Genomic DNA, 124,058 nt, shown 5'->3' with positions numbered 1-124,058 from the left:
ATTGTGTGCACATACAGTAGGTGTGCCGAAGTAATTTTACTCTGTTAGAAAAATAACAAAAACAAAAAAAACAGCAGCAACCCACCCCAGCATTGTGTGACACACATCAAAACACCGCAGTACATATCGGGTTCTATGTAAGGCCACAAATTGTCAGCTATCGGGATATATTACTGGTCTATTTCCCAGCACTGACGAGCATCAAGGTTCCAGAAAAGCAACACTCCCTGATTTGGCCCCTCTCAGCTACTGTACATCTTGTGTTTTCCTGTCAATTGGCCTGATGCAACACAGCTGGTGTGTATTGCACTTTATGTAGCTGCTAAAATTTTTCAAGAGCAACCTCAGAGTCTTGCCTGTTACGTCGCGGTTAGGGAGGGGCGAGAGAATTTGGCTGAACCAAATCCAAGACAACACATTCAAGCTAATTTTGAGCAAATAAAACATTTGTTTCTGTATGTTTTTTTATGAAAATCGTATGCCAAAAGAAAGGGATTATGTGTGAAATGCATAAAAAAAATGATTGAGAACCACAAAGGATTTCTGCTGAAAATGTTCCTGATTATGACCATAAGTAGTTTCACTGTGCAGTACTGTACAGGGAAAGTCACCTAAAAATGCATTTAACATATTCATAATTTCCTCATATTTGAACTCTCATAAAATAAGTTCCCTAATGCCGGGATCAGACTCCAAGATATTTTAGTCTTTGACGACGGTCACCATGTCAGATCTAACGATCACAGCGCCATAAACTCTTGCAGTGTCTTGGTCGGGTGACTGGCAAGTCTACACGTATGACCACGACCAATCACAGCACGTCGTATTCCACGATCGTGCGTGAGTTCAGACGTCATCGGGGAGGCGGTTGAAGCAACTGTCAATCATGGCGACAGAAGCGTTGTGTGTGATGATGGCGGTCTGGTGTGTCAGAACCAGGTCTTGCAAAAACAGAAAGAAAAGAAAAAAAAAGGGTTGTGGATGCGCTCCTGGGTGGCACAGAGAGGACGGTATGGGCTGTCCATGCTTCAGTCAGTTTGGTTGTCTCACCTGACAGCAGCAAACTGGCATCCCTCCTCCTTTTCTTCATGTTTGTTTATTACCAAGTGACCTGATTGCAACTGCGCGCTGGAGAGAGCACCTGATTGGTCAACGCAAAGAAACATGTCGTTGGAGATGTCACACTAGGCGTGTCAAGATGAAAAATTCTGACAGGCTAGACTTTTCCTCGGGGTGTCGTGGGGTGTCCCAGACGTGGCGTCGGTTGTCGTGTACTATGACACACTACACAAGATAAGAGGATTGATTTTCGCACACAACTCATCGCTCATTTATCGTTCCCGATCCCCTGCGACGGCCGTGTCGGGCTATAATCGGGCTGATATCCTGTAGTCTGAACCGGGCATAAGATTTTTGCTGTTAGTTCAAATATGAGGAAATTATGAATGTTGAATGAATGACTTGCGATATAATGTGAGAAATGATTGCTGAAATGCAACTCTTTCTTCGTTCTTTATCAAAATCCAAACGGCGGCTGTCTCGACCGCAGTTAACTGAGCACTGAAATGTGCTTTAGAAAAGCTTGTTTGTCTTACTAAAGTGTGCATGCTCTAAAACTAGGGCAACGTCATCGTTAACGCAATGTTAATGCAAAATTCCTTTTAATGCCACTAATTTCTTTAACTCATTAAAGGGACTGTTTGTAACTTTTTAAGCGTATAAATGTACCGGGTCGGGACACATGCGCGCTCGCATATGCGCGTTTGCGTGTGGCTGAAGTGTCTGCTCCGCTGCCTGCTTCACTTCACGCGCGCGTTCTCGCTGTCTCGCTCCACCACTAGATGTGCATGCGCGCGCACTCCGAAGAGTACTCAGAAGAGTACTCAGAAGAGTACTCAGAAGAGTTAGTTTAGCTCTGAGAATATCTAGTGAATGTACAGTGGACGTTTGTGCAGAAATAACTGCTGCAGCTCCTCCAGACCAACAGAGGTTTCCCGTGTCTTGTGAAGTGACGGGGCTCCGCAGAGAGAAACGTTTTCACCGGCACCCAGTCGGAGACGGTAACGTTTCTCTTCCTGCAGCGGGGCTGAAGCAGGAAGAGAAACGTTACCGTCTCCAACCGGGTGCCGGTGTCTCTCTCCAGCTGCAGTCGGAGGCGATAACGTTTCTCTTCCTGCTTCAGCCTCAAAGCCAACACTAGGACCAGCATTGATTCATGGAGAGACCTTCGTCTGGTCAGCTAACATTACTGCCAAGCAGCTGAAATATAGAGTGATATTATGCTTTTAGCTGACGTGTGTCTCCTCACTGTTTTGAGCGATGCTCGTTCATGTCTATGTAGAGCGAGCAAGCGCAAGCCCGACGCTGACTTCCGTTGACTTAACGGCCACAGGTGTCGCTATTAACAAGCATTTCTGAAAGTTACAAATAGTCTCTTTAACGCAATCAAACTTTCAGAGGTTGTAGCGGCTCAGTTTAAAGCTACAGTGAAGATACGGGCGTCACAAATAACGCTCCAAACTAACGCTAAATGTTGGCGAGGAAGAACTGTCATGGCCATTTTCAAAGAGGTCCCTTGACCTCTGACCTCCAGGTATGTGAATGTAAATGGGTTCTATGGGTACCCACGAGTCTCCCCTTTACAGACATGCCCACTTTATGATAATCACATGCAGTTTGGGGCAAGTCATAGTCAAGTCAGCACACTGACACACTGCCAGCTGTTGTTGCCGTTGGGCTTCAGTTTGACATGTTATGATTGGAGCATATTTTTTATGCATAAATATTTAGCATATTTTATGCTAAATATATATATATATATATATATATTTAGCATATATATATATATATGCATAAAGGAAACATATTTCAGTATTAAATACTTGACAAAATCTCTCTTTGAGGTACATTTTGACCAGACAAAAAATGTGTGATTAATCGGGATTAAATATTTGAATCGATCGACAGCACTACCTAAAACATTTCGTCCATGTCACGTCCCGGGCGGCATAGAAATTACACCTTTTCCACAATTAATTTCTCCTTGAAAAACTATTGAACTTTAGTGCATCTCTAGAAAGAAACCTTTTGCCTTTTGGTATGGTGTCAGTGCCCTCCCCAAATAACAAACTGTTGCTTTAGATCGCTGATACATTTTCTTCTACAATACACAATACAATATATATTCCATATCTGGATGTGACTGCACAATTATCTACAAAGAAAATAAAATGCACTCAATAAAACTGTACTAGAAATGCAACAAACACAGAGCATCACCACTGGCTGTTTCAGTTATCAGTGTGTGAGAGTTCTGGGGTGAAGTTTTCCTTTTAATATTGTGACCATAACACTTCTGGTTCATCCTTGAGGTGACTTTAATGGCTTCATTAAATACATTACAGCAGTGAAGGTTTCCAATTCATTGTGCAGCAATTCAAAACTACTGGATGCAACTTCAGTTTTGTATGTTCACTATTATCTCTAAAACTCTGTTCTGTATTCAACCAAACTAGTGTTTGTTCAGTGTAGAAAAGAACGCTTTTGTGTGAACAAATATTTCATTTTGTCAACATAACTGTGGTGGAGAGAACCGGTGATTGTGTGTCTGTGTATCAGACTGTCTTAGCTGTGAGAACAAACCTGAGAGGTGTCACGTTGTCAGATGTTACTGTCTTGTTAAATGCTCTTGTTGGATTGAAGTGGATGCAAACATGTATTATTGATGGGAAAACTATCAGTGTTTCAAACTCAAATTCCATGCTGCAATAAATTATTTTTTTAACAGTGAACTGGAGCTGTGTGTGCAGTATGTGATGCTCGTTTACCTCAGGAAATAAGAAGCTGGATGGATGAAAAATAGAGATAAACTTAAAGGGATAGTTTGGGTGTTTCTCAGTGGGGTACTTCTCCATAGTCAGTGTATTACTACAGTAGATGGAGGTTAAAGGGATAGTTTGTGTTGTAATATCAGACTCCTACCCAGTTTTTCCCAGTGTCTCCCTGTGTTCCCTGCCCTTTTGTCTCCTGTGTTGTCTCCCCCTGTCTGTCTTTGTGTGTGTGGAAGTGCAGGTGGGCGTGGCTTCCTTCCTCCTCCTCCTCTCGGGCGTTGCGACTTGCGCACCTGATGAGGATCATCCAATCATGTTCAATCTCTGCAGTATATCAACCCTGGGATTCCTTCCACAATCTGCCAGATCGTTCAGTCACCTTCCGTGGTATTGACGTCCTCCGGACAATTTAACTTTTGGAACTTGTTTTTTGGTGTTACCTGTCGCCTTGACTAATCCTGCCTTTTTTCCCCTGTGTTCAAGATCCACCACGTCTGCTTGCCGCCTTCGCCCTGCCTGCCTGCCTGCCTGCCACTCTTTTGCTATCCCTTCTTAGTAGCTTTATTGAGCTCACAAACATTACCTGTGCTTAACTCTGGAGGAGAGTGGGAGATTCGCTCCTCGTGCCCTGCCTGTCCACACTAGGATCAACTCCCCAGGACTGGACACACCGAACCCCTTCAACCATCCCCCTACCCACTCCCAGCGTAGGATTAAAATTAATTTTTTGTTATTAATAAATTTACCTTAACTTGATTTGTGTGTTCTGTGTGCTGCATTTTGTGTCTACTCTTGCCAGCTTATAACAAGTTTGGGTGTTTCTCAGTGGGGTTGTCTGAGGTACTTCTCCATAGTCAGTGTATTACTACAGTAGATGGAGGTTAAAGGGATAGTTTGGGTGTTTCTCAGTGGGGTTGTCTGAGGTACTTCTCCATAGTCAGTGTATTACTACAGTAGATGGAGGTTTAAGGGATAGTTTGGTGTTTCTCAATGGGGTTGTCTGAGGTACTTCTCCATAGTCAATGTATTACTACAGTAGATGGAGGTTAAAGGGATAGTTTGGGTGTTTCTCAGTGGGGTTGTCTGAGCTACTTCTCCATAGTCAGTGTATTACTACAGTAGGAGCTAAAGTCTATTACTGTAGCTACTGAGGTGATTAGCCCTGGACTGACGCGCTTTTCGCTGTAGATCTTACCTTTAGTTGCATGTTGTGCTGTACAAAACTGATCCTCAGGCCGCTCGTTGGTTTTACAATAACAGTTCATTTATTCGTAATATGGTAGTAAAGAAGAATGTCCGGTTACCATAGCAACAAGCAAACAACAACAACACGGCAAACAATTCAGTGTCCCTGTGGTCAAAAAACCCTTCCAGGCTAAACCCTGACGCCAACAACACACCTCCTTACCTATATACCCGTGGCTGGGTCAGTCAATTAACACATCGCCACCTAGTGTTCCTAAAAGTGAATTACACCAACCTCTGTATGTGTCATCATACATCATTTTTTGGCTCTTACAACTACAGTAGATGGAGGTTAAAGGGATAGTTTGGGTGTTTCTCAGTGGGGTTGTCTGAGCTACTTCTCCATAGTCAGTGTATTACTACAGTAGATGGCGGTCGGTACAACCCCAGTTTCAGAGAAACCTGAGAGGTGTCACGTTGTCAGATTCTTGTTAAATGCTCTTGTTGGATTGAAGTGGATGCAAACATGTATTATTGATAGAAAAACTATGAACTGTGAACTGGAGCTGTGTGTGCAGTATGTGATGCTGTCTCATTGGATACTACAGTAGATGGCGGTCGGTACACCCCCAGTTTCAGAGAAACAGGCAGGAGTAGCAACACGGGAGCAAAGCAATGTATTTCTTTTGACAGGGGCAGAAGCAAAATGTATTTTAGCCAACTAAAAAAGGGCTCACCTAAAATGAGTTTATGTGGACGCTATATTTAGAATACTTTCATCGCTTACCTTGCTGTCAGACAGCCCTTTCCAATAGGGAACTGAAAACGTTATACATGCTCTCTTCAAAGCCACCAGACTCCTTTGATAAAAACAGTAATTTCACCTCGCAAGACAAAGGAGTTGCTGGTCTACCGCTGCCTCGATCAGCTGTTGTTTGACTTTTTTATGACATACTCCACTATGACTTTTTTATGACATTTTTGATGATAAACTATACTATGAGTTTTGATGACATACTATACAAAAACTTAAAAAAAAAAATTCATGAAATATTTCGACATGCTAGTTATACTATGACTTTATTTCATTACATTTTTCGACATACTATATTATGACTTCTTTTCATTAAATTTTTCCTGTCTTTAACAACGCACAGGGGGAGCAGCACCTTTTCTAGTCTATCTTAAGAACATTGTAGTTTCACCATGACAGACTCACGTCACTAACATCCGCCATCATTACTTCTTAATACCGTGGTTGTCTTTTCCTAAATCCTTCTGAATTGTCCTCTTCATCTTTCCTTGACCTCATGACGTTTTCCATCAAGGTCAAGGAAAAGTGGTTAGGAAAAGACGTTAAAGACGTCAGCTTTTTACTTTTCGACCGCAGCCCTCGTGTACTTTCCATGCAAGGCACAGTTCATCTCCAACGAGCCTATTAACTAACTAAGTGACTGCAGATGAGACATGCTGTAGACATGAGTTTTCCATAGACTGCCCCCTACAGTTTGGGAGAATATTGGTTTTCCACAAGGAGAATCCTGCACGGAGTATAAAAGATCCAAACGTTTCCTCGTCATGATTCCACGTCATGTCCACGCAGAGAGCAAAATTGGGGCTTAAATATCGAACATGTTTGAAACGAGTGGGGCGGTTTAAGATTGGATCCATAAACTCTTCACATTACTAGATAATCTGGGCCAATCGGTACTGACCAAAACTCCTGTAGTCTCTCTAGTAGTTCTTGTTAGGGTCGTCGTTGGTTGTAGAAAGATCAGTTTTGTGCACTGAGATGGATTTGTTGGTGTTAAAACTGTGTGAAAAGGATTTATCTGGTTTTGTGGTGCTGCCCTGATGAATGAAGCTAGGGTCGTTTCGCTTTTTCACCTCATAGCACACAGAGTTGCAAAAATACTCAAAAGGGAGGGAATTGTTTTCTTCTTTGTACCGTGACCCAGAAGACACCCACTTCTCCTGAAGCCCATATGGACGCTTGTCCACGATTGGTCCAATACCCTGAGAAGTGTCCAGATACGACAAGCCAGTGAGATATCCGTCTTCTTTAGCGCCGTGGATCTCCATAAGCAAATCCTCAGGTTCACGTAATTTGGAGTGGTCCTTGGTTGAAATCTTAGGAAAGTTTTCCAAGCGCTGAGACAGTGACTCTTCAATGACTTCCGGGGCAGCATAGTATTCACGTAGTCTCTCCCATGCTTTGTGTAAAGCCAGATTTGAGTTGCTGACATGCACTGAGTGTATGCGTTTCACCTGTTTGCCTGATTCCTTTCCCAGCCATTTAATCAACTTTTGGGTTGCTGTGAGGTTAACTTCACTGGCCGCGTTGGTGAACGAGGAGTACCATGCACGGTAATTCTCGGGCTTATCATCAAATTGGTACAGTCCTGAAGCGACAAAATCTCGTTGTGCCAAATACTGTGCCAAAGGCTCCACCAGGGCCGCCCCTGGTAAGATGGTGTGCCAGTTGGAGAAGCATGTCGGGGAGTACACGACTGAGCATGAACGTTCATGTTGAGGTTCATTCTTCTAACTTCAGACTTTGTTGCAACTTTAGTTGGGTCAGGTACGTGCTTGTTGTCAGCTTTTTCAGACTCTGGCTTGTTGCTGATAGGTTGTGATTGGGTATTTTCTTTCGCGGGTGGACGCCATGTTGTGAAGCTGTCATGTGACTCTGCATGAATTGGAGGAGCAACACGTAAGACTGATAAGGGTGGTGTGGGAGAATTATTCCGAAGGTCAATCTGTGATTGCACATATTCACTGGTGCGTTCAATTTTCACCCTTTCTGCTTCAGATTTTCCATCTTCAACAACAGACTGCATTGCTTCAGCATCTTCCAACACTGAGCTGCCACTATGACTGAATCAGCTTCTCGATGTAGCGTCTGTGTCTATTCTTGCCGTTTCCAACTGATTTTGAGCATCTCTTGTTATTCTTTCTGCTTCTCTAGCAGCCTTTTGCCAATTTCAGTTATGAAGTGCCTCACCTTTGTATGTCTCACCTTTGCAGCTTCTGCTTTAGCCCGGACGCGCGCTACACTTGCCGATGATGCTGATGTCTTGCTGCTCCTAGCACTGCCAACAGATGACTTGTTGCTTGTTGCCATCTTGACCACTTCAAAACATCCAATGCTGCCTTTTCACTGTAGTGTTCTCATGCAGCGTGTAGAAACTCTAACCAAACACCAAGTTAAACTGCAGCCAATGAAGAAAGAGTCGTAGTAAGGTTGACCATTTACTGTCACACTTCCTCATTTACATGTTGGTGAAAACTGTAAATAAAAGAATACAAAAATATTCAGAGTCTGTTTTTAACTATATGCATTGTACATAGCTGTTAATATGAATATACACTATGGCAGAAATGTGTTAACTGGCCTGTGCTCACTGTTCTTGTCGTCCTCTTGTTCTTGTGTTAATGTCTTGTCTTTTGTCTTGCAATTAAAAAAGAAAAAAGAAAAAAAAAAAAGAAATCATAATTAGTTTCCTGCCTAGCTTACACACTGAGCTCCAGTAGCACACATTATGTTCGATCCACCCGCATCGGCAATCCTAGACTTAACAATTACACCAAATGTGGTTTTATGAGTACATCAGATAACACTGAAACAACCGATATGTGTATTGTGCAACATAATCCTTAAACAATATGTAAATATTCATTCATCTTCAACCGTCGGCAACAGCCAGCAAGCTCAGTGAAATAGCGTGAGGTGTTTACTTCCTGTATTTTCTCGGCATCCTTTGCCTTCTCAAACAGCTGCTGCTCAAAGAGACAGTGAAACTATGCCCTATGCTGTCCAAAGTTAAAAACCCACAGCAGGACTGCTGCAGCAGAGAATCTCATTTACAGTGCTTTTGTATATTTCTATGTAGGCTTTTACCACCTGGTTACAATGAAAATGGTCTGCAGCGAACAGGCTAGGTTTACAGAGAACCACAGAGAACCCCTCTGTCTGGAATTGATAATCCAGAGTTTATCTCATCTCAGGCTTAATTAACTCTGAATTTTCACTAATAACACTTTCTGCAAAAGGGCTCAGAAGTTGGACCTTCCAGATACAGATGTATTTATTCTAAAATCAATTGAAACCCCTTGATTACATTCAGTGATCTCCATTTAACCAATAAATCCACTGTGATAGTATGAGAGAATGTGTGTGTTATTATAAATCCGTAGGTGTGGCAGCAAACGCTTCAGGGTGTCGGGTCAGGACACTATTTAGTGCTCAGGTGTGATTGTAGATGAATAAGAGATGCAGTCCAAGTGTATGGTAACGGCTGTTTATATCAGCAGATAAAGTAAACAAACAATGGTTTCTGTGTGGTATTTTGCATGGACGCACACGAAAAGGAATGTCCAAAAGTCCAACTGTCCTCTCCTTAACTGTGTTTTACTCTCAGTGTTGTATTGGGGAGCCTGTTCAATGCAGGCACACTGGTGACACATGCCCAGCGCATGATTGGGCACAGGTGATTGGAGGAGGAGACATTCACACTGGTGGCATATGTACAGCGCATGCTCACGAACAGGAGTTAGTAGGAGGAGGCATGCACAGAGGCATGGCCTTTTTTACAATAGTTGATAAAACACTAAACCTCTAAGGGATGAATACATATAATAGGCACTGTAAATGCACATCTTTAAAACGTAATTTCTCCATTTTGTAATGCAGGCTTTCTGTTACGCAGTCTCCAAGCCAGGGCTGACCCTATAGACATCACAATCATGTTCAGTTCATGTTTGTGATTTTCAGACTCAAAAAACTCCTCCAGAGCCACAGGAGACATTATAAATGTGTTTTCATCGGCTGAATCTTACCATCCATGACGAGAAAACTGAATTTAAGGTGTAAAATCCGTGGAGTAACACTTTATTGATTTAATCAAAGTTTCTATAGATGTTTTATAAGAATGATTTCTAGGTGCCCTTCAATTTGGACACCCTCTGATATTCAGAATTGCTTTTTTTTTTTTTAAATCAGTAATTTTAATTAAAGGGACTGTTTGTAAGAATCAAAAATGCTTGTTAACAGCAACACCTGTGGCCGTTAAGTCAACGAAAGTCAACGTCCTGTTGCTCGCGCTTGTGCTCGCTCTACATAGACATGAACGAGCATCGCTCAAAACAGTGAGGCGACACACGTCAGCTAAAACCACAATATCACTCTATATTTCAGCTGCTTGGCAGTAATGTTAGCTGACCAGACGAAGGTCTCTCCATGAATCAATGCTGATCCTAGTGTTGGCTTTTCCTGCCTCAGCCTCCCGACCGCGACCGGAGGGAACAGGGGAGACACCGGAGTTTTGGTCGGAGACGATAACGTTTCTCTCTGCGGAGCCCCGTCACTTCACAAGACACGGGAAACCTCTGTTGGTCTGGAGGAGCTGCAGCAGTTATTTCTGCACAAACTTCCACTGTACATTCACTAGATATTCTCAGAGCTAAACTAACTCTTCTGCAGTGTGGAGTGTGCGCGCATGCGCATGACGTGGAGCGAGCTGAGCGAGTGAGAACGAGCGCGGTGTGTGAGTGAAGGCAGGCAGAGGAGCAGAGGAGCAGAGTACAGCAGAGACTCCGGTCCTGGAGACCAAAGCTACGGTCTCCCCCGCGTCCTCCGACCGCGGCCAACACTGTTTAACAGACGGGCTTCACTAGATACAACCAAGAGGTTTTGGTGCTTCCGTGTAGTTTGTGTTGGAGTCTGAGTCTGAACAGAGTAGCCACACGCGAGCGCGCATGGGGCACCAAACCGGATTGATTTATACGTGTAAGCAGTTACAAACAGTCCCTTTAAGTAGGCTAATATTTTTCACAAATATAGTACTAAGGCTACATTTCAAGTCGCATCCGATACAGAGTAAACACTGTAAAAGGCTATAACGATGGACGACACATCAGCTCCCCAAAAGTGAAACCAAAACATCTGGATCGCCCCCTGGTGGCTGGCTGCAGTATAGATCATTAGTCCCGCACCCTCCATGTTATTGGATAGGACATATCTGCCAAACTACAAAGTTGTGGCAGCTGCCAATTCTCTGGTGCTTGCTGTTGTTTCCTTTTCCCTGGTGTTTTTTTGGTTGAGTTGCTGAGTGATTAGAGGGTTATTCAGTTCACCTGTTGCGCAGGGTGTGGGGACTGGCTCTTAAATGATAGTTGAGAGCAGCTTGGTGCATTCCCCTCTTGGCCAATCAGGGTGTAACGACGCCCTTTCTGTAGGGCTTAAAAGAGGAGGGAAACTGCACACCCAGGGTCATTCTGATCTCTCCTTCACTCAATGCAACATGTGTTATCAGCTTTACCAGAAACTCTGGTCTGTTTTGGGCCCTTTTGGGATTCTGTGATCTTTGTGTTTTGTTTGTTGAGAGTGTTGACTCTCCTAGTTGGGGAAACAAGTTAAGTGCCAACCAATTGGGTTACCTGCACTGGGACGTTTAGGTACTATTTGTGCAACGATCTGGCTTGCCTTACAATAGCCTAACGCCTGCAGGCTGTATTTTTGTATTCTATTCATTTGTTGATTTTCAATGAAACCCTTTATACCCATTTCTTTTAGTGTATTTTATTTGGGAAAACTTTAAAGGAGGGTAAAAGGAAAAACACAAACCAATATTTCAGTTTCCTTAATTGTTTGTTAATATAGAGGCATTTGTTCATTATTGAAGAGGCATTTGTTCATTATTATTATTAAGAAGGCATTTTATTTTATATTATTATGTGGATGGGAACTGTTTTTCAGTCTTCTGACTCAGTACCGCCACATAATTGGCAACCACGAAGGGACACGTAACACAAAGCATAATCTTTCAATAAAGAGATTTAGTTTTGTGTCCCATCTTCTGATATCTATTTAGCAAGTGTATTTGAGTGTATATTTCTGAAATGTGAATTTGGAGTGTGGTTTGACTATTAGTCCAAATAATTACTAGTGACTATCCATCATGTCTTGGGAAGATCCAGACATTACAATGACCGCATTTGAACCGTCGCTTGCGGAATTGGAATCCGAGCTTTCTCTAAATGTTAGCTTGGATATGCCTGTAGTTGGGCAGGAGGTGCACTTACGGGATGATGATGATGATGATGAAGAGGGATGGGTAGATGCTCCAGTAGAACCACAATTGTCTCTGGACACTCATCCTCTTTTGGCTTTAGAGGGCTTATTACTTCTGCCTTCATCCCCAGTTCCTGTAGCTCCTCCCACCCAGGAACACTCAGATTCGGATTTAGTCATTTTTGCTAATGCTGTAGAGTCGATGAAACTTGTGTTTAAAAATACAGTGGATTGGCAGCGTGAGTGGCTGTCAAACATTTCAAAGGGCATACCCATCGATAAAGCTCTAAAAATGTGTACTACTCTCATAACAAATGTGGTGGAGAAAGCAAGTAACCATTTGCTTGCAGAAGTAAGGGATTTTGGTTCAAAGTGCATAAATGCCATTCAGTGGAATGCACAACAAACACAGTCTGAGTTCCAAGAGTCCCTGATTACTGACCGTCAAAACTTGATGACCTCCATTACATCCGCGGTCACTGAAAACAAGGATGTACAACTTCTGGTGACCGAGGTGCGTACATTGCAACAGCAGATGGGTTCAGTGCAGGCTACCCTTGAGTCTCTTGTGCGTCAACAGTGTGCACTCAATTCTCAGGTCAATTCAATACATAAGCGAGAGGAATGGGTCCTTAAAGAAGCAGTCACACCTGTTGCAGTTTCGTCTCAAGCACACACATATCCTGTTTCTCCAGTTGTTAAAAATGTGGTTTTGTTGCCTACCTCCGCACCTGTGGGAGTTCCTTCAGATTGCTCAGGAGCTGCTGCTCCTAAGGGTGAAATTTTCCAGGATGATGGTTGTAGAGTGACTGATGGCAAACTTCCAATTAAGATGTTTTTCCCTTGCTATGGCAGGCCTCAGGATGAGAAAGATCCTTTGGTGTATTTGCAAAGATGCAGTGACTTCCTGTCTCTGAAACCACTTACCCATGGTGAGATCCTAGCGACCATGAGAAGTGTATTGCATGGTTCTGCACGTGATTGGTGGGAGACTGTTAGGGAGAAAATCCATTCATGGGAGGAATTTCAGAGAGCTTTCCTATCATCTTTTCTTCCCGAGGACTATGTTGATGTTCTGGAAGAACAGATTCGAACCAGGGTGCAAGGAAGAAATGAGTCACTACGAGACTTTGTTTTCTCCTTTCAAGCACTTATCAAACGTTGGCACTCTTCGGCCACAGATGATGAGATTTTAAAAAGAATATTGAAGGCTATGAATCCCTTTCTGGCATGTCAGCTCCGTGGTCGGGTTACCTCCATAGATGAGATGATCCGCATTGGGAGTCAAATAGAAGTAGATTATGAAAACCAGAAAAGGTACAGGAGAACTCTGAACGAATCTCACAAAGCTAATGGTACAACTGAAAAGAAGGTTATAAAGAGACCTGAAATGGTTTTGTGTTGGCGTTGCCATGGTGAGCATGCACCAGGGTTCTGCCCTCAGTTTCATGTCTTCCCAGGTAGCTCAAAATACAGTAGACAGCAAAAGTCAGAGTCAAAACAGACTTCAGCGTCCAGTAAAAAAGGTTCCATGGCTACTGTTGTTAGTCAGCCTGCAGCCAAGAACTGCCAGAAGCAAAAGTCTACTAGTGTGGTGGGATCTCCATCTCACCCGCCCACTAGTCTAAAACAGTTGGTTGTGCCCATCACGGTACGTCAGCGTCATGGGAAAGCGCTTGTGGACACAGGTGCTACTTACACTTTATTGCATGTGAGTCTGTGGAATAAGATCAAAGGCCCCAATGAGTCCCTTGTATCATGGCAGGGTGGACCAATGTATCTTGCGAATGGCCAACAAGCAAATCCTATTGGATGTAAAGTGCTGGAGTTCAGCATGCATGGTAACAGTTGGTTCGTACCTACCGCAGTACTGGATGCAGATGTGTTGGTGTATCCATTAGTTCTTGGTTTAGATTTTATGAGCATGAGTGGGCTCCAGGTCAACGTCCGGGACAAGGTATACTCTTTTGCTGGTGATGACACCACCAGGGTTTTCCCTTTCCAGCCTGTCCTGTGCCCTAGCGATGGTTGGGGTGTTCTGAGTGTGAGCAGTGTTGCTTTGTATACTACCTTACCACCTACATTACCGCTCTTGCCTGCCGTTAGTGATGACTGGTGTAACCTAGCTTGTATTCCTAAAGGTGATGACTTACCCAGTCTGCTCCATACTGCTGTTGCAGACAGTGGTTTAACAGGGAGGGAGGCTGAGAAATTGTACCAACTCTTGCTAAACAACCCGCGGGTCTGCACCACCACTTTAGGCCGTACCTCTGTGCTGAAACATAAAATCAAATTAAACAGTGATGTTGTGGTTACCCAGCGCCCCTATCGATTACCCCTACAAAAGCGGAAGATGGTTAAGGAGCAGATCGAAGAGATGCTTCAACAGGGTATCATTGTACCTTCCCATTCACCATGGGCATCCCCGATTGTAGTGGTGCCTAGAAAAGATGGTGGAACACCCCGATTTTGTGTTGATCTCCGCCGTGTTAATGAACGTAGCGAGGGAGATGCCTATCCTCTACCAACGATTTCTGAGATACTTGAATCTCTGGCAAGTTCAGCTGTGTTCACCACCTTAGATCTCAACAGTGGTTATTGGCAGGTAGAAATGGACCCGGAAAGCCAGCACCTCACGGCATTCGTCACATGTTTTGGATTATTCCATTTTCGGGTTATGCCTTTCGGCTTGAAGGGAGCTCCAGCTACCTTCCAAAGGCTGATGACTCAAGTGCTGAGGAGCTGCCTAGGAGAGTGCTGTATGGTGTACTTGGATGACAGCATAATCTATTCCAAAGACGTCCAGAATCACTTTCATGACGTCCAGCGAGTGTTTGATTGCCTCCAGCAGGCTGGCCTTACACTCAATATTAAGAAATGCCACTTCTGTTGTCCCGAGCTTAAATTCCTGGGTCATGTAGTGAGCAAGGAGGGAGTGCAGGCAGATCCAGCAAAGACAGAAGCACTTTGTGACTACCCTGTGCCTAGAAACCTCAAGGAAGTTCAAAGGTTTTTGGGTCTGGCTGGATGGTACCACCGTTATGTCCCTAACTTTTCAATGATTGCGGAGCCCCTGAATGCGCTGAAAAAGAAAGGAATCGTGTTTAAGTGGTCAGAGGAGTGTCAGAAGGCATTTCAATGTCTTAAAGACCATCTGACCTCTCCTCCTGTCCTTGGTCACCCTGATATGTGTAACACATTTGTCGTCTACACCGATGCAAGTTCTACGGGTCTAGGGGCAGTTTTGGCTCAGAGATCGAACACTTCCTCTAGAGAAGAGGTTATCGCTTATGGCAGCCGCTCTCTAACAAGGTCAGAGCAAAATTACTCCACGACAGAACGGGAATGTCTGGCTGTGGTGTGGAGTCTGGAGAAATGGAGACACTATCTGGAAGGGAAACCTTTCGTTGTTGTCACTGACCACTCTTCGTTGTTGTGGGTCTTTAACACCAATAAAGCTAGCTCCAGGCTTATACGCTGGGCACTGCGTCTGCAGGAATTTTCTTTTACGATTGAATATCGTAAGTTGAACAACGCACCGGATGCTCTGTCGCGGGCCACTGGTCCGGCCTCCCTTGCATTGTACACTCGTTCCCTGACACGGGATGAGAAGTTTGTACCTTTTCCTCTGACTGATGAGGATGTCTGGAAAGCCCAGAGGAGTGATCCAGACATCCAGAAAATATATCAGGCACTGCTCACTGATGACAAACCTGGCGGTGAAGCAGACTCCGGTTTTGTCATTTTGGAGGATGCGATTTACAGGAAAACCAAACATCTTGACCGTGGTGACCTATACCAGGTATATGTTCCACAGTCACTTCGTCCAGTCGTCTTGCATGCATACCACGATAACCCTTTGAGTGGTCATTTTGGACGATATAAGACCCAGCAAAGGATTCGTGAAGTTGCATACTGGCCGAAAATATGGACAGATGTCGCAGAATATGTAAGGTCTTGTACTATTTGTCAGAAATATAAACCTGAGTCCAGGAAGCCTGCTGGCTTGCTCCAGCAGACAAAGGTAACGGAGCCATGGGAAATGCTTGGTTTGGACCTCATGGGCCCTCTGCCTCGTAGTTCCCTGGGAAACACCCAATTACTTGTTGTGGTAGATTATTATAGTCGTTGGGTTGAGTTGTTTCCTTTACGTAATGCTACTGCTTCCACAATCAGCAAATGTCTGCGGAAGGACATCTTTACACGTTGGGGTGTCCCAAAACATGTCTTATCAGATCGGGGACCTCAGTTCGCATCAGAGGTTTTCAAAGAGTTGTGTGATAGCTGGGGGGTTGTCCATAAACTCACAACTGCCTATCATCCACAGACTAACATGACTGAGCGTATTAACCGCTCACTAAAAAGCATGATAGCTTCGTATGTTGGAGAGAAGCATAAGAGTTGGGATCGTTTCATACCGGAGTTGCGTTTTGCCCTGAACTCCGCAGTCAATGAAGCCACCGGCTTTTCCCCAGCTGAGTTGCTGCTTAGAGGATCTTTGAAGGGACCTTTTGCCAGAGCTTTTGAGCCCTCTTCTCAGGTCCCACGTGCGCTGAAAAATGTCTAAGCTCTGGTAGAGTCCAATCTGGCACAGGCAAAAAGGAAACAGGCTCATACCTACAACAAAAACAGGCGACATGTCACATATGAAATGAAGGATAGGGTCTGGATGAAAGCCCATCCCGTCTCCAAGGCTTCCAAAAATTACACAGCTAAACTGGCCCCACGATGGATTGGTCCGTACCGCATTGTTGAGCAGGTAGGCCCTGTGAATTACAGGATTGTGCGTGAGGACACCGGAAAGGATCTAAGGGTGGTTAATGTGTGTGATTTGAAGGAGTGTCGCCCAACCTCTGTTGAAGTGGAGGCTCAGGAGAGAGAGGCGGTCATGCGCATTTTTATGGACAGTGACACTAGTGATGAGGATGAATTTATGGGTTTTTTGTGACATTGTAGTAAAGGTAAATAACTGTCGAAAGGATGTGTGTAAAACACCTTGGAGGCGGTGTTTATTATATGGGGGAGGGAGTGTGGCAGCTGCCAATTCTCTGGTGCTTGCTGTTGTTTCCTTTTCCCTGGTGTTTTTTTGGTTGAGTTGCTGAGTGATTAGAGGGTTATTCAGTTCACCTGTTGCGCAGGGTGTGGGGACTGGCTCTTAAATGATAGTTGAGAGCAGCTTGGTGCATTCCCCTCTTGGCCAATCAGGGTGTAACGACGCCCTTTCTGTAGGGCTTAAAAGAGGAGGGAAACTGCACACCCAGGGTCATTCTGATCTCTCCTTCACTCAATGCAACATGTGTTATCAGCTTTACCAGAAACTCTGGTCTGTTTTGGGCCCTTTTGGGATTCTGTGATCTTTGTGTTTTGTTTGTTGAGAGTGTTGACTCTCCTAGTTGGGGAAACAAGTTAAGTGCCAACCAATTGGGTTACCTGCACTGGGACGTTTAGGTACTATTTGTGCAACGATCTGGCTTGCCTTACAATAGCCTAACGCCTGCAGGCTGTATTTTTGTATTCTATTCATTTGTTGATTTTCAATGAAACCCTTTATACCCATTTCTTTTAGTGTATTTTATTTGGGAAAACTTTAAAGGAGGGTAAAAGGAAAAACACAAACCAATATTTCAGTTTCCTTAATTGTTTGTTAATATAGAGGCATTTGTTCATTATTGAAGAGGCATTTGTTCATTATTATTATTAAGAAGGCATTTTATTTTATATTATTATGTGGATGGGAACTGTTTTTCAGTCTTCTGACTCAGTACCGCCACAAAGTTGCGCAGCCAAAGGCTCGGGAATTGTACCAAAGAGATGTAACTTTAACTTTCCATAACCGTCACAAGCTGTGTTATAGAACATGTGTCTTTCTAGCAAACAACTTCCGTGGTGGTAATGTAGCAGCTAAGTGGCTCACACTAGCAAGCTGTGATTTGGCTGTGTTCGGGAGTTCACTAAAGTTATGAGGAAAACCCAGAACGTGTTGGACTGCTTTATTCTTTGACACACACCCACGTTGCTTACGTGACCCACAAAACTACCAGCTGCCTGAACAGCGCAGACTAGTTGGAATATCTGATACCAGCAGTCTGACAATATCTGATAACAGAACATCTTGACATTAATGTTAACACTAAATATGTGTAAACAAAATGAAATAGAGCAAATCAATAATACTAAAGCTATGTTTGCACAACTATGTTTACATGACACAATTTCACTCTTACATATCTTCCCAACCCAGAATGTGTTGGACTGGTTTGTTCTTTCACACACACCCAAGTCACTTACACATTGATTCATATTTGATCAGTGCTGCCTAGTTTGACGTTTCATTAAAGTTCGCAAGTGATTGACAGTTGGCTCTCGGATGGCAGCTGGACGGCAGACTCCAGCTCGGCTCTGATTGGTTGTTTTCCTCAGGTCTGGGAAATCTTGCAGATGCCGCTAGGAGCACCGGAGGACACAGATGCACATGTTTTTTTCAGATTAGCTGTCTCATGCATTACAGTCAAGATATAGTAACCATTTTATAAAAATAACTTGTTTTAAAATCCTATTTGCTCCATTTCTACCCACTGCAGCTTTATGTGGTCGTTAAGTTCCTGAGGTATAGGCAGATAATACATTACAAGCTGGTTATAATCATTGTATGCCGTAAGTAAAGTGAAAATACAGTAATAACGTTACCATTCACTCTATGCAAGGGCATGTATAAAACGTTGCAAAATCCCTTTATTTGTTTAACCCGTCACAGTGATGTGGTTTCCCACGGTTCTCAAACGCAGCACGAGGCCAACACGTCATCCTAAAATGCTGCTCTGCGTGTGTAGCATGTTGGCAGCTAGTAGCTAGTCTGTCCTGTCCTAGCAGAGCCGGTGTGACAGGGGAAGCAGTGCTCAGGACGACAAGTAGCGGGAACTGAAGAGCCGAGAACGTTTGCTACGCAACACGGGAGCTTTTATTACTATCTACAATGGATGATGTGGAGATTACAGACGTCAATGACGAAGACTCGCCGTTTATGGTGGAGAAGACGTCTCTAAAGAACCAGGACCTGAGCTCCATCAGCCTCTCTGGTAACATGACAACACAACTAGACCAGTTTAGCCTCTCTGGTAACATGACAACACAACTAGACCAGTTGATTACATGTTGTATTTAGGTCTACTGCTGATCGAACTAACGGAGCTACAGTTCCTTTAGTAATGACACATTAGAGCATGCTAGTAGCTAGCACGGTTTGTTGTCAGTGTTACACCACAGAGTAGAGAAACTAGCTGGATGTATGATAGAACCTAGCTGACGAAACTTCGCTGATTTGTTTTACAACAGCCGCTTTCCGCCATTCCGCCACACAGGCCATTTCGATAGAGACCTTAAACATGACAAATAGAATAGAAACACTTTTGTATTACTTGTGTACGACACGTTGTAGGCGGACGTATATTGACGTCCCGGTAGTCGCTTTCAGTCCAACATGGCGGAAGCGTCGCTCTGCTGCTGGCCGCTGATGTTGACATGGAACAACTATTGACTTTCACTTCTTCTCAATATACGTTCTAAAGTTACACTCAGTTATTAACGTTAGTCGAGACATGCAGTCTCATAACATCTTATCTACCAACGCGTTACTGTGAGAAACACGACTGTATCTTCAGAGCGAAACTGGTTATTACAGTCTTAATAAAATCTATTCTCTAGATTATAGAATAATCTAGAGAATAGATTATATGGACAGTCACTCGAACAAATATCTGTCATGGTGAATATGACATCAATGTGGGTAAATATCATGGAAGGAGCCAAAAAATCTCCTTGTTTCATTAATAAGTTCAACAGTTGTTATTATCTCAGTTTCTCAAATATTAACTTGTGTTTTTCTGTCATCTGTTTCTTTTTTATTAAAGGTCCCATATCGTGCTCATTTTCAGGTTCATACTTGTATTTTGTGTTTCTAATAGAACATGTTTACGTGCTGTAATGTTCAAAAAACACTTTATTTTCCTCATGCTGTCTGGTTGAATATACTTGTATTTACCCTCTGTCTGAAACGCTTTTAGTGCATTTCAATGGAATTGCAATGAAATTGCGTTGCTACGCAACAGTTTGGGTCCATGTTTACTTCCTGTTAGCTGATGTTATTTACATACACTGCAACAGGAAATAAACTGGGACACATTTAGAATGTTTGTTTAAAACTTTGAAATGGTCTAAATATTGTAGATTTGTGACATCACAAAGGAACAGAAATCCTAACGGCTTGTTTCAAACGCGCAATTTCTGAATACGGGCTGTGTGTGTTTCTCCGTATATTGAGCGTTTTGATAGTTTAACAGTATTTATAAAGCACTTAAACCTGCTTTATAATGTAAAAGACCTGAAAATCTCACTTTTTACAATATGGGACCTTTAACCTTATCTAGGTTGTTAAATTGTAAGTCTCTCTCTCTCTCTCTCTCTCTCTCTCTCTCTCTCTCTCTCTCTCTCTCTGTATATATATGTATGTGTATATATATGTATGTATGTATGTATATATATATATATATATATATATATATATATACTGTATAGCTTGCATATGTTAAATCAAGTTGTTTTAAAGGAAGATTCATAATGTGTTTGCTCCTGTCCCCCCCACAGTAGGAGAGATTCTGTCCCAGTATGGATGGTACGTGTTGCTTGTGACTGTTCTGGTGTACCTGCTCATCCAGCACCTGAGCAAGAGGAGATCCAGCCAGAGCTCCCGCAGTTCACCCCCACAAACACCGCAAGGTCAGCACCAGCACTTCACAGTACCGAGACCAGCCCAGATCAGTAAAATATGAGTCAATGGAATCAAACACAATCCCATATTCTCCATTGTATCACACAACATATACTTTATAATATTGAAAAGAAAGCTCCATGATTTCAGATATACAGTAGGCAGGTGTTACCTATTGTAGCACCAGTCTGTTTAACAATTCCTTTATTATCTAAAGTACCTGGGGAGACTGTTAGTGAATATTGTTGTGGCCTCGCCTGTAAAACATAGACTTGGAAAAAATCCAAACCTATCTTAATACAATAATACTACCATTTCCAATGTACACTAAGAGAGTTATTGGTGGCCCAACTAACTAAGAGTAACAATTAATTTCATTTTGAATAATCAGCTGATTATTACAGTTTTTCTCATTTACTTAAACATGTTTTCTGAAAAACTGTTGCAGTTCTCAAAACATTAATGCCCGGTTCAGACTACACGATATCAGCCCGACTATAGCCCGCCACGGCCGTCGTAGGGGATCGGGAACGATAAATGAGTGTCGTGTGCGAAAATCGATCCTCATGTCTTGTGTAGTGTGTCATAGTACACGACAACCGACGCCACGTCTGGGACGCCCCACAACACCCCGAGGAAAAGTCTAGAATTTTTCGTCTTGACACGCCTAGTGCGACATCTCTGGCGACGTGTTCCTTTACATTGACCAATCAGGTGCTCTCTCCAGCGCGCAGTCGCAGTCAGGTCACTTGTTAATAAACAAACATGGAGAAAAGAAGGAGGGATGGCGAGTTTGCTGCTGTCAGGTGGGACAACCAAACTGACTGAAGTATGGACAGCCCATACCGTCCTCTCTGAGCCACCCAGGAGCTCATCCACAACCCTTTTTTCTTTCTTTTCTTTTTCTTTTCGCAACACAAGACCGCCAGCATCACACACAACGCTTCTGTCGCCACGATTGACAGTTGCTTCAACCGCCTCCCCGATGACGTCTGAACTCGCGTATGATCGTGGAATACGACGTGCCATGATTGGTCGTGGTCATACGTCTACTCTTGCCAGTAACCCGAACAAGACACTGCAAGAGTTTATGGCGCTGTGATCGTTAGATAGATAAAATAAAAATAACTGAAATTAAATCAGAAACTAGAATGGCACTCAGAGAGCGCAGACCTCCGCCAAGCTGCCCGAGTACGATTGGACAACGGCCCACTGCTCACGGTGCGACTGTCGACCGGGGCGGACTGTCCTCAGTGAGCCCCAACCACATTGGGCCGCCAGATTGGGGCTCAGCCCACGTAAAGGGGCCAGGGGTCTGCAGGGTCTGCAGCGATGTCGGCAACCCACCTGACCCGTCTTGAAACACGGACCAAGGAGTCTAACGGACGCGTGAGTCAGAGCAGAGGGTGCAAGCAAAACCCCCGCAATGAAAGTGAGGGCCGGTGCGTGCTGGCTGAGGTGGGATCCCGGCCCAGCGGGTCGGGCGCACCACCGTAAAATGGTATCGGTGCCGTTGTATCAGAGCCGTTTTGCGAGTACAAGTACGAGTACATGAGCACAGTATGCATTTATTTCTGCAGAAACGTCCACTGTACATTCACTAGATATTCTCAGAGCTAAACTAACTCTTCTGCAGTGTGGAGTGTGGAGCGAGCTGAGCGAGCGAGAACGAGCGCGTTGTGTGAGTGAAGGCAGGCAGAGGAGCAGAGTACAGCAGAGACTCCGGCCCTGGAGACCAAAGCTACGGTCTCCCCCGCGTCCTCCGACCGCGGCCAACACTGTTTAACAGACGGGCTTCACTAGATACAACCAAGAGGTTTTGGTGCTTCCGTGTAGTTTGTGTTGGAGTTTGAGTCTGAACAACGTAGCCACACGCGAGCGCGCATGGGACAACAACCCGGATTGATTTATACGTGTAAGAAGTTACAAACAGTCCCTTTAATGAACATGTCAGAGCTCTACAGTTCAATAGAAAAGCACAATTCAATTGATATTGATCACAGAGGCTCACTCGTTGCGTCACTGGATCATTAGAAAATATTTGTACTGATACTTTTGTAAGAAAGCAACAAGAAATGCATGTGCTGTTGTGAGGAATTGATCTATAGATTTGAGAATTTTGTTTTTCATTCCACAATTGTGCCAAATTTTGCAACTTTTCAATTATTAAAGTCACAAAACATTGAGAAATGCATCACAGTTTCCTAGAGTCCAAGGTGAATTTTGTCCAACCAGCGGTCCAAAACCCAGAGATATTGAATTTACAATGAAAAAAAAAGTCCTCACACTGGAGAAGCTCAAACTACATAAATAACTCTTGATAAATGACTTAATCATCCAAAATGTTATTGTTTCATATTCTGTCTATTAACTGTCAGCTAAGAGTTTGGTCATTGCGATTCACTGCTTATTAGTGAAGGCTAAATTTCATGATTTTTAAAGTTGTTTTTTTTTCTTTTCTTTTTTCATAAAGATTCTGTGTTAGTGGCCAGAAGACAAGAAGCCATGGAAGCAGCTCGGATAAAGATGCAAGAGGAGCTTGATGCCAAAGCTGACATCTTCAGAGAGAAACAGAAACAGGTACAGCAGTGAAATAGAAAATAATCTTTTGAAAGAAAGACGATCTCAGACCAACTGAATGTGTGGTTTATTTTGTGAACAGCAAGAAGAAGAGAAGAGGAGGCAGAAAATCGAGATATGGGACAGTATGCAACAGGGAAAGAGTTACAAAGGAGCTGCAAAACCTTCTCAGGTGAGTTTTGATCTGGAACTTTGTCTTTTACTACAGTTCCTTTAATCCGAAGCCTCGCTCGCTATTGTGGACGCATTTTAAAAGGACATTAACATTTCAAATAGTTTTGAAGTTTATAAGTTCAGTATCCTCACAGAAGAGCAAAATGATTACATACGTACATACGTTTCTTCTTTTTACCGCTTTCACTGCCAGAAATGTAACGATACAGTCAGCTCACCTTTCAGAGTCATGACACAGAGACCATGGTTCAAAACATCCACAATACTCGAACAGAAGTTGAACTCAAAATAAACTTGTGTCAAATTCCATATTTATTCCTCCTTACAGAGATCAAATGTGCAAAGACTGTGCAAAGAAAATGAGTTTATATTTCATTTAGTTTGCCATTTGCTTGATAATGTAATGAAGTGGGACTGGGTTTGTTACTTTATAACAGAGAGAACAGGCGACAGATGGATCTTTTAGCAGGTTTATTTTGAAAGATAAAAAGTTTAAAAAGGTAACGTTACAAATAGAAGATGTGCAAACACGCTTTAAAAACAGATGTGCTCACAGCTGGCGGTACCGTGAGGTGGTCGGCTTATTATTAACACGGTGTGTTACCGTGTAACGTAACGGCGGATGCCTCTCTCATTCAGCAGCCTTGTTATGTTCGTTTAACGTTACGCTACGTTGTCCGTCACCGTCCCGTCATCTACCGCTTTTTCCTTCTTCACCGCGGACGGCCATTAGCTCCCGCACCTCGATGTCTCGCCACACATCCGGGTTGTTCTCTTTCGTCATTCACCTCCGGTTTGTCTGAAATCATTCCTGCTGCCGTCGCTACGTTTGTTTATTAGCCACGGCGACCTGTGACAGTTGCGTCACGGACTGTGCGCCCTCATTTGCAATCGAATAGGTTGTGGATGTGTGGCGAGACATTAAGGTGCGGGAGCTCTGGTCCTGACCGTCTGCGGTGAGGAAGAAAAATGCGGTAGATGACGGAATGGTGATGGACAACGTAGTGTAACGAACATTACAAGGCTGCTGAATGAGAGAGACATCCGCCGCTACCTGTCGCATTCTGTCCCTGAATGCGGAGATAACTAAGGAGCTTATAATTGATTTAAGGAGAATTAAAACTGTTCAATCACCTGTTGATATAAATAACACTCTGTCCAAATTGTCGACAGCTTCAAGTTCCTAGGCATCCATATCTCTGACTCCCTCTCCTGGTCCCTGCACATCAGCTGTGTCACAAAAATGGCACAACAGAGACTGTATTTTTTGAGGTGTTTAAAGAAACATGGTATGTCCACAAAAACTCTCATCAACTTCTACCGGTCCACAATAGAAAGCATCTTAAGTGGATGCGTACTGGTATGGTTTGGCAACATTACATCACATGACCACAAACTCCTGATGAGGACAGTGAAAACAGCATCAAAAAAGATTGGATCACCGTTACCTCAGTTACAGGACATTTACACCACTCGCTGCAGGGGGAAAGCACTTTGTATCATGCAGGACACAAGTCATCCAGCATATACACTTTTCTCATATCTCCCTTCAGGAAAGCGCCTACAGAGCATTAGAGCTCGGACCTCTCGCCTCAGAGACAGTTTTTACCCTCAGGCGGTCAGACTACTGAACAGGAGCACTAAATGAATGCAGAGCTGTGGATTGTTTTATGGATGTTTTAGGTTGTTTTATAATTTTATTCTCAGGTATTGTCTTATTTATTGTAGTATTTATCAACTGTACTATTTATAGATTTTAAGGGCTGAGAGAGAGCCAGGGTAAAATGCATTTCACTGTACACTGTACTTTTAAATGCATATGGCAAATAAACTTGAAACTTGAAACTTACACAGAAACACACCGTGTTAATAATAAGCCGACCACCTCACGGTTCCGCCAGCTGTGAGCACATCTGTTGTTTACACATCTTCTATTTGTAACGTTACCTTTTTTAACTTTTATCTTTCAAAATAAATCTGCAAAAAGATCCGTCTGTCGCCCGTTCTCTCTGTTATAAAGTAACAAACCCAGTCCTACTTCATTACATTATTAAGTAATTAGCAAACTAAATGAAATATAATCTAATTTTGTTATATTTGGACAAACCGTTACGTTATCCAACAGTTGCCACATGCCCAGCTGACCAACTTTAATATCCCTTCTATATGAAGCCACTCTTAGCTGGGATGGTGGAGTGAGTGAAATATACATTTCTTCAGAAGTGTCTAATCCTTTAGTAAATGTAGCCTTTATTATCATATTAGATAACACAATGTAGTCTGATATATGATAAATGGGTTCTGTAGATAGACAGAGGATAAAAGGTTCATGTTGATGAATAGATGCTGTAAATCTGTATGTTGTCTGTATGTTTCTGCATACATTACAGCTCCATACATACAACATATTCAACATTTTATAAAGCTAAACATGCTGTGTGTTCTATATTTACACTGTATCCCAAAAACATGCATCAATCTGTGACATTTTATGTTTTTGCTCAAATTGATGATGCTACTATCATCTCCTCTGTCTGTAGCCCTCCAGAGGTGTAAACCCCGCCTCCCCCCCGCCCATTTCTAGCACCTGAGCTAATTGGTATGCATTGCTCCCAGGTGTGACCCAGGTTGTATCTGAATTGTCCTGACCAGGGTTCAACCCGGGTTGACTGGCTTGGTTTGAATTGACAAAAGGAGGGTTGCACCAGGGTAGGTTAACCCTGGTGCAACCCTGCTCATTGGTGTGAAAAGGGTATTAGCGACCCTGGTCCGACCCTGGTATGACCCACCCCTCGACCTGGGTCCCAAAGGCGAGTCAATCAACTGGTTTAACCCTTTCATACACACAACCAACCCTGGTTCAACCCTGGTTGAGTCCTCGGTGTGAAAGGGCTATATCTGAGATCACTTGTGTGTTTTTGTATAACTGATCACACAACTGTTGTCAGTGACACGCGTCTCTGCTGCTGCTGTCAGATGACTACTTGAGATAAAACAATGATTAGGTAAAAGATTGTAAAGGCTGTGAACCAAGGCTAACCACATTGACACAGATGGTCGAAGTACCTCACTGTAGTATCTGATGAATGCTTTATCACCGCAGACCACTGAAGAGGCCAGCTCATCATCAACAGGGTCCAAACCAAAGCCGGACAAGAAGCCACTTCGCAGTGCAGGTATGTACTTCACAGGACACAAGCTGATGCACAGTCGGCACGCACTGCAGCTTTAAATAGGAGACTAATGAGGTATTAGTCTTAAATTTTTAATTTTTAAATATAAAACATGCTCTTTCATCCGCACAATGTACCTAGAATTCATATTGTATTGAATTAATTTGATTTGTAAGGGACCTTGTTCAATATTAAACATTAATGTTACCATAGGATGTATGTATTGTACCAGAGTTAGTATAAAGCTCATTTTCATCTACAGTATCTTGGCAGGTCACAATTAAATCAGATAAACAGTGACAGAACAGCACTACTCTAGACAAACAAGACAAGACCCATGATCCAAAGCTTCACACAGTGGAGCATCTCTCTCACACACACACACACACACACACACACACACACCGTGTCATCAACAAAGACAAAGAACTGTATTTATTCAAGTTTCTCGCCAAAACTTAGATTTGACAAGATTCGTCCTGTAGCAGTTCTTCTGTGTGTTTCAGACTACAATCCCCTGAATGGACAGGGAGGAGGCACCTGCTCCTTTAGACCCGGCAGGAGAGGACCGTCAAGTGGTGGATGAGGTTAAAGAAGGTCAGAGACATTGGTCCGCATGACCTTTGACCTCTGACATCCTGATGTGCACACTGACTGACTGAAACAAGCTGACAATATCACCAAGCACACACTTTATTAAGATTTTTTTTACTTGCTCCATACTTCCAGTGGGTGTTGATCAGTTAGCATCATTAATAACATATACCTGCTTTGATTTGTTATTTACTCTCTAATCTCTGCCTTGTTAAGCATCAATATAAGATATTGTGATTATCATGAATCATGCTGTCAAACAGCAAAGGGATAAATGCATTTTGGAATTGAAAGCTTGTAATGACGCCATGCCTGTAAGCGGTATGTAACCAGTAGGTTTGGCTGATGAATTTCACAGTCAGTGTGTTTTTTTCTCCTATATTTTAATGTGTACTGCTATAGAGTTGATATTACTACAGCAGCTGTAGCTGGTGGTCTTCTGGGTAATTACAAGAAATAGCACATTGTGATAAAATAGTTAACATTTTGATCTACCAGAATGTAAGGAGGGTATGTCTATACTGTTGCGCAACATTTTTATGAAATAAAGATATGGTCACTGGGTATCTGTTTTTGTCTCCATTCACAAGCACGTGAAGGTGCACCATGCTGGGTGCAGCTTTTATTTACACTTCCTAAGCTTTACCTAAACTTCATTTATCCAGGAAGATGAGTCGGTCACCAAACACACCAAAGCTACATTACCAACCACGCAAAGCGGGCAAGATCCCAGGGGCCTAAAAGGGTAACTTCCATCATTTTCGACCTGGACCCTATTTTCCCGTGTTGAAGTAACTAATGGGGATGACACTTTTTGAAACTGGTCCAGTATTGAGGGAGTGCGCTGCAAACGCCAGCCACTAAACGAGCTGCAGTGTAATCGCTCGGGGCAACTCCTCACCGTCAATGTACGTCCACTAAAAGTGCTTATTTGAGCCACTGACAGGCTCAGATTGTTATTCTAAGTGTCTGACAACATTATGGAAAGGACCCTACAGAGAAATAAAACCTTTTTCTTACCTTTCACTTGATCCAGTCTGTTTGTTATCAATGGCTCTCAGCCCATTGGTTCCTTATTGAAGATGGGTGTGTATATATATATATGCAGTGTATATATCTATATCTATATATATATATATTTGTTTTAACGCCACTAATTTCTTTAACACATTAACGCAACTTGCAATTTTTAGGTTGTAGCGGACTCAAGAGTGAAGATAATGGCATCATATGAAACTATAAAACCTAACGAATCCATCGGTACCAACCATGTCATACTAGCTTGTCGCGAAGGAGGTTAAATAACGCTCCAAACTTGCACTTTATTTTGGCGAGGAAAAACTGTCATGGCCATTTTCAAAGAGGTCCCTTGACCTCTGACCTCCAGATATGTGAATGTAAATGGGTTCTATGGGTACCCACGAGTCTCCCCTTTACAGACATGTCCACTTTATGATAATCACATGCAGTTTGGGGGCAAGTCATAGTTAAGTCAGCACACTGACACACTGACAGCTGTTGTTGCCTGTTGGGCTGCAGTTTGCCATGTTGTGATTTGAGCATATTTTTAATGCTAAATGCAGTGCCTGTGAGGGTTTCTGGACAATATCTGCCATTGGTTTTTTTTGTTAATTGATTTCCAATAATACATATATACATACATTTGTATAAAGCAGCATAATTGTCCACTCCCATGTTGCTAAGAGTATTAAATACTTGACAAATCTCCCTTTGAGGTACATTTGGAAGAGATACAATTTTGGTAGAGACATTCAAATTATGACAATAGAATAGAAATAATTTAGTTTTACTTTTGTACGGCTCTTTGTAGGCGGACGTTTTACTGGAGTCCAGTAGTCGCTTTCAGTCCAAAATGGCGGAAGCAGCTCTGCTGCTGGGCGCTTACGTTGCAATGGAATGATCAATTTCACTTCTTTCACTTCTTATCAATGTATGTTCTTTGGCCCAGTGTTGCCAACTCTTTTCCAATGAAATTAGTTAACAGCATTAGCTCCAAAAGTCCCTAAACTAGAGAGAAAGTCCGTCCCTTCAGGCCTCCCTCCAAAGATGTAAGCAACAAACATGGCTACTGTTAGTACTCACAACTGTCAAGCTAGCAGCTGATGGAAGACTCCAGTGACGCGCAATGAGTGCACGGACCGAGTGTGCGCAGGTAGGCAGACAAGTAGCTTGTCCAATCATTACATTCTGTCCAAATGAATTCTGGCTGGTTTATTACAGTCCTGCGACAGCCACAGATACCGGATGTTCTTTTTCTTTTTCTTTACGTCAGAGTATTTGATTTATTGATGGCTATCGGAATACAATGAGAATTGAACCTTTACCAACCCTGCCTTTAAGGATAGGAAGGTGAACCTAAATTCCACAGGAAATCTGTGGATGGACTTTGAAGAGAGCAGTCCGTTGCTGATCACCACAAAATTGGGAATTAGGAAGAATGGACCAATATTCCCCATTATCTGGGTATGCAAAGGTGGTAGAGACATACAGTAACCAGACAGACTGATGGTTGTAATTAAAGCAAAAGGTGGCTCTGCAAAATATTAAACCAGGACTGATCACTTTTCCAAGTCTGTTATTCTAGTTTTTCAAGTTTAATTAATTTTGGTTAGCTGAATGTTGTAAGGCAAAATGTGTAAATAAAGCTGGAAAAAGATATTTTGAATGGGTTTTGATTTCAGGCTGTAAGACAAAGAAAGTGGGTTTCAAAAGGGGTATGATGGTTTTCTATAGGCTCTTTAAATGCTCAGTAATGTTCTATAACAGCTGGGCACTGTAGCTTTCAGAAAGCATTACTCAAACAGGAGAAAACAGTGCATTTGTTTGGGGACTATTTTCAGCTGCAGATTAACCCACAGTTGGTGTTCTGGTTAGTATTTGTGGCAGCAAGATGGTGTATCTGGGATTGAGTCCAAATAAAGTACAGTGTGTGTGTTCATGGTGATGAAGGAACATGTCGCCCAGTGACACAGTGACTCATGGTGTGTTTTCATTTTTTTATATACTTTATTTTTTTCCTTTTTTCGAGGTTGTTTTCATATATGCAATTTACAGTTCGTAATTACAATAGTTTACAAACCAATTTTTTAAGTAGTTGATCTTAGAGACAAACACTAAGTACACTAGAGAAAACAACTTCAGCATTTAAAATTGAAATAAAATTTAAAAAAAAAAATAATAATAATAATAAAAATAATAAAAAGAAAGAATAGAATACAAAAATAAACAATAATAATACAAAGATAAGAAAGTAATAATAATAAATTAAATAAACAAATAAGTTAATAGAAAATAAAGGAGGGGGGGAGGGGCGCAGAGATATAGTAATATAATTTACATGGGCACATACATGCATCCTCCTTCACATGTAAGGTCACCTCCAAGCATATGTGCATGCGTGTTGACTCATGGTGTGTTTTTAATGGGTTTTTGGACAACAATGGAGCTTTATGGCACAGAGGAAGAAGATATATCAGGCTTTGGTACACACACAATATGTATTAGTAGATACATTCATTGCTGGTTTGGCTCTGCACATGGGATTTGTTAACAAGAAGAAAAATATATATCACCAGACTTATACTTTAAAGGCATGTGCCAGCAAGCAAGCAGACAAGTGAGACCCACCTCTGAGAAATGCCAACTCACAGTACTCATAACACACACTTGATGATTATTTAGTGTAATTCTCTAACCAGTATAACTCACATTGGTCACGGTCGGCTGCTCCCCAACAGTCCAGGTGACGGTGATAATTCACCTACTCTGGGGCCCAGTTGCTTTGCAGTCTTTGTGGCCTCTACACTTTGCGATCCTCTCATAATCCCTGCATCTCCTTTGAGTTTGCTTTGAACAGTCTTGTTTGACATCAGGCTAAACCTCTTGGTTTGTTTCGGTAGGTTTAAGCATTAAGGTCTTGATTCGTTTTCCATATTCAGATGTTCAGGTTTAGTTAAAGGGACAGTTTGTCAGAATCAGAAATGTCTTGTTAACAGCGACACCTGTGGTTGTTAAGTCAACGAAAGTCAGGGTCCTGTTGCTCGCGCTTGTGCTCGCTCTACATAGACATGAACGAGCATCGCTCAAAACAGTGAGGCGACACACGTCAGCTAAAAGCACAATATCACTCTTTATTTCAGCTGTTTGGCAGTAATGTTAGCTGACCAGACGAAGGTCTCTCCATGAATCAATGCTGATCCTAGTGTTGGCTTTTCCTGCCTCAGCCTCCCAACCGCGGCCGGAGGGAACAGGGGAGACACCGGAGTTTTGGTCGGAGACGATAACGTTTCTCTCTGCGGAGCCCCGTCACTTTACAAGACACGGGAAACCTCTGTTGGTCTGGAGGAGCTGCAGCAGTTATTTCTGCACAAACATCCACTGTACATTCACTAGATATTCTCAGAGCTAAACTAACTCTTCTGCAGTGTGGAGTGTGCGCGCATGCACGTGAGAGTGGTGCGACAGAGTGAGAACGAGCGCGGTGTGAGAGTGAAGGCAAGCAGGCAGAGGAGCAGAGTACAGCAGAGACTCCGGTCCTGGAGACAAAATCTACGGTCTCCCCCGCGTCCTCCGACCGCGGCCAACACTGTTTAACAGACGGGCTTCACTAGATACAAACAAGAGATTTTGGTGCTTCTGTGTAGTTTGTGTTGGAGTCTTGTCTGAACAGCATAGCCACACGCGAGCGCGCATGGGACACCGACCCGGATTGGTTTATACGTGTAAGAAGTTACAAACAGTCCCTTTAAGAAAAAATAGTCACATTTGCCATAATTTACCTGTACAGTTCTGGCCCACTGAACAGTAAGGTTCTCACGCTAAATAAGAATCAAGGACGGGTCTTCAAACATATTATTAAAACATTTTGGATGGACTTAGTAGTATGACACAAATGAATCATTAACTACCCAGTAAATACGTAAGCCTATTGTGTTTATAACTACTGTTCTTTTAACCTTTTTCTTCAGAATCTTCTTGCAATCAAGTATTGTTTGCAGGTTAATACCAATACACTATGTCATGACTCTTTTTGTAAGCTCTGATCAGACATGACAGTATTATCAAAGAGTAGGTTCAACCAAACTTTCAGGCCGTTTTTAAGGCTAATCAAAAATGTCCACAATCTTGAAGATAAGGACTCATCAAGACCAAAGAGAGTCACATTTTGGTTAGATTTCCACTCTGTTCATATTCAGCAGACCTATACTAAACCTGGCAAGTTTGTGGCTTCCAGCCTGGACAGTAAAGTCAGTTGAATAGGGACAGGTAAGGTTGGAGTGTCCTTGCACTTGAAGATTTAATAGACTGTTGTCACAAATGAACTTGTAGCAACATATTTGATTGGTATGGCCAGATTAATCTGACCCTGAGGAAAAACAATGTTATAAACAATATATACGTACCATAATACAAGTGTCAGAACTGGATTAAGACAAAGGGGCCCTCTAAAAGTCAGGGCCACAAGATGTCATAATAATGAAGGACATTGCCAGATATATACATATATATATACATATATCTATATATATAGATATATAGATATATCTATATATCTATATATCCCTTGTAAGGATCATGCATTTGTGGGATGAGCAGCACAGCTGATTATGTGGGGAGCGCCCAAGAAAAATTTGCCAAAATGCTCCGTCAATGGTAAACAGTGTATTCTCCTGTTGGTACTGACTCTTGTTTTGAGTTGTTTGGTGGATTGGATGATTGAACTCTCTATCAGTAACAAGGAACAGACAAGACATATTGGCAATTTTACACTTTATTCATTTAATACACCGTCAGGAGCCTCAGTAGCGGTGTAAGATCCATACACAGGCGGTCAGACTACTGAACAGGAGCACTAAATGAATGCAGAGCTGTGGATTGTTTTATGGATGTTTTAGGTTGTTTTATCATTTTATTCTTAGGTATTGTCTTATTTATTGTAGTATTTGTCAACTGTACTATTTATAGATTTTAAGGGCTGAGAGAGCCAGGGTAAAATGCATTTCATTGCATTTCACTGTACACTGTACTTTTAAATGCATATGACAAATAAACTTGAAACTGAAACTGAAACTGATGCTGTAATGTTCAAAAAAACTTTATTTTCCTCATACTGTCTGCCTGAATATGCACTAAAACGGAGCGTTTCAGACAGAGGGTGTATACAGGTATATATACCCTCTGTCTGAAACGCTCCGTTTTAGTGCATTTCAACAGAATTGCAATGGAATTGCGTTGCTAGGCAACAGCTTGGGTCCACGTTTACTTCCTGTCAGCTGATGTCATTCACATACACTGCAACAGGAAATAAACTGGGACACATTTAGAATGTTTATGTTTAAAACCGTGTAATGCTCTAAATATCGTATCATATTTGTGACATCACAAATTGACAGAAATCCTAACGGCTTGTTTCAAATGCACAATTTCTGAATACGGGCTGTATGTATTTCTCCGTATATTGAGCGTTTTGATGGTTTAGCATTATTAATATTAAACCTACTTTATAATATAAAAGACATGAAAATCGCATTTCTCCCAATATGAGACCTTTAATAAATAAATAAATAATTAATTTTAAAGTTTTTAATGAATAACAATTATTATGTAATAATAAGATGGCCCCCTTCTGAACTTTGTTCAAATTCAAGCCTCAATATGACTTTATATTGTGTAAACAGTGCTTATTAATGTGCACACACTTGTGCTTGTATACACACACACACACACCTGCCCTATTGCACAGAGTGGCAAAACAAGTGAGCTGAGACCACGGAGGACCAGAAGTAGATCTTAAACGGATTGCGACTGTTATGTTTTCAGCAATTCAGAAACAGTCTGGTGAGATATTCTGATGGGTTTGAAAGATTTTTATATTTATAGCGCATAAAGGAGCATAAAAACTTCTCAGTAAACATAACCAACACACCACCGACGGAGTTACTGTAGATGACTACAACAAGCACATGGGGGAGCTCCAGACCAGAGAGCTGGCTTAGAGACATGCAGCGTTTGTGGACATTCTATTTGACAATACATTACATTGTCATATACGACAAAAGTATACAGGCTACATGTAGGCCCAATGTTGCAAAACAAATTAACAACAAAAAAAACAATTCTTTATACATCACATATAAAAAAGAAAAAAAAGCTTATTATAATAGGCATTATATTTCATTGTTTAACTTTCACAATAAATGTCTTACTTGTTTCATGAGACTTGTTTCTAATGTGGTAAATTCACTTTTTTGCAAATTTATTTTCATTTCTGCTGTCCAGCTCAGCTTTCAGGGTGCTACTAATCGGTGAGTCAGTGACCGACAGTAATAAATTCTGGTCATAATATTAATGTAATAATAGTAATGATTAGCCTAATAGTGACTATAGATATTAGTGACAATTACAAGCTAACTATTAGTATTATCATTCTTGTTGTTGTATTGGTGTAGTTGTTATTGTGAACGCTTTAAGCATAGTCACAGAGAGCAAGTGAAGTTTATGTACAACTCTCCTCATGTTGCAGATGGGTTCAGTGGTCCTGTGCAGGGTGATGTCCACATATATATTATATATATTATATATAGTCTAACCTGAATGCCCTTTAAATCTTTCAATCAAAACTTCGGGGAAAGGTAAACTACGGCTCCCAGGGTGCATTTCGGTAAGAAACATCGAATCACCGAGCTTACTATACTGTCACGTGGGCCGCAAACGAAACTAAATTATGTTGCAAAAACGGGTTTTTATCTTAAATCGCGTCACTTTAATGTTGCAGTCGATTTGTTAACAAATGCAACAACGAAGCGTTTTGAATTCGCTTCCACTGTGATTCGCGCCTCAAACTAGATCGTTCTCCATGGCAACGGCTGCTGAGGCTCATGGGTATTGTAGTATTTATAGCAGGTTGATAACCCAAATGACAGATAAAACGTTATTTCTCAGAAACAAAGGTGGAATAATTGAATCGGATGGTCCTCAAGTTTACGATCGTTACATTCTCTGGGAGAGTCTGTGTTTCTACATTAAGCGACAGAGAGGACACCATGGAGGACACTGATGAAAGGAAAAAAAGAAATGGAACTACATAATGGAGGAAAGTACTTCCGGTCCCTCCCAACCCGAAGGGTCGTGTCTAGAAGGGAGCCCGCAAATTGCTAAATCTGATCCGAGAGCTGCACAAACTTGAAAAAAACTCTCGCGAGACTCGCTGCCCGATGACCTATCCTAAGATGAACCATTCGAGGCCAATGCCTAACCTTAAACTGTTCGAGATCAATGCCTAACCTTAACGATCTCGCGAGATGATTCCACAGCTTGCTGGCTCCCTTCAAGCCACCACCACCTCGAAGGGATTCCAAAGATTCATCAAGCCAGCCAGTCAGAGCGCTCCTACGGAGAGCCCGCTGGGTCAAACCGCCGTTAAACCCTTTCGCGATCAGCGCTCTGGACAGTCTGAGTCGACATACTTCCAACGGAGAGATAATGGCGAGACTGGGGCCGCTATTCAAGGATAAGAAGAAAACCGCTGCATTGGTCGCTCGGTGTTGAAGTTATCCGACGGTCGGTAGAGACGGAGAGCTTGATGAGCAGCGGGAGAGAAGCAGACAGAGAGAGAGAGAGAGAGAAAGAGAGAGAGAGAGAGAGAGAGAGAGAGAGAGAGAGAGAGAGAGAGGTTCAGGTGGAGGCTTTAGCAGACTACTGGGATGTGATGTGATGCTACGTAGGCAGCTGGAAGAAAAGGGCTTTTCTACTATGAGAGAGTGCGCGTGAGACACGGAGCCCGACCGAGCTGCTCTCTGCTCTTTTCTTTATTTCTTTTATTTAGTATATTTGGTTTGCTTCTGCTGTTTGTTGGACACAGCGGTGACCAGAGAAGCCACGGTGAGCTGGTGAAGTTGTGGGGAATGGCAGGTCGAAGCCGGAGAGCCTGGTTTAGTGTTCTGTTGGGTCTGGTGGTCGGGTTCACTCTGGCGTCCAGACTCATCCTGCCCAGGGCGTCCGAGCTCAAGAAAGCTGGACATAAACGGAAGGCGAACCCTGCCGGCTGCGGGTTGAGCGGAGGTCACAGGACGGAATACGGAGGAGTACTATGGCCATCGCAAGATAACGGTTCACCGGCGACCGAGCAGCCTGCTGGCACCCGGTCCAATCACTTCCTGTTCGTCGGTGTCATGACGGCCCAGAAGTACCTGAACAGCAGAGCCGTGGCAGCATACAGGTATGTGACGTGTCAGGACACTATGCTGCTTTAACTACTAATCAGCCGGTTGGCTTTCTGTCCTACACATCTGGAAGGTAACGGTACCTTTAACGCTGTATACCTGGTACACATCTGGAAGGTAACGGTACCTTTAACCCTGTATACCTGGTACACATCTGGAAGGTAACGGTCACTTTAACCCTGTGTACCACCTCACTGTAGTATTCTGTAGGAGCTTCACTGGAGGGACATGGGGACATAAAGACACTGTACTGCAGGACAGGTCAGTGGGGTTTGAGAGGTTATTAAGCCATGTCACTTGAAGTGTCATCTGTTCCAGGGAACATAATGTTATATATTGGGTCTGCTAGTCCTTCAAGAGGTCTCCAGGTCTACATGTACCGTGACAGTATGCCAACCAAGGCTTCTCAAACCTTCTCATTTCAGCAACCACCTCATAGAATCACATCAGAGGTCTGACTGAGTGCTGGCATTTCCTCGCTACATATAGAGAACTTGATATGTTTCTGTAGAAGCGTCCTGGCTTTTCCACTAGGGATGCTAATTTTGAAAAATGTTCTTAACCGATAACCGACCCTCGTTAAGCGATTATTAACCGTTAACAGATATTGGTTGACGGGAGTCTCCAGTTCACCGTCCGGGAGCGTTAACTTAGCAGCCACGCTGCTGAGTGTAGTGTCGCGGACATGCAGCCACTTTCCCAGTAAAAGTCTCCACCGCACATTTGGTTTAGTTTAGCAGGTTGTCAGCTGTGTGTCTGCCCGGTGGAACAATACTTTGTCTGCCCGGCATAACTTTAGCGAGCGGCCAACAAACAGTGTGTGTATTTGTGCTACGTTAGCAGCTCTAGCATTGCCGGAGGCTTCGTGCTCGCTGCCGTACACGTAGTCAGCATAACTTTAGCGAGTTTCCAACAGACTGTGTGTGTGTGTTGGCGGTGAGTGTGAGGTTGTTGGTGGCGTACTAGCTGTGAACGTAAGTGTAGCAATGTGTGTACAGTTTATTTGTCGGTGAATAAATGCTACGAAACTACAACTCCGCTCAAGCGAGCGTCTTAAGGTGGGCTGTTAAGGTGGACCAGCTTTTCTCCTTAAAGTGACGAGCCACTCCTCTGAGCCGCTCAGCTTTTGAGTTAATTATTAACATTTCTTTTAACCTTTTTAACCGATAGCGTTAATTGGTTAAAACGGTTAATGTCGGTTAACGGTTAAACGGTTAATTATGCACATCCCTAATTTCCACTGGACATCACTTGGGACCTCAGACAGAAGCTCATGACTCTTATGTAGTCATTGCGACCTCTGCACAGATTATGTATGTTCAAGCCCCAGAAAAAAGCTGGTGTTTTTCTCAAAAATATGTCAAAGTACAACTTAGAGAAGCAGATACCTATAACATGTCCAAACTCAATGAAGAGTGTTCTAATGTGCCACCAAAAACAATATTCCTTCCTGTGTGTAGTGAAGTAGATTCTTAAATCACTCAAGGTATGTAAAGTTGATTAAAGGGGACCTTTTATGCTTTTATGCTTTTCCCCCTCTCCTTTAGTGTGTTGTATAGTTTTTGTGTGCATGTAAAAGGTCTGCAAAGTTACAAAGCCCAAAGTCCAGGCCAAAGGGAGTTCCTCTCCCCCACAGAAACACTGCTCCCGAACTGTCTGAAACGCACCGCTTGAAGACCTGCCTTTTCTTAAGTAACTTGGTGATGTCACCAAGTAACATATTTGCATAACGGCTTTTTTTGGCACGCCCTCAAACAAAGCTAGTTAGAGCAGAGATGGAGCGGAGTCCAAAGAGTTTGGTTTGGTTGACCAGCTGACCAATCAGAGCAGACTGGGCTTTTCTGAGGTCTTCAGATATAGTGGTGTAGAAAGCCGCACCAATATTTACACCAGAAGAATCCTTTAAGGGCTCTACAGAATTGGATTTAGGCCTAAACCTTCTCCCAAGGCTCTGATGCTAACCGTTTCATAAAGAGACACTTTTCATTGACCATTGATGTTGGTGCAGCAGATTGTTGTCTCGTGAAGGCCTCCCCCTGGGTTTCTAGTTTCAATAAGGACCCATCTGGACTAATGACCAGTTCATCAGCAGTAGACATGGTTGAGTTGTTTGTTCTGTTAAAACAACACGGTTTCAAACCAAAAACTAGGTTTAACACCGTGTTGCCTAATGCTTATTATTTTAGGCTTTAACGAAATTAATCTGTGGGCTAAGAGGGAATTTATCATATATATAGTTTCTGCATGTCAGACAAGCATGGTAATTGTGAATGCACTGAATGAGAGCAATTCTCTACAATGTTAGATCACCACCATATGCAATCAATTATAGTGATGAGTATCAAAAAGCTAATGATATAAATCTCAGTGTTTTGGGTTAGCACGTCACTAATTCTCTTATTTTTCTTACATGAAAGATCTCTTTGCTTACTTTAGTAGAGGAACCATCACACATCAGTTTCAGGGGCATTAACATGTTAAAGGGACTGTTTGTAACTTCTTACACGTATAAATCATTGCTGGTCGGTGTCCCATGCGCGCTCGCGTGTGGCATCGCTGTTCAGACTCAGACTCCAACACAAACTACACGGAAGCACCAAAACCTCTTGGTTGTATCTAGTGAAGCCCGTCTGTTAAACAGAGTTGGCCGCGGTCGGAGGACGCGGGGGAGACCGTAGCTTTGGTCTCCAGGACCGGAGTCTCTGCTGTACTCTGCTCCTCTGCCTGCTTGCCTTCACTCACACACCGCGCTCGTTCTCGCTCTCTCGCTCTCAGAAGAGTTAGTAGCTCTGAGAATATCTAGTGAATGTACAGTGGACGTTTGTGCAGAAATAACTGCTGCAGCTCCTCCAGACCAACAGAGGTTTCCGTGTCTTGTGAAGTGACGGGGCTCCGCAGCGAGTTACGTTATCGTCTTCGACCAAAACTCCGATGTCTCCCCTGTTCCCTCCTGCCGCGGTCGGGAGGCTGAGGCAGGAAAAGCCAACACTAGGATCAGCATTGATTCATGGAGAGACCTTCATCTGGTCAGCTAACATTACTGCCAAGCAGCTGAAATATAGAGTGATATTGTGGTTTTAGCTGAGGTGTGTCGCCTCACTGTTTTGACGGATGCTCGCTCACATTCAGGTAGCACGGTCACAAGGGCGAGCGCGAGCAACAGGACGCTGACTTTTGTTGACTTAACAGCCACAGGTGTCGCTGTTACAACCAATTTCTGATTCTTACAAACAGTCCCTTTAAAGGTCCCATATCATGCTCATTTCCAGGTTCATACTTGTATTTTGGGTTTCTACTAGAACATGTTTACATGCTGTAATGTTCAAAAAACACATTATTTTTCTCAACATGTCTGTCTGAATATACCTGTACTCACCCTCTGTCTGAAACGTTCCTTTTTAGCGCCTGTCTCTTTAAGACGCCTGAAAAAGCCCAGTCTGCTCGGATTGGCTGGAGAGAAAAATATGGTGCACCTCTTCAAAGGTGGTCCCCAAGTTGTGGGCGGTATATTCTAATGAGGCTACATGTGACATAGGAAGGGCTCCAGGTCTGATTGGCTTGTTGAATTACATGTTTTCTGATCTAGGCAGGCCACAAAAAACTGATTGTGTTGTCGTGTAATTCGCAGTTTGTTGGTTGCTACGCACTGCAGATGCCCAAATGTAAGTGCACAAGCACTGTTTTTTCATAATATGTCCCTTAGCTTCACCATTTCTCAACCCAGACATAAACATTTCCTATAATTTACAGTCAATCTTAGAAAAGCATGACTCATAGCTTTATTAGTGAGAATCTTCCCACTGATACCTGAAAGTACAGTCACACGTCAGTATATGCTCTGACGCTGTCCATCAGCTTTAACTCACTTCCTCTGATGCAGATGTAATGAAGAAAGTCAATACAAATTGATAGAAACATGCTTCACACACAGACTTTTTATTTCAACATGTTTGACTACACTTTGAGCTTCCTTTCATTGAAAACATGTTTAATCAAGGTGGTTTTATCAACTCAAGATCTCACAATGGATCCACTTCACGTGTTTGGCTTTCTGAGAAGTGTGTCTGTTGTTTCCTGTGGTGTATTTAAAGGGACTGTTTGTAAGAATCAGAAATGTCTTGTTAACAGCGACACCTGTGGGCGTTAAATCAACGAAAGTCAGCGTTCTGTTGCTCGCGCTTGTGCTCGCTCTACATAGACATGAACGAGCATCGCTCAACACAGTGAGGAGACACACGTCAGCTAAAAGCACAATATCACTCTATATTTCAGCTGCTTGACAGTAATGTTAGCTGACCAGACGAAGGTCTCTCCATGAATCAATGCTGATCCTAGAGTTGGCTTTTCCTGCCTCAGCCTCCCGACCGCGGCCGGAGGGAACAGGGGAGACACCGGAGTTTTGGTCGGAGACGACAACGTTTCTCTCTGAGGAGCCCCGTCACTTCATAAGACACGGGAAACCTCTGTTGGTCTGGAGGAGCTGCAGCAGTTATTTCTGCACAAACGTCCACTGAACATTCACTAGATATTCTCAGAGCTAAACTAACTCTTCTGCAGTGTGGAGTGTGCGCGCAAGCACGTGAGGTGGAGCGAGAGAGCGAGAACGAACGCGGTGTGTGAGTGAAGGCAAGCAGAGGAGCAGAGTACAGCAGAGACTCCGGTCCTGGAGACCAAAGCTACGGTCTCCCCCGCGTCCTCTGACCGCGGCCAACACTGTTTAACAGACGGGCTTCACTAGATACAACTTTGTGGTTTTGGTGCTTCCGTATAGTTTGTGTTGGAGTCTTGTCTGAACAGTGAAGCCATGCACCTAAAAGCGTCCGACTGCACATACTGTATGTGGACTGCATCTGCGTACACAGACACCCAGTGTAGTATGTACAGAACCACTTGAGCATCCCATGTCTGCGTCTGTTTTTCAGCTATTACTGTTTAGATTAGATTCAATTTGATTGTCATTGCACAGAGTACAGGTAAGGCAACAAAATGCAGTTCAACATCTAACCAGAAGTGCAAAAAGCAGTAGTGCAGAGTAATGTAGAGACACAGTATATACAGAATGAACAGTATATAGAATAAATATAGAATGTAGAATAAATGGTGAAGGGTAGATATGAATCAATTGATGTATATACTGTTTAACATGTGTTTGTTGTTATCGGGGATTGTTACATATAATCCCAATTGTTTATTTTACCTTTTTTCTGACTCCATCCTTTCCTGTGTGTTTACAGGACGTGGGCACAGACAGTTCCGGGTCGCGTGGAGTTCTTCTCCAGCGAGGGCTCCAACACCGACCTACCCATTCCTATAGTGGCTCTGAGGAATGTGGATGACTCGTACCCACCGCAGAAAAAGTCCTTCATGATGCTCAAGTACATGCATGACCATTACCTGGACAAGTACGAGTGGTTTATGAGGGCCGACGATGACGTCTACATCAAGAGTGAGAAGCTGGAGGGCTTCCTGCGCAGCCTCAACAGCAGCGAAGCCATCTTCCTGGGTCAAACAGGCATGGGAGCCCGGGACGAGCTGGGGAAGCTGGCCCTGGAGCCCGGGGAGAACTTCTGCATGGGGGGGCCAGGGGTCATCATGAGCCGCGAGGTCCTCAAGAGAATGGTGCCCCACATCCGAGAGTGTCTACAGGAGATGTACACCACCCATGAAGACGTGGAGGTGGGCCGGTGTGTCAGGAGGTTTGCCGGGGTCCAGTGTGTCTGGTCCTATGAGGTAAGATGGTTTCATTTTGTTTTCATAACTTATTTTGTTTTTATGTCATTGGCTCCAAAACAGACACATTTCAGGACACATAACCCGTTCAGATACAAGACTTAAGGACCCTAATAGAGACAGCTCTTGAGCATTGAGTTGTAAACTGTCCACACCAGAAGTTTTCAGATGGAGGTGCAGGAGAGTTGAAGGGGCGAGCAGGGAGAGAGTGATGTGAGGTGAAAGGGACAGGTGCATGTTGGTGTTCTAAAAACATTTGAAAGTTAGTTATTGTGGTTCGGCCCACTTACCAGCATGGAGGCATTTAAGGTGCTTTAAAACCCTCAAAATTCATACTGCTTCACAGAGTCATAACTCAGATCTGAACGCACAGACATGATGCACAACATGCGTGACGCTACAGTAGGAATGCTCATTTTGAAAAAATGTCCTAACCGATAACCGACCCTCGTTAACCGATTATTAACCGTTAACCGACAAGATTTGTGCCTCGCATGCAGCGGTGTACCAGCTACAGGAGCACAACAGATATTGGTTGACGGGAGTCCCCAGTTCACCGTCCGGGAGCGTTAACTTAGCAGCTACGATGCTGCGTGTAGTGTCGCAGACATGCAGTCACTTTCCCAGTAAAAGTCTCCACCGCACATTTAGTTTAGATTAGCAGGTTGTCAGCTGTGTGTCTGCCCGGCATAACGATACTCTGTCTGCCTGGCGTAACTTTAATGTCCAACAGTGTGTGTATTTGTGCTACGTTAGCAGCTCTAGCATTGCCGGAGGCTTCATAACTTTAGTGAGTTTCCAACAGACCGTGTGTGTGTGTTGGTGGTGAGTGTGAGGTTGTTGGTGGCGTTCTAGCTGAGAACGTAGGTGTAGCAGTGTGTGTACAGTTTATTTGTCGCTGAATAAATACCAAACGCTACGAAACTACAACTCCTCCGCTCCGCTCAAGCGAGCCAGAGACCGGAGCCAACTTCCTGTATCCTGCAACTCCGGCTCCGCCTCTTAAGGTGGGCTGTTAAGGTGGACCAGCTTTTCTCCTTAAAGAGACGAGCCGCTCCTCTGAGCCGCTCAGCTTTTGAGTTAATTATTAACATTTCTTTTAACCGTTTTAACCGATAGCGTTAATCAGTTAAAATGCTTAATGTCGGTTAACGGTTAAACGGTTAATTATGGACATCCCTACGTTACTGTCTGTGCTGATCTGTGCGTGACATGCGGCATGTGTGTAAATTTGACCGGCAAAAAAAGGCAGACATCTGAGACCGATCAACCGGGCACTGGTCACGGCTGGTGCTTCTCCAGTTTTAACGTTTGTTTTCCCGCTGGGTAGATTTGTGATTTCTCTGTTTCATTGAATTATGACCATCATAAGGTTGCACTGATCCTTGTTTCTGTGTGTTGGCCCCTGACCTGTGGGCTGACCTTTGACCTGACTGGGTTTCCAGTATAGCATTCCATTGGCTGGTTAGTACACTGTCCTGCCTGCACTGTTGTGTGATGTTTACACAACAAGGTTTTGTATTGTTTAGATAGTGGCACACAGGTATATTAGGTTCAAGTGGTTTGATCACGCACACAATACTCACTGCTGAGACACACAATCACAAACACCAATATTCAATTCACATTAATCTGCGTAGGGGGTCACGGGTGGAAATAAACTGGCATGTTCAGTTCAAAGAGTAAAGTGAATATGCTGTGAGTGTAGGTGTGAAAAAGAAGCGCTCCCCACTTCACACTAACTGTAGTTCAGTTGTGTTATTGAACAGGCGGTTGAACTGGTTGCCTGCTGGATTGTGTGTCATTCGGTCATTGTTGAGACTTGTCACTTGTGCGAGTGTTGTTATTGTAGGCCATGAGAAAAGTTATTAAAACAACACCACTAACCAAATCAGCCCACCACAGCGGCCCCATGTTGGGACAGAGTTCTGAAGAAATGCTGCAGCCTCGTCATCAGAGGAGTGTGTGTTCACTCCAACCGGCCTGTTCTCTGACATGTCTAGACATGGCTGTGCCATAGACCTGTTGCTCATTATGGCCGGTGTTCACATGACTCAGAGCCCTTTGTACAGTAATGAAATGAATGAGATGATGAGAGTGAACAGATCTGATCTGTGAATGATAAAGGGTGTCTTCATCATGTGCTCAGCTTGGGTTTTTCTGTCAGATACAAGGAGGAAACGGAGTGGTGATGCACAATTCACTTTTTTTTTTATGTCCTTAAATGCAGACTTCAAGGTAAATCTCTGAAATGTTGTAGTGGTAGTCATAGGAGATGTAGTAGTGGATAAACAGTATGTAGTACAAACTATTTTACTAATTGTCAAATTATCTATACAGACATAAGGATGACCAACATTTGGGGCAAAGAAAATGTCTTCATCCTTTTGACTAAAGTTTACAGTTGAGATAGAATGCAGTGTTTTCCTACATAGAGCTAAATATGGTGCACCGCACCAGTTTGACCACTCCCATCACAGAATCACTAATAATATGAATCCATCATGGAATGTCAAATTGACTCATGAAGATGAGAAACAGAGCTGCTACCACAGATATTGGTGAAGACCAGATTGACGAGGCTGAATAGACATTTTTTTGCTGTATTCCCCCTTACAGTATAAATCGAGTCCTTTCTGACAGATGACTTACTAAACGTGTTAAATCAGAATAATCGATATGAGAGCCATGACAGCAATGCTCTCACAGCGTGCCTCTAATAGACAACACATTCCCAGCCTGTTAAGCCTGGACACACCAGGAACGTCAGGAGCGTGTGTCGGCTGCAATACCTGTTTTGTTTTTTTCCGGCGTCCGTGTTAACAGGTTAGAGCAGCCACACTGCCCGCGTCAAACGCGCATCTCAGCCTCGTCTCTTCTAGAGAATAGATCATTTTTGACGCGTGCCGCACGCATCTCACAGCAGCAATAGACAGTGAAAGTGATCTATTGACAGTATATTGACATCATACCAGCAAGATTACTACAGTTTCGATGTCTATCTGTAGAATATTTTACGGAGATGAAAAAAAAGTAAAGACTTATTTTTAAATCAACATTTCCTGCTTTCATTTTGAAATTAAAGCCCTCAAACGTTTTCTTCTGTGGACAGAATTCCTTCATTTGTTAACACGAGGCTTTTATTCTGAAAAATGTGCCGGACAGTGTTCTAGAACATGCAGTGACTTGGAGAGTTCCATGAATGAATATAGTATGGAGTTTTAATTGTGGATTATTACTATTATTTACAAATTACCACACGTTTCTTAACCTTTCTCTGTCTAAAATAAATATAAATGATATTTATAATGAAATGAAATGGCCATTAAAACGCAAACTCTATGTAGAAAGAAAGGGCTGACAGCAGCAACTGCAGCAGCAGAAACGCAGCTGGTGTAAACACCCGACGCGTGAATCACGCAGCTGCCAGGCAGCCGCCACGCGCTCCTGACGTTCCCTGGGCGTTAGCCTCTGTGTCACATCACTTATATGAAGCCTGTAGTCCACGGTGCTCTCAGCCTGTGGCTCTACCAACATCTTTTCAGTTTTTTCCCTTAATATGCTCAGGCTCTCAGTTAAAACTGTGTCGGTGTGAAAGGTTCCTGTCCATCAGGTTAGACAAAAAAAACTACATTTTAGTTCTGCCATGGCAGCTCAGAAAGTGCACAGAGTTGATGAAATCCAACAACAGAAATGTATAAGTACTTAAAGATTTCCTTAAAATACAAGGGAAAGAGGGGCCTGTTTTGACCAGCTAATAGCTCAATATGATTCAGTTCAGTGACGTGTGGTTCACCTAAACAGACACATGGCCATCAAAATGATCTTCTTGCCTCTGACTATTGACCACTGTGAACATGATGGACAGCTCCAGCAACAAGGCTAGCAGAGGGTGGCGGGTCTGCCACAGTGCAACTGTAGAGGCCTCATATTTCCCAGCATGTGCTATATGAGTTTGTTGCCATGGTAGCCATGTCCCGATGTAGTGATGGAGAGTTGTTGTGGAAGAAACAGTTTCCTCTCAAACACGAGAGGAGCAGCAGCTTGACAAAAAGAGTTCTATATATAGAACAACAGAATGATACTTTTGGTTCTGGCGCTAGAGCGTGGTAAAAAAGCCTTACAGGACGAAGGAGCCTATCCCAGCATGCATTGGACCAGAGGCATTTAGAGGGAGGCAGGCAACCTTGGATTTGGTGCTGGTCTGTTAAGCTTTGTTTATGATCAAGTGAGACACTATGGAGTCAGATCAGTCTCCATATTAATGAATGCACACAGAAGGATTCACAAATGTGTTTTGTGATTTATATATAATTACTCTATCCACAAAAACAAAGAGATACAGCAACTGGACTGAAGGTTTCATCCATGATGTTGAAGTAGAGACTATTTGACTGCTATCTGACAGCTGGCTAATGCTAATGCTAGCTAATGTTGGCTAACGCTAGCTGGCTGATGTTAGCTTGGCTATATGTTTGTTTGCCAGATGATAAATGTGTTTGTCAGCTGAATGAGGTCTGGTTTACTGTGTAACATTTTGGTTTTGGTTTCAGTCTACGTCGAGGGTAGCAGCACTATAGCAGTCAGGGCAAAGTCACAATATCATCTGGCAAACAAACACATAGCTAACGTTAGCTAGCGTTAGCCAGCTGTCACATCACTAATATATCAAACTAATACATGCTGGTCAAGTCTCCTCTGACAAAATCATTAATTGTAACATCAACACTGAAAGTCAAGGCATTGATTCCTCATGACAGCTTTAGCTAGCAAGTTAGCTACTTACCAACTTAGCTAATGTCAAATAGAAAAACACCAGTTGCCTGGTTGGTCTTTACTTAAACATCGTGGATGAAACCTTGAATCCAGTCGCTGTATCCTTTTGGATTCTTTTGGGGATCTTTGTAGACTTATCTGCCCACGTTTGATCGTCTCAACACTTAGCTGGGGTGCACAAGTTAAATGTTTGGACCATTTAGACAAAGCTAGCTGTCCTCTCTATACATCCATGTAGCTATCTGACTACTTTCCGCATTCATCCTGTGCATGACGTAAATCATACTCTCGAGGGGACATGCTCATGTGATTGGCTTGGATTGATTTTATATGTGGATTTTTTTTACATTTATATACAACAATAACTATTTTTTGGAGAGAGTCATTTATATATGATTTTATATATATTTTATGTACTATACCACAAAATACATTTGTGAATCCTTAATATTGAGACTGATCTGATCCAATATTCACTTTGTTTTAACTCTGTTTTTCATCTTGTGTCACTGATGACCTGGACAATTGGAAAATCGCACGTTTCTCCCTCAATTCTTTTGAAAACACAATTGCAAAATACTGTATGCCGTATTCAGATTCACGATGCATATTGCTGGACTGCATATTGCTGGACCGTGTTAAGCCGTGTTAAGAGTTTTGGATTGATTTATCCCTGATTCAATCCTCCCGACAATCGGAGGAGAAATCTGGTCTGGGACCTTGGTCGGTACCGATGTTTGGCCCAGATTACCTGGTAATGTGAGGGGTTTACAGATCCAGTCTTGAACCTCCTGAACTGTTTACAGACTCATTGGGGCCATCCCAATAATACCAAACATGGTTCATATGTAGGAGTTAAAACCTGGATGATTACGTGAGTGCTTTCCGTGAGGGACCAAAATAGCCGATGAGAGAAACAAGCTGAAGCAGCCGACGGTGCTGCCATGCATTGGTGAACGTTCTAGCCATTGAGGCTAACGTTAGCTAGCGTACTACTGTTGACAGGTATTAAAACTGACATACAGATTTGTTTAGCCCTCTGCTTTTGCTTTTTTCTCACTGCAAAGCATTACTACTGCAAGGTGTTACACCACATCAGTCTCCGTTTTGTTTAAATCTGCTTCCCCATGAGATTACGTGAGATCACGTGAAATGGTGCATAGCTCTCTCTGGCACGATAATCCTAAAAAATATCCTGTAGTGTGTGATGCTTAATCATTTTCCAATTGTGTGCACTATTTGAGATTAGAGAGAACCCCTGTGAGGTTTCTCAAGGGTTTCCGCCAGTGTGTTGCTAGTAGCCCTCCGGCTTAAGCATCAGGGATTTTTTTTAATTTAAAGAGAGAGAGAGAGTGTGGAGAGAGAGAGAAGAGAGAGCGAGAGAGAGAAGAGAGAGCGAGAGAGAGAGAGAGAGAGAGAGAGAGAGAGAGAGAGGATATGAAGTTAGCAGTAACATTGTAGCTGTGAGTGTAGCAGTGTAGTGTCTGTACAGTTTAGGCTGTCAGTGAATAAATGCTACAACTCCTCAAGACCCAAGCCAAGTACTTGTGTCTTGCTCACCAGCCACCTGCTGATTAAAGTGAAGGAGGTTAGCCCTGAAGTTAGCGACAACTTTGGCTCAGGCTCACTTAAGGTGGACTGACCTTTTAATAAAAATAAATCAAAAAACTTTTCTGGTGGAACCCTGTTCTCCTTATTTGTGTGATGCAACCTGATTTCAAAATCGGTTAGGATTGTAAAAGTCCTGTAGTCTGAGCCCGGCTTCATAGAGTACACGCTGAGGAGAACGGCGACCCATCAGTCGTTTTTCTTTTTTCTGGTGTCAGCTTTCAGAGGGCCTATTTTTTCTAGCTCAGCAGTCAGACGTGCTCATGCTGGACCACGACACAGGAAGTCAGCCACCCACACTCATGAGTGATGCCTCAACCTGCTCTTATCTCTGAATGTTGCTCAACCCATCATTCTCAAACTTCACTGCACTACAGCAGCGAGTAGAAGAGGTACTCTGTGGTGCTGAAAGTACCAGTACCAGAGTTCTTCTTTGGGGATCAGATGCTGTCTAATTTTAGATTTTGTTTCATCAAGTTGTCTCAGTTTGTTAAACGGAATAAGGTTTTTTTAGGTGAATGAAATATTTGTTTTAGTTTTTCAGCACAATGCTGAGCAGTCTTATTATGATGACATCATGATTTTAATAATGTCTGCTGTATGTGTACTGTATGTGTCTGTCTTCTGCCGTCGTATGTAGCAGTATGTTGTGAGCCTCGTGTATTTTCAGACATCCTGTGGCCACCGCTCTGTGTGTTTCTTCTATGTTACTCCCCAGCAGTGCCTTTGCATCATGTTAGAAGTAGGCCCCACGATGTTTACACTCACCATTCAAAAATAAACCGAAATGGAAGGTCAGAGTGCTGAATTAGCAGGAATTACAGCTCTGCAGCATGAAGTGCAGGCTGTGTGTGGCTGCAGCAGCAGTCAACTGTTATGCAGGATGGTGACATTTTGGGAGATTTATAGGTCTAGTAGCAACCGCTGAATCCTGTAAAAGTCTTCATTGCTGTGGGTGGGCTTTTTCTGATTAAGCTCTATTTTCTGTCATAGTTTAGTCTTCTTCCAGTGCATAGCCCTGGCACCTTCCCCTGTACAAACGCAAATGTGTTTCCTCATTGGCCGTTGCTCTTTCAAAAATGAAAAGGCGGGGAACAGACCTTTATGCAAATGTGCCCATCCAGTGCAACGCGTTCGTTTCTCGCTTAAAATGTTTTCAGAAGTAGATTTTGGTGGATCGTTTAGACATAATAACAGAAAGTTCACGAGCAGGCCGCCATGTTGTTTCGTGTTTGAAACGGCGAGCAGAGAACCAGGAACCAATCAGGTGCATTCAACAATAGGGGTACGTCACCGCTTGAACGGCGAGTTGAGTGGAGCAGCGTCCACTAGTGTCCTCACCGTCCCGGTGGACATGTAGCGCTGGATTTAACATTATAGACATGACCACTGTTTATTTGTAGAACAATTTAGCCACAAATTCACAGACTGACCGTACACGGTCCAGACAGATACTCGGTTTGGACCGAGTCTTGTTCTGCACGCTTATGGCAGGCAAGCTCCTTCTTTAAACTTTCCGTGTCTGTCTCATGTCCGATACCTGAGTCCCATTCACATAAAAGTCCCGATGGCAATCTGACGAGGTCAGACCTGGAACATTTCTGTAACACTTTCAACACGGCACACATCTCTACTGCATCAGATGGTTAAAGACACTATATGCATGTCTTGGTCTAGTAGAAGAGCAATGTAATAGATGTATCACTTTTAATGTTAATGTATCACAATTAACATCCCTTAATCACAAAGAAAAACATTATTTCAAATGAATAAACCAGGAACTGAAAAATGTTCTTAACCGATAACCAACCATCGTTAACCGATTATTAACCGTTAACCGACAAGATCTGTGCCTCGCATGCAGCGGTGTACCAGCTGCAGGAGCACAACAGATATTGGTTGATGGGAGTCTTCAGTTCACCGTCCGGGAGCGTTAACTTAGCAGCTACGATGCTGCGTGTAGTGTCGCGGACATGCAGCCACTTTCCCAGTAAAAGTCTCCACCACACATTTAGTTTAGTTTAGCAGGTTGTCAGCTGTGTTTCTGCCCAGCATAACTTTAGCGAGTGTCCTACAAACAGTGTATGTATTTGTGCTACGTTAGCAGCTCTAGCATTGCCGGAGGCTTCGTGCTCGCCGCCGCCACACGCAGTCTGCGTAACTTTAGTGAGTTTCCAACAGACCGTGTGTGTGTGTGTGTTGGCGGTGAGTGTGAGGTTGTTGGTGGCGTTCTAGCTGTGAACGTAGGTGTAGCAGTGTGTGTACAGTTTATTTGTCGGTGAATAAATGCTACGAAACTACAACTCCTCCGCTCCACTCAAGAGAGCTGGAGACCGGAGCCGACTTCCTGTATCCCTTTAACCGATAGCGTTAATCGGTTAAAATGCTTAATGTCGTTTAACGGTTAAACAGTTAATTATGGACATCCCAACCAGGAAGTGAAGGAAATGAATCCATTTTAAGTTGTTGAGGAGATTCTTTTCATCGGATAAGTCTAAAAAACGTAATGTAAAGAATAAAACAATTCTATCTCTGTTCCATGTTGCTCCAGTCAGAGTGATTCTGTTTCTGTACTACTACTACTACTACTACTACTACTACTACTACTACTACAAATAAAGGACGGTTCAGGAAGCTGTAGTGACAAGAGAGGTCCGGCATTGGACTGCCCTATCAGAGGCTATGCTGCCCTGACTGACGTTCGGTCCGTCCTGACAACATGCATTGGAAGTAGTAACAAGCTTCAGGGGATTCAGTTCAGATGTATTTTTACTATTACTGCACACTAACCCTTAAGCTCATGCTCCAGAGTATGCTACCTCTATATTTCACTGAACATACTGAGAAATATGAGTATGAGAAATACAGCCTTGGATCTTAAATCTTAAAATTACCACAAATATGATTTATGATATCTGATCAAAAAAATAAATGAAAAAGACTAAAGCATCAGCCCCTGCCTTACCTGAATGTCACAGGTCTGAGGCCTGCTGTGGCCTGCTTACCGTATGGGGTAATAATGTTGTTGAGGTGAGCAGTAGCCTACTTTCCACAGAAGCACTGATTCCATCCCCACCCTGTATGCCAGCTCACAAACAAGCTCCACACAGCTAATAATGGGAATCACAAGGCTGCGCTGCTGAGAGCTATGAGTCCACCTCCTAATCCTAATTTCTCCTGAGTGGCCTGCAGGGCTGCCAAACCTGAGGCCGGCCCTCTCACTTTGCACTGCTGCAGGCAGCTTTCATCCAACAGCAGCACCATTGTACTCTCAACCATACTGCCTCTTTTCTTAAGGATTAACTGCATTCCCACTTATCCTTTACTATCTCAATCTAATTCTGACATATTAACTGGCCTCTCTTCATATCTAATCTGATAAATGCGTCTGTCTGACTATTGGCTGCTTCCTCGTAAATCTTAGTTACGCAAAGAGTGGTAGAAGCAGTGGTATATTTATACAGTATGCATTCAAGCACACAGAGCCTATATATTATGTAGAGCTGAGACATCTGGAATATTTCCATTCAATGGAATGGTACTGCCTTTCATGCTATAGTGGTATGCACAAGCAACCACATGTAAAAATTCAGCAATAATAAGTTCTGTTGTAGCTTCCTAACACGAACAACACAAAGTATCTAGAGTGTCTACAGACACTCTAGATACTTTGTGTTGTTTGGCGTGCCACGTTGACTGTGTCTGTTTCATTGTGCTCATATCTTGTGGCGAGTGTCAGGTTTACAAAGTGTTGAATGACCTGTGTTCAGGGAAATAAAAGTGTCTGTTGTGAAGTTCCAGACCCAAAGCTAAATCTTTTGTCTAACAGGACTCACATGAAAACAGAGACTATATGAGCATCTACCTGGCGCCGCACACACCGGCTGTGACCGCTCCATCCTCCTCACGGCAATTGTCTCATTAACGTTATGGTTCCCTTATAGCACTGGGTTTAAAGGGGACATATGGTGCTCATTTTCAGGTTCATACTTTTATTTTGTGTTTCTACTAGAACATGTTTACATACTTTAATGTTTAAAAACCCCACTATTTTCCTAATGATGTCTGCTTGAATATACCTGTATTTACCCTCTGTCTGAAATGCTCCATTTTAGTACATTTCAATGGAATTGCAATGGAATTGCAATGGAATTGCGTTGCTAGGCAACAGCTTGGCTCCATGTTTACATCCTGTCAGCTGATGTCATTCACATACAATGCAACGGGAAATAAACTGGGACACATTTAGAATGTTTACATTTAAAACTTTGAAATGGTCTAAATGTTGTCGATTTGTGACATCACAAATGGACAGAAATCCTAATGGCTTGTTTCAAAAGCTCAGTTTCTGAATACGGGCTGTGTGTATTTCTCTGTGGATTAAGCGTTTTGATACTTTCACAGTATTTATATAGAACTTAAACCTGCTTTATAATATAAAAGCCATAAAAATGAAACTTTTTATAATATGGGACCTTTAAATCTGAAATATTGCCAAAGAGGTGCGTTTGCTTTTCGCTTCGACACCAAATCCTCTGCCATCTCTCGGTCTGTCAACTCTCTCTCGTCCCGTGTGTGTGAAATATGACACCTGCTGCTCTCAGCTGACTCCTTAAGATGCGTTCACTATCAGATTGAAGCGTCCGTCGTCCAACTATCTATTGATAACGCTGATACGCCAAAATGAACTAAATGGGTTTTATTTCTCTAAAAAACAAACTAAATGAGGGTGGAGGCGGTGGGTACGTAATGTAATCAGTGTGTGCCCGACCACCGTGTAACACCTACTACCGCGGCAAGCCTACTTGGTGACTGTGACTTGGAACACTCACACTAGCAATCCTCACAGGAAAAACGTAAGTGAGTTTCAGGATAAGAATAAGAAAATGTTCTCGCATGAGGCCCTTTGTGTCTGGTTCTTGAAAAGCCTTGCTCCAGGCCAGTTCCCTCATCCCAGGCTGAGGTTAACTCTGCTGGGCCAGCCTGGCCCTTGTCACTGCAGTGCAAGCCAGGCTCCTCCTCTGTGTCCAGCCCACTGCCAACTCATGCTCCTGCTTTCCTTTTTTACACCACCTCCTCCTTTTTTTCCTCTCTAATTGTATGCTTACCAACTCTGCCAGGGCTGTTGAAGCAGAATGCTGACATTTTTTTCTCTTTCCTCTTCTCCATTCACAAAGCCACAGTTTTCACTTTTATACAAAGGTTAGTTATATAAAACTGGTTAACTGGACTGTTTGACTCTTTTCTTTACCCCATTTACACTTCCTCTGTATTGATTGGCTAGATCAGATCCACTAGAAAGCCAAGTGTAATTGCAACCAAGAAATAAAGAAGACAAAATATAGTCCAGCTGGTCCCCCCACAACATCAGGGGGATATTGGAGACACATTATTTGTTGGCAAGGTGTAAAAAATAAAATGAAATCAAAAAGTCTTAATAATCCATTTGCAACATAAAAGCATGGGGGGAAAAATGCAATTAAGCATGTAGTCCATTTATTGGAGTCATTGGTGTGTTTCCGTTTTTGTTGCTGGTTAGTTGTTAGGTAGCATAGTTTAACTGCTTCTTTTTCTTCTTGCATTTTTTTGGAAGGTGAGGGCAGTGAGACTTCAGTAAATTTGGCTGTGAAAGAACACATCGACTCATATCTGATATGACATACAAGGAATGATAAGTATGAATGGTGCCTTTGTCATGTTTGTAGCTCTGCACTGCCAAGAGACAGCCTGTGTCTTCTTAATCCGTCCATGACTACAGTCAGCTTCCAGTTCTGTCTAGAGGAGACACATTTAGTGTATGTGTTGCCCATCTATGAAATTTCATATTGAATTCAACCCATTGCAGCAGTATGGAAAAAAGCTCTTCTCTCTTGTCCCTCAGACCTTTGTTCTCTTCCAGTTTGACTTTCTGCTTTCTTCCTCTCCTGTCTCTCAGAAGCCTTCTCCTCTCTCCTGTCTGCTCGGCCAAAGCTGCTGGCATTTACTGGCACTCTAAAGCTCCTCCACTGTAGGCCTTAGTCATGCTCCCGGGGCTCCTCCTCCTTCCTCCCAACATTTTCTTTTTCTTTCTCCCTTCTTCGACTCTGACAAAGCAAACTCTGGCAAGAATTAAACTCTAGGGGAGTGTGGGGAGAATTGTGTAGAATGTAAAGACATAAAAACAGGCAATTTAAGGACACTAAGACATAGCTTTCATTCCAAAAATATGAATAAAGACGTTTCAAACCCCATATCAGTCCGATCCATGATAGTCCGATACAGTAGACGCCTTGCAGGGACATTAAGGCCTGGCGTGGTATGGGGTTTGCTCATCACAACATCTCCAAGTTTAGCCCAGAAGTGTGTTGATCAAGCCATTCTGGTAAATGGGCTTATTAAAACCCTGGCCAGCAGCCCAATGGGAGGGCCAGACTCTCTCTGCCATCTGCTGACTGCAGAGTCAGCCTCTGCCCACAACCAAGTTCAGTTTCAGCCTACAAAGTGTATTCTTGTTTCATATTCCTGTGTGTGTGTGTACTGTATATAGAGATGGGGTTCACAGAAAGCTGTATTTCCCAAATGAAGCAGTAGCTATACAGATCAATGATTTTAATGCCTTTTAAACTGATGATCTGTTCATTTCCTGTATGATTTAATGATTTTTCCATCGGCTGTTGCAAAGGCTAGATCTACTGTATAACAGCTGGTTCCTACTGGCCACAGTCTAGATTATTAAACCGAGCGTTCGCCTGTCAGATGAGCAGCCTAACAACTCTTGTGTGGTTAAACAGGCTTGTATTGTTCTGGCATTTTAGCTTTGCTTTCAGTTTGCGTCATTTGTTTTTGCTTTAGGATTTCTTTTTCCTTCCATCCAACAATTTCTGTTGAGATAGTGAGCTCACACCGAAGGCTAAACCTGATTCTGGTTCTTTGTGAAGCTCACAGTGATGTGGAAAGATGCATTAGGCCCCGGTCAGACAGAGACATGACGCCGTAGGCGCGGCCGCTTTGTCGGGCAAAACAGCATCGCGCCTGTGGAGCGGGGCTGCTTGTGCAACCCGGTGATCAAATTTGATTAACAGGGGGAAAAAAGGATTCAAGCAGACATCAAGCTCTTGTTGTTGCTGTGCTATTGGATGAGGAGGGGAAAAAGACCATAAAAAGAGGTTTTGGGTTCATTAATATCAACCTTTGCCATTGTCCCACTGTTCCTACCACATCTACCGGCATCCAAACAGGAAGGAAATGGTAGTAAAGCCCGTCTCTTGCTTGATTTGACCAGTGGTGTTTACTTAATTACCATTTTACAATTCCGTTCACGTCAACATCTAAGGTCACCTTCACAAGCCATAGTCCGTTTGGTTAGTCCGATTCAGAGTGAAATTTATTTTTGGTTAATTTTCTATTAAGTCTGGTTGGGTTTCTCAGTGCACAAATTAAAACGGACCAAATAAAAAACCATGATTTGCTGAGGGGCGTGTGTGAAGAAGTGAACTCATTATTTTCATCTGAAATCGTAGACTTTGATACATTGCTGTCACAGTTTTTTCTCTTTGACTGAGCACTGATCTACTGTGTGCATGAATCCCTTCTCATCCAGTTTATCTCAAATGACTTTCTAAACATTATTTATTAACTATGTTTGTGGACTTTATTTACCGTATTCTGTGTATTCTCTTCGGCCCAGATGTCAAGCAAGCATCAGACATCTGTAGAGATCCAAGTTAGTCCTCTCCCACTCATGTTAACCTGTCGTTTACCTGTGTCCAGGGTCTGAAATTAACACCTGCCAAATACAGGTAAATTGCTGTTGGTGACGGGTAAAATCGTCAGGCCATCTGCCACTTTGGCAGACAGGGAAAACGCTAGTGGTGGGAATAGAGAACAGGTTCTACGTTGTCCGATTCCTTGGAATCTCATGCCTTCGTGACTATCGATTCATCTTATTGATGCTTTCCAACAGTTCCACATGCACAATGACGCATACGCACGCTGTATCATGTTTTAGTTTGTTTGGGACTGGCAGAGAGAAAAAGAAGCGCTCAACAGCATGGCGCAACAGCGCATTTTTGGTATGGCGGAATTTCCTTTCATTTGACTCTGAACTATGATCGCTTCATCATTTAACTACACTTTTTTTTCGATAAGCATTTGAAAGGTCACTAGTCTGTTGTCATTTTATTGCCAATACATTATGTTCTTGTAGAAATGCTTGCAGACTGGCCAGGCAGGCAGTTATCTCTCAGTGTTTGGTGTTAAGGGGAGGATTAGCCCCTTCACTTTGGTTAATTGGACTGAGCAGCTGACAGCTTACTCCTGGCTCGGCCCGGCTGCCATTACTCCTCATTATGTGTTTCTGTGTCAATCTTTTAATGTCAAGGGCCCTACAACAATATGGTGCACCCGCAGTGAGCTCAACCACATCTTTTAAAAGCTCTTTGAACCCAAACTGATTAATCAACCTGAAGTTCGTCTTCAGCTGCTCGGCTCTCACAAATGCCAGTAAAACTGAAAACACAGTTAGCCTGCTAGCCGTCAGCAATCATTTAACTGTATTACCCATTCCTGTAACATGACTGATAACACCTTTAGGTTCTGGAATTTGTCTCATGCATTCCCATTTTTCCCTGCTCCTTAATTGTTCTATCAAGATAAGATCAGATCATCCTTTATTAGTCCCACATTGGGGATATTTGCAGTCTTACAGCAGCAAAGGAGACAGTGCAACAACAAGAGGCATCAGTAAAAAAATTATATATATAATAAATAAGTAAGTAAACAGTACAGATATAATAAGTAAACAGTAAAGAAATACAAAATATAATAGTAGACAGACTCAAGGATTGAGTCCACATTTGCACAATATTGATATTGCACAGTTTAGTATACATTGATATTGCACATGAATGAATATTTTTTTTTAGTTGTTGGTGGTTGCATTCTACTGGGAGCAGCGTTGTGTATTACATCCCCAAAGTGCCATTACACATGGCGGCAATTTTACTAATTTTGTTAGCGGGCCTTTTTGGTGCTAAATAGCCAAAGTCATTTTCAAAAAGCCAAAAAAGCCATTTGGCTTTTCCATATTTACTGTTGGCCCTCACAGAGATCTTGCACTGGTAAAATTGTGTGAACGCCCTACAGTATGGCGTTCTGTGCAGGACTGCAAAATATGTGGTGTGAGAAAATGAAATGAATGAAGTTGACGTACTACAGCTATGATTACTGTTATACACTGTTAAAAGAATCTGTAATAGAATATACTTTATTCATCCCCTTGGGGAAATGCAGGTGTCCGGCAGCTCAGTAGTATTTAAAATATAAATATAGATTAGATTACTTAAAGGTCTCATATTGTAAAAAGTGAGATTTTCACCTCTTTTATATTATAAAGCAGATTTAAGTGCTGTATAAATACTGCTAAACTATCAAAACGCTCAATATACGAAGAAACACACACAGCCTGTATTCAGAAATTGTGCGTTTGAAACAAGCCATTAGGATTTCTGTCCATTTGTGATGTCACAAATATACACTATATAGACCATTACACGGTTTTAGACATAAACATTCTAAATGTGTCCCAGTTTATTTCCTGTAGCAGTGTATGTGAATATCATCAGCTGACAGGACGTAAACATGGACCCAAACTGTTCCCTAGCAACGCAATTCCGTTGAAATGCACTAAAAGCGTTTCAAATTGAGGGTAAATACAGGTATATTCAGCCTGACAGTATGAGGAAAATAAAGTGTTTTTTTAACATTACAGCATGTAAACATGTTCTAGTAGAAACACAAAATACAAGTATGAACCTGAAAATAAGCACGATATGGGACCTTTAAAAGCAAAGTAATAGTTAGGACAGAAACACAGGAATATTACAACAGATTAAAAGGTACATTCAAAATCAATTCAGTAGCAGGAGCCTGTGTAGTCTATTTATGCAGTGGTCATGTACTAAGTATGAAGTATTGTATGGCTATTGATAGATACTTTCAAATTCTTCTTTAAAAAGAGAACTGAACTCCCTTTTTATTTAGAAAGTGTTTCTCAAATCAGACTACAACAGTCTACAATATAAAAAGCTGCATCTTATCAATATCAGTATCTGTGTGACCCCCCCCCCTCCCACCTCCCACCCTCCTTCAGAACAGAATCAGTACAAAAACCCAACAGAAATCCTTCTGCAGAGCATCACAAGTGTGCTGAAACTATACTCTTCACCTCTGAGGAAACGTGTTTAGAAAAATAAAGTCTTGTGAGCGGCATGTCTCGCTGTAATTTTAGGGGCATTCTGTGGTTGTTTATTCTTTTATGTCCATGCCTCTTACGCTGGCATACTTTTGTGGGACTATGTTTAGTGTGGTTGTATCTTCCAAGTACATTGTTAGTTTGTTTGGAGGGTTTCCAGGGGCATGCATCATGCCTGGAATGTAAGATATGTTAGTTGTTCCAACCCAGGCGTCTCAGGTAGTTGTGATGTGCCTCTGTGTAAGGAGCGTAAATTCTATAAATTCTATCTCCATGCCTGTTTTCCATTCTGTTGTTATCACCTCTGCTTCAGCCTTCTGCCTGTCCATTGGATGTCAGTCAGTGTCCTATACTTGTGTTATATAAATGTTGGTAAGGCTTCATTTTATATGTCGCTGTACAAGAATTTTGCCTGAATAACATACAGTCTAAAGCATGTTATGTTAATCTGATGGCAGTTTAACATGTAGATCTCATGTCTGAATAAGTAACCTGGTCACACATTCGTATCACTTTCATCACAGCACACGTCTGAATGGAATGCCATGGGATTACCATAAAGGCTACAGCAGCACAAGGTTCAGAGAGAGAAAGAGAGGGAATACACGTCTTGTACTGCCCTCTAAGAAAATTGTATATTAATCATCATCTCTTATGCACAAAGAAAATAAAATCAGTTTATTAGACTATACTGTATACTGCGAAGTTAGTTGTTGAGATTCTTATCAGATCAGTATATCAATACTATTTTCCCCTCGCAGTCTATCCCTATATTTTTAATTAGGGATGCTCATTTTGAAAAATGTTCTTAACCAATAACCGACCCTCGTTAACCGATTATTAACCGTTAACCGACAGGATTTGTGCCTCGTACCAGCTGCAGGAGCACAACAGATATTGGTTGACGGGAGTCCCCAGTTCACCGTCCGGGAGCGTTAACTTAGCAGCTACGATGCTGCGTGTAGTGTCGCGGACATGCAGCCACTTTCCCAGTAAAAGCCAGAGCCAGAGACCGGAGCCGACTTCCTGTATCCTGCAACTCCTGCTCCGCCTCTTAAGGTGGGCTGTTAAGGTGGACCAGCTTTTCTCCTTAAAGAGACGAGCCGCTCCTCTGAGCCGCTCAGCTTTTGAGTTAATTATTAACATTTCTTTTACCCGTTTTAACCGATAGCGTTAATCGGTTAAAATGCTTAATGACGACTAACGGTTAAACAGTTAATTATGGACATCCCTATTTAATAGACTATATTGTATACTGCGAAGGAGCCAGTTGTAGGTTTCTTATCAGATCAGTCTATTAATACTATTTTCCCTTTGCAGTCTATCCCTATATTTTTAACAGCCAATTACGTGGATGAATAAATGAATGTCCAGCAAAATGGTTTACGCTCTTCCTCCTTGTGTTCAGAACAGCTCTGTCTGGCCAGCAGAGGAAGCAGATAAAGCAGAGTTAAGCTCTGCTGCTGACGTTGGCCTACATTGGGGGCAGTGCACTAACCAGTAAGCCATAATCTTTATCCATCCACGCCAGGATGTATTTGTCTGCCTATGTCGATCCACCACCCGTCATCATCTAAATATTCACTCATTGTTGTGTTTCTATATTGAGTTAAACTGAGTTTGTAAGATGGAGTATGGATGTGTAGATCTTTGCTCACCACCCCCCATTCTCCTCCTGATGAGTCCTCTACTTCAGCCCAACGTCCATTTAATGAGGATTTGTCAGCAGCCGTTGCTGGTTTGCTGTGTGTTAGTTGCCCTCTTCACACCTCATCAGCACGCACACTGAAAGAGCTGTGTATACATAGGGTCTTCCATTACAGCACTGTTTGCAGGTTCACATGCTTGTTCAAAAATCCTGTATGAAATGGTTCAGGTGAGATCTTTCTCTATCTGTATATATCTTTATCTCCCCAACATAACTTTACTTGTTTTTATTGTGGATACTTACTCAACTGAAATAATACAGATAAAACTCTCAGCGATCATTGATTTTCATGTAGTCGTGTAAAGTGCTGAAACGTTGGTGACACAATCTGTGATGCATCGTAAATATTAAGTGTTTTTGATGCAGAGGGGACTCTCTCCAGATGTTGTGTTGCTCAGGAACAGCAGCGCTTGCACAGCAGGTTGGAGATATAATAATATACACTGTAATAAAGGCATGCCTTTATTAAGTGTGTATTCTGACTATTTGACTTGAGCTCATGTAGGACTGAGCTTAAAGTATGTGTAAAGCAAAAATAAATATGCATTCTGGGTTTGTCACACCACAGAAAAATGTGTTACTAACCACACAGCCAAATTTGAATGATTAAAAAAATCGCCAAGTATATAAAGTTAGCTTTCAAAATCATGGAAAAATCCTCAGTATTCTCTGCTCTGAGATGCTGGGGGCATGTCACTGAAGGCACTGAAACCTGAAACCTGAAACCTCTCTTAATAAATCCATGGCTGAAACCACACCCACAAGCGGGGAAGGTACAGCCTGTCAGGATTCCCTCATTAGCGGCGAGCGAAGAGGGAAGAGCCTAGCGCCGAATCGCCGTCCGACAAGTTTACAGAAAAAGAATACATATATATAGGACATGGGATGGATTACAATCATAAAAATACAATACAAAAACAGTGATGGAAGTGCGGGTGCCCAACGTGAGACTCGAACTCACAACCCTGAATGTAGAAGTTTCTTGCTCTACCGACTGAGCTGGCCAAGGTAACCCTTAATAGACGGGTACGGTTATGTTAAGGATGACTCCACTGCGTCATCGAGCCATGATTTCAGCCCCGTCTTAAAAATCCTGAACACAAAACTGGCAAAAAAAAAAACAGTTTAGCGGTCTAACTCCACAATCCAGTACTACAACGTTCACAGTCTTTGCACATGTTTTTAGTAATAATTTTCCAACATTTATAATGTGTTTAAAAACAAATCTCTGAATTTCCTTTACACAGCCTTTAAGCCTGTCATGTCTGTAAATGAGTAGGCAGCCCAGAGTGCCTCTCACAAACCATTTGTAGGTCGTGATAACGGCCTTTTAGTCGAAGTCAAAAGCCGTTTGCATTTGGCCACATCTTTCCATTTACTTTGCCTTTACAGGTCCACTTGGTTCCTTCTAACCAAGACTCAACCCAAGTTGGCCCAGATACAAATTATATTCCCATTGGCGCTATTGACTGGTCTATGTGTCAATATCTCTAGCTTTAATAATGCTGGTGCATGATCCTCATCACGGGAAAACACGACTCAGTCAAAACCGAGTATATGGATGGACCGTGTACGGTCAGTCTGTGAATTTGGGGCTAAATTGTTACACAAATAGTCAGCGGTCATGTCTATAATGTTAAATCCAGCGGTACATGTCCACCAGTTTTGTGTTTGTAGGGCCGGCCCTCCGCGGTCCAGCCAAAAAGTGTTTTTAGAAGCAGATGTGTGTGAACTTTGAAGTTCAGTCGTTGCTCTATTTCATCATGCTGCTGCTGTTCTCTCTGTGTTTGGCTCTGCTCAAGTCTAATTATTCTCCGGTCTATTTCGGACCGCGTCTGACCGTCCGTGAGTTCCTTTCAGATCAGGCCTCCTTTTTCCTGCCTCTGTGCCGGCGGTGACCGGAGGCATTATGTTTTTGGGTTGTCCGTCCGTCCCATTCACGTGAGCACGATATCTCTGGAGCGCCTGGAGGAAGTTTCATTACATCTGGCACAAACTTCCACTTGGACTCAAGGATGAACTGATTAAAATTTGGTGGTCGAAGGTCACTGTGACCTCACAAAACACGTTTTGGACATAACTCAAGAATTCATTTGCTAATTATGACAATTTCACACAGATGTCTAACAGGATAAAATGATGAAGTGATGACATTTTGGACAGACATGGATGTAAACTGCAACTTGACTGGTTGGCGGAGGCAAACAACCGAGAGGCGGTAATTCTAGTATGAACGTCAGGTTCGGGTTTCAGATCAGGTTCAAACATTTCCATTCTATTTGAGTGCATCACTATGTCCAGTTGAGTCACTCAAGTGTAGCCGATTCAGATGCTTTAGCTGATTTTTTTTTTGTGTCAGTAAATGAAAAATAAATGAATTCATAATGACGTAAGAGGCGGCAAGCAGGTAGCTGTGGCCCGGCCGAGCCTCAGCAGGAGCCCTGAGGCTGGTCCATTCACCATGCTCGATCCATCATGACACCTATCACAGTCAATCACAGTGGTGGTGTTAAGCCTCCAGCATCCAATTAGAAGAGATTAGTTTCTAAGAGTCTTACCATGACCATACAGGTCCTCACCATGTGTTTCCTCCGCATAGATGGATCACAGAGGAGCTGGCACTGATACCACTTCATGTTCACATCACCGTGGCCTTTTACCTGCATGCCGTATGTTGTTGTGTACAGAGGATTTAACATGGATGTTAGAAGGCCTATATCAGTCTGTGGATTGCACCTTCTGAAACCAGTATTTTCACGTCAGAATAAGATGACTACACACCACACACCTCTCACCACTTGTAATGTAGTAATGAGGTGAAATAATGTGATTTTATCATTTGAAGTGTTTGCTTGTCAGCGAGCTAAATCTGAAACAATTCATCCTCACATTGAGGTCAAAGTTTTTTCTAGTCCTGTCTGCTTGATAGAATACGGGTTTATAACTTGAATCTGATGATATGGCCGAGAATAGAGTTCTGGTGAGGGGAAGAGAATAGAAGAGGCAGAGACAGAGTGTAAGAGTGGTTACGGTATGTGTGGTTGCACAGAGTTGCTGTTATGAGGAGTGACTTGTCAAGTATTTAATACTCTTATTAACATGGGAGTGGACAAATATGCTTCTTTTTGCAAATGTATGTATATATTTATTATTGTAAATCAATTAACAACACAAAACAATAACAGATATTGTCCAAAAACTAGGGACGCACCGATACCGGTGCACCGATACCAGTATGGGGTATCGGGTATCGGGTATCAGGTATCGGGTCTGATACTGTCCTCATGTACTCGTACTCGCAAAACAGTCTCCACCGCACATTTAGTTTAGTTTAGCAGGTTGTCAGCTGTGTGTCTGCCCGGCATAACTTTAGCGAGTGTCCAACAAACAGTGTGTGTGTTTGTGCTACGTTAGCAGCTCTAGCATTGCCGGAGGCTTCGTGTTCGCCGCCGCCACACGTAGTCTGTAACTTTAGTGAGTTTCCAACAGACCGTGTGTGTGTGTGTTGGTGGTGAGTGTGAGGTTGTTGGTGGCGTTCTAGCTGTGAACGTAGGTGTAGCAGTGTGTGTACAGTTTATTTGTCACTGAATAAATACGAAACGCTACGAAGCTACAACTCCTCCGCTCCGCTCAAGCAATTCAGAGAGACCAGAGCAGACTTCCTGTATCCTGCAACTCTGACTTAAGGTGGGCTGTTAAGGTGGACCAGCTTTTCTCCTTGAAGAGACAAGCTGCTCCTCTGAGCCACTCAGCTTTTGAGTTAATTATAAATATTTCTTTTAACCGATAGCGTTAATCGGTTAAAATGCTTAATGTCGGTTAACGGTTAAACGGTTAATTATGAACATCCCTAGCACATAGTCATCGTTGACTTTACAGAAATGGAACCTGAGAGATGCTTCGACCTGCACACAGCCACAGGCTGTAATATAGTAATGGGACTTGTAGGTAAAGGTCCACATGGCATTCCTACAGTTTGAACCATCTGGTTTAGGGCGCCATCTCTGACAGTTATCACATTTTTTTCAAATAGTGGATTAGTTGCTAAATCAGAGGCACATGATGCTGTGATGGCAGACAGGGAAGTCACTGTGTTCAATGATTTGAAGGAATCTGTGGCCATAGTCAGGGTTTGTATTTATGAGGAATCCATGATGGTGTACATCAAACACTGTCACACCAAGTTCCTTCACTAACTGAAACCAAATGAATCCCATAATTCAGCTGTGTTCTATATCAGTGCTCTTCTGGCCAACTCTGGTATCTGATAGGTAGAAGAAGAAATGTTGTCTACGTGGTGGTAATTATGTAATGACAGGTATGTGCTGATTGCTTGTGATGGCACGGGGGGGGGATAGTTCCTCATCCACAAGTTTTGCAGTGCAGCATAATAACCAGATAAGATATCTTTTGAGCAATCACAGTCCCAGTATCATTTGCACCTGATTGTCAAACAGCACTGCTTTAAAAAACCTTATTGTAGTAAACACAGATTCCATTTGGTTTTTATTTTCTTCATGTGCCCTCACGGGGGAGGGATCAGGTGTGCATACAGTGACTTAACCCCACTGCACCCTCTCTCCCTCCTCTTTCTTCTGCTGTCCTGGGTTCTGGCTTTCTGTGAGGAGTTTGGATGTAGGGTTGAGTACCAAACTCTGTACTTTTAAGGGTTTTTACCGACCGGCACTCAATCAATCAGTGCCAAATTTCAGTAACTGAGAGCTGTTGTAGCAGACCAGGAACCAGCAGACGGGTCTTCCAGCTCTGGTATTTAATTTGCGCACGCCATAGTGCGACTGACTCACTCGTCAATCAGCTTGTCGTGCTAACCTCGGCACGTGTGGCTAACGGCATACGGATAAAGTTTCCGGGTGGAACTCGTGAGCTTTGGTTCTGCATTATCTGCATCAATCTACATAGCGTGTATTCTGCATGCGGCAGCGTGCACCAGACCGTGACCCCTGGACCATAACGGTTCGGCACAAATACCGCTCTACTCTGTTGCTATGGACACGATTAAGTTTGTTCTCAAAAACTGATTGAGGTTCGATATCCAGCCGACAAACTGTATTTAATCATTTCCAGTTAAGGGTATACTATTTACTCCTCTCAAAGTGTGTGTGTGTGTGTGTGTGTGTGTGTGTGTGTGTGTGTGTGTGGACACAGATGGCAGCAGCTGTCCTTGGCAGAGTAGCCTATCACAACCCTAGTGTGAAACTCAACGCATGTCTAGTCTAGTATGCCTGGTATGCAGATAAATGATGACGGGGCAAAATTTGCTCTTGAATGTACGATAACGCTGACATTTGCTACGGTTTACCAGCCTTTAATACTTTAACACAGCGTGCCGTAGCAAAGGCCCCGTACCCTCACGTCAGCAGCAGAGAGTACTTCTGTATTCTCCTGAATGGTTTGTTTTATTCACCATTAAACACATTTAGTTAGAAGTATATATAGTATATATTTATTTATTATTTATTCTACTGAAAAACAACAGCTGTGAGTGGGGCACTAACCACACTGTATCAGTTATGATCAAAAGCCCTCCTGGATGTTGGCTTAACCCCAGATCTTTTCAAATCCTAGACACAGCTAGATGCTGAGGTCTGAAGGTCACATTGGAAGAAATGTCGTCCTTGATGAATATTTCCAGTGCTGTGATGCAGACTGAGGAGATAAGACTTTCTCAGCTGTCAGGGCCATGTTACTGAGATGCTATTCCCTGTAAAGTAAAAATGTGTCTATATGTTATCCTTCATGGTGAAAAAAAATATTCCTGCAGCCTCCCAGGCAAATTATCCCAAAGTCATCAGCTGGTACCCTGGACAGAGCATCCAGACAGACCAATAGTTGTACTGTCTTCAAGACAGCACAATGGGTTTAAAATGAACACGCTGCTGTCAGAGAAACAACAGCTTCCTTTTAAACTCATAGATGGGCTGTTGGCTTCCTGTGGCCTGTCATGGTTTCCTCTCTGGGGATTAGGTGAAAACGTGTGTGGGTTGCACCTCTCTTTCCATGTTCTTCTAGATGAGCTGTTGCCTTAGCCAGGCTGGTGGGTGATAACCTTGTCTGGTGCCCATTTGTGTGTGTGTGTGTGTGTGTGTGTGTGTGTGTGTGTGTGTGTGTGTGTGTGTGTGTGTGTGTGTGTGTGTGTGTGTGTGTGTGTGTGTGTGTGTGTGTGTGTGTGTGTGTGTGTGTGTGTGTGTGTGTGTGTGTGTGTGAGTGCGTGCGTGCGTGCGAGTGCGTGCGTGCGTGCGTGCGTGGGTGGGGGGGTGCGGGGGTGGGGGAGGGGGTGGGGTTGGGGGGGGGGTGGAGCAAATTTATGGGGCTTTTCCATTGACACGTCAAACCATACCGCACTGATTTCGTTTCCATTACCAGATTTAGCGCACCGAGTTGTACCGAGCCACGCTCCGAGATGGACCATCTCCAGAGTTGGGTCAAAGTACGCCTGGGGGGCAACCAAGCGGGTTGCGGTGACGTCCCGCCGACCACAGCCAACCTGTAACGACCCCTCAAACAAGCATGTGTTGCAAGACTCAACTCGTATCTGCAGGAGACCAGAGAGAAAGACGTCATGTGTGTTCAGCTCTCAGTTAGGGATATTAATGATTAACCGACATTAAGAATTTTAACCGATTAACGCTATCGGTTGAACGGTTAAAAGAAATATTATAAATTAAATAAAAAGCTGAGCAAAACTCAGAGGAGCGGCTTGTCACTCTAAAGAGAAAAACTGGTCCACCTTAACAGCCCACCTTAGTCTGAGCTGGTCTAAGATACAGGAAGTTGGCTCGGGTCTTGAGCAGAGGAGTTGTAGCATTTATTCAACGACAAATAAACTGTACACACACTGCTACAGCTACGTTCACAGTTACAACGCCACCAACAACCTCACACTCACCACCAACACACACACACAGTCTGTCGGGCACTGGCTAAAGTTACGTCGCGCTGAAGTATGTGTGTGTGACTACGGCGGCAGCAGCAATGCTACAGCTGCTAACGTAGCACTAACGCACACGGTTTGTTGGACACTCGCTAACATTACGCAGACACACAGCTGACAACCTCTCAGCTAGACTAAATGGTGTGCTGGAGACTTTTACTGGGAACGTGTCTGCATGTGTCCACGACACTACACGCATCAGCGTGGCTGCTACAGTAACTCTCCTGGACGGTTGAACTGGGACCTAGTTGTCTGTTTTGCACATAGACTGCAGCTGGCGCACCGCTGCATGCAACGACGCACTAATCAAAAGTTAACGGTTAATAATCGGTTAACGAGGGTCGTTTATTAGTAAAAAAAAAAAAAAGAACCCTCACAATTAGCATCCCTACTCTCAGTACTTTTATAGCTTCTAACTGAATCTCGGTGGTTTGAAGTTTTGTTTCTCTCCTGCGTTCCTGTTTCTACTTTCAGATATCTGCTTTATTTCACAGTTAAGTTCCTGCTGAAGAAAACTCAACATTTCCTGATTTTATGGCTTCATAATAAAAGCTTTTAAATAAATAAAAAAATAATGGGGACTTTTATTTTGAAGAATTTATAGGAAATTAAATGTGTTATCACCGAAGTAGCAGAGCTTTGTTAGCGACTATTCTTCAGTAAAACAAGTCTACTAATACCACAGAGAGGGAGAGTACACAGCAAAAATAACGGGGGACTTTTATTGTGAAGAATATAGGAAATTAAATGTGTTTATCCACCACTTTACAGCCGCTCCGTTGACAACTAGTCACTAGTCTGGGGCATAATACGATTTGGGGATGGAGGAGGAGGCCTAATGGACCTGCTCATATAAAGAACACAGTTTGCCTTCAGAGTGACAGAGCTGGAAAAAAGTAGGATATTGGGCGCCTATTTTTGACGCGTGCTGCACGCGTCTCACAGCAGCAACAGACAGTGAAGGTGATCTATTGACTGTATATTAACATCATATCAGCTACATTACTACAGTTTACATGTCTATCTGTAGAATATGTCACGGAGATGAAAAAAACTAAAGACTTATTTTTAAATCAACACTTCCTGCTTTCATTTAAAAATAACAGTCCAGCGTTTTTTTCTGTGGACAGAATTCCTTCATTTGTTAACACGAGGCTTTTATTCTGAAATATGTGCCGGACAGTGTTCTAGAACATGCAGTGACTTGGAGAGCTCCATGAATTGATTGAATAGTATGGTGTTTTAATTGTGGATTACCACTATTATTTACAAATTACCACACGTTTCTTAACCTTTCTCTGTCTAAAATAAATATAAATGATATTTATAATGAAGTGGCCCTTGAAAGTCAAACTCTATGTAGAAAGAAAGGGCTGACAGCAGCAGCTGCAGCAGCAGAAACACAGCAGATATGCAGCTGAAATGCAGCTGGTGTGAACGCCCGATGCGTGAATCACGCAGCCACCATCACACCATGCCTGTGATAACCCTGGCTCTGTGGGGGGGGGGGGGGGGGGGGGGATATGGGATCGCCACTGGCTGCAGAATCTCATCCCGATATCTCACTGCATTGAGATGGCCTTCAATGATGACAAGCCTTTTGCATTGTCTGTGTTGTCGACACCAGCGCAAATGGGCCTGACGGTGAAGGGCAGTCATTGCAGGCTTCCTGGTAGCCTTATGAGAATACACTGTCTACCATTGGCAGAGCATTTTGGGAAATTTTTCTTGGGTGCTACCCACATAATCAGCTGTGCTGCTCATCCCACAAATGCATGATCCTTACAAGTTGGACATCATTGTGAAGGTAAATAAACAGGCTTTCCAACCATGTAAAATACAATGACCATTAGCATTGTAACAACAGAGAAATAATCCACCAAACACAAGTTTCCAAACTTTGTTTTTCCAGTATATATATTGCAGACTTCCCCATAAAAGGGGTGCGTGTGGGGGTAATAAACAGAAAGTCTCGTGCATTTTAAGAGGTCAAGTCCTCTTAAATTTGTAGTTAATAACCAGCCATCGCCATATTTATCACTGATTGGTCCAGAGAGAGGGATTACATCAGCAGGGTGCTGACATGTTTTCAGGTGTAGCCCAGATTGATCGCATTCTTAGACAATGAATCTTTGAGGTGCAAGGTTGGCACCGCCGCAGTCCCAAGGCTACAGAGGGAGACTGTCAGAAAAGAAGGCCGCTGTAGACTCACTAGGGTTTTGTGGAGCATGGAGCTGACTTTGTGCTGATTGGATTCTGTCCCTGGCGTTGTCTTGTCGGTCTGGCTGGGCCTGAATAGGTGATTCATCAACACCCGGTCGTCTGTGCGGACTGAGATGCGGGCAGTGCCCAGCTGCAGCCGTGTAATGCCAGCACACATGGGGTCATTCCTATGATTGTGTGGATCTTTAACTGGCAGCAGCTCTATTGGCTTCTATTTTTTTGAGGTAGTGTGACATTTAGTCGAGACGTGAGTCATCTCACAGCTCCTCCAACAGCTCTAGAGTGTATCCACACCAAACCTCTTCAGTTACTAACATGTCAGCATGAGCTGCTGTTTAATTATGTAGTTGTTATATCACAGACCGCAGTCTGGACAGCACGTAGCTGCTCGTAGCTCTAAGCTCAGGGACTGCAGCTCCCTCGGGCCGCCTGCCTCCATATGTCTCCGTATCGACCGTCTTTGCCACTGCAGAGAGAGATTGAGCAACATCTCGCCTGGAGCAGAATATAACACTTGATAATGACATCTGTCATGACGTGTCTCCTCACTCCCCCGATGAATACATATACAGCTTCCTCAGTTTCCTCCTCTCTTTCCTCTCTAACCTGTGCAGACTGTCTAGAAGTGCACTCATTTTTTCCATCTTCTCACTCCTTTCTCTCTCTCTCTCTCTCCCCTCTCTCTGTTCTGCTTTCCTCAGCAGAAATAGTCGTCTCACCAAATCTACAGGTTATGACGAGGCAAATCCTCCAACCCAACACTTGGGCTTTCTTTCAAAATCCAAGGCATCCCGGCTCTCCACTTCTTGCCTTTCCTTTTTCTGTTGCTATGTGGAGGGAGAGTACTATCAAGCCCTGAAATACAGCCATAGGATCAATGGTGATGGCATAGACACGTTACAGTGTTAGTGTTGATGGTGATAGTAGTAGCTGTAGAAGTGTCAGTAGTATTAGTAGAATGGCCTGACACCCAACTTCATTTGATCTATTTAATTACCAAGCAGTTACTATATTTGGGTCCATTCATTGAGAATCGCCTTGAAATAAGGATAAAAATAAATGTGGCTTTATTGAACTTCACCACAGCCAGAGAGAGAGAGGCAGTGACGGGGGAACATTTCAGATTTCATTGATTTCCGGTGGCTGTTCTTCATTTCAGATGTAGTTAAAGGGGAACTACGCCCATTTTCAAAATTCATCCATGCTATTCCTATGGTTTATGAAAATCCAAAAGTGCTAAAACTCAAATTTGTGATGTCATCAAGTAGCCTATAAAGTGTGGAACTGCTCCTTAGACAATGAATTGGGAAGTAGATGACACTGAGAGCACCCAGGGGAATGTTCTGAGTATATGAGATTATTTTCTGTTTCACAACTGACAACACTACAATAGAATAAAGGTCATTTGGGTATGAAAAAGGAAAACAAACATTCTGTGGGTCCACAAAGTCAGTCTCCTGTACATTGTCTAAGGAGCAGCTCCAGGCTTTATACTTGATGACATCACAAGTTTGAGACTTACTTCTCTGGTTTTGAGAGAGAGAGAGTAGCTCATGTTCACACATATTGATTGAACTTTGGCCATGGGAATAACATATTGGAATTCTTAATTTAGGTGGTGTTCCACTTAAACATGAAGATTATGATGTTTTTGTTGCCTCCTGTCATTTAAAGCTGCACTAGGCAGTATATTTTTGGCATCATTGGGCAAAAAATCCCATAATAACCTTTCAGCATATTGTAATTCAAGTGTTCTGAGAGAAAACTAGACTTCTGCTCCTCCTCATGGCTCTGTTTTCAGGCTTTAGAAAATCTAGCTCATGACGGGAGACTTTGACCAATCACAGGTCATTTCAGAGAGAGAGCGTTCCTATTGGCTGTGCTCTGGTCATATCACCAGATTTCACAATGGTGGTGGTGTTTACAAACTTTCTCATTTTACAGCTAAACATTACACTACAAGATGATTCTGAGAGCATTTGAGGAGAGAAATAGGTATTACAGTAACAGAATATTGATTCATACTTGATCAGCGCTGCCTAGTTTGACCGTTTGGTCGGAGTTCGCAAGTGATTGACAGCTGGCTCTCATAGACAGCAGATGGACAGCAGGTCTCAGATCAGCTCTGACTGCTTGTTTTCCTCCGGTCTGTGAAATCTTGCAGATGCCGTTAGGAGCACCAGAGGACACATGATTTTTTCAGGTTACCTGTTTCATGTACTACTGTCACGATATAGCGACCGTTTTATAAAAATAACTTTTTTTAGTCATATTTGCTCTAATCTAGCCTACTTCAGCTTTAAACAGTGTTTTCAGGCTACTCGAAAAGGAAACGGAATCATTTAACACTGTTTGGGAATTTTGGCCTCCTGTTTCTGCCATCTTACATTTCTTTGGTACGTATACAGTATAATCTGCTGTATACGGAGACACTTTTAATTAGACTGGGAGATGAACATGGGAAAAGTGGTCTCTTTTCGGGGATATAGGAGCAACAAAAAAAATGACCGAAAGGAAATCTTAACTCATGGCCGCCATTTTTAAGGCATTTCCTTTTTTGAAGGATGTGTTAGAATGATCTACTGTGGCTCGGACTCCATATAAACCTTATGCTGCCGGTCCTTTAAAGCACAGACTGAAAAGTCCCTGTCATTAACTGCCAGTGCCCTCATTTACTGTATCTGTATTGCATTATTACCTCTATCTATTGGCTAAGGGATATTATTTGTTTCCAATATCACAAGTGAAAAACAGAGAGCATCATAGCAACTCTTTTTGGTTCTAATGTATGAGCTTACACTGGTTTGATTTTATGCCAACCAGTTGAACCGCCATTTGTCATTATGACACATTTTGGCAAATGAAAAGAGTAGCCAACATCAGCAACTGGCGCTGACGGCGCCACGGCGCTAAATCCAGCTTGTCTTGCATTAGTTTTAAGCAATATGACAAAATGATTAACATAACATTATGTTTGTATATAAACAGGCTAACAGAGCTACTAGTGTCTAACTGACTGTGTGCATCTGCCGAGCTGAGGAAAGTTGAGGCTCTTGTGGATCCAATGATACAATGATTTATACAGTGATGTCAAATTTCAGAATATGGTCTCACTACACTGAAATGGTCTACTACGGGGACTAACATCTTCACACATTATTAAAGGGACTGTTTGTAACTTCTTACACGTATAAATCATTGCAGGTCGGTGTCCCATGTGCGTTCGCGTGTTGCTACGCTGTTCAGACTCAGACTCCAACACAAACTACAGTGAAGCACCAAAACCTCTTGGTTGTATCTAGTGAAGCCCGTCACACCGGTCTCGCTCTTTTGCTCCACTCTCACGCGCACACTCCACACTGCAGAAGAGTTAGTTTAGCTCTGAGAATATCTAGTGAATGTACAGTGGATGTTTGTGCAGAAATAACTGCTGCAGCTCCTCCAGACCAACAGAGGTTTCCCGTGTCTTGTGAAGTTACGGGGCTCCGCAGGGAGAAACGTTATCGTCTCCGACCAAAACTCCGGTGTCTCCCCTGTACCCTCCGGCCGCGGTCAGGAGGCTGAGGCAGGAAAAGCCAACACTAGGATCAGCATTGATTCATGGAGAGATCTTCGTCTGGTCAGCTAACATTACTGCCAAGCAGCTGAAATATAGTGATATTGTGCTTTTAGCTGACGTGTGTCGCCTCACTGTTTTGAGCGATGCTCGTTCATGTCTATGTAGAGCAGCTATTCTCAACCACTGGGCCGGGGCCCCGGATGGGCCTCAGAGCGCCACCTAGTGGGCCGCGGAGGTACTGACAAATGGTTAGATTAACCTCTTCAAAATTCTGTTTTTCAGAGGTTGTAGCGGGCGGGATTTAAAGCTAGAGGAAGGATACTGGAATGATATGAAACTGAAAAAACCTAATGAATCCATCGGTCCCAACCATGCCATGCTAGCTTTTCGGGAAGGAGGCTAAATAACACTTCAAAGTTACGCTAAATTTTGGCGAGGAAAAACTGGCATGGCCAGGCAGTGATGGCTGAGGGTAAGCTGAATATTTATGTGGGTCATTACTAGGGGTGTGACGATTCACTCAGCTCACGATACCATACACAATATTGGGTTCACGATCTCAATACGATACGATATTATAACGAGCTGTTAGCCGCCGAGCCAACGAGCTGTTAGCCGCCGAGCTAACGAGCTGTTAGCCGCCCAGCCAACGAGCTGTTAGCCGCCCAGACAACGAGCTGTTAGCCGCCAAGCTAATGCGCTGTGCTTGTGTAAACAGCAGCAGTGGATGAGAGACAGCGGACAGAGCAAATCGAAACGTTGCTTTCCTCCATGTTTAACCGTTTCATCGTGTTTATGCTTGTTGAACAGGTGTGATAACAAAGTCTTATTGCACTTAGCAACAAGCGTAGCGTCAACTCGTCTCTCCACTGCAGCCTCTCTGATCAGCTGTTCACTGACTGCGCTGTGTGTTTGTTGATGTGTGTGGAGCTCCGACACAGAAGCTGCGGCCGTGCGTTACGATTGATTGGTTCAATTTCGGCGAGGACAGATCAGATTTTACTAAGCATGAGTTTTACCCCGAGAGGCTGCAGCTTCAGCCCCGGAGCCCCATATGTACGTAGTACCTATTCTGCCCTGATATGGCGATCCAGTTTTTCGTCTCGACGATGCATATCATCACGTTTTATATCGCGATATTTCGTTGCACGATATTTTGTCACACCCCTAGTCATTACACCTGACGGTGGCATAACACATACTTATAGCCCTGTTTGTCATTTATTTGGGAGAGTGGTCCTCGGAAATTTGTTAACAATGAGAAGTAGGCCTCAAGTTACAAAAGGTTTAGAACCCCTGATGTAGAGCAAGCACGAGTGCGAGCAACAGGACGCTGGCTTTCGTTGACGTAACGGCCACAGGTGTTGCTGTTAACAAGCAATTTCTCAAGGGACCCCTTTGAAAATGGCCATGCCAGTTTTTCCTCGCCAAAATTTCGTGTAACTTTGGAAGGTTATTTAAGCTCACATGACAATGGATTCCTCAGGTTTCTAGTTTCATATGATACCAGTACCTTCACTCTAGCTCTAAAACTGAGCCTGCTACAGCCTCTGAAAGACAGTAAGGTTGCCAGCGATCCTGCAGGTCTTGGAGGGTTAAAAGAGTCATAATGGTGCGTTTGTGCGTGTTTCCGGCACTTTCAAAGCCCTCTTTTTCAGCAGGAGTCTAACATTCATACATGTCCCACCTCACCCCAGGCCAATCACATATTGAGACTCATCGCGTGACTCTCTTTTTGAGAGCCATTTCACACTGCATTGCCACCATTCATCATGCTGGCTGCTAAAACCAAGCAGAAAGTCATATGATACAGGCTTATAGAGCACTGATCTATAAACCCTAACAAACCATTTGTGTGTGACATTATACTTTAGTTTTACCATGTCTGCATGGCCAAGGATGGCACTCTTCACCCTGTTAGCAGCAGACTGGAGGAAGCATAATGCAGTAGTTATTCAGTGTTAGGCTAATCATCAACCGTTTCTTAAAAGCATCTTCGGGATAGTTTTATCCATAATCACCTACAGTAGACGGCGGGCAGCGCCGGGGCGGGCGACCGGCCAGCGTCAGCCAAACAACTGTCGATTGCCGATATATTCGCTCAGGTGTGTGTGTGCTGTGCGTGTGCGGTGCAGTGCGCACCTGGGGCAGCAAAGCGTATTTTAGCCACCTAAAAGAAAGGCTCACCTAAAACGTACGCTACAGTTAGAATATTTTCCAACAGGGAACTGACCTGAAAGTGAAACTTTTCTATACTGTTTTTGTCAATGGAGTCTGGCTGCTTTAAAGGTCCCATATCGTGCTCATTTTCAGGTTCATACTTATATTTCGTGTTTCTAATAGAACATGTTTACATGCTGTAATGTTCAAAAAACACATTATTTTCCTCATACTGTCTGCCTGAATGTACCTGTATTTACCCTCTGCCTGAAACACTCTGTTTTAGTGCATTTCAATGGAATTGCAAACGGAATTGCGTTGCTAGGCAACAGTTTGGGTCCATGTTTACTTCCTGTCAGCTGATGTTATTTACATACACTGCAACAGGAAATAAACTGGGACACATTTAGAATGATTATGTTTAAAACCGTGTAATGGTCTAAATATTGTATATTTGTGACATCACAAATGGACAGAAATCTTGGCTTGTGTCAAACGCACAATTTCTGAATACGGGCTGTGTGTATTTCTCCGTATATTGAACGTTTTGATAGTTTAACAGTATTTATATAGCACTTAAATCTGCTTTATAATGTAAAAGACCTGAAAATCTCACTTTTTACAATATGGGACCTTTAAAGAGAGTGTAGATGAGTATCACAGCTCAGTTCCCCGTCAGAAAGGGCAGTGCAACAATTTTTTGAAATTGGTTGAGCTGCAGACGGCAGTCGCTAAACAGGCTGCAATGTAGTCCTTCCGGGCAATTCTTCATTGTCAATGTAAGTCCACTAAAAGTGCACGTTTTTGCCACTGACAGGCTCAGATTGTCATTATAGGTGACAACATTGTGGAAAGGACCCTACAGAGAGATAAAATGTTTTAATTCACCTTTCACTTCTGGTCTGTTTGTTATTGTGTCCAAGTCCTGCTCAAGGAGAAGTCTCGTTCTGAAATCGCATCGCATCCACATTGTCTAAATACTCTAAATATTCAGCCGTGACATTGAAAATCTTTTAGAAAACACTAAGCTACGCTTTCTTTACTCCAATACAACAAACACTGACAAACGCTGGCACTCCTATGCCCAACTCTCACTCACGTTTCCACAGTTGTCTTCCGGCACCAAGTCACCTCTCGCAAAATTTCTATTCTCTTGGTACTTAGTGGACATACTGGTCATATGGTACATCTGGTCATTTCAGAGAAGGAACATAAAACTGGAAGGGTTGTTGCTGGCCGTTAAAAAGGGCAAACATTGACACTACATATCATGTAAGCCAGCTTGATTTCAGTCATTTAGCTAAGCTCAGTAACAGAGTAAATGTTGAGAGGAGGAAGTGTAAAAGATAACAGACAGAGGACGTGTGTTTGCACATGTTGAGCACATCAACAGCCAGACTAACACAAACATGTAGCCTACATTAAGTGTTGTTATTTATTTACTGTGGCTGTTGGATGTTTCCTCAGAGAACAATAAGAGGTTTTTTCCTCTTGAGCCTTAGCTAATGCACTCCCTGGCACCGCACGAGCTTCCTCCAAAAACAATGTTTCATTAGGAAGTGAGAGACCTCATTACAATCAGTGAGTGAACTGACTGTTTGTTTATTGTGATCTGCAGTAGCTGACTCTGAACGTACTCTGGCCAGTTGAAATGAGGATGTGGATGAAGCTTATTAGGCAGAAGGACCAGTGATCCCCTAACATGGTCTCATAGGAACTGTTTAGATTCCACATACTGTATGTCCTGTTACTTTAGTGAACCAGTTGAGACAGATTGCAGTTCACTCCATTGTGTCTTGAGCAATTTCTGTGGTAGACAGAAAATAAAATGCACACACGCTTGTAGATATGCTACCAGGCCAACGTTAGGTTGTGTTGGGAGTAGGGAGGCACTGATACCACTTTTTTTCAGACCAAGTACAAATAGAAAAGTACTTACATTTGGGTACTCGCCGATACCGAGTACTGATACAAGTACTTCTCTGTGCCAGAAGACCCTCGTTAACAGCCAGCTGGAGGGTGTGAGCGCCACACGGCAGGCTGGGGAGTTCTGCATACGAGGCGGTGCGCCACAACCGGCTATAGCTGGGCTTGGAAAAGCGCTCCCCGCCCGGACCTCGCCGCACCGTGGACAAAGGGCTTGCTGCGCCCTCTCTCCCCGCCGGGTACAGCCCCTGCTCCCAGTGCGCCTGTCGACCAGGGCAAACTGTTTTCAGTACGCCCCAACCACGTCGTGCCGCAAGATTAGGGCTCGGCCCACGTAAAAGGCACCAGGGGTCTGCGGTGAAGTCGGCAACCCACCTGACCCATCTTGAAACACGGACCAAAGAGTCTGACGCACGCGCGAGTCAGAGGGTGCAAGCAAAACCCCGTGGCGCAATGAAAGTGAGGGCCGGTGCGCGCCGGCTGAGGTGGGATCCCAGCCCAGCGGGGTCGGGTGCACCACTGTAAAGTGGTATCGGTGCCGTTGTATCGGAGCCCTTTTGCGAGTACGAGTACATGAGCACAGTATCGGACCCCGATACCCGATACTGGTAACGGTATAGGTACATCCCTAGTTGGGTATTTATATAAAACATGAAAATCTCACTTTTTTATAATATGTCCCCTTTAAGGGGACTTATCGAAAGTCTCAGAACCGTCTGAGAAGCCGTCATTGGAAACTGTTTAGAAAAGGGCGGGCACTTTCAAAACAATACTTTGCAGGTGATTGGATGAACCATTTGTCAATCAAACTCTTGCATCACACACCAAGGCCTATTGAAGGAGGCTGGGACACGGGCGAACACAGGTGTTGGGGTACGGAGTATAACACATGCACAGTGTAACTGAGGCTGCGGTCATGCGTTGCGATTGGCTCAATTTCGGCGAGTGCAGACCGGATTTTACTGCGCATGTGTTGCACCCCCAAACATATGACGTGTTGATGACCCAGCCTCCTTCAATAGGCCTTGTCACACACACACACACACACCTAAACCACGCCCACAGGAGGAGCTCAGGATGCTGATTGGTCCGGTCACTGGCTGGCCAGACACAAACGCATTACTTGAAGCCTGACAAGATAGATTTCCGGGTGATATGTGATCCAGCGATTCTCACGTGCAACAGATCACCGCTCCCATCTTCTCCAGTGGGAAATACTCAATAAATGAAAACACAGGTCAAACAGTGAGGCGCACCATGTTCTGTATTTACAGCACTTAGAAAACAACACATCCTCCCACAAGACGAGACAAATTATACCTCTGATTTATTATTTCATGCTGAGTTTTCTTCATTCATACACTTTGTTTTAATGAACAACATTAAACTTCCACTGCGAAAAGGAAAGAAAAAAAAGTTGCCAGTAACAAGTTCAAGATGGCAGTGTTTTGATCCAGTTCTGGAGCTGCCTTGTATTTGCCTCTGTTCTATAGCGTAATGCAATAGTTAGATATTAGATTATGAGAAAGCCAACAAGACAGGACCAGTAGGCCAGCAGGGTCCCTCTGCGTTCCCATCACCCTCTCCCCTGCTGAGAGAGGCTCAGCGTACCCGCTGGTTCATTGCCATCAATTAGTAATAGCATACAGTAGTCGTGGTTTGATGCGTACCATGGTATTGTCATCATGGTTCAGTATGTTTTCAGCGCAGCGGTGAGAACAAAATAAATGCAGAGGATTAAATATGATGTCATTTATTTTGAAAAGTTAAAACATCAAGCTAATAAAGCTAAACAAACCAGCCAACCCATGACCGCCAGACCGCCTGAAGTAAGTCATGTACCCAATGTCCTGTACTAGGGATGCTCATTTTGAAAAATGTTCTTAACCAATAACCGACCCTACTGCGCGTAGTGTCGCGGACATGCAGCCACTTTCCCAGTAAAAGTCTCCACTGTGTGTGTGCGTGTGCGTGTGCGTGTGTGTGCGTGCGTGGGGGATAGAAAAGAAAAGAAAAGAAAAAGCCATGTTGTAATTTGGTATGAAAAATGTTTGACGTTTTTTGAAATTTTTATATATACATATATAAATATAAATATAAACTGAGTATATACAGTATATAGTAGATTAACACATTCATACTGCATGCAAAAAACTGCCTGTTTTTTTGTCCCAAACTGCATGTGATTATCATAAAGTGGGCATGTCTGTAAAGGGGAGACTCGTGGGTACCCATAGAACCCATTTACATTCATATATCAGGAGGTCAGAGGTCAAGACGTCTGCATGGCTGCACCAATCACACACAGACGCAAATGCATACACACATGTGGGACTGTTGGTAAATAATCACACGCATGTGCGTGCATTTGTTGTGTCCTCCATGTCCTTTTCTACCCCCCATAGTGCATGTGTGCGTGCGTCTGTTTTCTTGGATGGCAACATCAAGACATTACAAAGACCTGTAAATCCAGCTACTGGTAGCACCATCCCCCCCCCCCCAAACAGCCATCCATCAGTGCTGCCAGGCAACCTGCTGCCCTTCACCTGGGCTCTGATGCAACAGTATTAGCCTCTGTGTCTCCCACATTGTCACCGTCAGGACGCCTCTGTTTATGGCCGGAGGATCACTGACTTGCTAGAATTGCTGTGATACACAGGCCACACTCGAGTCCTGACTGCACGTGTTTGAGATTGGGTGCCAGTTTGTGAGTTATTGCAGAGAGAGCTTATTGTCCTTTGAGTTGACAGGCCAAGACTTAACATTTCTGCATGAACCAAAGTGGATCTGGCTTGATCAGCTTTAGTTGGATCAGGAGGAGTTTCTCACCTCAGTTTGTGGGGAAAATAAATTGTTGGTAAATTCTTTACAGATCTGGGTTGTAATCAGTTTTGGGGTCAAGAGAACAAGCTCTGTCTTGGAGCTACCCCCAATAAGTAAGGCCCAGACAATAAGAAATTTATGATTTACACTGATGTGGATGTATGTGTGTGCTACACCTCAATATTAAAGGAACAATATGTAGGACTTACAGCTAGCAATAAAAAAGGGATAACAGTCCAAATTCAAAATATTGGAGGCGTGTCCCGTCTGCTCCTCTTTTGTGACTGATATTAATGTCTGTCCCCCTTACCTAATACTCCGTCGTACTGTCGTACCATATTCCTACAACAATGATAAATAAAATTGAAAATGTAAACAAAGAACAGTTATTCATTTCCAATTTTAAAAAGCATGTGGCTCCGGAGCCGCAGGTTGCTGACCTCTGGGTTAGGCATATATAAGCATTTTGCTTCTGCCTGTTCAGTCACTACTTAATACAGAGACTGTTGACTTTGTTCATATTGTTTGTATTGTTTATACTTATTGTATTATGTGTGAATAAAATACTACTACTACTAAATAGTTCTACTTTGTGATGTCAGCAAATATCCTATCGTTGTCCAAAGAATCAGTATACTATCATATTGGGATGAAACTTGTGATTTACACCCCTAAAACTGACTCTGCGTTTCAACAAAATAGCAAAAAAAAAAACATAATTTAAAGGTCCCATATTGTAAAAAGTGAGATTTTCATATTCATATATTATATTATAAAGCAGGTTTAACTGCTATATAAATACTGTTAAACTATCAAAACAGTCAATATACGGAGAAATGCACATACCCATATGCTTTTGAAACAAGCCTTTAGGATTTCTGTCCATTTGAGATGTCACAAATATACAACATATATAGATCATCACACGGTTTTAAATATAAACATTCTAAATGTGTCCCAGTTTATTTCCTGTTGCAGTGTATGTAAATAATATCAGCTGACAGGAAGTAAAACATGGACCCAAGCTGTTGCCTAGCAATGCAATTCCGTTGAAATGCACTAAAACGGAGCGTTTCAGACAGAGGATAAATACAGGTATATTCAGGCAGACAGTATGAGGAAAATAAAGTTTTTTTTTTAACATTACAGCATGTAAACATGTTCTAGTAGAAACACAAAATACAAGTCTGAACCTGAAAATGAGCACTATATGGGACCTTTAAACCAAAGCTCTTTCCCAGATTCAGATGTAAGCGTGAATGTTCCCCTGCACTGTCAGCAGCCAGTGGTTGTCACATGGCTGCTGGGAGGTTTCCCAGGCCTGGCTGCTTGTGTCTGTGGTGACATCTGGACCGTGAGCCATAACCATCAATGTGCAGCTGTTGCTCCGTATACCTGGGGGTCGGACGGCCGTGCTGTCGGTGGGATCAAACATGGACAGGGTTGTAATTAGTACCCCACTCCCGCCATCCCCCCTGGGCTGGCCACGGGGTTGGGGGGGAGGGACTGATCTCTATATGCAAGTTTCAGCTCCACAGCTGAATTCCCCAAACACTGGACAGACGCAGGATAAGCATGGTGTTGTTTGGACCTCGGGGCGTAGCTACATGCCTGTGTGGAGATACACATGTCACTCACCCTCTGCCTGACCTCGCCTGTGAATGGGTTTGATATGTTCCCACATCACCCACAGCATCGATAGAACATGATTAGGAGCAGCGAGATACTGTAGATGACAGAGTGGAATTTATATTGTAGAAACTTGTATTTACAGCAGGAGGTCTTGGTCCCTGGAATTTGGTTAAAAGACGGATTCATTTACAGATTTAATCTTCAAGATTTTTTGTTAATTAATCTGCAATTAATTTGTTGCCACTCTTGGTGCTGATCACAGATTTCTGTGGTGTTTTCGCACTGCATTGTGGGTGTAGTAGTGGGACAGTGGGTTTGACAGCCAGCAGCTGAGAAAACAGTAAGACATTTTAGGAAAATATATTTCTAATTTTGAAAGTGACAGTTTAGTCCCAGATGTCTTTTGACGCACGCCTTTTATCAGTTCCTGGTAGTAGAACACTATAGAGGTCTGTCTACAGTTTACCTGCCTTAATAGGGCATTAGTAATCCTCACATGTAGTATATACACTAAATGACCAGAAAAATGACTTATGACATAAAATATTGGAGATTGCTACTTTAATTGTTTGTTACAGGGATCAGATTTTACAATGTTATGTTGTATTATATGGTTACATTCAAATTTGCAGGGTTTGTAAGGTCGTGAAAAACCTGGAAAAGATTTGAAAAAATGTGGAATTCAAAAAAGTTATGCAAAAGCCATGGAAAGTATTTTCATAAATATTTTAACACAGTTTAATGAATCTCAGTTTTAAAACTGACCTGTGTGTTTTTGAAATGATGCAATATGATAATGATAACTCTGATGTATGATGATCTCAGGTGTAGTAATACTACATCTCCTCTGGAGTGACATCCATTATGCATGTATATAATATATACCACAGCTTGTTTAATCTGCATTTGGAACATGGGACAGGCTTTACTGTGACATTATTCACTGTGGATTGATCATGTTCATACTAGGGATTAGAGATGTTCATAATTAACCGTTTAACCGTTAACCGACAATAAGCATTTTAACCGATTAACGCGATCAGTTAAAACGGTTAAAAGAAATATTAATAATTAATTAAAAAGCTGAGCGGCTCAGAGGAGCGGCTCGTCTCTTTAAGGAGAAAAGCTGGTCCACCTTAACAGCCCACCTTAAGAGGCGTAGCCAGAGTTGCAAGATACAGGAAGTTGGCTCCGGTTTCTCCAGCTCATGCTCCAGCTCGCTTGAGCGAAGGAGTCGTAGTTTCGTAGCATTTATTCATCGACAAATAAACTGTACACACACCTACGTTCACGACTATAACGCCACCAACAACCCCTCATTCACCACCGCTACACACACACACGGTCCGTCGGACACTCGTTAAAGTTACGAGCACGAAGCCACCGGCAATGCTATAGCACACTGTTTGTCGGACAATCGCTAAAGTTATGCCGGGCAGACACAGCATCGTTACGCCGGGCAGACCAACAGCTGACAACCTGCTAAACTAAACTAAATGTGCGGTGGAGACTTTTACTGGGAAAGTGGCTGCATGTCTGCGACACTACACGCAGCATCGTAGCTGCTAAGTTAACGCTCCCGGACGGTGAACTGGAGACTCAGTTGCCTGTTGTGCTCATACACTGCAGCTGGCGCGAGGTACAAATCTTGTCGGTTAACGGTTAATAATCGGTTAACGAGGGTCGGTTATCGGTTAAGAACATTTTTCAAAATGAGCATCCCTACTAGGGATATGACGAAGGTTACGCTATTGTAACCCTAGTTCTATAAACACAGGCGGAGCCTTCTACTGGAGTCCTTGGGTAATACTCTCCTCTAATCACACACACGCATCCCCCAACTGAGATTTGCATAAATGTAGTCGGCCAATCAAGACGTACCTATCGAACACGTGCATCACCACAGTATATAAGGCGGCGTCCTGGCATCCCACGCCCTCTTCAGTGAGCGGCGCCATAACTAGGGTTACAATATTGTAACCTTTGTTCTAACTCACACGGGCTCCGCCCTCTACTGGACTCTATGGTTACAGCTGGTGGACTCTAGACTTCCGACCACTCAAAGCACTTTACACCACATGTCAGCATTCACACACATTCATACACTGATGTCAGAGGTGCCAACCTGTCCGTCAGGATCTAATCTAAATACTCATTCACACACCGATGGCTCAGCCTTCAGGAGCAGTGTGGGGTTAAAGGACACATCGACATGTGACTGGAAGAGCCGGGGATCGAACCACTGACATGGACAACTTGCTATACCTCTGTGCCACATTGCCCACGATGTACGCCCTGCCGCGCCACCACATCAACCTAACCACACTGATCCAGACCGGCTAAGGATTAGAAACCGCAGCCCACCTACTTCTTTATAACCGAGGCCACCACAGCGTAGAAGTAGGGGGCCCTAGCCACCTCAGATAGTACATAACTGGGTAAAGCTATGGACTAACCCTGCAGCTGTCAAGAGACAAACAGTAGACCTCCTGCACACCACTTTCCCCGGGTCATGAAGCATGGGAACATGTAGGTGTATCATGCCCAGAGGGGGTCATGTGCAATACAGCTGACCCCCCCCCCCCCAAAATGGGTCTTTCACCAAAGCCTCGAGCACCAGTGGCAGTTCCCACTGCGGGGAGGAGGCACGTACTACTGGTCGTTGCCTCTTGAACCCCTGCTTCAGAACAGTTATTCCAGAAATTTGCTAATATTTCCTTTGGTATATTTCTCACTGATATCGTTGAAAAAGCCATTTTGATATGCTGGGTGTGAAAGCTTGACAGGCCTAGCAACAGTAACCAAGGGGAGAAGGGCTTAGGGAAGGGTCAATTATGAACTGCCTTTAATAAGATCAAGATTAAAATATGAGACCCAAGTCAGACAGTATCAGAAGCTCAAAACCAACAACCATATAATAATCCAGGTCTTCCTTCATCCCCCAGAGGGGGAGGCCTGCTGCCTGCTGCCACACAGAAGCCCTGCTTATTTAGCAGGTGCTTTTTCATGCACTTCCTCACACTATGATAAGAGCTCTAAACATGGCAGAGTGAGAAACTGGACTTCAAAGAGAGATTTTCTTTTGGAATGGAAGGATTGTTTAGGGCAGGGACGGAGGTGCAGATTATAGGCTTGCATAAACATATTCACTTTCAGTCGGCGAGTGTGTAGAAACACTTGTCTCTGAGCTTTCCTACACCCACGTCCCAGTTCCTGTTGTGCCTTCAACTTCCTTGGGCGGCACTCACTAAATGCTAGCTCTACGGACCACCAGGACTCCACAAGTATGCTGCTGCCCTCCGCACATCTATAATTACCTTCAACAATAAAAAAAGAAAAAATTGACCAATATTGGGTCGTTTTTTTTCCCTTCGCTTTTATGGAAGGTTTTAATTTAGGCTTTTGCCTTGATGGTAGAAAGCAGTTCATTCTGTGATCCGCCCATGATCTGCCCGTCTGCAGGCAGACAGATAGTAATGAAGTAGCTGTCAGCTGTTGCCTTCTTCTTAGAATGACGAGTGACTGCTGTGGGACCTGAGGTGACCTCATCCATATCACACCGGATCAAAGAAAAAAACTTTCAGTACTAGGGATGCTCATTTTGAAAAATGTTCTTATCCGACTACCGACCCTCGTTAACCGATTATTAACCGTTAGCCGACAAGGTTTGTGCCTCGTATGCAGCGGTGCGCCAGCTGCAGGAGCACAACAGATATTGGTTGACGGGAGTCTCCAGTTCACCGTCAGGGAGCGTTAACTTAGCAGCTACGATGCTGCGTGTAGTGTCGCGGACATGCAGCCACTTTCTCAGTAAAAGTCTCCACCGCACATTTAGTTTAGTTTAGCAGGTTGTCAGCTGTGTGTCTGTCCGACGTAACGATACTTTGTCTGCCCGGCATAACTTTAGTGAGTGTCCAACAAACAGTGTGTGTATTTGTGCTACGTTAGCAGCTCTAGCATTGCCGGAGGCTTCGTGTTCGCCGCCGCCACACGTAGTCTGAGTAACTTTAGTGAGTTTCCAACAGACCGTGTGTGTGTGTGTGTTGGCGGTGAGTGTGAGGTTGTTGGTGGCGTTCTAGCTGTGAAAGTAGGTGTAGCAGTGTGTGTACAGTTTATTTGTCGGTGAATACATTTTACGAAATTACAACTCCTCCGCTCCACTCAAGCGAGCCAGAGACCGGAGCCGACTTCCTGTATCCTGCAACTCCGGCTCCGCCTCTTAAGGTGGGCTGTTAAGGTGGACCAGCTTTCTTCCTTAAAGTGACGAGCCGCTCCTCTGAGCCGCTCAGCTTTTGAGTTAATTATTAACATTTCATTTAACCGTTTTAACCGATAGTGTTAATCGGTTAAAATGCTTAATATCGGTTAACGGTTAAACAGTTAATTATGGACATCCCTATTTCAGTCTGTCCAGGTTAAACTATTGGCATATGCATTGTATTGCATTTCCATTTCAAATGTATATATATATATCCCTTTATTGTGGTGCCAGAGTGCAGTCCAGGACACATCATAGCTGCCGCCTCTCTGCACCACATCACACACTGCCTCTGAGCTAAAGACATCCATCCTCTCACTGTCACTTCAACAGTGTGTATATGTTTGAGTTTCAGTGTGAACAACTCTCACAAAGCCAGTGACCCCGCCTCCAGGGACTCGCCTCTCTGTGTTTTTTTTTAGTATGTTTTCTTAAATACCAGATGAGAGTTTGTTTTCCTCTTGGTTCTTGGCGCTATAGTGAGAGCAGCCTCTGGTATGGCGTGATGAAAGTCACCGCGGTATTATATCCCTCTTCAGATCTTTGACCATGGTGCATTCCTTCTGCATTTTGGCTTTGTACATAACATGTCATATAACTTCTGTTGCCATCCAGTAGCAAGATACTTGAACTGCATATATCCAAATTCCCCTTCACCTGTACACCACAATCACCCAGCAGCAGTAATTCTCTAAACTCCTCATTCTGTCATTTGATCCACTTTTTGGAACTGTGCCGTTGATTCTGAGTAGTAAAAACATCTGAACGCTGAATGAAAGGATAGTTCATAGTCATTTTGTGTGTGTTTTTTCTTGTAAATGAACCAGTTAGTTACCAGTGAATGGGTGTTGGGCTATCGAAATCAAAATGAACCAAAACTGCCATCCCTATTATCAGTAGTTAGCAGTAGTAACAATATTAGCAGCAGTAGCATGTGACGCATAGTTTCAATGCTATGTGATCAAGACTGTCATGCAGTCACCTGTTAATGCTAGTGAATACTAAAATGAATCATCAGTCTGGCTGAGTCTATCTGTTAAATTGCAGCCTTTTTTAGAAGGAAGTGAAGCAAGAGTCTGTTCTGCTTTTGTCGAGTGTGGCTCATTGTGGTAGAGTTGTTCTCTCTTGGTTCCCATGTATGTACAGAGTGATGTGAATAGTTTTTACCAAGCAGCTTCACACATCTCCTACTATAGTCTGTATATGAATGCACTTCCTGTAGAGCTGATAATATGCACTGTGTAATGTGTATACTGTGCTGTTAGTGCTGGTGACTTTATACTTAGAGCAAGCTGTCATACTGTAGATAAAACAAACTCCTCGTGTGTGTCACTTGGGAGAATGGGACAGCTTAGTTGTAAAAGAGACTTTATAATACACTTATATTGTAATTACCCAAGACTTACTGTGTAAGTCCTCTAAACTTATGGTGTAACAATGTTGTATGTATCAGTACATATAAATCAGGGCTGTTAAGGTTAATGTGATAATAATGCGTTCATGCAAATTCGTTTTAACGCCACTAATTTCTTTAACACATTAACGCAACTTGTGATTTTTAGTCTGTAGCGGGCTCAACCAACCATGTCATACTAGCTGGTCACAAAGGAGGTTAAATAGCGCTCCAAACTTAAGCTACATTTTGGCGAGGAAAAACTGTCATGGCCATTTTCAGAGGGTCCCTTGACCTCTGACCTCAAGATATATGCTAATCCTATGCAGTTTGGGTCATGGTCATAGTCAAGTCAGTACGCTGACACACTGACAGCTGTTGTTGCCTGTTGGGCTTGAATTTGCCATTTTATGATATGAGCATATTTTTTATGCTAAATGACGACGTGCTGTCTGATCTTTTGAATATGGGCATAACGGCACACATTTTCTGACAGTCTCTCCTGGAAGACATTCATGCTGTTTCACTTGGTTCACATGAAAAGAGACAGAAATTGTTGTGTCAAGAAGAAATACCTTCATACCCTGGCTCCTTTCTGAGCCACACAGCTGACCAATCACCCCACAAAGTTGTCGGTTTCAGAAAGTTTTGGCACAAGGGGAATTAAAAGAGAGGCTGCTCTGTTAAAGACTGGGAGATAAGGACTTCAGGCTGAGGCCATGTCCAGTCCACCAGAGGCTGACATCTGATCAGAAAACAGGTGGGATCCATAAATATACCCAGGTGGGAGGATGTTTGGGCTACACCGTGTCATGAGGATCAAGATAAGATGTCTGTTACCTTAAGGCCCAGACACACCAAACCGTCTTCAAAGAGCTAGCAGCGACGAAGGCCGACTGTTGCGTCGCATCATGTCGCCTGTGTCTTTTGCCAAAAAGTTGCTCTCGAGCAGGCCACAAAGACTACAGCTGACGGCGAGTTAGCACGTACGTTCTGCCCCTATGTGAGAAGAAATAACTCTCCAATACCGGCAGGTAGTCTGTATTAGTCATTCAGAAAGGGAAACCGGAGGACGGCGGATATACAAGCCGTTGTTATGATACGTTCATGAAACAAAGCAGCGTTTGCCGACCATTTTCACACCACTCTCACTCACCACTTAGCTTCATTCCAGATGGCCATGTCACTGTGAAAATATCAATATATTGGAATGATCAGATGAGATGAAGATGGAATATGAGGAAAAAAAGAACCTTCTGCGTTTGTCCTCTAAACTTTACTCGTTGGCTTGCTTTCCTCACTTCCGTTTCTCTTCTCGTGCACTGATTCGTTCAAGCTGAACAGCCAATCAGAGGGATTTTCCCGATTCGACATGCTGAATTGGCCAAAAAGCCTCAGACACGGGCAGACTAGAGCCGACAGGCACTCGCCGACAGCCCAAAATTGGCCGATGCCCGACCTTCAGCTTGGTGTGTCGGGGCCTTTAGGCTGAGTGTCAGGATTTTCACCGTCTTTTTTCAATCGAGTAGCGAGCGTATGCGGCTGCCTTCTTTCAGAGTCCTCCAACTTTTTTCAGTGTCTGCGGTGCTGATCTCTCCTGGTAAAGTGATACTTTTTTTATTTTTTTTGTAATTTTGCCCCGACCTGAAGTCACTTAAGAAAGAAAGTCAGAATCTGAGAAAATATCAGTTCTTGGTCCAGACTTTACCGTCCAAATTCTAGTTGTTCTTGTTGAACTGTGAGGAATCTGAGGCAACATTTTTTTTTTTCACATCGTCTCAACTCTCTTCTGTAATTGAGTCGTAACAGTGCATATCTCCCATCTCTCCCTGGAGCCGGAGCTAAAGAAGACATCTGGATAGAGGGACCGGCTGGAGGGAACAAAGGGCCTTTTCTGCTCCCTGTCACCCTGTCCTGTCCAGTCCAGAGTGGACACACACAAACCGAAGGGCCTGTTCACATTCCTCCTTCATTAGTGCTCTCAGCATGCTGGAGGAATAAGAGCTCATATTCAGCTAATGGCACTTATCAAGGTGATCGTCTTCTAATTGGGATGTACAACACACAAAGCCTGTCCGGAGGCTTCTTCACCCTCTGATTTATGATCAAGACTGAAAGTGATGAAATATCACGGAAAATAGATTTGAAAAATGCACCGGCAGTTTATAGAATGAGTCTGGTGTTATTCTATCTGTAACATTGAACCATGTTGTGGTCTAAATGTCTTAGCAATGTACAAATGATTTAAACGTGTCTTATGCTACCTTCTTAAGACTCCAGTGTAATAAATGTAAAGGCAAAAAAATTCTAAAAAATGACAATCCTTCACTTTATCGGTTTGATGAATACGGGCTCAGAGGTAATGCTGTCATGGAAACAGTGGAGTGGAGTTGCTGGAGGAGGGGATAGTGTTACTTGGTCAGATTTCAACCAGCTGGTCTGTGAACTGGGATTTCTGCCAATGTGTTGAATCATCAAGTCTAGCAATGACCTAACTGGAACAAGACTGCGGAGTAGAGGAAATCAATAGTACATTCAGCTGCCAAGGATTGTACAGTATATACTGACAACAAATGATAAATGCTTTCCTTTTTCAACTTGTGCTACTTCACAGTATGATTTCACTCGGTGCTATTTTATTAGGCTGCTGCTCAGATAGGGTGGCAGTAGTCCCCACCAGCAGCAGCAGCAACCTTGAGAAAAGGAAATCTAGAGAATGGGTGTGTGGATAGATGCAGTTGTAGTGCGACACGATTGCATCAAGTGATTTGCATAAGTCAGATTCTTCTGGTTGTGCTGCAATGAAGGGACAGGAACATGTCAGTGCTTGCGTCATATCCCTGTGGGCATTTCTCCATAAAACAACTCAGCCTTACTCACACTGCTGCTAGGATCCTGAAAAGTGGTTTGGAAAAGTCCGGCATCTGTCCGCATGTTTGTTTTTGTATTTGGTGAATTTCCAACTAAGAAAAGAGGAAAATCATTTTGGACCTGGAATGTCTCTGTTTTAGCCGTTTGTGGCCCAGTAACTCTGGCGATGTTATTCTAAGCATACAAGAAAGGAAAAGATAGCCCTTTTCAACCAGTGTTGTTTGTACACACGCGCTTAATGAATGACAATTATATATGTTAGTTAAATAGTCCTCATCTAAGTTTGGAGCAGTGATATGTGAGCTGTTAACGACATTAATAAATCCAAGGAAATTAATTATTAATTAATGAATCAATTGCATTGGTTGTAGGGCTGCACGATTATGGCCAAAATGATTATTTTGATCAATATGGAGATCACGGTTATTTATCACGATAATTCATAGATTTTAGGGACGAAATATTTTTTATCGCAAATTTACATTTAAATAAACAATGCACTGTTTTCACTTCTATGTTGTACTAGATTCCAACCGTCAAAAAATTCTAAATGTTATTATTTTACTTTGTTATCGTCATCTATAGTGATTATTTATATAAAACACACAATTCAAATGATTAGGAAATAAATTATTTTTATTTTTATTGTATTTTATTTATTTTTCTTGCCAAAAACTCCATTTTACAAGATTACATTTGAACACATCATGATAGCGTTATAATCTACCATCGCCCAATACTCGTTTTTACTGAGTAGAGCTTGATCGCACCATAACGAAGCTGTGTAGCGTGTAGCTCAGTGCTGTTGGCAGATGAGCCGTTCGTTGTGATCACTCTGAGCAACATCATGGGAATGAATTACAATATAATAAGAGTTTGATTAAGTTAGTTCTTCTTAAGGTTGACAAATTTGAGCTTGATGTCTTCTTCTGAAGAACTTCCACTCCAACGACATGTTGTGTGCGTGCGTGCGTGCGTGCGTGCGTGCGTGCCGACGTAAAACCTTCATGTGGCGGCTGCACATGTGTGTCTGACCGGCAAAAAACAGATATATGAGCATATGAGACTGCTGAAAACAGGCCGGCTTCAATCTGAGGATAAATATATAGAGAGAGTGTGTGTGTACAGCCTCTGCTGTTCTCTTACAGTCATTGAGCTATACCTGAGGAATAAAGTCTCATAATTTTCCTTTTTTTTTTTTTTTTTACCGTGGTGTCGAATTGGGTATCGAGAATCGTGGAAATTCACTGGTATTGGCATCGACTACTAGATTTATGGTATCGTGACATCCCTAGTCGATCATGTTCATTTAATTGTGGGATGCCAAAATCGTGATTGCGATTAGTATTCGATTGGTTGTGTAGCCCTAATTTTTGGCAAGGAAAGGATTTAATATGTCTGATCCTGCAGACAGAATCTATTCTAATCAGTAATAAGAAAAAGCATTTTTAAAGTTATTTTAATTTGGAGGTTCTGCATTCTTTATTTCCATTTTCCACCTGCTGGGAACTCCTCATGGACAAAAAAAAAGTTGATCAAATGCTCTTCACTCCACTGCCAAAAAGTATAAAGACACATTTGCCACTTTTGACCAGTTGGGATGAATTTGATGAAGTATGAGCCCAGAATGAAGTGACTCTGATCTCCACTCTGTGTTTGGGAACACTGAGTCTGTGGTTCTGTTCTCATATCCTGTCTGCTGTCTTTCTAATATCCTGACCTGGCCCTGGTCAAACTGCACCTTGTCTCTGTTTGGTGCTTCATCAAATGAATTCAGGCCACACAACATTCATCATCTCATCAGTTCCTCTGCTGACTCAGAATCACTCATTTCTACTGACAGTCTCTCTTCTTGCCAGAGGCCTTCTGTTGTCTTGTCCGTAGTTTTCAATGGCGTTTTATTTTTCACTCTTGTCTATGCTAATGTGACCCTCCTCGTTTGTTTATCCGGTCATAAAATGACTGGACTAAGGCATTTCTGCACCACTTGTGCAAGCCTAAATCCACAGCATTTATTGTTGGCGTCACAGAATGTCACTGGAAATGTTTCAGATAGAAATAGAAATACATTTTATAGTTGACACACAAACAGACATGAAATAACAGCTGGAAAAATTATAGAGTAAATAAAGTGTGTAATTGGTTTGTGCTGGAGCCACACCGTTTTAGACCAGCAGTTTTTAGATGAGACTTTGCAGAGAAAAAGCAGGAAAATACAAGCCAAGACTTTTCATCCTTAGTCATTTATTTCATATTACACTGCCGTGGAAGGCTCGAGTACTCCTTCAGTCTGAAGATGTACAGTATATAAGTACTTTTTCAGCTTTCCACATCCTTAACTTTCTTACACTATCGATGAGCTTTAACTCTGTTTTGTTTGTAGTTCTTGTATGTAGTTGATTGGAGTGGATATTTGTATTAAATACAGTCATTTTCCATGACCATTTAAAGGAATATAGTCCTGACAAAAATGACTTGAAACTACAGTACAACCGAGCCTTGTACCTTGGTATTTCAGGCCACTTTGGATCCCAGCCAGACTTCCTGTTTGGAAGTTTTTTGGAAGCTTTTCTCATCTTTCTCTCTTTCCTCTGCCCTCTCCTCCCCTGTACACTTTCCTCTCCTTGCCTCCTCTCTTCTTTCTACTCATCGAGGTCTCCTGTCTTCCTCCATCTCTATGTTCCATCCATGTCCCCTCTCTGTCTCTCAAGGTAAACAAGCACTTACTAATTTTATGAATTTTACAAATTACTTACTATATTTTCTCAGATAATGGCTAGCAGCTTGGTCGTCACGAATAGATAAAAGCCGGCCCCAAATACAGGCCAGGCGAAACAAAACAAGGCTTGGTGAACTCCTGGTGCCTGCCATACAATGTGCATGCCTACTAAGTAAGGATGCACCGATATCACTTTTTTCAGACCGAGTACAAGTACAAGTTCTTACATTTGGCTACTCACCGATACCGAGTACAGATACGAGTACTTCTCTGTGCCAAAAGACCCTCGTTAACAGCCAGCTGGAGGGTGTGAGCGACACACGACAGGCTGGGGAGTCCCGCATACGAGGCGGTGTGCCGTGACCGGCTCTAGGTCGGCTTGGAAAGGCTCGGGGCGAAGGGGCACGATATGGTTGGGGCGGACTGTCCTCAGTCCGCCCCAACCATATCGTGCCCCGGCCCACGTAAAAGGCGCCAGGGGTCTGTGGCGTTGTCGGCAACCCACCCGACCCGTCTTGAAACACGGACCAAGGAGTCTGACGCACACACGAGTCAGAGGGTGCAAGCAAAACCCCGTGGCGCAATGAAAGTGAGGGCCGGCTTACGCCGGCTGAGGTGGGAGCCCAGCGTGGTCGGGTTACCACCGGCCCGTCTCGCCCGCACCGTCGGGGAGGTGGAGCGTGAGGACCTGAAAGATGGTGACGAGAGGTTAATGTCATTCTGCTGTAAAGTGGTATCGGTGCCGTTTTGCTAGTACGAGTACATTAGCACAGTATCGGACCCGATACCCGATACTGGTAACGGTATCAGTGCATCCCTACTACTAAGCATAATATACATTTCCATCACTTTAATGTGATACATTTTCAGTACTATGTTTTTCTGGATTACTCATCTAAAGGGATATTGTCCTACTTCATGTATGTGTGATGATTTGCCAGTTAAACTGTATTTTGTAGTAACGTAAATAGCCAGTATCTACATTTTAAGTACCATAAGACAACTGTTCGAGTCAATGTGAATTTCCACAACACATTCATGGAAATAAAAGCCTTGTTGGGAAATGAAGGGGTTCTGTCAACTGAAAAGCTAAAGGGCTTTAATTTGAAACAGATACAGGAAGTGTTGAGTTTGTATTATTTTTTTCATAAATTTCTCAAAAGATCAGTCATGCCGGAGTTCTGCTCATCAACATGATGTATGAGCAGTTTGTCAAAGTAAGAATCTCTACTTTTGTAGCAGTTGTTGTGAGATTTGAATGAGCCTACCTCTGATGTGAAGTCATCTGGTGTCACAATTCTGTTGATGGTACAACCACCTCCCATCACACACACCAATACCAGACCTATTGTGGAGCTGTCTTTAGGTGTGAGAAACTTTTCCCTGAGTTGAGAAATTAGTTAGGACAGACCACTTTCACTTACAAAAGAGCCAATTACAGCAACATAATGCTGTCTTCAATTAGATTTGCATGGCCCGCTCAGAGGCAGGCGCTGCCTATTGTCCTGCAGATTAAACACAGGCAGCGCAGCGGCCACGCTGCTCACTGCTCGGACTGAACCTCAGGCCTCACTCCCACTGCCTGCCTGCTGCACCAAGCCTTCCAGCATCACACACACACAAACATATCCAAACACATGCTCATACACACAGTCTGTTGTACTGGTGGGTGACTGCTAGCATGCATTTACTTTGCTGTGTGACTGGAGCATCATTTAATACTACAAATCTGCTTTAAAGAGCTGGCTGAACGCTGCTTGCTCCTGACATTCAGTACGTTTTTAATTTAATTTTAGTGCTGCACTTCCATAAAGTAACTAATAAAATAAAATATCCTGACTTTCAATACTGAGATAACCCTGATTACATTATTATGACATTTGTCAACAATTGTAAGATTGTTGGAATCTGTGATTTTGTCACTTAATGACACTCCCAACCCTTTGTTCCAGGACTGTTTGTAACTTCTTACACGTATAAATCATTGCGAGTTGGTGTCCCATGCGCGCTCGCGTGTGGCTACGCTGTTCAGACTCAGACTCCAACATAAACTACAGTGAAGCACCAAAACCTCTTGGTTGTATCTAGTGAAGCCCGTCTGTTAAACAGTGTTGGCCGCGATCGGAGGACGCGGGGGAGACAATAGCTTTGGTCTCCAGGACCGGAGTCTCTGCTGTACTCTGCTCCTCTGCCTGCCTGCCTTCACTCACACACCGCGCTCGTTCTCGTCGTTTCGCTCCGCTCTCACGTGCATGAGCGCACACTCCACACTGCAGAAGAGTTAGTTTAGCTCTGAGAATATCTAGTGAATGTACAGTGGACGTTTGTGCAGAAATAACTGCTGCAGCTCCTCCAGACCAACAGAGGTTTCCCGTGTCTTGTGAAGTGATGGGGCTCCGCAGAGAGAAACGTTATCGTCTCCGACCAAAACTCCGGTGTCTCCCCTGTTCCCTCCGGCCGCGGTCGGGAGGCTGAGGCAGGAAAAGCCAACACTAGGATCAGCATTGATTCATGGAGAGACCTTCGTCTGGTCAGCTAACATTACTGCCAAGCAGCTGAAATATAGAGTGATATTTTGCTTTTAGCTGACGTGTGTCTCCTCACTGTTTTGAGCGATGCTCGTTCATGTCTATGTAGAGCGAGCACAAGCGCGAGCAACAGGACGCTGACTTTCGTTGACTTAACGGCCACAGGTGTCGCTGTTAACAAGACATTCTGATTCTTACAAACAGTCCCTTTAAGACATAACACTGTAATTTAGTGCTATAGAAGTTTCAGATTTGACCAAGTTTACTGTTTCATTGTTTCCACCTAGAAGATTTTTGCTAATAAAACAAGTTTTACTAATAATACTAATGGTGTTGAGCAGTTTTTAGGAGTTATTCTACGTGTCCAGGATTTCAGAAGTACAAATGGGTTCATTGTTTCATTGGCAGTGGTATTGTAGGTCCCGTGGATGATAGAACATGTACCTGATAATGCTACATTATGAATCTGTAGCACTGTAGCAGTACCTGAGTGAGTCTTAAAGGATAACTCTGGTATTTTTCAATCTGGATCCTATTTTCCCATGTTTTTGTGTCTAAGTTGTTGTTGTTGTGTCTAAGTTAATGGGGCAACCGTTTTTGAAATTGGTTCAGTATTGTAAGACAGGCTCAGATTGTTATTCTAAGTGTCTGGCAACAATATGGAAAGGACCCTACAGAGAAATAAAACCTTTTTCTTTACATTTCGCTTCATCCGGTCTGTTTGTTATTGTGTCTGAGTCCCGCTCAAGGAGAAGTCTTGTTGTGAAATCTGAATATCCCTATACTCTGGCTCAAATAGATACGGTTCTTCCGGCAACACGTCACATCGCGAGATTTCAGATCGAGACTTCTCCTTGATCTTTCCATAATGTCAGACACTTATAATAACAATCAAAGCCTGTCATGTTAAAAACAAGCACTTTCAGTGGACCTAAATTAAGGTGCCAGCTTGCCCCAATAGGATTACATTGCAGCCTGTGAGCAACTGTCGTCTACAGCGCTCTCTCTCAATAATGGACCAGTTTCAGAAATGATTGTCTCTATTAGTCAGTCAGACACAGAAACATGGGAAAATATGGTCCAGGTTGAAAAACACAGAAGTTCCCCTTTAAGGGCTGCCAGGCTGGATTTCTGTGGCATGGTGTGTAGCAGTATGTTTATTTAGGGTCTGAACGGGATAGGGTCGGGATAATGGTTTCATTTCACCAATGTAATCAAAGCACAGACCCTTCTCATGGCCTCGATCTGTGTTCATTGGTTTGGTATCTCCCTTCACTTCAGATAACTTTATCCTCATTCACTGTGTTGTTGGTTTGATAATACTGTTTCTCTTGCTCCGCCTTGTTTGTGTTGACTCGAACTGTACGATGAAACTGAAAACATACATAGGTCTGCAGTGTCTGATAGTACACTAACATGGACTTCTTCCGAACTTCTAATTTGAACCCACCGCATATAGCGTGATGCACACAATGTCCATTTGTTGGTGGTCCTAGAGTGTCTACCCTTTTACAGTCCATACATTTGTGTCTTGAGATTGTGGTGTGACTAAGCATTTTATATGGTGGCTCCAGTTCTGTCAGTATCCTGAAAACCTTCTTCCAATCGGCCACATGTCTTTGCATATAAATCTTGCTATCTTATCGGTTAATGGCCATTTTACGAGCTTCTGGCGAGGGTTCTGTGGATGAGTGTGGTGAAAAAGTAGGCAGTCAGATCTTGCCTATTTTTGACGCGTGCCACGCGGTTCACAGCAACAACAGACAGTGAAAGTGATCTATTGACTGTATCTTAACATCATATCAGTTACATTACTACAGTTTACATGTCTAGACATCTGTAGAATATGTCACGGACAGTGAAGGTGATTTATTGACTGTATATTGACATCATACCAGTAAGATTACTACAGTTTCGATGTCTATCTGTAGAATATGTTACGGAGATGAAAAAAAGACTTCTTTTTAAATCAACACTTCCTGCTTTCATTTTAAAAAAAAAAGCCCCCAAGCGTTTTTTCTGTAGACAGAATTCCTTCATTTGTTAACACAAGGCTTTTATTCTGAAATATGTGTCGGACAGTGTTGTAGAACATGCAGTGACTTGGAGAGCTCCATGAATGAATATAGTACGGAGTTTAAATTGTGGATTACTACTATTATTTACAGATTACCACACGTTTCTTAACCTTTCTCTGTCTAAAATAAATATAAATGATATTTATAATGAAATTAAATTGCAATTAAAACGCAAACTCTATGTAGAAAGAAAGAGCTGACAGCAGCAGCTGCAGCAGCAGAAACGCAGCAGACACGCAGCTGAAATGCAACTGGTGTGAACTCCCGACGCGTGAATCACGCAGCCGCCACACGCTCCTGACGTTCCTGGTGTGTCCGAGGCTTAAGGATTTATTGTAAATCACAAATAATTTTGGGTCTAATATGATGTGTTAACAGTGCTTATTTAAAATGAGTTCAGTGTTGGGGTAAAGATCTTAGAGCTGCTATTCAGCTTATCATCAGCTCACAGAGCTGAAGCCTTGTGTGCTTCATTTGAAACACAACAACATGTGTGTTTGAAATGAAGCATACAAGGCTTCAGCTCCCAGCAGTACCTTCTGACTTACCATTGCCTTTGTTAGAGAATCATTCTAGTTGGGGCAGGGATGTTGTGAGGGTAATGACTGTGAAAAAATCGCACTAAGGAGTCAGAAGTTGCAACGGTGACACAAAAGTGGAGGTCAGGTAATTAGGAAGAGTGCTAATGATGGTGTAGCCACAGGAGATAGCCATAAACATCCTGACCAATTGGCTGTCAGCTGATGACCACTGGTGTTACCCTGCTGGATACAGTCTGAGCCAACAACTGATCTAGCCTGGAAAAATACTGTGGGGAGGGAAACTATTCAGTTTGTCCCAATAAAACGAATGCAGACAAAAGCATGGGGCAGTTAACTGGAAGCTTATTATTACCAGAAGTGTAAGAATGACCCTTTCAGACATGCACCCCTTTATGTTACTCTGATGGCAATTTAACATCGTCTGTCTCACAGCTGAGCGTCCTGGTCACATTTATTATCTTATTTTTAAATCAAATTATTTATGTATTTTCTCTCAATAATTATCTCTTATACACAGTATCAGTTTAATAAACTAGAAAACACAATGCGGCAGGCTCCCCCCTACATTTTCAATATTTATTCATGACAACTGCATGGATGAATCGTAGGGATGTCCTGATCAAGTTTTTTTGGCCCTGATCTAGGTCCGAGTCCTTTTAATATTTTTTAATACAGAGTCCAATCCGATACTTAAATAAATATACAGAATGTTGATACATCTGACACATGAATCCAAATACTCTAGGTCCTTGTTCTTAACTATGAAGCTGCTAAGCTTAAAATCTTCAAATGATATTAAGGTCATTTTTTTTTTTTTGGCCTGCCATTAATTTACTCACAGAATTAACATTATTAGTAACTACGGATGTCCATAATTAACCGTTTAACTGTTAACCGACATTAAGCATTTTAACCGATTAACGCTATCGGCTAAAACGGTTAAAAGAAATGTTAATAATGAACTCAAAAGCTGAGCGGCTCAGAGGAGCGGCTCGTCACATTAAGGAGAAAAGCTGGTCCACCATAACAGCCCACCTTAAAAGGCGGAGCCGGAGCTGCAGGATACAGGAAGTCGGCTCCGGTCTCTGGCTCGCTTGAGTGGAGCGGAGGAGTTGTAGTTTCGTAGCATTTATTCACCGACAAATAAACTGTACACACACTGCTACACTTACGTTCACAGCTAGAACGCCACCAACAACCTCACACTCACCACCAACACACACACACGGTCTGTTGGAAACTCACTAAAGTTACTCAGACTACGTGTGGCGGCGGCGAGCATGAAGCCTCCGGCAATGCTAGAGCTGCTAACGTAGCACAAATACGCACACTGTTGGCCACTCGCTAAAGTTATGCCGGGCAGACAAAGTATTGTTCCACCGGGCAGACACACAGCTGACAACCTGCTAAACTAAACTAAATGTGTGGTGGAGACTTTTACTGGGAAAGTGGCTGCATGTCTGCGACACTACACGCAGCATCGTAGCTGCTAAGTTCACGCTCCCGGACGGTGAACTGGAGACTCCCGTCAACCAATATCTGTTGTGCTCCTACAGCTGGTACAAGGCAAAAATCTTGTCAGTTAACTTTTAATCATCGGTTAACGAGGGTCGGTTATCGGTTAAGACATTTTTTCAAAATTAGCATCCCTATTAGTAACAGTTAATACGACCTGCTGCCGGCGATGTTTGTCATTTTAACCAGGGCTGCCGCCTTTTCAATTTAGTTAGGAGTGAGATTCAATATCAGTGAAGTCGGTAGGGCCAATTAGAGTAGGCCAGGTCATGCCTTTGCCATGGTAGGAAAAAATATCGCACCAGGGACGGTCCGGTGATGTCATTCCACATAATAATTAACCATGTGCTTCTGTTCGTTGCACAGAGTTTGTATTTTCAGAACAATGGCCGTTCGTTTTCAGGACGGGCTGACAGATAAATTGGGTTTCGGTCCAATGGGATTCTTTTTGGACTATTTCAGAATAATGGTCATTAGAACAATGGCATGGCACCCACACCTCAATTGTAATGCAACCACCTAAATCTGAAAGCCTATAGAGATGAAAAGCCAAGTCAATAATCATGAGCAATGATGAATAAATATGGTTGATCAGCATGCTTGCCAACGTCCAGACATCATCGCTTAAATGATGCTGATTAATCGCACTGTGAGTGTCAGATATAAAACTGCGGGCAGTGCTTTTGGTTTGAAAGAGTACTACACATGAATTTCTGTTAGTTGTTGCACATGCAATGGCCCTGGTTTCAGATGTAAAGGCTGACCCTTCACCTCTTAAGGCACAGCTTGGCTCAAGACTTCCATTAATGACAAGGTTACAGTGTGTTTTGATTGGCAGGCTGCCCTCTCTTAGGTGCAGAGGAATGCAGGCTAAAGCCATGGAAAAGCAGAGAGTTACTCAGGCAGTTCCTGTGATCGTATTCGGCTTCAGGTATCATTTTCCATAGCTTTCAGGCCCGTCCTGTCTTATTCCCTGTATGGCCTTTCCCTGGGGATCAGGCTTGTGGCTGCATTCCAGAGCCGTCCTCTCAAATTAGACTTTCTAGAGGCTGCAGCCGTTCTGATGCTCCCTTCATTGGAAGGCAACATACACAAACCTTGCCTTCTTGACCATGGTTGAGATTCTGCCAGCGGCTCCAAAGCAGCTGTCCCAATGTTTACACTTTTAGCCTCCTGCGATTTGAGGAACAGTAGGTTTGTAAAACTCCAGCAGGTATGCAGTAAACACTCACTCACTTACTTATTTTTTCAACCTAAAAACGCCGCTGTCTGTCTGACTGTGTAAAACATACTGGCTGTGGATGAAGAGGGTACAGGTATATCGACTACATATAGGGCTGGGCGATATGGCCTAAAAATCATATTGCCTAAAAATATAGCGATACACGATATATACAATTACACCACTATGATGATTCTTGTAGTCCCTGCAGTATATGTCTGCATTAAAACCTTCTTGTTTATATTCATTAGTGGATTCTGTTGGAACTATTTTAATCTGGCATACAAAAAAGGAGAAATCACAAGTTCAATTTAACAAAACAGAATCCAACAGTATTCACTTTAACCAAATAGTTATCTGGCAATACATGCTTTATATACTTTGATAAATACAAACACACACACACACACAGTTTTTAATGGCGTGTAATAAGTGTAAAGTAACTTATTGTTATGTTTACCAGTAAGCTGTTATAACATTGCTGATGATAAAAAAAAAAATTCCCACTAGTGTAGAAAGACTCAGCATTCGCAAGGTGCAGCCTGTGGCCAAAGCAGTCTGGTCCATTTATTCAGGCTCACAGCTTTGGTTCTGTTAGCTGGACATTCAGATCGGTAGTTGTGGAGAAGTGGGTCACCTCTGTTAGCTGGATGTTCAGACCGGTAGTTGTGGAGAAGTGGGTCACCTCTGTTAGCTGGATGTTCAGATCGGTAGTTGTGGAGAAGTGGGTTACCTCTGTTAGCTGGATGTTCAGATTGGTAGATGTGGAGAAGTGGGTCACCTCTTTTAGCTGGACGTTCAGATCGGTAGTTGTGGAGAAGTGGGTCACCTCTGTTAGCTGGACGTTCAGACCGGTAGTTGTGGAGAAGTGGGTCACCTCTGTTAGCTGGACGTTCAGATCGATAGTTGTGGAGAAGTGGGTCACCTCTGTTAGCTGGACGTTCAGATCGGTAGTTGTGGAGAAGTGGGTCACCTCTGTTAGCTGGTTGGCCAACTTTTCTCTCACTAAAATGTAGAACTCCAGAAAGAGATTTCTCCGCAAAAAAATTACGACTAGGCAGTTCATATTTTGGATCAAGTGTCTTAATGAGTCTTTTGAATCTGGGCTTTTCAACTACACTAACCGGTGTTGCAACATAGTTTACAGCGGCCGTGATTTCTTTCCATTTTTCACTTTTTTCGTCATATGGGATTGTTTTGGAAAGCGAGGAAGCCAGAGTCATTTGCGTCTGGGCTGGTTCTGGTTGCTTTGGTCGTGTTCTCGCTACCGTACTCGCTTTGCCGCTTCAGTTCTTTCGCTTTCTCCAGGCTTTCTTTCTCTCTCCGCTGCTTCCCTCCATAAACAAAAACACGCCGGCCGAATACGTCACACACTCGCCCAGGAGAACGGTCTGGATGGAGGCGGAGTCTGTGACGTATGTGTGTGTGTGTGTGTCTGAGAGGGAGCCGGAGGGAGAGAAGGAAATGCCAAAGCGAGTCTCATGCCGGTGGCTTAAAAACATTACATGACAATTTGTAGTCGATGTTCGCGATATAGTCATTTTATACACCGCGCGTGGGACAAGTCATCAACTATATTCTATGCATTTCTGCTTTTTCTTGTTCAAAAGCGTTTGATAAATTGCTCATTCTGTCTTCCTTACTGGCAGATTGTGTTGTATTAATGGATAGTGAGCATAGTTGTTGTTGACTTGAGTTAAATACGACCTCAAGTTGGTTCCATTCTCTCCGCTCCGGCCTCTGCTCTGAACTCTCTTAATGTATGGAACGTTTATTGAAGCTCTGTAGCTCAACAGACTGGTACTTAAAGCAAGGTGCTCATCATGTTCTGGCAACATCATGGATCTGAGTGCAGCTGGGAACAAAAATTGATCGTCATACCTTCATCTGTCATTCAGTAAGCTGCGTGATGTGAAGTGATATTTTCCATTTCAATGAGCATGTGTAATAACATCCAGTGTTGCAAATGTACATGGCCTCAGTGGCACTAACACAATCCATATCCTGTCTCCACAGATGCAGCAGCTCTTCTATGAAAACTACGAACCAAATAAGAAGGGCTACATACGAGATCTCCACAACAGCAAGATCCATCGAGCCATCACTCTCCACCCCAACAAGAACCCTCCTTACCAGTATCGCCTACACAGCTACATGCTCAGCCGGAAGATCGCAGACCTTCGCCACCGAACCATCCAGCTCCACCGAGAGATCGTACAGATGGGGCGCTACGGAGCGAACGAGCCCAGCCGGGAGGACCTCCAGCTCGGCATGCCGCCTTCGTTCATGCGCTTCCACCCGCGGCAGAGAGAGGAGGTCCTGGAGTGGGAGTTCCTGACAGGGAAGTACCTGTTCTCATCTTCCGAAGGGCAGCCGCCCCGCCGCGGGATGGATTCCTCCCAGAGGCAAGCCCTGGATGACATCATCATGCAAGTGATGGAGATGATCAACGCCAACGCCAAGACACGGGGTCGGGTCATAGACTTCAAAGAAATCCAGTATGGCTACCGGAGAGTCAATCCCTTATACGGGGCAGAGTATGTGCTGGATCTGCTGCTGCTGTACAAGAAGCACAAAGGAAAGACCATGACAGTCCCTGTGAGGAGGCATGCCTACCTGCAGCAGACCTTCAGCCAGATCCAGTTCAGAGAGGAGGGGGAGATGGATGCCAGAGCTCTGGCCAGTCACATCAACAAGGATTCAGACTCCCTCTCATTTCTGTCCAACTCCCTCAAGATGCTGGTGCCCTTCAAGCTGGCCACCTCTGGCCAGGACCAGAGGGAACCGAAAGAGAAGAAAGTCAACATCTTGGTTCCCCTGTCGGGACGCTATGACATCTTTGTGCGCTTCATGACCAACTATGAACGGGTTTGTCTGATCCCCAACCAGAACGTCAAGCTGCTGATCCTGCTCTTCAGCACAGACAATAACACGGAGCGGGTGAAGCAGGTGGAGCTGATGAGGGAGTATCACATGAAGTATCCCCGGGCCGAGATGGAGATAAAGCCCGTCACCGGCTCCTTCTCCAGGGCTCTGGCTTTGGAAGTGGGTTCCTTGCACTTCTCTAACAATTCACTGCTCTTCTACTGTGACGTGGATCTGCTCTTCACCAGCGACTTCCTCAAGCGATGTCGGACCAACACAGCCTTGGGGGAGCAAACCTACTTCCCCATCATCTTCAGCCAGTACGACCCCAAGGTGGTGTACGCTGGGAAGGTCCCTAGCAACAACCACTACGTCTTCACCTCCAAGACAGGTCTGTGGAGGAACTACGGCTTCGGGATCGTCTGCGTCTACAAGGGAGACTTGGTCCGAGCCGGAGGCTTCGACACCTCTATACAGGGGTGGGGATTGGAGGACGTGGACCTTTTTAATAAATTTGTCCAGTCAGGGATTAAGTTGTTCAGAAGCGCAGACACGGGGATAGTGCACGTTCACCACCCCGTCATATGTGACCCCAACCTGGAGGCAAAGCAATATAAGATGTGCCTGGGCTCCAAAGCCTCGTCGCACGGCTCCACCCAGCAGCTGGCCGAGCTTTGGCTGGAGAAGAACGACCACGGCTTCAGGAGACCGGCCAGCAATAACGGTTCAGTTAGGACAGCGTGAGAAAAGCCAGGCTGCAGACTTGTCATAAACTGAAAAGTGAACCCCGGTCTGTGCTCACTTCTCACTGCGTGGTGTTTTCACTACCTAATTTATTTTTTACTGAAATGAAAGACTTCACATGGATATATTTTGAAAATATGTCTTTTTTTTTTTTAAAGAAAAAATATACAGAAACGCCATGTTGAACAATTCATAGAGACAGTCTGTGTTCTAGTACGGAAGGACATGTTTTGATTCATGTTCAATGGAATATTTTGTGAGCCTGATTACTTCAGGGGCTTGACGCTCCTCTAAGCCTGTTCCATGTTATCTGTCAGGACGGTGGGAGGAGGGCAGGTAGGAGTTGTTAGCGTGTACCTCAGTGAAGTACACCGTCATGGTCGTTAAATAGTCCACGTGTCCTGTGTGCAGAACACCGACTGGTGTCCATGTCCTCTCAGACCAGCAGTGCTCCAAACAGAACTCTTGAATGTTTACAGAAGACTGATTGTCAACAACATTTCATCAAACTGAACTCAGATCACAGCCATCTCAGTTACTGAGGGCCATTTCATTACATCGCTTTAATTTTTACAGTGGTTTTCATTTCCATCTGCTTTTATGGTTTTGGTAATATGACCCAACACTGTTTTTTCTTTATTATTAATTTTCTGTGAACCCAACTGCTGGATTTTTATATCTGCAATTCATCTTTTGCTGTCTAATTTATTGAATTTGCAGGCTCCATTTTCTACTCTCTGACTGTTTGAAATGTGTATATTGGAAAGACTGTATGACCATGTCAGTTATGGGATGGTGCTTTTTTCATGTTTCCTTTTCTTAAACTCATTATCACCAAAGAGTTTTGCACAGTCTGCTTTAGGTATCATATTGCCTGTGTGTGTGTGTGTGTGTGTGTGTGTGTGTGTGTGTGTGTGTGTGTGTGTGTGTGTGTGTGTGTGTGTGTGCGCGTGTGCGTGTGGGTGTGTGGGTGTATGTATGGGTGTGAGCGTGTGTGCGTGTGCGTTTTGGTGTTTTGCAGGCACAAACATGAAACTGACTGTGTAATGGAGAGTAAACACAAAAGCTCTATCTATCCCAGGCCTTTGTGATGGGTGGAGTGGGAACCAGTCTGGCCTTTAATTGAAATAAATGGGAGCAGCACTCTGGTCGACCAGCTCAAGTAACACATCGCTGTCCCTTTTTTATAAAGGACTTTCTTTTATGTTGAAATAAAAAGTGTTGTGGCTGGTCCCAGTCTACTGAGGTGTGGCTTCAGTGCTGATTCCATTGTGATGTGATGTGAAAGCCCACATTGTCTGGTCCTGTGTTCCAGGTTTGAGGGGCAGAACATTTCCTCATGGGCCTCGCTGTCCTGCTCCTGCCTGTGTCGCGCATAGGCAGGTACTGTACGTTGTAGCACTCCATCGGGTTAACGTTCCTCTTACAACATGAATGGCTGATTTTAAGACTGTTGTAACAGGATGAATGACTGTGTTGTCATTATAGTGTTTTTATTTTCTTGGACTTTTGTTTTGTAATTTTTGTTCTTTCAACTCTGTCCCACTGGGCGAGGTTTTCTATTTAAAAAGAAATAAAATGGGGGAAAAGTATCAAAATCTGCTGTTCTTCTGATGTTTTTTCTCAGCGTGTTACATTCTCAGTTATCACCTGCCAGGATGATGTCACTACAGAAACAACATTCAAAATGCCGAAGTCACCTTTAAAGGTGACTTCGGCATTTTGAGATTTTCATGTTTTTTTATTATAAAGCCAGCTTCAGTCCTATATAAATAATGTGAAAGTATCGAAACACTCAATCCACAGGGAAATACACAAAGCCCGTATTCAGAAACTCTGCATTTGAAACAAGCTGTCAGGATTTCTGTCCATTTGTGATGTCACAAATATACAATATTTAGACCCTTTACACAGATTTAAACGTAAACATTCTAAATGTGTCCCAGTTTATTCCTGGTTGCAGTGGATGTGAATGTCATCAGCTGACAGGAAGTACACATGGACCCAAGCTGTTGCCTAGCAACGCAATTCCGTCGCAATTCCGTCATAATGCACTAAAACAGAGCGTTTAAGACAGAGGGGAAACACAGGCATATTGAGGCAGACAGTATGAGGAAAATAAAGTTTTTTTTTAACATGACAGCATGTAAACATGTTCTAGTAGAAACGCAAAATACAAGTATGAACCTGAAATTGAGCACGATATGGGACCTTTAAAGGGACAATGTGTAGGATTTGGTGGCATTTTCTAAAATGTCCTTGCGGAGCTCTGGTACGGTGTTCCGTACACTTTTTGCCCGTCAGCGCCACAACGGGCAGAACTCCTCTGTTGTTAAGATCCAGAAAAGCTTGTTTTTGTGCTCATTCTCCGGGGAACATCCATTAGACCGTCTACGCTTTGACTGATGTCTTTTGGACCGAGAGTTTTTGAGAAAAGTGGTGAAAAGTAACGGCTCCGCCTATGTAGAAAGATCATTAAGCTGAACATGGTTAGTGTACAGAATATAGTTAGTGTACGTTAGTTGGGTTATAAAGAGCACCGGAGAAGAGATGTCGGGTCCTTAAAAGGACCGACAGCAGAGCCAGGAGAACATCAGCTATGATTTCATGTGTAGGGAGGACTCAGCATTGTAGCATTGGTTTAATGACAGCCACTATTTTCTGTACAGTTTATAATGGAAGGCAGTTTATGGCACGGAGTGCGGGGCAGCATTTGACTAAAAATAGTTTAAGTACGGTTATCTGTGTGTAGAAAACAAAACCTCGTTACTGTGGAAGTCCTGATCTGCCTCAGAGCTTTTCAGATTGTTCATGTCTTCACCGTCTGTAGCAGTGGAGTCAATAACGTAGCTAAATCTGCTAGTGTAGGTTATCTGAGGCCACTTCTTCAGGTCGTCCTCCATCCCTCCATAGTAGAAGGCAGCTATGATCACACTATCCCGTCTGAGCTGTAATAGGTGGTGGTCACACGTTTTACTAGATTTGTTTAATACAATCGCTCTAGGAGAGACGATTAGCGTAGCGTTACTATGGAAAACGATTCAGTGACACCACGCGCCAGAATTTACGGATATTATTCATGCAAGGCATCATGGGGGCCAGGAATGAGGTGGATAGAGAAACTACGGCGGCCTTCAGGTAACGTAAAAACACAGATGGCTCGCTGTAGAGCCAGTGTTTGGTTTGTCCATTCTGGGCTACTGTAGAAAGATGGCGGAGCAACATTTCAGCATTCTGATCTGACGAGAACACAATGATTCTTAGTTTCAGGTGATTATATACTAATAAAAAACCTAGTTATGAATATTATATTACTTTTCTGCTAATAGATTCCCCCAAAATGCTACACATTGTTTAACTGTGCGTAAGTGGTGCATAGTAGCCTACCAAAGAAATGAGCAACATCTGCAATGGAGACAGTGAAGCAGGGGTCTTCAGGGCCTGCAGCAGGCGGTTATTAATCCACCCTATAGGGGACATTCCTATGCTAGCATTCATATCCAGTTAATGCAAAGAATCATTTTATAACAGGTTCCTAACTGAAAAGACAACCCAGTAATTGAGATGTGCAAATAATACTGATAATACATCAACAATAGACCTCACTCAGTACATCCTGAAGGAGAGTGTGAAGCAGTTGAGTTGAAGCTTGTTGGTGGTTCTGTGATCTCTGAGCACTGTCAGGAAGCTCCTGCAGGGACAATAAAACAGGCCATCCAAAGCAAATGCTGGGATCAGTCAATACTCAGTCTTTACAGCTCTGCAGCAGACACAAGAGCAGACCGGATCAGTGTTTGTACTGATCCTGAGTTTAATGGATGTGAATACAGTATATCTATATACATGTAAGAAAGAGCAGGTTTGGACAGGTTTCATGCTTATGTCTGATAAGCAGTCCAATAACTGTAGAAATCACAACCAAGCCCAAAAACACATGTCTGGCACAGCGTCAACAACAATCTAAAATGTTACCTTTCACAAAGACAGTGGCTGTATTCGAAACCTCATACTATACTAGTAGTACGTACTGATTTGGCCAAAATGTAGCATGTAGCATGTAGTATGTAGTATGTAGTATGTATGCGAACAAAAGCAAAATCTCCAGTATGCCAAAAATACCCGGATGTCGTACTGATTCGGAAAAAATCTCCAGTCTGCATCGGACCAGTCTACCTCGCCTACTGTATACCACAATGCAAAACGCTGGACCGCTACAAGCTACGGTTATAACAACAGCAGCCAAAAGCGGCTCGTTTTTTTAATTTTTTGTAGCTATTTCATCACTAAATTCACTTCTGAAAGTTTTTGAGGCGAGAAATCAACTGTGTAGATTATTAATATCGGCAGTTTTATGAAGTTAGATGAGTTCTTCTTTTTGTCCAGTGCTTTAAGAGCTGGTTTAAAGGCTAAAGCATCGTCTAGCATACCACTGCTAGATACATCACTTTAACCGTCACATACTGCATACTACTGAGGAACGCAGTACGTAGTATGTACTGTATACTGTATACTGCGTTCCTCAGTAGTATGTAGTTGGCGGTTTCGATTACAGCCAGTATCATGTATTATGTATTACAGGACTGCTGTAATGCATTAAATTACAATGTACATCGACTTCTGTTTTTCCACTCACTCAATTCAATTCAATTCAATTCAATAAATTTTTTATATAGCGTCAAATCATAACAGAAGTTATCTTGAGACGCTTTATATATAGAGCAGGTCTTAGACCGCACACCAGAGTATTATCAGTACCACGGTGGGATAAGAACTAATATTTCATTTAAAAAATTATGAAACACATTTATGCGTTGAGCTTCGAAGTTAATTATTCAACTTGGGAACATCAGTTAACAGAGCACAAGGTGTGTTTGGTAGCTGTTCTGATCTATTTATGCATACTTTAGATGAATGAAATGATCAGTGGGTATTCCTGTAAACATCTGGTGATGTACTGATCAGCTCTGTAGTCATCATGTAATCAATCAAACAGCATCACAACCGCTACTGAGCGAACGCAAGTGAAATTCGGGGAGATGTCTGTCATCTTTGTGTCACACACACACACACACACACACACACACACACACGTGTGTGCTGTTTTATAGCCATGCCTTGGCATATCGTCTTTAAAGACACACGTGGAGGCAGCGGGGCCCCTGTGACATTTCACCTCCTGTTCCATACATGCTGTGTGAGAGCATGACACTCTCACTACTGGGCCCCAATTTACTGCACACTTTACCAACAGTAACACTAGCAGCACCACAGTGTCAAAATTCTACTCTACATTTTTGATATTCAACATTTGATTGAAGCAAAAGCAGACAGGAATTAGCAGTGAAATGTACTTAAATATGACGTGGAAAGGAAAAGTTCTTCTTATTACCACCCTCCAAGGACGTCATGTTTTCTGTTTGGTTTGTTTTGTTTATCTGTTTGTCAGCAGGAATACAGAAAAGCTACTTGCCCGATTTTCATGATACTTGGTGGGAGGGTGAAGCATGGGCCAAGGCAGAGCCCACTCAATTTTGGAGCGGATCCAAATCAGGGATCACAAAACAACAAACAAACACTGCAACAAACAACACGTTGAGAATAAATGCTTTTGTAAGCATCAGTGGAGGCCAACGCCACGGTGTCTTGTGTGTGTATAAACAAGGCTTTAGGGTGCATTCACACCAAATCAGGCAATGCGGCAAAATATCAGTCCTCCCATTCATTTGAATGTGGGTAGTGTGTTTAGAGGTCCCATATTGTAAAAAATCTGATTTTTAGGTCTTTTACATTATAAAGCAGGTTCAAGTGCTTTATAAATACTGTCAAACTATCAAAACGCTCAATATACGGAGAAATACACACAGCCCCTATTCAGAAATTGTGCATTTGAAACAAGCCATCAGGATTTCTGTCAATTTGTGATGTCACAAATATACAATATTTAGACCATTACACGGTATTAAACATAAGCATTCTAAATGTGTCCCAGTTTATTTCATGTTACAGTGTGTGTGAATAACATCAGCTGACAGGAAGTAAACATGGACCCACGCTGTTGCTTAGCAACGCAAATTCTGTTGCAATTCCCTTGAAATGCACTAAAACAGAGCGTTTAAGACAGAGGGGAAACACAGGCATATTGAGGCAGACAGTATGAGGAAAATAAAGTTTTTTTTTAACATGACAGCATGTAAACATGTTCTAGTAGAAACGCAAAATACAAGTATGAACCTGAAATTGAGCACGATATGGGACCTTTAAGCTGCTGTGGTGGGGAGCGCAAGGGATGCTGAAAAAAACTTGCAGCGGCCTGTGGTGAAAAGTTGAAACCGAATCAACTTTTGGAGAAACGCAACCCGACGTCACGCTGCGGTGGCCAATCACATAGCCGGAGATCCAGAGCTGTACAACCCAGCCATGAGAGAACAAAAGATTTTAATCGTTGAGCAGTCGCTTGCCGTTAATGGGCCACTAAGTGATACTCCCGCACAACTCTGTGCACAACCCACAACAACTTGGTGTGAATGCAGCCTTAGTCCCCTCTCTTTGTGGTGGCTTGACAGTTCCATCTCTAACATGGGTGATGGTGGTGGTGGTGGTGGGGGTGACCCTTGCCATCTCTGGACACCCCTTGAAAGACAAAGCCAGCCCTGTAGCTATTGTATGAATATTGCCTTAAAAACTGCGTCAAACTTGGAGCTCACATCATGATGCTGAAATAGGTTTTCGTTTTATTCTTTATGTAGTTTATACCTCAAAATCTCCTCCCTAGGTGGGTCAGAAATTTTTTATACCTGGGTATTTGGCTCGACAATCCACTCTCCTGTCAAATGTACATCAAAACGTTACTCTCCAAAGTCAGAGCAAGAATTGGTTTTCTGTACCATAATAAAGCATATTTTACCCACTCTGCAAAGCACATCTTGGTTAATATGACAATTCTCCCAATCCTGGATTTTGGCGACTTAAGCTACCAATTTACCTCCAAAAATCTTTTCAATAAACTGGACGTTGTCTAGCATACTGCCATTCGCTTTGTCATCGGTGCCCCTTTCAACACTCATCACTGTAACCTGTTGTTACGTACAGTGGTAGGTTGTTGTTGCTGGCCTTCCCCCACTTGTGCAGCTGTGAGGGATGAGTGTGCATGGCTGCGGCTGATCAGTAATCAGGGCAGAGTATATAACGTCAGGAGAACGGAGGAGAAGTTGCCCAGTGCCAAATCTGCAGTATCTCAGAGACTGTGTGTTACGTTAGAGGTTGACGGGTGCGTTTTAAACTTTGTGGTGTTTAAGGTTGTATTGTTTGCTGTCTCAGTGGAGCAGTAGTGTCAAATTGTTTTACTCCCTGATCATTCGCTGTCTCTGTGGAGCAGTAAATTTAAGTTGAGTGCCTTTGGGTTTTTTTGCGCTGCACTTTTAAGCAGTAGCTTTAATTTGAGTGTGTTTATTATTGGTTACTGCCATATCTATTTAGTTGTGTACTTATCTCTCATTTGGTGTTTTTAGCAGATTTAGCTAGGAAAAATATGAAATCAGTGAAACCACATCACAGACAACCTACTGTATAGCGCCGCTGAAGGCTGCAGGTGACACTGCTGTCAGAGTCACAGAATCACATCCAAAGACTGAACATATGCATCCAGCCGTTGTGTATAAAGAACTATATCTATGAAGATTAACTTCATCACTGAAGAACTGAGGATCTGGTTAAATCCTCCACATTCCAGTCAGGAGAGTTTGTCTGTTATCAGTGAAACTCTTCAGCAGGCAGAGCGGAGCATAAAGGGGAACACAGCAGGAACTCTGCCACATCTGCATCTGTGGTGAGACTGACGGGAGCCAAATGAGACCACAGAGGGCTCCAGCAGAGAGAGAGGTGCATCTTTCCATTTAAATAAATGTCTCAGGAACACTGAAATTTTAGGAAATCTGCTTGTTTACAGCTAATCTGGAGTTATCTTTGGACTTAAAGGTGCGTTGTTGTTTTTTTTTAGAGGTTTACTGTGTCCTCCTGCTTCCAGTCTTTGTGCTGCGCATGTAGTTGATGTTCTTATCTGACTCTGGGGAAGATAAAAGACAAAAGGATTCACTGACATGTGGGAGTGTTATTTTAAAGTCACCAAAACCCTTAAAATCAACGGCATGCTGCTCTATCAGAACGACGTCTGCTTTGACTGCTTGTGACTGCTGCGCTCCAACAGGATCCACGGGATCCACGGGATCCAGGCCCATTCTTGGTTGATGTCCCGTCACAGACAAACTTGGAAGTAGAACTGAAGATGCTGTGTGTGAAGACAGGATGAATGCCAATGTTTTTTCTTTATTAAAAAAAATCAACATATTGCATTTGTATACGCTCATCAGTCTCACTTTTCAACAACAGCAGAGTAAACAGGCTGATGTAACTGAGCAATAAAAACTCCCCTCAGCCCGAAATGATTGTGTTTCTTTCATTGTTCTACAGTTGGATGTGATGGAAAAGGCTCTGTTCTTTGAAGGAGTTCTAAAAGGCTCCGAGCAGCAGAGAACTGAAGCCTCCCTAACAAACACACGCAATGGATCTTAAACATTATCATGGAAATGACATCTTCAATTGACAGTAACAAAAACTGGAGGAGGTTGGCATGAAGCATAACAGAGTAATGATGAGAAGTGGTTCTGTGCTTGGACCAATTCTATTCACCTTATAAACTGGAAAACAAAAGTTCGGAAACTTGTGTTTGGTGGATTATTTCTCTGTTGTTACAATGCTAATGGTCATTGTATTTTACATGGTTGGAAAGCCTGTTTATTTACCTTCACAATGATGTCCAACTTGTAAGGATCATGCATTTGTGGGATGAGCAGCACAGCTGATTATGTGGGATTGCTGTGGGATGGCGTTCCATTCCTCAACCAGGATTCGTTGCAGGTCAGCCAACGAGGTTGTGTTGGTCACTCTAACACGTACGTGTTAAGCCCAAGCTGATCCCACAAGTGTTGAATTGGGTTGAGGTCTGGACTCTTGGCAGGCCGTTCCATTCTCTCTACTCCCACATTGTGGAGGTAGTCTGTGATAACCCTGGCTCTGTGGGGGCGAGAGTTGTTGAAGAGGATGAAGTTAGGTCCCAGATTGTGGAGATATGGGATCGCCACTGGCTGCAGAATCTCATCCCCATATCTCACTGCATTGAGATGGCCTTCAATGATGACAAGCCTTGTTTTGCCAGTGACATCATTGAAGGAACACACAACCACGCTGGCTGACCTGCAACGCATCCTGGTTGAGGAATGGAACGCCATCCCACAGCAACGTGTGACCAGGTTTGTGACCAGCATGAGGAGGAGGTGCCAGGCTGTTGTGGCTGCGTATGGATCTTCCACCGCTACTGAGGCTCCTGACGGTGTATTAAATGAATAAAGTGTAAAATTGCCAATACAGACGTAGGCAAAGTTGTTGGTAACGTTCCATTAAAGAGAGAAAAACCCACAATGGTCACTGAAATAACTTCAAACTGACAAAAGTAATAATAAATAAAAATTTACTGAAAATTAACTAATGAAAATCAGCTGTTGCTTTTGAATTGTGGTTCAACAGAATCATTTTAAAAAACAAACTGATGAAACTGGCCTAGACAAAAATGATGGTAGCCCTAGAAAAGATTGAAAATAATTTGACCATAGGGACATATTAAACTAAGGTGTGTCCTGTAATTAGCATCACAGGTGTCTTCAAACTTGTAATCAGTCAGTCTGCCTATTTAAAGGGTGAAAAGTAGTCACTGTGCTGTTTGGTGTCATGGTGTGTACCACACTGAACATGGACCACAGAAAGCTAAGGAGAGAGTTGTCTCAGGAGATCAGAAAGAAACATTATAGACCTTCATGTTAAAGGTAAAGGCTATAAGACCATCTCCAAGCAGCCTGATGTTCCTGTGACTACAGCTGCATATATTATTCAGAAGTTTAAGGTCCATGGGACTGTAGCCAACCTCCCTGGACGTGGCCGCAAGAGGAAAATTGATGACATATTGAAGAGACGGATAATACGAATGGTAACCAAAGAGCCCAGAACAACTTCCAAAGAGATTAGAGGTGAACTCCAAGGTCAAGGTACATCAGTGTCAGATCGCACCATCCGTCACTGTTTGAGCCAAAGTGGACTTAATGGAAGACAACCGAGGAGGACACCAAATCATAAAAAAGCGAGACTGGAATTTTCCAAAATGCATATTGACAAGCCACAAAGCTTCTGGGAGAATGTCCTTTGGACAGATGAGACAAAACTGGAGCTTTTTGGCAAGTCACATCAGCTCTATGTTCACAGACGAAGAGATGAAGCATCCAAAGAAAGAACACTGTACCTAATGTGAAACATGGAGGAGGCTCGGTTATGTTATGGGTCTGCTTTGTTGCATCTGGCACAGGGTGTCCTTGAATCTGTGCAGGGTGCAATGAAATCTCAAGACTATCAAGGCATTCTGGAGCGAAATGTGCTGCCCAGTGTCAGAAAGCTTGGTCTCAGTTGCAGGTCATGGGTCCTCAAACAGGATAATGACCCAAACACAGCTAAAAACACCCAAGAATGGCTAAGAACAAAACATTGGACTATTCTGAAGTGGCCTTCTATGAGCCCGGATCTAAATCCTATTGAACATCTGTGGAAGGAGCTGAAACATGCAGTCTGGAGAAGGCACCCTTCAAACCTGAGACAGCTGGAGCAGTTTGCTCACGAGGAGTGGGCCAACATACCTGTCGACAGGTGCAGAAGTCTCATTGAGAGTTACAGAAATCACTTGATTGCAGTGATTGCCTCAAAAGGTTGTGCAACAAAATATTAAGTTAATGTTACCATCATTTTTGTCTAGGCCAGTTTCATTAGTTTGTTTTTTTAAATGATTCTGCTGAACCATAATTCAAAAACAATATCTGATTTTCATTAGTTCATTTTCAGTGAATTTTTATTTATCATTACTTTTGTCAGTTTCAAGTTATTTCAGTGACCATTGTGGGTTTTTCTCTCTTTAACGGAACGTTACCAACAACTTTGCCTACGTCTGTATGTCTTGTTTGTTCCTTGTTACTGATAGAGAGTTCAATCATCCAATCCACCAAACAACTCAAAACAAGAGTCAATACCAACAGGAGAATACACTGTTTACCATTGGCAGAGCATTTTGGCAAATTTTTCTTGGGCGCTACCCACATAATCAGCTGTACTGCTCATCCCACAAATCTTCTTCCTATGACACACTGAGCTCCTCTCTCCTTTCTCTTTCTGTATATTTTCATGTCCCATTCATGCATGTGTGACAGGGTCAAAAATGCCTTGTGCATGCTGCATGTTTTATGGGACTTTGGTTTGTTTTTATTCTATTTTGCATGTTTTATCCCCGGCATGTTTGTTTCCTGAGATGTTGTGTTGTAGGTTCACCTAGCTTTTTAATTGTTTTAATTGTTTGGGTTGCTTTTAAAACATGGATTGAAGTGTGTTTTTAGTTGAGATTTCATGAACTGAGCTATGACCCTTGGACAGCCACACCTCCAATCAAGGAACTGACAGGTGTGGCGAAGCTGTATGCAATTAGTGAGATGCGACACAGACGGAGAGGAGAAAAGAGAGAACGGCTCGCAGCAGACAGGGTTCTTCATTTAAAGAAACAGTCCAGGGTCCTGACGACTACCACCTACCAGCCCAGTGACCAGCGAGTTGCAGTGGGACTACATGCAGCAAACCGTGTCCGCCAACGCAGATTCACTCAGACCTGGGTTGGCAGTTGGTCTCCTGCCGCCCAGGCAAATCATAAGTACCCTTTGGTACATTTCAGAGGCGGACACACTGAGACAGGCCAGGAAAGCTCATAGCTGGAGTTGGTGATAGCCTAGCAGTGGGGAACACACTACTGGTCCTGATGTCTCTGTTGTTCCACAGCTTCGGACGGGGCTGGCGAGACGGGCAGACGGCGTGGTAAGAGTACGGGAGAAACCATGACGCGGACACGGGAGGAGCCGCTGGATTGGACTGGACCTGACTGGACTGGACCGCTGGATTGGACTGGACTGGACTGCTGGATTGGACTGGACTGGACTGCTGGACTGGACTGGGCCGCTGGATTGGACTGGACTTTTTATATGGTTTTAACCTTGCTGCTAGCAGCATTTTATTCCTTTCAGCCTTTAAATTAATCATTCATTTAGATCCATGTTATTTAAATTGAAATAAATCTGGTTTTAATTTGACTTTAGACTTCTGTCTGGTTTTTAACTCTGCTCCCCTGATTTTAAAAGAACATGAATCTTTCAAAGTCCTAGGCTCTAAGTTATTTCCTTGTTGGCATTGTCGGCTTCTAGTAAAATCCAATTCATAGTTAAATTTAACTGGTATCTTAAGTTGCGGCCTTGTCATTGGCTGTTGGGCCCGGGCCACATGTTACTAACTTGATTTCTTCCCCGGAGTCTTTGTGCTTTCTCGTCTCGCAGGTATCCATGGATCGGGGTTACACCTGGAGCGGGGTTACACCTGGAGGGGGTTACACCTGGAGGGGGTTACACCTGGATTGTGGTTGCATCTGCTGCAGCGTCTGCTGCCTGCTTGGCAACCTCTACTACCATCATTATTATCATCCTTTTTATTATTAGTTGTATTAGTTATATTTCTATTATTATTACAGCTATTAATTCCGATAGTTGTATTATCACTCTTTTACATCCACTACTATTGATTTGTGTTATTAGTCCTACTTGTATTAGTTATTACAGCTGCTGTGCTATTATTGTGGTTGCTCTCTGGGTCTCTAAACTATAGAGCACAGACCTGCTCTATATAAAAAGCGTCTCGAGATAACTTCTATATATATAAAAAATAAATTGAATTGAAGTGCCCGGTTACAATGGCAGCACTGCACACTTGCATGAAAATGATTGGATGTTACTAGCTGACAGCTGAAACAAGACCGACTTCAGCACTCTGCCTGAAGTACCGCTACAGAAATCAAAGAAAGTTTGCCGACTCTCGTCACTGGCTGAGAGCTGACTCATCATATTTGCCCTGCTGCATGAATTCAGTTCATAATGAGCCAAACACTCAACTCCGCCTCGGGCCACTGTTAAAATCTTTTGTTAAAGAGAACAGTATTCAAATCCATATCAATATGGTACTGGGCTGTTCCCTGGGCAGAGATGGAGCAGTCCAGTGTTCATGTGCTGGTCTGTCCATCCACACGATGTTTTCATTAGGTGTGGGCTAATGCTGCCGTTCCCTGGGGGCAAACTGAGTTGAAAACAATTTGGGGGCTTCCTGCCGGGATGTGGGTGTGCCGACTGAGGAGTTTACCTTAATCTTGAACCAATCTGTTGAAACATGCCCTCCACACACTCCCACAGGTACAGGAGAGCTAACCACAGACGTTGCCAGTGAATATTGCCCAATCTTTGTCCAGCCAAGTGCTGGCTCTGCCAACTCCTGCCATTTGGGAACCACATGGGCCTGGCACGAAGAGGTCTGAGAGACAGGCCGGTCTGAGAGACAGTCCGGTCTCAGAGCCAACCCAGTCTGAGAGACAGCCCGGTCTCAGAGCCAACCCGGTCTGAGAGACAGCCCGGTGTCAGAGCCAACCCGGTCTGAAAGACAGCCCGGTCTGAGAGACAGTCCGGTCTCAGAGCCAACCCGGTCCGAGAGACAGCCCGGTGTCAGAGACAGGCCGGTCTGAGAGACAGCCCGGTCTCAGAGCCAACCCGGTCTAAGAGACAGCCCGGTCTGAGAGACAGCCCAGTCTGAAAGCCAACCGGGTCCGAGAGACAGCCCGGACTCAAAGCCAACCCAGTCTGAGAGACAGGCCGGTCTGAGAGACAGCCTGGTCTGAGAGACAGCCCGGACTCGAAGCCAACCCGGTCTGAGAGACAGCCCGGTGTCAGAGACAGGCCGGTCTGAGAGACAGCCCGGACTCAAAGCCAACCTGGTCTGAGGGACAGCCCGGTCTCAGAGAAAGCCGGGTCTCGATGAAAGCCTGGTCTCGGAGACAGGCCGGTCTGAGAGACAGCCCTGTCCCATAGCCAACTCGGTCTGAGAGATAGCCCGGTCTCGGAGAAAGCCTGGTCTCGGAGACAGCCCGGTCTCGGAGACAGCCTACAGAAAAATACTTTCACCAGATTTTTTATTTGAACTCAATTTTTTCTGAACTATGTTCAGCTAAATTAGTATCTAACATCAAACCCCGTGACTGGTTATGTGGTGATTGAAAGGTGTAAAACCTAGACTAGTAATACGGCTGATCCAACCAAACAAGAGCATGGTGCCGAATGGAGGGAGAGAGGGATGCGGACTGCAACAACCCAGGTCTTAAGCACCCCTGGGAGCCTAGCCAGGTGCTCACGCAGGGAGGAAACAGGTCTTCAGCACAAGATGGACCAGACGCATGACAGTAACAGGGTTTTAACAAGTTCACATATCAGATCTGAGTTGCCTTTCTGTGCAAAAACGGGGTGTTTTGCCACGACTCCAGCTGCATGCAGCCTGTGCCGAAAACCGTTCACGTAATCAATTTTTCGGAGGTTCTGCTTCTCTCCATTGATAATACAGCAGAGTCAGCAGGCACTGTATGCCCAAACAGCGAATCATTTGGACTTAAACCAGCGCTCTCATGCATCACTTCTCTAGCTACCAGCATCAACCATGGCAAACCCTCCTCCCAGTCTCTCTCCATTTCAGTACAGTAACGTACAGTCAACGTCTGATGGAAACGCTCTGAAGCCCCTTGACATTGACTGGGGGCGGCTGTGGCTCAGAGGGTAGAGCAGGTCGTCCACCAATCAAAAGGTCGGTGGTTCGATCCCCGGCTGCTCCGGGTCACATGTCGATGTGTCCTTGAACAAGACACTTAACCCCAAAACTTCTCCCGGAGGCTGAGCCATCGGTGTGTGAATGAGTATTTAGATCAGATCCTGATGGGCAAAGTTGGCACCTTAGCAGCCTCTGTCATCAGTGTATGAATGTGTGTGTGAATGCTGACATGTAGTGTAAAGAGCTTTGAGTGGTCGGAAGACTAGAAAAGAGCTTTATAAATGCAAGTCCATTTACCATTAACTTTGCCCATTTGTGAATTTTCCTCTCACCTGCAAACGGTTCTTTCCAGTTTTATCTGATGTCTTCAGTTCTGGAAACTGTCCATATGCTTGGTATACAGAATCTGGTATCGCTGTTACATCCTCGCCTGTATCTATTCTGAACACAGGTTCGTGGTCGTTTATTTTGACTTTTGTTAGCCAGGCTTCCGCGCCAACATCTGTGTCCACCAAGCCGAAGAAGGCAATGTTCTCCTCTGTTACATCTTCACAGGTGGCATGGACCACTCCAACAGCCCCAGACCTGCACACACACACACACACCTTTGTATATACTCTCTATACTCTCTATATATACTCTATATATAGAGAGAGTATATATGTATATATATATATACTGTATATATATTAGGAGTATTTGTTATATTTGAGGATAGGTTTACATTGACTAAAAAGACCGAAACTTGATTTGACTAACTCAGACTGCTGAAGCCTCATATAGGCTTCAGATAACTTCAGATACACAGTTTGAGGGTCTTATATCTGAAGTCCTAACAGTCTGTAAGGGAGTCCCTCAGGGTTCAGTTCTGGGCCCATTTTTATTTACTATTTACATAAACTGCTTGGGTGATAATGTTCAAAATTCATCTTTCCATTTTTATGCGGATGATACTGTTATTTATAGTTGTGCGGCTACCCTCAGTATAGCTTTTAAGTATCTGCAAAATGCTTTCAACACAGTCCAAACTCAGCTTTACCAACTGAAGCTTGTACTGAATGCTGAAAAAAACAAACTTATGGTCTTTTCTAACTCTAGGAAGATGGAGTTGAATCAGAGTCTCCACATACAAATACTTGTTTTTTTTTAATTGATGACCACCTCTCTTTTAAACCTCATATACAGAGTCTGGTGAACAAGTTGAAATTGAAGTTAGGTTTTTATTTTAGAAACAAGTCTTGTTTTTCTCTTGATGTCAGACGGAAACTGGTTGAAGCGACGTTCTCGCCTGTTCTTGACTACGGTGATCTGCTTTACATGAATGCATCAGTCCATTGTCTCCATATGTTGGATACTGTATATCACTTATATCACAGCGCTTTAAGGTTTGTTACAAATTGTAAAGCTCTCACTCATCACTGTATATTGTACTCCAAAGTCAATTGGCCTGCTCTGTCAATACGTGGGCTTAGCCTTTGATATGTTTTTATCTATAAGGCCATTCTGAGTAGACTCCCCTGTTATTTATCTGTCTTTCTAACCAGAAAACATGGTAACCGTGAGTTACGGTCTTAGCACGATGCTTATGACTGTTCCCAGAGTTCACACTGAGTTGGGAAAGAAGGCCTTTATGTTTTCTGCACCATCTGCATGGAATAAGCTGCTAAATGAATTTAAACTCCAGGACCTGGTCACTCTAAATGAATTTAAAGGCATGGTGAATTCTATAGAAACGGACTCTATCAATAATTGTACTTGTTTGGATTGAAATAGGATTATATGGCTTCCCTGCACTTTTACGGTATGGCACCTTTGAGCTGATCTATTGTTTTTTTTAATGTGTGTGTATGAAACTGTTTGTACTGCTGCCCTTCTTGGCCAGGTCGCTCTTGAAAAAGAGATTTTAATCTCACTGGGTCTAAACTTGGTTAAATTAAGGTTACTAAAAATAAACTTTGGAATGTATTTTTTTCACAAAACGAGGACTTTGGATTTCCCCCGCCTTCACCCGAGGGCTTTAGGAGGAGATCTCTAATGGCCAGTATGAACAGGAGGAATGATTACAGCAAGAAAACACATTTGCATCTTCATTTGGGAACCTAACCTTTGTTTTAAGACAGAAACTGAACAAGTGTGAATCTATCGTCTTTCAAAACATTTGCATCGCAGACTTTCTGTTAAAAATGTGTAATCTCATCAAGCCACAGAGGACATTACAAAAGTCTCTTCACAGGCCCCACAATGTGCAGATGAAACATGTAGAAGATGACTGATGTTTTGTTATTCATGAACTTTATGAATCTAACTGAACAGCACGGAGCTCAAATGACGTGAAAAGAAATGACACAACACTGTTACACAACGCTGGATGGATCAGCACACACTGATTTCAGGATGTGATTGTTTAACCAAACACATCCATGTGAGTTACAAACAGAAACATCTCGGTCTCATTAAGTCCCTTCTGTTTATCATTAAGTCGTGAATACCCAAGGGGAATATTTCAACACGTCTCAGCTTTTAAGAAATGAGTGTCTGTGTCTTGAAACGAGAAAGAGAATAAGGTGACAAAATGAAACTTGATTTATACTAAAATGTGACTTTACAGACTGAGTTACATACAAAATGACTTAAAGTGGAGCTACAGTATCTTCTGTATCTTCTAACTTTGTCATTGTAGAGTTTCATCTTCATGATGAAAAGCAGCCACACACACACACACACACACACACACACACACACACACACACACACGTGTGGGGTGGGAGTGATCAATGTTGTGCAGAGGCTTTTCTTTTGAGCAGGCCAAATCTCCTTGCGACATAGAAGTAGAAGCAACTGTGGTGAACAGCAGAGGCATTGTCCTACTCTTAGGGGGGGGGGATTTCATAACCCAACCAAGCAACCTCTGATCCCCTTTAGTCACACTGTAAGTCTGACTGCAAATTTCAACATTCTACACACAACAGATTTCATACTAATATCATTTCAACTGATGATATGAGCCTCTCTGTGTGTGTGTGTGTGTGTGTGTGAGAGGAGGGGAGGGCGGGGGGGGGCAAACTAGGCAGCGCTGATCAAATATGAATCAATATTATGTTATGTTATGCATATTTCTCTCCTCAGATGTTTTCAGAAACTATCTTGTAGTGTACTGTTTAGCTGTAAAATGAGAAAGTGTGCTCTGGCTGGTGGGCGGTGCTTGGTATTTCCTCATCTTGATCTCAACATGGCTGCCGGGTCACAAACTTTCTCATTTTACAACTAAACAGTGAACTACAAGATGATTCTGAAAACATTTTAGGAGAAAAATAGGCATTAGAGTAACAGAATATTGATTCATATTTGATCAGCGCTGCCTAGTTTGACCGTTTGATCAGTGATCGTGAGTGATTGACAGCTGCTCAGAGATGTCAAGGCTCCAGCTCGGGTCTGATTGTTTTTTTCCTCCGGTCTGTGAAATCTTGCAGATGCCGTTAGGAGCACCGGAGGACACCGGAGGACACCGGAGGACACAGAGATACATGATTTTTTTCAGATTACTTGCACAACTGTTTATTGTGTCCAAGTCTCGTTCTGAAATCTTGCATTGCATCAACATTTTCCAACTCATCTAAATATTCAGAAGTGACATTCAAAATCTTTTACAAAACACTAAGCTGACCTATAAAATTGTAAATGGGTCCGCCCCTTCCTACTTGTCTGATCTACTTTAAACCTTATACTCCAACCAGAACTCTCCGCTCTCACAATACAGGGATCATTATTAATGTGAAGCCACTGCCTCTCAATAACCCTCTGTTGTTTATGTCTCACAAGCACAGCTGTGTGCCTCGCTCTCTCTCTCTCTCTCTCTCCCCTCTCTTTCCTTTTACTCAGGCTTCTCTGTGCTGGACCATCAGCCGTTCTGTGACGTCTCTCTGCCTCTCTGGTGGTGCCTCATTCTACATAACAGACCTGGACCTCCGTCCTCCAGGAGATTTAGCCTCTCTAACAATTTACCTCAGTCCAAGGGGGCATGGGTAACATACGTTCATATTACTAAGCAACTGTGAATTAAAAACAAAAATCTGGTCCTCTCTCTAGGTTCCATGGTGGAGAGGAGGTTGTGTTGCTCTGGCTCTTTCTATCTGGCGCTGAGAGGAGGTCGTGTTGCTCTTGCTCTATCTATCTGGCGTGGAGAGGAGGTTGTGTTGCTCTGGCTCTACCTATTTGGCGTGGAGAGGAGGTTGTGTTGCTCTGGCTCTACCTGTTTGGCGTGGAGAGGAGGTCGTGTTGCTCCGGCTCTATCGGTTTGGTAACGCCAGGAAGCTGCTTGACATCCTCCTGGATCCACCTTCTCAATTATATTCATATTATACATATACATTTTTTGTCATATGGATTATCTATGTAGTATTTTTGTTATGTTGTTACTCTGTACACACAACATCTATTACACGTCTGTCCATCCTAGAAGGGGGATCCCTCCTCTGTTGCTCTTCCTGAGGTTTCTAATGTTTTTTCTACCTGTTAAAAGGTTTTTTTTAGTTACGTTTTTCCTTATCCGATGAGAGGGTTGCACTGTCAAGGACAGAGGGTGTCGTATCCTGTACAGATTGTAAAGCCCCCTGAGGCATAT

The 124,058-nt window shown here is 43.2% G+C and overlaps 2 protein-coding genes across 2 annotated transcripts; both read left to right on the top strand.

Moving 5' to 3' along the window:
- Positions 1–18,888: 18,888 nt before the first annotated feature.
- Positions 18,889–27,938, top strand: selenos (selenoprotein S). Its single transcript, XM_037796045.1, has 6 exons — positions 18,889–19,163; positions 20,728–20,859; positions 23,325–23,431; positions 23,514–23,603; positions 26,709–26,781; positions 27,285–27,938. The coding sequence occupies exons 1-6, from the start codon at positions 19,061–19,063 to the stop codon at positions 27,362–27,364; spliced, it is 585 nt and encodes a 194-aa protein (XP_037651973.1). The 5' UTR covers positions 18,889–19,060; the 3' UTR covers positions 27,365–27,938.
- A 7,619-nt stretch (positions 27,939–35,557) lies between these two features.
- chsy1 (chondroitin sulfate synthase 1) lies at positions 35,558–106,275 on the top strand. Its single transcript, XM_037796032.1, has 3 exons — positions 35,558–36,610; positions 41,849–42,344; positions 103,085–106,275. Exons 1-3 carry the CDS (start codon positions 36,297–36,299, stop codon positions 104,675–104,677), a joined length of 2,403 nt encoding a protein of 800 aa, XP_037651960.1. The 5' UTR covers positions 35,558–36,296; the 3' UTR covers positions 104,678–106,275.
- Positions 106,276–124,058: the final 17,783 nt, after the last annotated feature.

This window comes from Sebastes umbrosus, chromosome 2, assembly GCF_015220745.1.
Source record: "Sebastes umbrosus isolate fSebUmb1 chromosome 2, fSebUmb1.pri, whole genome shotgun sequence".
In the NCBI taxonomy this organism is placed as follows: domain Eukaryota; kingdom Metazoa; phylum Chordata; class Actinopteri; order Perciformes; family Sebastidae; genus Sebastes; species Sebastes umbrosus.
Note: the sequence above shows the minus strand (reverse complement) of the source record. Positions and strands in the feature narration are given on the sequence as shown.

Excerpts from the sequence above, each read along its gene's own strand:
- selenos (XM_037796045.1), top strand. The coding sequence starts at position 19,061 with ATGGATGATGTGGAGATTACAGACGTCAATGACGAAGACTCGCCGTTT. Across the intron at positions 19,164-20,727 it reads GAGCTCCATCAGCCTCTCTG|TAGGAGAGATTCTGTCCCAG; the intron begins GTAACATGACAA and ends TCCCCCCCACAG. Across the intron at positions 26,782-27,284 it reads GAAGCCACTTCGCAGTGCAG|ACTACAATCCCCTGAATGGA; the intron begins GTATGTACTTCA and ends TGTGTGTTTCAG.
- chsy1 (XM_037796032.1), top strand. The coding sequence starts at position 36,297 with ATGGCAGGTCGAAGCCGGAGAGCCTGGTTTAGTGTTCTGTTGGGTCTG. Across the intron at positions 36,611-41,848 it reads AGAGCCGTGGCAGCATACAG|GACGTGGGCACAGACAGTTC; the intron begins GTATGTGACGTG and ends GTGTGTTTACAG. Across the intron at positions 42,345-103,084 it reads AGTGTGTCTGGTCCTATGAG|ATGCAGCAGCTCTTCTATGA; the intron begins GTAAGATGGTTT and ends CTGTCTCCACAG.